This window comes from Lynx canadensis, chromosome C1 (genome assembly GCF_007474595.2).
Source record: "Lynx canadensis isolate LIC74 chromosome C1, mLynCan4.pri.v2, whole genome shotgun sequence".
Lineage (NCBI taxonomy): Eukaryota > Metazoa > Chordata > Mammalia > Carnivora > Felidae > Lynx > Lynx canadensis.
Genome location: NC_044310.1, coordinates 185,409,884 through 185,551,137, shown reverse-complemented (window position 1 = coordinate 185,551,137; position 141,254 = coordinate 185,409,884). Strand labels below are relative to the sequence as shown.

General features: G+C 38.5%; 1 protein-coding gene and 1 long non-coding RNA gene across 2 annotated transcripts; one reads left to right on the top strand and one right to left on the bottom strand.

The window, feature by feature from the left end:
* Positions 1 to 49,221: 49,221 nt before the first annotated feature.
* On the top strand, positions 49,222 to 81,239 carry FTCDNL1 (formiminotransferase cyclodeaminase N-terminal like). The gene is given in 6 exon segments (XM_030323757.1): positions 49,222 to 49,334; positions 52,262 to 52,335; positions 52,338 to 52,364; positions 75,043 to 75,217; positions 79,903 to 79,963; positions 81,075 to 81,239. Coding segments are annotated over 6 exon segments (615 nt in total).
* Positions 81,240 to 84,977: 3,738 nt separating this feature from the next.
* LOC115521711 lies at positions 84,978 to 106,121 on the bottom strand. The gene is made up of 3 exons (XR_003971149.1): positions 106,006 to 106,121; positions 90,030 to 90,035; positions 84,978 to 84,988 (listed from the first exon to the last, which is right to left on the bottom strand). It is a non-coding gene; the product is annotated as an uncharacterized LOC115521711 (long non-coding RNA).
* Positions 106,122 to 141,254: the final 35,133 nt, after the last annotated feature.

Here is a 141,254-nt window from a genome sequence, read left to right as displayed (position 1 = left end):
CAGGAGTGGCTCGAAGGTCGTTGTCCAGTAACTGGGTAGAATTTTGAGTATGCTATACTCCCGTTTCAGTAGGCTCACCTTGCAGGTGAGGTGTTGTTTGTTTGTTTGTTTGTTTTGTAGTTCTTTGAATGTTAAATGAAGGGAATCTCCCTTTTCTCACCAGCTCGTTTTCTTTGTAGATAAACTAAGATTTCTAGGTTGATGAGAATTTGTGGTTAGATACGAAATCTAATGCACCTTTGACTGGTACTGGGGAACAGGGCACATGAGTTGGAACAGGAAAAATGGGGCAAGGCATTAGCTGTTACACAATTGTTGTCCCTGGGGTTTGCAGCCAACAAGATTTGCTATTTTAGGGTTTTCAAAAACCAGTTCGGACAGTAGGAAAATGATAGGTGTCCAACAACCATCTGTGTCCAGTTGTGTAAGAGGAAGATTTGGCCAAATGTATGCTAAAGGCAGGGAGGGGAAGGGGAAGGGTCCAGTATTCTAAACTTCAGGTGCCTGTGAGGCAAGGCACTGTAAAGAGCCCTATAGAAGACAATATTAGTGATGATTGTAAAAATTACAGCCAACATTTACTGGGGCGTTACTGTAGGTCAGGAGTTGATACAATAAAGGGAATTCTCAACTTTCAGTGTTTGTGTCCTGCTCACGGGCTCTCAGGGAAGCCATACATTTACCAGAGTCAGCAAAATCTCAAAGCATGGGCTCTGTTTCTGCCTTGAGTACACATTGTACATCTGCTTTGTTTACAAACAACCTAAAAAAGGGCATTTCAATCATAAAGAGTTTAAAAAAAAAAAACAAAAACCTCCCTGGTTCCCATAAGATTAAGGTCATACAGCCCTGCATGTACCAAAAGTTTAAGATTAGGTAATTTTCTGAAGTGTCTTTTATCTAATGATTTGTAACTTTTTATGTAGACCCTACACAAAATATTCCTTCCCTGGAGGACTCTCTATGATGATTGTTTATCCTGGGAAGCCGTCCTAACTTGGGATGAAATAAAACTTTCTTTCTTTTAGAAATTCTAAAAGATTGCTCATTTTGACAAACTAAGAACTTCATATTATTAACTGTTCTGAGTCTGTATATGATTGTGTTTATACATACTGTTTTCTTTTCTCCACATTTCAAATATTAACAAATAGTCTTGAAGTAAGAACACAAATGAATAAATGATAAAATATAATTTCCTTATATATACTATAGTGACTTCATTGAAGTGTACTATGCTAACCTACTTCGGTTCAAATTATTGGGTTCTATCTGACATCATAATAGTGTAACCAATCAAGAATTAATTATTATTAAGTAGGTCTGTTTTTGTTTTTGTTTTTGTTTTTTTTACAGAGTACTGGTAAAAAGAAACTGAGGCCAATTATATAATTATGAATATAGAATCGTGTTTAGGAAACCAGCCTTCACTCTATTTTGTGAATCACATACATATTGCTACTTTCTCTTGTTAGGTAGAGGATTACTGAAGTGTAATCCAGTAACCCAAACACGTACATGTACTCCAAATGCAGTTTTTGATTTATGTAGTCTTGTTTTTAGGTTGACCTTTTAACTGAAATGGTCACTACTGAAGAGGATGGAGACGGTGCCTGGTGGGTGGCTCAGTTGGTTAAGCATCTGATTCTTGATTTCAGCTGAGGTCATGATCTCACAGTCATGAGATTTAGCCCTGAGTTGGGCTCTGCGCAGCATGGAACCTGCTTAAGATTTTCTCTCTCTCTCTCTCTCTCTTTCTCTCTGCCCTTTCCCTTAAAAAAACCAAGAGGGTGAGGAGTTCTTATGCTCTAGAAAGATTAATTGTAGTAAACATTAAATACTATAAGTTGTCCCAGTTGTTCTAAGATAATTGAGGTCTTTAAGATATACAAATAAAGATTTAAAGGGTCAAGTAAAGAAACAGACTGAAATAAGCACAAGGTGTTTTTTTTTCCCCCACAGTTAAGGATTTACATAACCCTACAGGAGCCACTTCCAGAGAAAATAACAGCTTTTAATTCATTAGTTGAGGTATGTATGTCATTTATGTTAAGTCATTGACATTATAATTCCTTTTCATTGGTCCTATTGATGTTACCGTAATATCTCTTTTCTTTCCCTATCTCCTCTTCCTTTTTCCAGGAAGACCCAATTTTGTAAATCTCTACTTAGCTAACCCCAGTAGGCACAGACTGCCCACCACTTTCCCCCTTTATTCTCTCTTGGAGATGGGCTTTTCTTCCCTGAAAGAGGTCTTGCATATACAAAGTTAATGTAACCAGTTGTTTGGATTTCCCCTTTGTTTTTATCAGATAGCGGTCTCCACAGGAATTTTAATATGTTTATAGGGCCCAAAAGGCCACAGCTTATCTCTGGACTCTAGACATTGCTCAGGGGATCCTGTGGGGCTTTCAGAACTTTTGTTATACTATTCAATATAATAAATAGAAAAAGTTGCAGAATTGGAAGGAATCTGAGAGAGCGTAATTAATATATATTAAAAAGGATAGCATTAAAATGTCATAAATTCCAATATCTACAGAGGCTAAGCCTGTATCATAAATAGTAAAATTGGCCATGTGTAATACAATAGGGAATGGTAAAGACCGCAGCAAACTAGAAGAAAATAATCATATTTGAAGGAGGCAGTCACTATTCACTGCCAGCCAGTAGTAAAATGAAGGCAACATTTTACCAAACTCCAATTTTTCTTTTTTTTTCAAACTCAAATTTTTCAAGAGAAATCAGATACATAGATTTTTATGTGTCATTTCCTAATTTATAAATCTTGCAAACTAATTAAATTTGTATTTAAAATGTTTTATCAAATTAAATGCACACATAGACCAAATTTGGCCTACGGGTCACAAGTGTGCAGTTTCTCTACTAAAAGGTAAAATGAATGGATACAGAAAAGCAGAGAATGGGGGAAAAAAGAAGACCTCAAATATGGGTTCCTATGGGAGACTGAATGTGAAAGAAATGGAAAAAGGTTTCTAAAATTTTTTTTTAATGGAACTTGAATCAGATCGCATTTGATATTCTTTGAGAGATTCCAATAATGTTTTAAATCTTTTCAGTTTTTCTCGATTTTGGACAGGTGTTTAGCGTGCTTTCATATGCCTCTGTACCAAAATTGGACACTGAAAGGAACGGGCTTCAGATGAGGTATGCAACTCTAGCATATAGTTTTGCCCCCAAATGCCTAACAAAACTAAATTAGAGAATAAAGGCATCTGGGGATTTGAAGCTTACTTTTTGGCTAGTCTCACTAGCTAAGTGACACTCTTTACACTGGTCTTGTAGCATATGGTTTAAATATATACTTCAGCAAAATCCATTGCTTCAGCAAAATATAATCACTATGTGTCAAGACCTTATGGATTATTTTTAACACTCAGTGAATGCTAAAATGCAATGATTTAACTAATTGTACTTGCATACATTATACTTAGTCCACTATTAAAAAGTTAGGAAATACCAACTAAAAACTTAATAAATCTTCAACAAAATACTAGCAAGCCAAATTTAGTAACACACAAAAAGAATTACGCACAAAGTAGGATTTATCCCAGAAATGCAAGGTTGGTTTCACATTTGAAAATTAATTAACATTATACACCATACCAATAGAAGAAAAAACAAAAGTGACATGATTATCGTAATGGACTCAGAAAAGGCATTTGATAAAAATCCAACACCCTTTCATGACTGAAAAAAAAAATTTCAACAAACTATGAAATAGAAGGGACTTTTTTTCAATCTAATAAAGGATATCTGTGAAAAGCTCACAGCTAGCATCATTCTTAATGGTGAAAGACTGATGGCTCCCTAAGAACCAGACACAAGATAAAGATGTCTACTCTTGCCACTTCCAATCAACACTGTACTGGAGGTTCTAGCCAGGGCAGTTAGGCAAGAAAAGGAAATAAAAACCATCAGATTGGAAAGGAAGAAGTAAAACCATGCAGATGACATGATCTCATGTACAGAAAATTCTAAGGAATCCACTGAAAACTATTAGGAATAATAAAAAAGTTCAACAAAGATGTAGGATGCAAGATCAATATACAACTATCAATCATATTTCTGTACACTAGCATTGAACAATACAAAAGTGAAATTAAGAAAATTTCATTTACAATATCATCAAAAAGAATAAATAGGCATAAGTTTAATGAAAGAGATGAAGAATTTATATACTGAAAGCTACAAAACGTTGTTGAAGGAAATTAAAGACTTAAATAAATGGAAAGACATCTCATGTTTGTGGATCAGAAAATATTAAGATGACAATTCTCTTGAAGTTGATTTACAGATTCAGTGTAATCCCTATCAAAATCTGAGCTGCCTTCTTTGTATAAATGTACATGCTGATCCTAAAATGCAGATGAAAATGCAAGGGACACAAAATAGCCAAAACAGTCCTGAAACAAGATGATCAAAGTTGGAAGGCTCCTAATTCTCCCATTTCAAAACTTACTACAAAGGTACGATAATCAAAACAATGTTGTACTGGCATAAGGATAGATATATGGACCAATGGAGTAGAATTGAGAATTCAGAAATAAACTTTAAATTGATGGTGAATTGATTTTCAACATGGGTGCCAAGAAAATTCAATGGCAAAAGAAGTCTTTTCAACAGGTGGTACTAGGGCAACTGAATAGCCATATGCAAAAGAATGAAGCTGTTACCCCTTTCTTATACCATACATAAAGACTAACTCAAAATGGATCATAGACCTAAATGTATGCACTGAGACTATAAAACTCTGAGGAAAAAAAAAAAATAGTAAATAATGACCTTGCATTAACTAAAGCCTTTTTAGACATGACATCAAAAGCACAAGAGTCAAAAGAAAAACATAGTTAAGTTGGACTTCATCTAAATAAAAAACTTACAGTGGCTCAAAGAACACCAGTAAAAAGTGAAAAAACAACCCACAGAATGTGAGAAAATATTTGAAAATCACATACTTGATAAGGAACTTGTATCTAAAATATATAAAGAATACTTACTGATTAACAATAAAAAGAACCCAATTTTTAAAATGAGCAAAGGATCTGATATTTCAGAGAAGATCTATAAATAGACAAAAAAGACATGAAAAATACTCAACTCACCACTAGGGAAATGCAGATCAAAAGCACAAGAGATCCCACTTTATACCCACCAGGATGGCTATAATAAAAAAATATAGATAATAACTAGTCTTGGTCGTGATGTGGACAAGTTGGGGAACTGTCAGGAATTGGTAGAAATGCCTGTTGGTAGAAATGGGGAAGCTGCTGAGGAAACAGTTTAACAGTTTTCAAAATGTTAAATGTAGATTTGCCCTGTGGCCCAGAAATTTCACTCCTAGATCTATACTCAAGAAAAATGAAAACATATCCAGGTAGCAACTTGTTTGTAAATGTTCATAGTAGCATTACTCAAAACAGCCAAAAAGTGGAAACAATAAAATGTCCATTAACTGATGAATGAATAAATAACATGTGATATAGCCATATAATGAAATATTATTCAGTAATAAAAGAGTGAAGTGCTGATACATGCTATAACATCAATTAACCTTGAAAATATCATGCTAAGTGGCAAATACTAGTTACAAAAGACCAAATATTGTATGAGTCCATTTATATGAGGTGTCTGGAAATAGCACAGAAGTAGATTAGTAGTTGCATAGAGCTGGGGAGGAGGGAGACTAGTTAAAAACTACTCACTAAGTGCCGCCCACACTCAAGGGAAGAATTAGGCTCTACTTGAAGGGAAGAATGTCAAAACTTATGGATATATCTTAAAACAACCACACCCAGATTCTACTCTAGTGTATTAGAATTCAGAGATCTTTGAACTTAAGCACAAGGGGAATAAAATAAGAAGGGAAGCAGACTTGGCTAAGCCATTATCTATAAAACAAACATAAGATGACTCTGAAAGGTAGAAAAAAGAAAGCAGACAGGCCAGGGACCTTGAGACTCAAAGAATAATAAGATGGTAAATACACTGGGTTTTCTTTTTGCCTTGTATACTATAGAATTAAAGAATCCAGCAACTCAGAAACTCCATTAGGCACAGACAGCAAAAGTTTCAAGGAAAGGCTGCTGTCTGTAGGGACAGCAGGAGGGAAGGGGAAGCCTTGCAAGATAGCAAACTTTTAGAAAATCAATGCTCTACTCCAGCAAAGTGTCACAGGAAACACTGCGCCACCCAAGAGGCAAAGGCTGAATGGAGAGCCTAGACTTCTACCCTCATGTTGAATGAGGTATCTTGACACCCTTGCTAGGGTGGTGCCAGAGAGGCTCAAGTAGAGAGCCTGGACTTTTATCTCCATCTCCAGTACAGGCTTCTCCTTCCACCACATTGTCAGTGGATACGATATGGAAATTCAGGACTTTTGCCATTGCCCAGCACTAATGAGGCCACCCCTACCACAGTGTCGTTATAGACTGTGTGGAGAACTGGAATATCTCTCTATACCCAGTAGTAATGAGAAGCTCTTCCCTCCCATCCACTGTCAAAGCAAGCCATGCAGGGAATCTGGATTTCTATCACTACTTGGCAGTAGCAAGCTAATAGCCCTTCTCCCCTGCTGGAATGGTATCAAAGTTTAAAACCAAAGGTTTAAATAAGATAGAATCATATAATATGAAAAATTCCAGGTTTTGTTTGAAAACCACTTGTCATACCAAGAATGAGTTAAATCTCAAACTGAATGAAAAAGATGATAGATACCAACAGTGAAGTGTCAGAGGTATTATAATTCTCTGGTGAAGAATTTAAAGCAGCAATGATAAAAATGTTTCACCAAACAGTTGCAAACACACTTGAAACAAAATTGAAAAAGAGAAAGTCTCAACAATGCAATAGAAGACATAAAAAAAGAACCTACATAGGCACCTGAGTGGCTCAGTTGGTTAAGTATCCAACTCTTGGTTTCGGCTCAGGTCGTGATCTCACAGTTTCATGAGTTCGAGCCCCACATCAGGCTCTGTGCTAACAGCACAGAGCCTGCTTGGGATTCTTTCTCTGCCCCTCCCCCACTCATGCTGTCTCCGTCTCTCTCAAAATAAACACATAAAAACTTAAAAAAAAAAAAAAAGAACCTACATAAGAACCATTGTGGATGGGCTCAAAAGCAGTGTAGGAAATAGAGGAAAGAATCAGTGAACCTGAGGTAGAGTAATAGAAATTACCTAACCTGAATAACAAAGAGAAAATAGACTGAAAAAAATTAAAAATAAACAGCCGTAGAGGGTAGTGAGACTATCACAAAAGGTCTAATATTCATGTCATTAGAGTTTGGGAAGAGAAGAGGAAGAGAGTAGGGTTGAAAAAGCACTTAAAGAAATAATGGCTAAAAATTTCCCAAATTTAGCGAGACATAACCTACAGATTCAAGAATCTGAATGAACTTCAAGCAGGATAAAGCAAAAGAAATCTATGCCACTGTACATTGTAGTTTAACTTGTGGAAACTGAAGACAAAGGAAAAATCTTGAAGGCATCCAGGAAAAGCTGACACCTGATAAAGGAAATTTTCAACTTTTAACGTTTGTGGGCTCTGCTACTGTGCTCCCACGGAAGCTATACTTTAACGCTAGCCAAGGACAAAGTGACTTGACAAAACTTCAAAGCATGGGCTCTATTTCTTCCCCAAGAACATATTGTACATCTGCTTTGTTAAAATAACCAAAAAGGAGCATTCTGAACAAAAGATAAGGAAAAGGAAGAAACTTCCCTGATTCCTATAGGAGTTAAGTCATATAGCCCTACGTCTATTAGCAACTTAAGATAAGGTCTGCAACTTTCTGAAATGTTCTTTGTCTAATAATTTGTAACTTTTTATGTAAAAAAATGTATATAACCCTACACCAAATATTCATCTGTGGAGCACTCTCTTTGTGAAGTTTGTGTAACCCCCTCAGCTGTCCTAACTTGGACTTGAATAAAACTTTCTTTCCTTTAGAGATTTAGAGGTTTGTTCATTTTACTTCAACACACCTTACCTATAGGAAAAAAAAAATTTGAAATGACAGGAAATTTCTTATCAGACACATGGAGGTCAGAAGGAAATAACGTGTTTCAAGTGCTGAAAGAAAAGAACTGTCAACTCAGAATCCTATACCTGGTGAAAATATCATTCAGGAATGAAGACACATGAATCTACAATTTGAAAATAAGTTCAGTTTTTAAAACTTTCATTAGACTCATTTTTCATCTTCTTATTGTAGGCAACAGTTTTGCCAGTTGTTTGCTATCATGTAACATAGGGCATCATTTTTCAAGCCTTCAATATAATTTCCTAGTTGACTTAGTATCCTAGACTCCTTACAGTGTCACCAGCCTCAGATATCAATCTAGGTCTTTCTTGGTGGAGGCAGTGGGGAATACCATTATTCCTGACATATGAAGAAAGCAGGTTTTCAGAAAACCTGCTTACTTATCAGAAAACAAAAAAAACAGAAATCAAATTCTCAGTTTTAGGGAGGCAGGTGGGGGGGATGGGCTAAATGGGTAATGGGCATTAAGGAGAGCATTTGTGGTGAGCACTGGGTGTTATATGTAAGTGATGAATCCCTGAATTCTACTCCTGAAACCAGTACTACATTATATGTTAACTAACTTGAATTTAAATAAAATCCTGGAAAAAAAATTCTCAGTTTTAGTCCCTAAAGGCCTGGGCTGTCTTTGTTTCTGGGAATCACCTCAGTAGCATTTTTTTTTTTAAAGCACAACCTTTTCATTTATATTCAATTACATGGATTTTATATATACTGCTTAGAAAAATTTTAAATTTATAACTTTATTTTTAGAACAGTTTCGGGTTTACAGAGAAATTGAATAGAAAGTACAAAGAGTTCCCATATTTCCCCTATCTCCCCACCTTAGTTTCCCTGTATTAACATCTTCTATTAGTGTGGTAACTTTGTTACCATTGATGAGCCAATAGAGTTACATAATTATTAACTAAAATTTATAGTTTGTTTACATTAAGGCTCACTTTTTGTGTTTTACATTTTATGGATTTTGTCAACTGTATAATGCCATGTACTGACCATTACAGTATCATACTGAACAAATTCCTTGCCCTAAACGTCTCCTGTGCTCCAGCATATTCATCCCCTCATCACTCCCCACCCCAAGCCCCTGGCAATCTCTGATCTTTTTACTGTCTCAAGTTTTGCCCTTTTCAGAACATCATATAGTTGAAATACTATAGTATGTGGGCTTTTCAGATTGACCTCTTTCACTTAGCAATATGCTCTTGAGTTTCCTTCATGTCTTTTCATGGTATAGTAGCTCATTTCTTTTCACTGCTGAATAATGTTCCATTGTATGGACTTGTATGGACGTACCACAGTTTGTTTATCCATTCACCTATTGAAGGACATCTTGGTTGCTTCCACATTTTGGCAATAATAAATAAAGCTACTATAAACACTTGTGTGCCGTTTTTAATGTGTGTGTGTGAACATAAGTTTTCAAGACATTTAGGTAAATACCAAGAAGTGTGATTGCTGGATCATATGGTAAGAGTATGTTCAGTTTGGTAAGAAACTGCCAAACTGTCTTCCAAAGTGGCTGCACCATTCTGCATCCTCACCAGCAGTGAGTGAGAGTTCTTGTTCCATGTCCTAACCAGCATTTGTTGTCAGTGTTTTGGCTTTCAGCCATTCTAATAGATGTGTAGTGGTATCTCATTTTATTTTACACTTTTCTGCTGACATGTAATGTTGAGTATGTTTTCATAAGTTTATTTGTCATCTCTATATGTTTTCTGGTGAGATGTCTGCTTAAATCTCTTGTCCTTTTTAAATTGGACTGTTTGTTGTCTTATTGCTAAGTTTTAAGAGTTCTCAATAGATTTCAGATATCAATCCTTTACCAGATATGTGCTTTGCAAAGATTTTCTCCCAGCCTGTGGATTGTCATTCCATTCTCTTCAGTTTGTTTCACAAAGCTATATATTTTTTTAATATTCATAAAGTCCCACTTACCAATTTTTTCTTTCATGGATTGTGTTTTGGGTGTTGTATCTAAAAAGTCATCACCAAGCCCAAGGTCACCTAGATTTTCTTGTATGTTATCTTTAGGAGTTTTTTAGTTTTGCATTTTACGTTATTTTTAATTTTATTTATTTATTTTGAGAGAGAGTTGGGGAGGGGCAGAGAGAGAGGGAGAGAGAGAATCCCAAGCAGCTCTGCACTGTCAGCGTGGAACCCAACATGGGACTTGATGCCACAAACTGTTAGATCATGACCTGAGCCAAAAATCAAGAGTCAGACACTTAACTGACTCAGCCATCTAGGTGTCCCAGGTCTACGATACATTTTGAGTTAATTTTTGTGTAGGGTGTAAAATTATGTCTAGATTTTTTTTTTTTTTTTTTTTTTTTTTTTTTTTTTTTTTGCACATGGATGTGCACTTGTTCTAGCACCATTTGTTAAAAAGACTCTTTGGTCCATTGTATTGCCTTTGCTCCTTTGTCAAAGATCATTTGATTATCTATGTGTGGTTCTATTTCTGAGCTCTCTATTCTGTTCCATTGATCTTGTCAGTAGCCTTTTAATAATTTCCCTTATTTGCTTATGCTGATTTGAGTTGAATTTTTATCAGTTGCAGCTGAAATATCACTGATTAATTCAAGCACTTAGTACATGCCAAGTACTGTGCTAATCTCTTTACATAAATTTAATCACAACAGTCTTTTGAAATAAATGAGGAAATTTGGGGTTTGTGAATTTAAATAACATGTTCAAGATCATATCGCCAATAAGTGACCCAGGTCTATCTGCCTGTCTATATTATACCGCCTGTTAAAGATGACCTTTTAACTCCTCACTCAGACTATTATGATTGCTCTAATAGTTTTCTTCTGCTAATTACTGCCTTTAATTACACTATAGTTGCCTTCTAAATTAAATACTCCTCAGCTAGCATTTGAAGCCGAAACTACTTCTCCAGCTTTTTTCCTATATTCTCTTACGGGTTCAGTGAGACTACTCTGTGATCTTGTATTATACCTTCTGCTTTACTATGTCAGTATGTGACCTAACATATTCCTTATACTTGCTGCATCTCCAAACATCACAATTCCTCTTGTCAGAATCCATCTCAAATGCCATCTTCTCCCTTGACCCTTCTTAATTTTGTACCCCCACCTCACCCCAAAATTGGAACTAGGAGCTCTCTCCTTAAAGTCATCACAGCTTTTTATTTAAACTTCACTTGTGGCATATTTTATGCCTTATGTTTTAGTTATATGAATTTGACTCACTCTTACTACCAGACAGCCACCACCTTTGCAGCTTGTATACTGTGTAGAGCCTGGGATGTATTTTTAAAATATTTGATTGAGTATATATCTATACCAAAAACTTCACTGAATGCTGGGATGGCCAAGATAAAAGACGTAGCCAGCACTTTAAAAACAAACAAACAAACAAACAAACAAACAAACAAAAGCCCTACTAGTCTAGTAGGAGAAGCCAGACCAGAATACAATTGTTTTTCTGTGAATTACATTCTAATATGAAAGTAAACCTCCAGTACTGTAGGATGGAGCACAGAGTATGGAGTACTTAATGTAGTGTGAGTCTGGGAAAGAGAAGACTTGTCAGAGGTCAACAAATAGGAGGTAGGCTGCTGAATGGACAGAATATTCAAAAGCAGAGATACCTAGGAGAGCATCACATTTGGAGTGCAAGTAGTTCGGATTAGCTATACTGAAATGTTTGAGTTAAAGAATGTCTAAGGATGAAACCATACAAGTAGGGAACAGCTACATCTTAAAGAAATTTCTGAGTCTTGCAAAGGAATTTGCATGGCATCTCCTGAGGGACATGAAAGTCATTGTAAGGTTTTAAGCAAGGAATTTCATGACCTTACTCATACCTAGATGGATCACTCCAACAGATATGTGCATAAAAGATTAGAATTAGCTGAAACTAATGTCAGGAAGGAAGAGCAGGTAGCAGAATGCTACAGTAGTCTAGATAAAATAGGATCTGAATAGGCCAAGGTGAAGAGAGAACTTATTTGCGAGATATTTAGGAGATAGAATTTATAAGACTTGGTGATGGGGTAAAGGAATTCTTTAATATCTCATATTCTGTACAGCTGGGGATTCATTTAAACAGTGTCTTTCTCATACCAACTTAAAGAAGTACTGCTTCCGGGGCACCTTGGTGGCTCAGTCGGTTAAGCATCTGTCTTCGGCTCAGGTCATGATCTGGTAGTTTGTGAGTTTGAGCCCCACGTCGGGGTCTGTGCTAATAGCTCCGAGCCTGCTTCAGATTCTGTGTCACTACCCCTCCCCCGCTTTCTCTCTCTCTCTCTCTCTTTCAAAAACAAATAAACATTAAAAAAACTAAAAGAAGAAGAAGAAGTAGTAGTAGTACTGCTTCCTCTTCCACTGTATAAATTACTGGGATCCATCTCCTTTCTTATCACCAAGAACCACTTTGCCAAGACAGTTTCTGCTACCAAAGGGACTCTCCAAGAAGGTTCTGCCTTATCAGAGCCTCTGGTGCTACCAGAAGGTAAAGGAGCCTCTGCTCACACTGCCACACTTGGGAGAAATATACTTCTAAAATTAAAATTAGAATTCATTTTGTCTTAGGAATAATATTAAAAGATAGGTACTCAGGTACATCACATGTTAAATGGCCCCTTTATGGTCTATTCCAGGAACATATAACTGTTCATGGCACTTCAATGACAATTGCTAAACAACCTTCTTTTTAAAAAACCTTGAAAATTAAGTTGAAGGCATCTGGGGTGCCGGGTAGCTCAGTCAGTTGAGCATCTGACTTTGGCTCAGGTCGTGATCCCAGGGTTCGTGAGCTCAAGCCCCACATCGGGCTTGCTGCTGTCAGCCTGTCAGCACTGGAGCCCTCTTTGGATCCTCTGTCCTCCTCTCTCTCTGCCCAATGCTCTCTCAGCTCAATGCTCTCTCTCTCTCAGAAAATAAATAAAACATTAAAAAAAAAATAAGTTGAAGGCTCCTTATAGATACCGGTGTACCTAGGAGTAGGGAACATTTCACCTCAGCAAGAAGGAATGTTTTATTGGTGACATTCTTTGGAATTGCTGTCACATGATGATATTAATGATAATAAAGTCGACCTATTTTTAGTCTGCTTGATTATTATCTTTAAATTTTCTTGCAGCCAATGCAGCCCTTGTTGCCTGCTCTTAAAGCTGCTGTTTCTAGTCTTCCTTCCACCTCACTACTTGGTCCAGTGCTGCTTATATATGAATTAGAAGTTGGGAAATGGAAATTCAAGGTACGTTGTAAGACAAAAATTCTGAAGGAAAAAAGCCTAAACATGAATCTGTGTTCTCCATTTTACCCACAAAATGATCTGGGGCTACTAACAACTTCTCTGAGCATCAATGTTCCCATCATTAAAACGGTCAAAACATCTATTTTGTTGAAGATTAAATAGTGTCATCTATTTAAAGCACTTGGCTCTTAGCATACACTCTCAAAATACTAATTCTTTCCTGTAGAAAACATTTTCATATTCTCTGGGTGCCCAGGTTGTTTTAAATATTTACTTGTTATGCTTAGGGAATTCCTAGTCTTAATGTAAGTGCTGCTTCCCCAAGGTAAGCTCTGAAAATGAAATTTCCAGACTCTCGCAGCTAGAGCGCAGACATATGACCTGGGCTTCAACATCCAGCACACCTGCATAAGACTTTGACTGGAAGTTAGTAGCTTGAGGAAGGAAAGATTCTGCTTGGAAACCAATTTGCTGGCAAAGGCATCAGACATTTGGGAGTGGGAGTGTTCGCAAGGTTAAATTCCTAGTGCAGAAGTGGCCCTAGTGGGCAGTAGAAATGGCAGCAGTTGCTTTTAGTGTTTGTTGGAGTAGTTAGTAGTGGCTGTGACCTCACTGGGCCAGTTCCATGGAGCAGTTGTGGGCATTGTTGTTGGGAGCTCAGCTCCACACTGTCCCTCCAGCCTCCCAGCCATTCTCTAAATCCTTCTCCTCTTAAACTTCTTTTCTGCTCTGTCAGCCAGAATTAGCTTATGTTTCTTACAACTGGGAGCCCTGACTAATCTATGTGTCTTCACTGGTATTTCCACCTGTAAGTAACAGGCCAAGAAGAATGTCAAGATAGAGCAGTGATGATGTAATGTATAGCCACCTTAAACAAAAGTACATGGTTCTAGAAAGCAAATCTTAGAAAAGTGTAATGAGCTATAATTGAGTGGAGATTGAAGAATAGCTTTTGAGGAAATTATAATATTAGAATACTTCTACCAAGTTTTTCTTTCTCTGTTATGTTGGAAATAGTTAAGAGACCTAGATTTTCATGCTCCCCCAAAGAAATTATTTCAGAACCAGTTTATTAAACAAACAAACAAACAAACAAACAAACAAACCCATTTAATCCCTGGATGTCGATTCTGCAGAGCAGTCCCAAGTGAGTTTATCAATTCGAGTCAAAGCCAGAATCAAAATAAATCAGGCATTATATGGCATATTAAATTTCTGGAGCTCAACTCAGTTCCCTTAATCTCTTAGCAGCAGTAACAGAGTGGCAGCTCTCACTCATTGCAGTGGGGAAATAACAAAGCAAGAGTAAAATTGCTGTTGCAAAATGAAGCACATCACCACATTTCCATCTAATGCATTATAGTTCATGAATCTCCCAGGAGCCAGAAAAACACAGTGAAGTCTTTAAAAGTGAATCCAGATGTCAGCCATCACCATAGCAGTGCTTTAATTATCAAAAAAACAAAGAAATAACTCCTTAGGTACATTCTAAGCAGGTGTTCCTTCACAAAAAAACAGAATAGCTGAAGAAACAGCTGTGGTATTATATCTGCTTCAGACTAAAGAAGAAAACTACAACCTAAATAACAGACTACCCAGAGGGAGCACAGAAAAATCACAATTATTAGGATTTTGCAAGTATTAATCTATACAACATAATGATTGATTAATGTTAATTACTCCATTTTACAGATGGGAAAACTGAGTGCCTCCTATAGCAGCCATTTCTTTTTTTTTTTTTTAATGTTTTTATTTATTTTTGAGAGAGAGAGAGAGAGAGAAACAGAGTGCAAGCAAGGGAGGGGCAGAGAGAAAGGGAGACACAGAATCCGAAGCAGTCTCCAAGCTCCGGGCTGTCAGCATAGAGCCCAACATGGGGCTCGAACCCAAACTGTGAGACCATGACCCGAGATGAAGTCAGAAGCCTAACCAACTGAGCCACCCAGGCACCCCTATGGCAACCATTTCTAATTCAAAGTCTGTCAGTCTGGGACAAGTTCACTACTTAATAAATTTATTTTGCAAGATTTTTTTAAGTATACTGATAGTAGGCGATTTTTTTTTTTTTTTTTTTTAGAAAACATATCTCAACAGAAAATATCTTCATTTTGGGAAAATTAGAACATAAAGAACACAAAGGAAACCTTTAAACCATCTCTAATAACTGCTATTTTAAACTGGAATTTTAAAACTAGGTCCATGCTTGGGCTTCAGAAAATCTGTGAACCTCTGAAACTAAGCAAAAAATGACAATGTGCATTTTTCTTGGGTAGGGATCTATGTACCTTTTATCAGGTTCTCAAAGTGTCATCATTCAAAGATTAAGAACTGTCTATCCTTCTGGGCTTTATCTATGTGACTCTGAGCAACAAAGATACCAAGTCATGGCCTGAAAAAGAAGGTAGCCTTTATCTAAAATATTAAATGGGCCAAAACGAATAGTTATTTCTAAAATTTGGCTTCGCTTTTGTGCATTAGTCTTGCTAAATTATGGAATATTAGGAAAACATTTACTTTCTTAAGGGTTTTATTTTTTGTTTTTGTGGGGTTTTGTGTGTGTGCGCGCAATCTTGACACTTAGCTGCTGCTGTTTAAGCAAAAAAATAGATACTTTCGCAACTCACATTAGTGGGAAGATGTGACAATAAAGTGTCTACAAGGAGTAGCATAGCCAAGGTGGTGATATCAGGGATGAATAATTAAAACCTGAATATACGTGATGGCAGAGGGGAAAAAAGCCAGTTCAAAAAGAGTGAGGAGATAAATGAGGGAATGAAAGAACTGATAGCATCTTTTGGATGCATAAAAGAGCTGGGAGCAGGGCTTTGTGACTGAACATGAGAGGAAAGTGGGGGACCACGTTCCTTTGATGTTAATGAAAGAAGAAAAAGGAAAAATATCAAGAGATACCCTGTGGTATAAAACATAGTAGATGGATGGGTTATTTGATGAATTATATCATCCATGCAACAAACTTTTAGTGACAACTTACTATATATGAAGCACTATGGATAGAAATAGATATAAGAAATAACTCTTGGCCCAAGGAATTTACAGCATAACTGGGGAGACAAATAGAAATGAGTCCTGCAAGGTATCAGAGTCACAAATCAGGAATAGTAATGTCTGTGAGATCATAGTGGGGGTGGTCAGGAAAGGCATTAAAAAATGGTACTTGGGGCACCTGGGTGGCTCAGTCGGTTAAGTATCCGACTTCAGCTCAGGTCATGATATCACAGTCTGTGAGTTCGAGCCCTGCGTCAGGCTGTGTGCTGACAGCTCAGAGCCTGGAGCCTGCTTCAGATTCTGTGTCTCCCTCTCTCTCTGACACTCCCCCATTCATGCTCTGTCTCTCTCTGTCTCAAAAATAAATAAACATTACAAAAAATTAAAAGAATGGTACTCAAAATGGGTCTCAAAATATGAATAACCATAGAGGAGAGAAAAGACAATGCAGGAGAAGAGAGCAAATACAAAAGGACGAGAAAGCATAGCATGGGTAGAAGAATGCCATATGCATTGACATGGTGGGGAAACACAGGACTCCATAGGGGCAGGGCTGATAATGATGCTGGTTTCTGCAAAAACCCAGGGAAAAGAAAAAGATCCTCAGCTAAGGCAGTGACAAGTGGGGAGAGGGAAAAGAGGATTAACTTGAGAAATATTTAGAAAGGAAGAGTATCAGGACTTAGTACCTCTTGGGAAAGCCACTATGAGCCCTTGCCAAAGCTGCATTACCAACAAAGACATTGATAACTTAAAGTTAGAATCAAAATCCCACCCTTCATAACAGACTGCAAGAAATAGTTCTCTGTTTACCTCTGTTTATCTCTATTGGGGCCAAGCTTCCCCCAAACGCCCACCCTTATACTTCTTCAGTTACTAGCTTCAGGGCCCTCATGATGCAGGACTCAGGGAGTACTATTTACGTTGTATTCTATGTGAATAGGACGCAGGGTACAAGATGAATGATGACCTGCTTGTCCCTTCCTTAACTCCCAAATCCTTTCACTGTGATCTTCAAAATGCCCTCCAGAATGTCTTACTCTGTGATCAACAAACTGTCATACAACCTCAACTTCTTGTTTGAATGCTTCCTTGCACAACTGAAGGCTGCCTCAATTCTGAAGTCCTTGCTGTTATTGCAGCCTGCCCATGTGGAAGCTGTCTTATCTCGCACACCCAAAGCATCTCGGGCCAAGAGGTGAAGTAGATGGCTTTGTATCCACGGCCTCTTTCGAACCATTTCACACCCTTCTTTTCTTTCTTCAAACCTCATTCCCACTTCTTCCCCTCATCACCAATATTTAATGTTCTCCCTCCCATCTTAACCACTGAAGACTTCAGCTGTTGATTGAGTTTTTCTCTTCATCTCCTTCTTTGCCATCCCTAGAACTGTGTCATTCATGTGGATAATTCATTATCCACCTGCTTTCTCAGTTTTTGGATCTTCTCACCTCCAACAACTATTCCTCCATTACATCATAGCCATACTACCACAGGCATTTTTTTGAATCGATCAGAACCAAAGTTTGGTACCACTGAAATCTGGACTGTTGATATCTGGCTTTGGGCCATTATCCTTTTATCCTTTTATACTCTTTTCCTGTAGAACTCCCCCAGCCACAATCTGTCGATTTAATTGAGATTCCCAGGACCCTGATCCCACCCATTTTCATTATCAATCAATCCCCTTTTCCCTTTACCTTTTGTGTCTGGCTTAAATTATATGGGCAATTATTATGATGACTCCTTTGAGAATACCTATCTTTGCTTCTTTATTCATTCTGCCTGGAGAGGTAGAGAAACTTGTCTGATTGGAAAATTTAGGAAGAGTATACTGGCTGTGCTCAGCTCAACTTTTCCTTTGTCCCTTTGGTGATAAGTCTGCCTAAAAAGAGGCTCTAAAGGCAGGCTTTTTCCCTGGGCAAAGATGGGAAGAGGCCTGGTCTGGACCAGTGCTGCACAGTTCTGGCTGAGCAGGTTCAGCATTAGGAAACTCATTTCTGTTTTCTCTTTTGCCCCTGGTGTTTCAGCCATACCGGTCTTTAATTTCCTAGAAAAACCAACTCTTTGAACCTTACTGATTGTGGCCTTTCTCTACCTGGTTTACTCTTTTTTCTGCCTTTTTTTTTTTTTTTTTTTTGGCGAGCTCTTAATTTTTTCAAGTTTCAACTTACACTTCTCTAAAGAAGTCTACCCTGACTTCACTATTTAAGGTAGGTGGTTGTCCTCCCATTATTCTTACCTCAGCCTCTTGTGGAGTTTGACGTGAATATATTGATCTGGATCTCAAAGGAGAAGGTATATGCCAATTAGGATTTAGACATATGGAGGCATATAAGATGGCCCAAGGAAACAGTGTTGGATAAGTGGAAACAGTGTTGGCCAAGATCAAAACTCTGAAGAGTCTGTAAGAATTATCTCCAGGAAGAGAAATTCAATGATGGAACTTGAAAATGAATGGTCAGAGAGATAGGAATTCCTTAAGACAGGTGAAGAGGGGAGATCTTTGAGGAAGGTTTAGTTTACAGTGTCAAAAGCAATGTTGAAAACTGTCAAAAGGAATCCAAAGTTGGGGCCTGGGCCTTTGTTACCTTTGCGAGAGAAATTTTAGCATTAAGTATGGGGGTCAAAGCCAGATTATACAGTGCCTTGGAGACTAAACTAGAGATGGGGAATAATTTAGAATAAATATTTTTGGAAAGTTGGCAATGAAAAAAAGGTAAAGCAGAATGACTAGAAGGGAACTTAGGACCAAACAATTAGTATGAAGGCTGCTAAAGATTTCACCAGTTTTGGGGCGCCTGGGTGGCTCAGTAGGTTAAGTGTCCAACTTCGGCTCAAGTCATGATCTTATGGTTTGTGGGTTCAAGTCCCGCATCAGGCTCTGTGCCGACAGCTCAGAGCCTGGAGCCTGCTTCAGATTCTGTCTCTTTCTCTCTCTGCCCCTCCCCCACTTGTGCTCTCTCTGTCTCTAAAATAAATAGACATTAAAAAATATATATTTCACCAGTTTTATAGGTGAGAATATCAGGGAAATTGATGGTACAGATAGTCTAGGTAGCTACAGAAGACAAGAGGCAGGAGGGTAATCAGCCTTTCAGAGGAGTAGCTAACTCCTCCTAACATAGGAACACTTCTTCCTCTGACCCTGGAGGGAAGGATACATATGGACATAGATCATGTTAGGAGACAGATGGACAGGAAATCCATGAAGGAAACAAGACCATCAGTTGAGAATGTGAGAGTCGGGGCCCTGAGGAGAATGGTAGAAGTTTATAGTAGCAGCTTGAGGTGGTAGGTGGGATGAAAGGGGGAATAGTAAAAGGATCAGCAAATAGTATTAAAGCTCCAGCGGAGACCAGTGTGAATCTTTATCCACTAACTCAGGTCTGCAGAAAGTACCATACTGTTTTTTAAAGCCAATTTAAATTTAACTCTGCCCTCAGATTAGTAAACCTGGAGAGTAATTCATTCTCAATCATTAGTGGGGCTCCTAATAATTATTCAAAATTGTACAATCCCAGAATTGTACAAAAGCTTCAGAGAGCCTTCCAGAAAACTGGATTTAAGTTATTGGTTCATTCTGTTTACTACTAAAATAACCACTACTCCAAAATGTCCACTGACAGAAGGATGGATATATAAATTCTTGTTTATTCAAATTATGGAATATTATACAACATTGAAACATAAGCAAACTATAACCAAAGGCAATAACTTAGGTGATTGTCAGAAATATAATGTCAGTAAAAAAGTAAATTACAGACAAACAAGGTATGATATAAGTTCAAAGACATATCAAACTAAATGTGATTTAGGAATATACACACTCATTTATATTAAAAGCTATTTTGGAAAGAAAAGGAATTATAAATAATAAGATAGGTAGTTACTTCTGGAAAAGATGATAAGGATAATCACAGACAGGCTGGAAGGATTTCAAAGGTAATGTTCCTTTTCTTAAACTGGGTGGTAGCTATATGGATGTTTATTTTTTTTTTTAAATCATATATATTATTTTATATGTATCATTTTATATATGTGTGTATTTGCACTCATATATACATATATTCTTTTGTAAGCATGAACTAGTCCATAATTTTGGAAATTCACAGTAAAATAAAATAAAGTGAATTTATTAGATTTCCAAATTGTGTCTCAAAGCGTAAGAAAAATTAGTTTTACATTTACAACTTGAATAAATTGGCTGCTATAAAAAGCACAACAGTTGTTAAGTACTGGGGTCCTCTTCACGCATAGAAACACTTTAGAACATTTCAAAACTCAACTGGCCCAGTCCATACCTTTCTTTCTGGCTGCCCTTTCTCCACTCCCCAATGGGGCCCCTACCACAATATTTTTGATGAATTTTAGCTTTTACAAAAGATGGAAGAAGTTTGAATACATGCAACTTTTTCCTTTAAATCACACCTGACAAAGGGAACCGTAGCTACAAAACTTCCCTGATAAAAGGGATCCAAAGCATAGCTGTCTGCTTGAAATGGAGGGAGAGAAAAATACAGGGAAATAGAGAGAGGACAAGCACAAACTAATAAATTGAATTGCTCTGCTATAGATGTTTCATTACGCTTTTATAATTTCTTTTTCCCCTTTCAATTTTTTTCAGGATTTTTGCCATTTATGTGATCCCTTCCTATCAGTGTTATAAATAGTATGTTCATTTGAAAATGCCATATGCTATTTTAATAGTATTAACAGCCAGAAGCCTTTCTCCTCTCACACGTATTTTTTCAAAATGTTTTTTAAATTGGTCTATTCCTGAAAGTTAGTCTTTCATCCTGGCATCTGAGTCAACGAAAGAGCCTTAAATCATCCCTAGTGACTTTATAATCAAATTTCCCTCAATGAAATCCTTGTGTGGGTATTTGCTGACTTAAAACAAAAATCTCCCCACTACAAATTGCCCTTTAGGCTCTAAGTTCTGTGCTCTTCCCTTCAAAAACTCTGCATAGTTTTTTTTCCTTTGGCAGAATTTTCTTTTATGGATTTTAAAGTAATAATTAGGCAAGAGACAAATTTCAGAACCCCCCTGCCTTCCTTTTGCGTGTGACCTTCAGTTTTCCTCCCTCGTGTATTCATTCTTTTTCTCCCTGTACCTTTCGCTACTTTTCCTTTGAACTCCTCCCCTTTTCTGAGTGTGTAACTATTAATTCTCCAATTTGCAAAATAAACATATGAGATTTGGTATTTGGTTGCTAATCTGCCCCATATTTTTGCTGCATCTCTGTTTTGCTTGTCCCTAGTCCCTTTTCAATTTTTGTCCTGCCTCATTCCAAACATAATTTTCTGCCTTGTGCCAAACACATTTTCTCTTGGTTTTATTCCTTTTAAAACTTTAACTCTCCCTTTCTTGGCCATTATTTGAAAACTTAACAAAAGTTATTACTTTATAAATTTTAACTTTACAAGTTATTAACTCATAAAAGTTATTCTATTATTTGAAACTTACAAAAATTTCTCCTGGGACCAAGCAATAGATTTGATCTCTAAATTCTCATTTAGTATTTTATGATAAAGGTGTAGTTATTACCCACAGTTTACAGATGGCCAAAGGAGGTATAGAAAGGAAATATCTTGCCATAAGCCATATGTTAAGTCTGTGAGAAAGGCAAACTAGATCAGAGATCAACTGCCCTGCATCTACCAACACCTGGTGCACTGTCACCCGAACCACTTTATTCTCAAGAGGGATCTAGGGACCATCTGCATCAAAAGTCATCTTCGTGCTCTTTTGCTCTAGACCTGAGGATTCAGATTCAGGAGATAAGGCCCAGAAATCTCCATTTTTAACAACCCCAAAGTCATTCTTAGGCAAGGAAGGAAGGAAGGAAGGAAGGAAGGAAGGAAGGAAGGAAGGAAGGAAAGAAGGAAGGCAGGAAGAAAGAAAGGAAGAAAGAAAGGTAGAAAGAAGTGGAAAGAAGAAAGGAAGGAACGAAGGAACGAAGGAATGAAGGAATGAAGGAAAGAAAAAAAAAAGAGAGGAAAAAAGCCACTGCTCTATTTTAGCTTTGCTTCCTAAGACAGTGAAGGAACTAATCCTTTTTGTGTATATATTGTGTGTCCAGTATTGTGGTCTATTTTTACATAGACATGTTATTAATTGATTTAATTCTATAAAAATCCATTGAGATAGTTCTTATATTCATTTTATAGTAGAGAAACTAGGTTTGAGCCAAGGTCATTCAACTGGTAACTAGAAAAGTCCATGTCTGACTCCATTACCTTGGATTTTAAGAACCATGGCATGGTACTTGTTTTAAATTTAGCATAAAGAGCTATCAGATATAATAATGTTATCATATATATGGGATTATATTAATCCCATAGTATACTGCTGACTACAAAACAGATCAGTTGATTAAACTCATTCAAGTGTGTCTGCTTTTTTTATTGATATGCTTGACATAAACATTATAGTAGCTTCAGGTACACAACATCATGATTTGATATTTGTATATATTGTGAAATGATCACCACAATAAAATTAGTTAACATCCATCGCCATTCATAGTTACAATTTTTTTTCTTATAATGAGAAATCTACTCTCTTAGCAACTTTCAAATACACAATACAGTATTATTAGCTATAGTCACCATGCTGGACATAATATCACCAGGACTTACTTACTTTATAACTGGAAGTTTGTACCTTTTGACCAGCTTTACCCATTTCACCTACCCCCAAATCCCCATCTCTGGGCAGTCACCAATCTGTTCTCTGTATCTATGATTTCAAATTTTTTTTTTTTTTAGATTCCACATATAACTGAGATATTTGTCTTTTTCTGCCTGACTTGTTTTACTTAGCATAATGCCCTCAAGATCCATCCATGTTGTTGCAAATGGTAGGATTTCCTTCTTTTTTTTTCAACATCTATTTATTTTTTGGGCAGAGAGAGACAGAGTATGAACGGGGGAGGGGCAGAGAGAGAGGGAGACACAGAATCGGAAGCAGGCTCCAGGCTCTGAGCCATCAGCCCAGAGCCCGACGCGGGGCTCGAACTCACGGACCGCGAGATCGTGACCTGGCTGAAGTCGGACGCTTAACCGACTGCGCCACCCAGGCGCCCCGGATTTCCTTCTTTTTTATGGCTGAATAATATTCTGTTATATATATATGCCACATTTTCTTCATCCATTCATCCATCGATGTACACTTAGGTTGCTTCCATATTTCAGCTACAGCGAACATGGGGGTACAGATATCTTTTCCAATTAATGTTTTTGTTTCCTTTGGATAAATACCCAGAAGTGGAATTGCTATTTTCTATAGTGGCTTCACTAATTTACATTCCCACCAATAGTGCAGAAGGGTTTTCTTTTGTCTACATCCTTATCCAAATTTGTTATTTCCTCTCTTTTTTATAATAGCCATTCTCACAGTGACATCTCATTGTGGTTTTGGTTTGCATTTCCCTAATGATTGGTGATGTTAAGCATCTTTTCATGTTATCTGTTGGCCATCTGTGTATCTTCTTTGGAAAAATGTCTATTCAGATCCTCTGCCCATGTTTTTAATTGGATTGTTTGTTTTTTTTTGCTATTGGGTTGTATGAGTTCTTTATGTATTTTGGATATTTATCCCTTGTCAGATACATAATTTGCAAATATTTTCTCTCATTTGGTAGGTTGTCTTTTCATTTTGTTGATGGTTTCTTTTTTTGTGCAGAAGCTTTTCAATTTGATGTAGTTTCACATGTTTATTTTCGCGTATGTTGTCTTTGCTTTTGGTGTCAAATCCAGAAAATCAGCATCAAGACTGATGTCCAGGAGCTTACTGCCTGTGTTTTCTTCTAGGAGTTTCATGGTTTAGGTCTTATGTTCAAGTCTTTAATCTGTTTTGAGTTGATTTTTGTGTATGGTATAAGATAGTAGTCCAGTTTCATTCTTTTGCATATGGTTGTCCTGTTTTCCCAATATCTTTTATTAAAGAAACCATTTATTTCTTTATTGTATATTCTTGGCTCCCCTGTTATAAATTAATTGAGTGTGTATGAATGGGTGTAGCTCTGGGCTTTCTATTCTGTTCCATCGATCTATGTGTCTTTTTTTTTTAATTTTTTTAAAAAGTGGATTTGTGGGGTGCCTGGGTGGCTCAGTCGGTTGAGCGTCCGCCTTCAGCTCAGGTCACGATCTCGCGGTCCGTGAGTTCGAGCCCTGCGTCGGGCTCTGGGCTGATGGCTCGAGCCTGGAGCCTGTTTCCGATTCTGTGTCTCCCTCTCTCTGCCCCTCCCCCGTTCATGCTCTGTCTCTCTCTGTCTCAAAAATAAATAAACGTTAAAAAAAAATTAAAAAGACCTTTTAAAAAAAAATAAAAAATAAAATAAAAAGTGGATTTGTTTTTTTTTTTTGAGAGGGGAGGGGCCACAAAAGAGGGGGAAAGAGATCATCCCAACCAGGCTCCACACTGTCAGCACAGAGCCCATTGTGGGGCGTGAATTCACAAACTGTGAGATCATGACCTGAGACAAAATCAAGAGTCCAACGCTTAACTGACTAAGCCATCCAGGTGCCCTTATGTCTCTGTTTTTGTTTTCTTTTCTAATGCCATATTGTTTTGATTACTATAGCTTTGTAATATAGTTTGAAATCAGGAAATGTTATGTCTTCACCTTTGTTCTTCTTTCTCAAGATTGCTTTGGTGTGAGAGCCACAACTTCACCTTTTCCTGAAAATTATCTTTTAATATAGGAAACATATAAACAAACACAATGACAAAAGAATTAAAAATTATGAATATGCTAACTATGTCAAAGAATCATGATCACATGCTAGTCATAAAAGCTACAACGAATTGTTCTGGATGGGGAATGCCTATTTTTAGTTCCTTCTACCAAGACTATGAATGCAACAGCTAGAGGTAGAGCTGCCACATCAAATCAGAAACTAGAAACTGAATATTGGAGATGATGAGAAGAGCCTGAGTCTGAATGTGTATCCATAATATCCTGAACTGCTTTCTAGATTTTAGATAAGAAAGAAACTTCTCTCTCATTTAAATTCTGTAATTTGGGGTTTAGTCTCTCACCATTGAACCTAATCCTAAACAGTAAATACTTCTGTTATAAAATTCTATCGTGATAAATATTAATGATTGTAAAAGTTAACAAAGCTATATTTGGTATAATTTAGTAAAATACTCATTACATTTACATATAAAAAATCATTACATTTAGTAAAATACTAAATGTAGTTTTTTAATAGTATTAGTGCATGTTAATGTAGTAATGTAGAATGTAGTATTTTACTAGTAATTAACATATATGTTACCATTTTTATAGGTTCTCAGTTACAATAGTTAAAATTCTGTTTTGTGGTTATCAAACACAGGAACTGTTTGTAGCACACTTTGAATGTAAAATGAACTCAAGGTGAAAATGACAGAAAACCATTGTTAAAATAATTATTTCTCATTCCATGATAACTTTTTAGAGATAACTTTGCTATGTCAAAACCAAAATGTGAATGCTATAGGATAAGTAATACATTGAGACAACAGAGGTATTCTCTTTTCCCAGAGTTTACAGTTAGGTTTCTGGCTCTACTGAACCAAAGCCAAATGTCCTATGTCTGTATTAAGTACTCTAGCAGCTTTAGGATTGAAATGCAAGAATTAGGTTGTAATATTGGATAAAACTGGAGCTAACAGGAGGAAATATGAACTCTTGGGGAAAGTTCAAGTATCAACTAAGCTAGTCAGAGAATTAAAATTTATCATTATAATTGATACTTTGAAAAATGTCTTCTGAAGAATTAAGTGAAAATCCTACATTCCCTATTCTAGAACTTGACCCATTATGCCCATGGTTAAAATTATTTTTCCACCTTGCCCTCCTCAGAGGGACAGCATCATATATGTAGGAGGTGTTTTTGTTACTTTAAATCTATATCCATTGTATATTTAGGGAGTGGGTAGGTGGATGAATTTGGAAACCCGTAAAGAGCAGGAAGAATCAAACAGTGTGATTCAAAAAGGGAAATTAATGTTTTATAACTAATGATTAGGGAGCGAGGAGCAAGCTGAGGGCAGAGTACAAGCTAACAGCCCCCCCACCCCCAGGTGGGATATGTGTGATACTCCTCAGACACTCCTGGATGCCCAAGTACAGGGAAAGGAAAGAGAGCAGATGGTTGGCTGATAGAGATCACAGTCATGCAGGACAGGAGTTTCTTTCAGTTTATGGATAGCTTAGTAAACTGCAAGAAAAAGGCCATTTTATCCATAGCCTAATCTCTAGAAATTTATAGACTCCATTTCCTGGAGTCCTAATATCACCCTCATCAAGATGTAAGGGGGTTTAAGTGCTTGCCCTGGTGATGTGGGAAACAAAGGCAAATGAAAAATTAAATTCCCTTACTGCCTACAGCCCATCGATGAGTCCTTGAGACAAGCAGAGTGACCTTCCTCTAGGAGCTCAGTTGCCTCCATGATACTTGCTAGGGGCAAAAGGGAATCTTGGCTTAACATTATCCTGCTCTCCCACCCCTCAGGATCCTGTGAGTCTCCTTAAATACATAAAAATTCCTTTGCAAACCTCCTTTATCTTTAACCCCCAAGTATATGTCAGCAATTATACTCCAAGCATATGGCCCCTGACATACATCTGAAAGATCTCATGATTGAGGTTTTACTAAACAGTAATAAATGATGTTTTCCTAATAACAGCTAGCCCCTCAAGGTCCTGGAAACCTTGCTTCCAAAATTCCTTAGAGACTTACACTGTCCCTAACCCCCTCCCAACCTGAGAGTATATTATCAGTCACTCTTCACAACCCCAGTGCAGCTCTTCCTGCCCGCAGGTCCCATCCCGGTGCTTTTTTTAAATTTTTTAATTTTCTTTTAAATTTTTTAATGTTTATTTATTTTTGAGACAGGGAGAGACAGCATGAACGGGGGAGGGTCAGAGAGAGAGGGAGACACAGAATCTGAAACAGGCTCCAGGCTCTGAGCTGTCAGCACAGAGCCTGACACGGAGCTCGAACTCACGGACCGTGAGATCATGACCTGAGCCGAAGTCGGATGCCTTACCGACTGAGCCACCCAGGCGCCCCCCATCACGGTGCTTTAATAAAGTCACCTTTTTGCATCAAAGACATCTTCAAGAATTCTTTCTTGGCCATCGGTGCTGAACCCCACCATAACCCCAAAACCCCGTCACTAAGGTAACAAATTTTAAGAAATTACTCTCTTTCTTGTTACTGCTTTCGAATGCAAGATTCAATGAACAGGCCCAAGCAGGAATTGAGAAGTGGACTTTGGTGGACTTAATGAGGACTAATTTTCTGCATTTGAAATAGTTACTACTAATATTTTCCTAAATGTTCAGGTTTTAAAAAACAGATAACTTTGATCTCACGATCTTAATAAGTTGGATTTCCCCCTTTTTTATTTAACATAAATAAATGTTAAAATCTAGAGGCATTCTCCAAAGCTGTTACAACTACTGCAAGGCCACACAAGGATTCCATATGAAGATCTCTCCTAGAGGACATATTTAATGAAAGCTCAATTCTAATTTTCCTCCTATATAATGCCAGGAGACCAAGCTGACCCTGTTGGGATGTGATCCTTTAACTCAGTGATTTCTCACCTGAGATTTGGACCACATAATCATGCTTTAAGTACTTGAGCAAGGCGTTCTGACACTGCATTTCTAATCAGGGAAACATAAAACAAGATTTGTCCTCAAGCTGTTTTACTTGGCATATAATGGTCTCCATTTCCTTTCATGAGGCATTATCTTGATAAATTGCTTTTTTTTAAAGATCACTTTTTGCCTGGAAAATGTGCAATAGATCAGACACTGAAGGTTCTTGTTGGGGTTGAAATTTTGGCCACATGTATAACCTTACTGCATGCTGTATTAATACCCCATGATATTCCTGACTTTGCTTGTTGTTTCTAATTTGTACACTGGCAATTTTAGCAAATTAGACTGGGTAGATTCTCCCAACAATAAAGCACAGTCTTTAGTTAAACTAAGGACTAAAAAGCATACAAGATTATCATACTCAGAAAAATCCGTAAGGTATTGAAACTCTGTGAAAGAAAGAAGGAAGGAAGGAAGGAAGGAAGGAAGGAAGGAAGGAAGGAAAGAAAGAGGAAAAGAAGGAAAGAAAGAAAGAAAGAGAAAGAAAGAAAGAAAAAGAAAGAAAACAGTCCTGCAAGTCAGATCACATTCCTTGAATTCAAATGTTAATTATTCCCAGTGAAAATTACTGACGTAATTGATTTATAGAGGTATGTTAGAATTTGAATCACTTACCTGCATTCATCCCTAGAAATCTAGCAGTAGTTCAAAGAAAACTTACATGGTAATTTGTCTGTACTTATTACACTTGGAGGAACACTTAAAAAACACTACACATAAACAAACTACAAAGCAGGCACATCAGGGTGGAGTACAAGTTCCTTAGAGTGACAATAACAATTAGTATAAAAAGAGCAGCGTTGGCTCCATTGAGGACTATTTCCTCAAAAGCAAAGGAGAAATTTAGAGGAAAACTATTGGAATCAGTCACCATATCAGCGAGTCAATTGTTAAATAATGCCCTGAACGAACTCTGAAATAATACATGGGTATAGCAGTGCTACTGGCAAATGGTAAAGAAAACATTTCTAAATTCATTTATATTTACCTGAACTTTCTTTCAGTCAAGTAAGTTTTTTTTTAATTTTTTAATGTTTTATTTATTCTTGAGAGAGAGAAAGACAGAGCATGATGTCAAGTAAGTTTTTTATCACCAAGAAGTCAAGAAATCAAGAAAACACCTGTCCCTGTGTTAATTTTTTTATAATATTAGACTTATACCTCTCATAGAGGATTAAAAGACTAGTTTATAATTATCAAGCATGACTCTCAATTTCATATTTAAAAATAAAGTTCATGTCATGCCCAAAGTCATGGAGAAATTTGGAAGTGGTGTTTAAAATAGAAATTTAGACTACTGACTTGAAATCTCATGTTCTGACCACTAGACCACACGCCTGCCCAAGGACACTTAAATTTTTTTACTGTGTTATTCTTCTTTGTAATTAGATGCAGTGATTAGAGTGTCTTTTGCATTACTCTGCATTTTTCTTTTAAGTTAGGGTTGTAACCCACATAGGGCAATGTCCCTTACAAAACTAAACAAGGGATTTTCAGTCTTGCAATACAATCTCTTGATATTTGTTTATAGGTTTCACACATCAAAAAAACAATGAAATCTGTAATTTTTCAAATTACAATCTTCTCATTCTCTAAGTTATGTGCCTATGAGAATTTGCAAATCTTTTGAAGAGAATGTAATCTTTATGCTTACAAAATGTAGGCTTTCATATTTGGGTACAATTACAAATCAAGGCCCTTTTTTCCTCCCATAATAATCAGTTCTCAAAGTTGTGGGTTTTCCTCATTTGAAAATAAATTAATGGGAATTTTAAAATATAATTCATCCAGTTATTAAATCTTTTCAATCCTTAAAATTAGAAGCCATTTCTATTCTCAATCTGCCAAGAAGCAAAGGCAGAATATTCCTTATAGCATATTACAATTTAATTTTTGTTGATTGAGGAAATAAAAATAAATAGCTAAAACCATTTTAATCTAAATTTTAAAAAGTAGAAAACTTCTATGTGATTCCTTATTATCTTGCTTTCTTTTTCATGACAGGTATGTATTGTGTGCTTAAATAATTGAGTTTTTCTCTATCAAGTACTTGTCAAGAGAAAAAGTCAGTTTTGGAAACACAAAAACTCAAAGTACTACAGATGGCTTTCTAAAGGAATTTGAATTAGATAGTATTCAGTGTTGCAAAAAACAAAGATAACTTTTATAGCCCTAAACATCAAGTTTTTAAATTAGAGATTGATATATAAGGGAACTGATTTTGCTTAGTCATTCGTTTTTAAATAACACATCATAGTTACTAAATTATACAGTTTTATGTAGAGACATACATATTTTCTGAATGCTGTCATGTAATTATTTAAAAATTTCATTCTTAAAGTCATGAGTTTTAGACACCAGTTACTTTTTAAAAATCATTAATACTTTATTTATTTTATTTATTTTTTTTAAATCATTAATATTTTAGAGATGAAGATGTGGTTGTTCACATTTTCTCCAGACCTTGCTGGAGCAATCTATAGGGCAGGCAGTGGGAGCTGGGGAGCATGGCAGCAATAGTCATACGGGAAATTTGTTAACCCTCATATAAAAAGTGTAGGCTGCTGTAAGGGTGTAAAGAGTGTTCCAGAGGGAAAATAAAGTGGAATCAAGAATGTCAGTAGCTCTCCAAAGAGGTACTCTTCCACACAGTGGTTGCCTCTTTATCAGAACTGTAGAAAATAAGTTTGGAGAATAAGTTCTTTATCTAATTTGCACAACACTGTATCTCCAGTGTCTAGAACAACAAATTTGTATTAAATGAATAAATGAGTGAATGGATGGATGAATGAGTAGTGATTCCTTTGGATACCTTTTAACAAGTTGCCATATTAACATTAATAACCATGGGTAAACTGAAGGTAATCCCCTGACAGTGAGTGGTGTAGGAAGTATACACAGTGAAGATGTTTGAGAGTAGAGAACTATGGCCGGGATCAAGGATTCCGGACAGCAAATGGCCACTTGGACAACGTGAACTTTTCCAAAGTAGTTGTAAGTCATGGAGAGACCAGTGATCTACTGACATCAAAACCTCCTCTTAAATTTATGGATGAAACATATCTGGTCTGTTCTTTAAAATCATACTTTGAGGGTAAAGGTAGGGGGAACAGGAAAAATGGATGAAGTACAGATGAAATAAAATTGGCTACATGTTGGTAATAGTCGAAGCTAGATACATGGGATCCATATACTCTTCCCTACTTTCATTCTTGAAATGTTAAAAGTCAATAAACACACAACTCTCCACTTAAGCCAGAGATAATAAGCATTTATATTGCCTAATATGTAGATAGTCTAATCTTAAAGCGGCCTACTTATACTATATAGATCAAGAAAATTTTTAAAAAGATTTGTCTTCATGACAAAAAAATTACTTGTAGCTCTAGATGCAATAAATTATGATGGAAATCATTGCCATATCACTGATATCAGGTTTTTAATAATCTTGGGGGAAAGCTAAGGAGCATATCTTTACCCAAAGCCCAAGTTGTCCTCAGCACATTTTCACACTCGGATGAGGGCTGAGGAAGTCAAGGAGATTAGTGGAAAGGTAACCAAATAACGAAGGTAGCCTTGATAACCCACCTGCTGCTGCCCACTTGCAGAAAAGACTTAGGTATGGCCCTCTTATCAGGCACTGGAATTTATTACTTTGTAGTGCTTTTATGTTATTCTCATTGCTTGATCATGAGCCAGATTTATTTATCAAATTACATTAATCTTAAATTCTGGCCTAACAACCCTATCTGAGTCCATTCAGGCTGCTGTTAAAAAATACCATAGACTGGGACCTTATAAACAACAGAAATTTATTTCACACAGTTTTGGAGGCTGGAAGTCTGAAATCAGAGTTGGTGGTTGAGTTCTATGAAGCCCCCTTCCAGATTACAGACCACAGACTTCTCTGTATCCTTTTATAAAGGCATTAATCCCATTCATGAGGGCTCCACCCTCATGACCTAATCACCCCCAAAGGCTCCACCTCCTAATACCATCACCTTAGGCATTATGTTTTCAACACATGAGTTTTGGGGATGACATAAATATTCAGACCATAGCAAACCCTTTAATGACTTTATGTTTCTCTTAAACTCTAATTTCTTAACAAGGAAGAGAGACTTTTCCCTGCCTCTTCAGAGGACTTTTTTGGGTCTTTTTCAGCTCAGTGATTTGTGACTTCATAAATAAACAGCCTAATATATATTAAGTAATTGAGGTAAAATGAGTTTGAATTTTTTAGGCACCATCATAAGTAATATGATGCATTCAAATGAAAGTTGATGAGAGGACATGAAGTGATTTTTCTAGCCAGATCCCCATGCTGCCCTACTCAAAGGGTATTTTCATGGAGATTGATTTGCAAATGTTTGGCATGAAAGCTTTAAAAAAACAGCTATGTATTATAGAATCCTGGAGGGCAGGAATTATCTCTCCACGGGTACCTTTTTTATTTTCTCACAGCACCTTATAAATAATTGTGTCTCATAGTAGACCCCAATACCTTTCTTTGTACTATTAACCATCAGTATCACCACACAGCCTGACATGAAAATAAGTGATTTCCATATTTAATAGTGTTAATCTGAAAATTTTTAAGCATAACTTGTTATTGAATTCAGAAAATCCACAATGGCATCATTGTACAATTGAAACCCACCCCCTGTATATTAAGTACTAAGACTGAAAAATCATACTGTAATGGAAGAAGGCCAAAATTAAGTGAGCTGTTCACTTCAAATTGTACCGTAACTCTAGTATTCATACAATATATTGCAATTTCCAGCTGACCTTTCAAATCTACTTAGAAGAAGAGAGGTTTATAATTCAAATATTGTAGGAAGAGGAAATCTAATTTTGACCTTGAGTGAAATTGATGCCAAAGGAACTTTATGGTTTTCTTTACTTTATAAGCTGTAATTGCAAATACAGTTTCCTTCATCTAAAAAACTATTCCACCCTGAAATTTTCAAACAAAAATAGTTTGCAGAAACATTGGCAAAAGACATCTTCAAAGGAAACTAACTAGTTTGAATTAGAAGGAGAGGGAGGAGAGAGATGGTGGATATTTTTAAAGGGATTATGTTTTCAATATTTTGGGCATTCGATGTCTAATTCCTGTTGCTTTTTTTAAAAGCATTTCTCATTTAAAATTTAAAAGTAGATTAGTAATTTAAATGTGCTTAATTTGTAAATAAGATAAAAATAACATGTGTATAAGATACTTGAAGAGAAAAAAACATGTGAAAATCTTCTCTTTAAATATTAAATAGAAATAAAATTATCATTAGTATATGCCATAAAATATTAAAATAGGTGACTCCATATTGTGGCATTAATAAAGACATAGAAATGGTAAGAAGTTGATTTACCAAAAATATTTTGACTATATTTACCAGAATGCTTGACAATATAATTTCATGTTCAATGCCAGTGTTGGTTGCCCCCAACACTGTTCATTATCGTGCATCTATAGGTCAATTTTATTTTTAAAAAATTAAAAAAAAATTATTTAAGAGAGAGAATGCGCAAGTGCATGCAGGGAGGGGAGGGGCAGAGGAATAGAAAAAGGATCTTAAGCAGGCTCCACGCCCAGCGAGGAGCCTGATGGAGTTCCAACTCATGACCATGAGATCATGACCTGAGCTGAAATCAAGAGTCAGATGCTTAACCGACTGAGCCACCCATGCACGCCTGGTGTATCCATAGGTTAAATTTAAAACCATGCCTAACTTTGAGATTTACCGCAACAATTGCCTAACGTTCAACATAAGGCACCTCTGGATTCTGGTTTTATGAAGTCAGTGTATTATTTCAGTAGGTGAGATGTTAGCATAGGGTATGAGGTTAGCATTAAGTAAAAGTGTTATCCCTTCTTACTTCCTATTGCAGCAAATTCCAGGTCATTACACTGATCTCAGTTCTCAAATAGATAAGTGTGTGCGTGTGCGTGTGTGCGCGCGCACGCACACGCACACAACTTTCATATTTGGGTGCTTTTGATTCCAGTTGATATTGCACATGGATTTTCACTACCCAAACCATGTTTGACCAAGGTAACACAAAGGAACCCACCAAATTCAACTCAAATGTTTTTAGTTTACCTTTGAATTAAATGTATCAAATATTGAAGTAATAATTGCAGCAACGGAATAGGAGATATATGAATCATTGAGAGTCTGTAAATGTTGGATTAAGGTAGTTCACTTATCAGTCAAATGACCATCAGATTAGAAAGAAAGTTCAGAATTTCTTCTTTGTCTCTAGGAAGAAATAATTAAACACAATAAAAACAAAGGAGCTGGAAAAGATCCAGAGAAGCATCACATCTTCACAGAAATGGCTTTTGTGTTAGGTCAGGATAAAATGATAGGCTTAGAAGGATAAATCCATTTCCAGAAGTAATAGACCCCCTACAAAAAAAAAATCCCACCTGATTAACAAAACTAGAATAAACTAAACCAAGAGAAAAACAATAAGAAAATAAAGATGGGGCACCTGGGTAGCTCAGTCAGTTGAGTGTCCAATTCTTGATTTTGGCTCAGGTCAGTATCTCAGGGTTTGTGGGCTCAAGCCCCACATTGGGATTTGCACTGACAGCGTGGAGCCTGCTTCAGATTCTCTGTCTCCCTCTCTCTTTTCCCCTCCTTCATTCATGCTCTCTCTCTCTCTCAAAAATAAATAATATTAAAAAAAAGAAAGATAAAGATGGATTTCCTAATCATTAAAATTATGGTGAAAGATAAAGATGTATTTCCTAATCATTAAAATTATGGTGGCTATTATACATATCCAAGAAGACAATACACCATGTGGTGAGATGCAATCTTGTTTTCATTGTGGAAAACTTACACCTCAGGGAGTAAATGCTGAGCAGGACCTCTTCAAGAATAGATTTTTTACAGGATATGTGATAGTGGTTTGTAAAATATGAAAAGTTCAGAGAATTGAAAACTAGATTTTTGAATAGTAGAATTAGGAGCTCTGCTCTGAAATTTGAAGGAAATATTTACAAGTAAAATGAAATATTTCTGCAGAGATGTATATAAAGAAAATAAATGGCATTAAGAAAACTTAGGGGCGCCTGGGTGGCGCAGTCGGTTAAGCGTCCGACTTCAGCCAGGTCACGATCTCCCGGTCCGTGAGTTCGAGCCCCGCGTCAGGCTCTGGGCTGATGGCTCAGAGCCTGGAGCCTGTTTCCGATTCTGTGTCTCCCTCTCTCTCTGCCCCTCCCCCGTTCATGCTCTGTCTCTCTCTGTCCCAAAAAAAATAAATAAACGTTGAAAAAAAAAATTAAAAAAAAAAAAGAAAACTTAAAAAACTTGGCAGATAGTAATTCTACTTCTAGTCACTAGAAGTAGTTAGAGATGGTCTTGTTAGATTCCTAAACTGCTCAGGGCAACACTATTCAAATCATCCTTTGGTACCCACTCTCAGAAGAAAGAGAATGTGAAGATTGGGCTATGCTTCTACCCAATAGACCACTTCATAGAATCTTAACCTATTAAACTGGAAAGGACGACAGAAGCCCTGGTCCAACTCCTTCATCTTACAGATTTGGAAACTGAGGAACAGAGACCCTGTGTCATTCATCCAATGTTACACACTTGATGATGACGGGCTGGGATAAAAACATGGCTTCCTGATCTCTGGTCTGAATTTCTTTCCACTATGCAATATTACTAATCAGGGACATCTCTATATCAATTCAAAATCACAAATGTAGTTCAATCATCTTCTTACAACGGTAATGTGGGACCTAAATGCCTTTGCAATTATTATCATGGTTGTTAGATTTCATGGCCATTATCCACCTGCTGTGGCTCTACTTAAAGGCACACAGGCAAGCAAAATAGTCTACTGTCCTGTAACATAAAATAGTTACTTTGAGGTCAAAACAATTATGTGAAAGTTCCTGCAGGAAAAGTTCTCTTAATAATACCTTTGCCTTCTCCCATTTTCTAAAGTAATGGTAACTTACCCAGTTGCCCCAGGCTGAAACTGGTTAGCATTTCTTGGTATTTCCATTTGAAGAGATGAACAAAGGAGGTATCAGGGAACAAAAGCTTTTAGTGTAAGGCTATGCTCACTTTATCTCATGGAGAAGAGAAGGCAATTATGTATTGGGATGGGAAAAACAAATAAGAATTATAACCAATTGAACATTTTGTCTGTAAAATTAGAATTTAATTACATCTGTTAATAGAAATGCCTTTTCCATATCAGCAATTCCATATAGGTTTCCCACACTGCCCTTAGCATTTGGTGCTCCTGGTAGTTTGTGCTGAATATTTTCTTTCAAGTCAGAAAGTAAAACTCACATATTTGAAAAAGAGAAGAAACCTCAAATCTATTATGTTTTACATTATCTCCTTTTCATTTTACTGTCCTTTTAGATTTAGAATAGATTTATGTAAACACATATTTAGGTTGAATGCCAAAAGGCTTAGTATTGCAACAATTGTTAGAGGTTGAAATCAGATATCAGCATAGAATGAACTTGGATCTAAGAAGAAATGTGAAATGTAATCACAACTATACTTTCACATTACAAAAATGTCAGTAATAACATTTAAAAAACATTTAAATAAACATTTAAAAAAGGTTTATTTATTTATTTTGAAAGAGAGAAAGAGAGAGCATGTATGAGCAAGGGGTGGGAGGCAGAGAGAGAGGGAACGAGAGAGAATGCAGGCTCCATGCTGTCAGCACAGAGCCTGATGTGGAGCTCAAACTCCTGAACCATGAGATCATGACCAGAGCTGAAATCAACAGTCAGACCCTTAAATGACTTGGCCACCCAGGCACCCCAGAATTTTTATTTAATGCTTATTTACTGGGGGGGAGGGGAGGGGCAGAGAGAGGGAGAGAGAATCCCAAGCAGGCTCAGGGCTGGCACAGAACCCATTTCAGGGCTCAATCCGCCAAATCATGAGATCATAACATGAGCCGAAATCAAGAGCAGGATGCATAACCAACTGAGTCACTCAGCACCCCATCACTAAATAGAATTTTTAAAGTTTGATATGGTACAGGAACAAATATTCAGATTTCTGTCAATCTATTTCCCTATTTCTCATTTTTTTTTTTTCAACGTTTATTTATTTTTGGGACAGAGAGAGACAGAGCATGAACGGGGGAGGGGCAGAGAGAGAGGGAGACACAGAATCGGAAACAGGCTCCAGGCTCTGAGCCATCAGCCCAGAGCCCGACGCGGGGCTCGAACTCACGAACCGCGAGATCGTGACCTGGCTGAAGTCGGACGCTTAACCGACTGCGCCACCCAGGCGCCCCCCTATTTCTCATTTTAACAATTTAAAATTTCTTGTTTTTGGGGTTCCTGGGTGGCTCAGTTGGTTGAGTGTCTGACTTCAGCTCAGGTCATGATCTCCAGTCTGTGAGTATCAGCCCCACTTTGGGCTCTGTGCTGACAGCTCGGAGCCTGCTTCAGATTCTGTGTCCACTCTCTCTCCACCCCTCCCCTGCTCATGCTCTGTCTCTCTCTCTCTCGAAGAGAGATATAATAAACATAAACATATAAAACATAAAAAACATAAAAATGATAAACATAAAAAAATAAAAATAAAATAACATTTCTTGTTTTCTATATAACTATCATCTTTCATAACCTTCCCTAATTTTGCAATACTTTGCTCTTCCAATATGTCCAGCATATAAGGAAATTTTAATTCCAAGTTATATCTATACATTCAAAGTGAATATCCAAATGTTAACAAATACATTAGAATGGCCTTCCTTGTTGGCATTATGCCCCTGCTTTGCTGTCTGAACATGATGCAGACATGATGATGATGATGTAGGATTGTGGCTATTTGACTTTTCAAAGGCCATAGGGAGGCTGTAGTTGAAGCCAAATTGAAATCTTGGCCAAATACCAAAGTCAAAAACAAACTTAACTAAGTCCCTGATTCAGAGTTTGGTAGAACATTTCAATAAGCGAAGAATGTCCTAATTTTTTTTTTTTTTTTACAGTTTTTCTATTTTTTTTGTCTCCCTTTCTGGAGAAATAACTAGACATTTTAAACTGAAGTCAATGAATTCCTCTAAAATCCACAAGATGGTGCTATGAAGTGGTGTTTAGAAAATTTTTGAAAACCATATGCCTTCTAGGAGCAACTTTTAGGCAGGGCCAAAGAAGTACCATTTAATAATATTGACTACAAGTAAATGCCATTTTAAAGAAAGTAATGTCAACCAGATTAGTTGATATAAGGAAGGCATACCTTTACTTCTAATGTTGCTTTTTAATACTTTGTCCCCCAAATTATACTTCTATAATTCTGTTATTGGTCTCAGGTTTTAAAATGTCTTATGAGGGGCGCCTGGGTGGCGCAGTCGGTTGGGCGTCCGACTTCAGCTCAGGTCACGATCTCGCGGTCTGTGAGTTCGAGCCCCACGTCGGGCTCTGGGCTGATGGCTCAGAGCCTGGAGCCTGCTTCCGATTCTGTGTCTCCTTCTCTCTCTGCCCCTCGCCCCTTCATGCTCTGTCTCTCTCTGTCTCAAAAATAAATAAACGTTAAAAAAAAATTAAAAAAAATAAAATGTCTTATGAGAAGACTAAGAATTGAATTTGGATCTCAGCAGGGCTGTCATAATGGAAAAAGTACTGGACTGAAATAGAGACAAGAGTTCTTTTTTTTTTTTTTTTTCATTTTTTTTTAATGTTTATGTTTGAGGGAGAGAGAGCAAACAAGCATGAGTGGGGGAGGGGCAGAGAGAGAGGGAAACAGAATCCAAAGCAGGCTCCAGGCTCTGAGCTATCAGCACAGAGCCCAACTCGGGGCTCAAACTCATAGACCATGAGATCATGACCTGAGCCGAAGTTGGATGCTTAACCAACTGAGCCGCCCCGGTGTCTCGAGACCAGAGTTCTAATCTCTGCCCGCCACCTGAATGGCTGCATCCAGTCAGCCTTCCATCTATTTCAGCTATACCCCACCAAGGGCAATTTTACCCCTGGGGAATACTTAGCAATGTCTTGGAGACATTTTTGATTATCACGACGTCGGTGTGGGACTGCTACTTGCATCTGTAGGTAGAGGTCAGGGATGCCACTGAGTATCCTACAATGCACAGGAAAGACTTATCCACAGTAAAGAATTATCTTGCCCAAGATTAATAGTGCCCAGGTTGAGGAACTTGTCCTATTCGTTCACTCTTTCATTGGTTTGTCTGTTCATTCATTAATTCGTTCATATATTCATTGACTTCTGCATGTATGGATTCATCCCTTCAACACATTTTTACAAAGTGTCTACTATGATTCAAGACCAGACTAAGGTCTAGGGATTAAAAAGACAAAAATTATACTATTACTCTTCAACCTTATGAGGGAGCAAGACACTTATGAAATAATATAGCAATATGTGATCAGTGTTTCAGTGTTAAATGTAGGATATTCTGAGAATAGTAGAGTATGATGAACACTGGAGAAGAGGCAGAATTCAGGAAGTCTTCACAAGGGTGGAAGTTGTTTACTGGGTGGGTGAAGGGTGGTCGTAGAATGAAATTTTGAGCAAAGCACAAGCTAAGCCAGAGATATACAGTAGTCCAAAGTGTGTTTGGTGAGCGATAGGCTGCTGTGGCAGGAGATTAGAGTGAGGAGGGAGGTTGGGAAAAGGAAAGGTGAAACTTTTAAAAAGGTAGAATGGGGTCCCACTGAGAAGGGCCTTGGATTTCATCCTCCAGGTACCAAAACTTAAAACAGAAGAGTGATATTAAACATGTGGTGGTCCCTTTACCTCTTTAGGGCCTGGGTTTCACACCCTTAAAGTGTTTGATGAGATACCTTTCAGATGGCCTTTAGCTTTAAAACTATGTTTTGTAATTATAAAGACAGTCCATTAGATATGTTAAATGCTGTATATTCTTAGATTGATATTACAACTATCAATTAAAATTGCAATATCTATAAAGAAAATATCTTTATACACAAAAGTTGTGTTCTCACATATATTTTCTTTCATTATAATGAACAAAATATAAGATATTCCCATTAATATATTTGGTGTTTGTTTTAAGGGTGGATATACTTGAGAAGATCAAGTTATTCTGTAGAATAGAGTCCCCAATTGGTTAATTCCTATGTCAATTATTACTTTTGGTTGTACCTGGGATAAATTTTAAAAAATATTTTTTCCTTAACCTTTTCTACTTTTATCAATAAGTTTTACTTATTTTAAAAAATTTTAAAGTTTACTTATTTATTTTGAGAGAGACAGAGACAGCACAGGTGGGGGAGGAGCAGAAAGGGAGAGAGAGAATCCCAAGCAGGCTCCAAGCTGCCAGCACAGAGACCAGGGTGGGGCTTGAACTCACAAAACCACGAGATCATGACCTAAGCAGAAACCAAGAGTTGGATGCTTAACCAACTGAGCCACCCAGGTGGCCCTTTTATCAATAAGTTTTAGATAATCTAATTAGATCTAAGTAATTTACCATGTGTTTTATAATTTGAATAATTACTTTAAAAATATGAGTGTTTTAGGGAAATAAAACTTTGAAGTCTTTTATGTCATACATTGGTAAGTGAAGAGAACCTAAAGATTAATAATTGCTTGAATTTCACTTGAGTAAAATTAGTAGTTATCAACTGAATATTTGATATAATTTGAGTATGATTTATAAAATGTATTTTCATGATATATCTCTCATTTAATATTTTTATATTTGTAATTGAAATTCAGCTTTAAAATATAGGTGGCTGAAACCCCACTGCAGTCAAGTTCAGAATGTTAAGTCCATAGATCAAATGACATATGATGAGATAAAAGAAAAAAAAAATGGGTGGGGAATACAGAAAAGAAAAATGGGCCCTATATCTAAATAGAACTCTCCTATGAGAAACACTGCCATCATTGTACCCCAAACAGAAATGAAAACCCTGATGTTAAAGGTGACAGAGGCCCTGGGAAAGGCGGGGCTGTGTTACAGTCTTCTGAACTGGGTAGGGATGCAGGAACTAAGCCCCTTCCATCCTTGCCTGTTGTCTCACTATATTGGTCTGATTGCGTCTCTTTGAATCCTTTTCTCTCCTTCCCCCAAATAGTGATCCTTGCAGTTTCTGTATCATATTTTCTTGAGTATTAATAAAAACCTTTGATGGGTCATTTCAGATTTGAATATCCATTCATACTTATTCCCCTCCACAGAAATTATTATTAAAACCCAATAATTCAGGGGCGCCTGGGTGGCTCAGTTGGTTAAGCATCCAACTTCCGCTCAGGTCATGATCTTGCAGTTCGTGAGTTCAAGCCCCGTGTTGGGCTCTGTACTGACAGATCAGACCCTGGAGCCTGCTTTGGATTCTGTGTCTCCTTCTCTCTCTGCCCCTTCTCTCTCCCTCTCTCAAAAATAAATAAACATTAAAAAAGAAAATAAATAAAACCCAATAATTTAAAGTGTGAATTTTCCACAGCACTCATGTTTTGAGACAGCATCATAGACTTGTTTCAAGAGAGAGTTAATCTCCAAAGATGAGATCTTTGCATGCTGCTATAAAAAGGATTTCAGGCCCCAGAAAAGTGGTTGAACTAACTGGTGGTTTCCCAAGGCAACTTAGGGTTCAAAGAGTGGCCATGGAAGAAGCAGTGATGGGGGCAAAGAGTGAAGGTGACTGGTAATGCCCACCCCAACCTTGTGCTTCATCACAAGCTCTGCTTCCATGTCTGTTATCTCTGTTCCAGGCCAGACATCATTTGAACAAAGGTTATGAGGAAGTGCAGATGATTTCTAAGGGCTTTTCTGACCTGAACTTCTATGAGTTTATATTTTCTAATCCCTTCGAAAAAACATAGAACTTCAAGCTAAAAGAGGTGCATAATAACTGAGAGGCACAAGGTTGGATAAAGAAAACATTAAAAACAACAGCACCCAAAAATTAATCTTGCTCACCTCTTCTTAAGAAATTAGCCATTTTCTACTTAAGGAAAAATACATTTAAAAGTTAATCCCTTCAAACCCTGAGATATACAATAAAAAACCAGCAGGAAAAACTTCATTTGAACCTTCAGTTTGAATGTCTTGCATAGGCGGAGCTTAGAGATCTGACCAAGAGCAGAAGTGGTTCTCTCTAGAAGGGCTTTTTTTTTGTTTTTGTTTTTGTTTTTGTTTTTGTTTTAAAACAAGGAATGACTCTGAACACACATGTGAATTAGGAAATGCAGACATCACATGCATTCACAGAAGCTTCTGTTCAGGTCTCTGATTCCTGTGCATAGAGGAGGTTGCTTTTTTGGTGTCAGTAAGAGTTGACATTCTCTTGCCTATACAACAATAATAGAGAATTGTCTACAATTGCACGGAGCATGACTGGCCACTACTGGGATTATCACAAGATATATTATCTTTCTTTTTTTTTTTCCTTAATTTTTAAAAATGTTTATTTATTTTTGAGAGAGGGAGAGACAGAGCATTAGTAAGGGAGGGGCAGACAGAGAGGGAGACACAGAATCCAAAGCAGGCTCCAGGCTCTGAGTGCTCAGCACTGAACCGGACGCAGGGCTCAAACTCACAAACCACAAGATCATGACCTGAGCCAAAGTCAGATGCTTAACCGACTGAGCCACCCAGGCATTACAGATGTATTATCTTTCTTAATGAAAATTGGCAGTCATCACCTAGTGGTTGGCATTTTAAAGTAAATATTTATTGACAAAACCTCATGACACAACAAATATTCATGTTACTTAGGGGAAAATGTTTCTAAATATTCCCAGCATTTTTTTTCTGGATATAGTAAGATACATTTTGTGAATTATAGTTTTAGAAATAATTCTAATGTAGCCCCCATAAGTTAAAACAAATTTTCAGCAAAAATTCCAAGGCTATTTTAGGAATTGCTTTTCATCTGCAATATGACTAATGGCTATAAAAAACAGCTTTGGAGAGAGGCTCTAGGAGACACTTCATTGCATTCAGTGCCTAGGTTCCATAATAAAGGAGTGCACAACTGAATGACCACATGGAATAAAAAGGTATACATGGTATAAAACATGGTGTACATGGTATAAAAAGGCAAAGAATGAATTAAGGGGTGGATAGGTCATAGACTTTTAATTTTTGGCTAGTTACATGAGATGTTCCTAGTATGAATGAATAGAATGCATAACAAGTGATTCCACTTTAAGCTAATAACTATGCTTACATTCCAGTCTACTGGTCTTTTATGGCAAATTTAGCCAACCAAGTGCATATTATGTAAAGGGAAAGACATTTCCCAAAAATGTAGGTGAAAAAAGGTTAATTCTGGGAATCCTGTGGGCTTTTTTTCCTCCTTCATTAAGACAAAAATGGCTGGAGATCATTTCCCATAATTAAGGCAGCAGTATATGGGCAATGGAGTTATTTCTGTTAGTTGTTATAACTTCTTTGTGGACATTAAGCTCATTATATTCATTTTAAATAAATAGCATAGCTTCCCCCACTACAAACTAAAAATGGCAGCAGTGAAACCCATTTGCTCTTTTAGAAAATGACTAATAGAACACATATTTCATAATATCACGATTCAAATTGTTTAATACAAGGAATTAAAACCACTTCTGCATTTAACTTGTCCTAGAATGATAACTAAAGTCACTTGTTAAAATTTTTCATTTACCAAAGGACATTTATATCAGAGAAGAAATAAAATATTTCCATGTTCCATGAAGAAGGCAGAATGATAAAGTACAAAAAATAGGGTGAAAGTAAAATCTTCAAAGAAAAAAATTGCATTAGGAATTAGATTTCTGTCTAAGCGAAATTATCACATTTTCCTGAACAGGATAAATGCTGGAATACGAAGATATGAAAGAGACTCATAGCATTATTTAAAATGTTGTTTAAAACATTATTTCAAAATTATTATTTCCCAATAGGAAACTTTCTAATTACCATATTTTGAAATGTATAAGGTAAGTAGGTAGGGAAATGTATTTAGTAGAGTTGATTCTTTTGCTTGTTCTAATAAAGGTCTGCCTTCTCTTGAGATAAGTTGGCCAACTATCCTATATATGGAGGACTAGAAAACTCTTGAACAGACTATAAATAATATATAACCACTGGCTGGGAAATTTCTACTCTTGACATTTCTGGTTTTGTTGCCCGTTTTGGGGACACAAAGAGAGGATGCAGGCAGGGCAAAGTGGTGCCGTTTCCTCTTAACCCTACAATCAGGAACAGGCTGTACCAAGGGGAACACAACCACAGGGCAGGGATCAGGGTGAGGTGAGGGAGACCAAGTTGGACAAGTACAGGGTAGGATTCTGTCTTTACTTAAAATGTTGCTATTTTGTTCACCATGGATTTCTTATTTTGCATTAGTTTTGACTTTTTAAGACACTGCATTACCAAGTGTTTTGGCACCCACTTAAATTTTGCACTAGAGGTGAATGCCTCACTCATTTACCCCAATCCCAGACTTGCTCGAGTAAGTGCCTGAGTCAGGTTCCAGCAGCTCTGTGGACCCAAACTAGAGCACAACCTCCCCCTTTTACCCACCTGAGCCCTCACGGGCCACGGACAGCTTCTACAAGAACTACCCTCTCCTTGTTTGTAAAAATGAAAATGAAGGGTACAGAAAATTATTTTGTCTTACAGAAGGGCCCAGTGGGAGTATTAGGAAACAGGTATCACAGATAGAACTGAAACTGGGACTTTTAGCTGTGCTCTTTTCCAGTGCTTATTTGTTTTTGGACAGAAACCATATGAGCAAAGGAACAAATGCTCTGAATGTGGACTTAGTAGGAAAAACAAGGAATCAGAATAACACATTCACCCAAAAAGTATTCACCCCCAAACTCCTCCAAGCATGCTAAGTTAAATAATGACAGGCTTGGGGCGCCTGGGTGGCGCAGTCGGTTAAGCGTCCGACTTCAGCCAGGTCACGATCTCGCGGTCCGGGAGTTCGAGCCCCGTGTCGGGCTCTGGGCTGATGGCTCAGAGCCTGGAGCCTGCTTCCGATTCTGTGTCTCCCTCTCTCTCTGCCCCTCCCCCGTTCATGCTCTGTCTCTCTCTGTCCCAAAAATAAATAAACGTTGAAAAAAAAATTAAAAAAAAAAATAATAATGACAGGCTTGATGCCCATACATAGTACCTGTGACATAAAGCTCTTTCAAACAATGAAAAAGGCAGGATTACATGTGGTTGAGCTAAACGAACACCAAGGGTACTTTTCTATCCTTGAAGAGAACAAAATAAGACTTTCGATCTTACTGCCAAACTTTTCATCAGACTTGCTGGCATCTTTCTCTTTGTCTTTTCTGTGGTTACAGTCCTCAAGCAGAGGCAGACCCTGCCCTCCTCCACAAAGAACTTGGGACCCTGCCTTCTCTCCTGTGTCTGACCTAGTGGAGAAAGAGATTAAGGTTTACTGAGTAACTGCTGGGTGTTGATGCTTTCAGAAATGTTATCTTACTTAATGCCCCAGCAGTCCTGTCAGGGGAAAGATATTCTCATCGAGAGGATTAGGAAATGTGGGGAAGAAGGTTTAGGTCTGGCAGCTGTTACGGCTAGGCCCATGAAGCCCCTAGGTGTCACACTGTTTTCTCTGAAGGGACAGATAAGCCTAGATGTAATGTTACTTTATCTTCCATTGTAGCAAGTAGTCTCACCACAGAATTGTTTGGAAAGGTGAGATACAGGGCCTTTAGTTCCGTTGTTCTCCTTGGAAGGAAAGGTTGGTTACACCACCGTTAATTGGAAGCTAATGCTATGGGCAATAAAAGCTCTCAAAAGAAGAAAAGAGAAAGTTAGGGACATCAATCTAGTTAAAGTATTTTGAAATTATCTGTTGACATTAGATGGGTATTGGTTTTTGGGCATTAACATGGGTATATGTCTACCTTATGCATGTCTGTTGCAGATTCAGTAGAAAAAAAATACCTAAATATATATTTAATTCCATAGGATCCCAAAGCACTTTGAGGATTTAAATTGATAAGCCAACCTCAAAGGGACTCATTCTTGCAACTAAAACACAGACACCTCTGGGGTGAAATGTGGCAACAGTTTGACAGGCATAGCAGTAGCTTAGGCCAGAAAGGATTTATCCAATTAAAATTATGGGATGAATTTTGGCTGGCAGAATGTAATTACCAGCCTTGGAATGGATCCAGGATCCTGAGGTTAACACCCCTCCTCTTGCCAACAGCCCTCCTACCTGCCAACACTCCGAGATGGAGAAGGCTGGATCTGACACAATCGCACATAATACTGTTGTGACATCTAAGTACAATGATGATGATGTGAGAAGCATCATGAACCTGATTTTTTTTAACACTCATTATGTTACTTATTTTTATGCCACATTAGGCTAGAAACCAAATGTCCACATAAATGTTAATTTCCTCAAATCTGTATTTAAAAAGTATAATTAGAAAATAAAAAATAGATTTAAAAATTAATTTATTCTGTCAAAGTAGTTATTTAGTGATTACTTCACTTCAGGAACGAAACCAGATCAAAGTGGTAACATTTAATCCTTGCTATATATATCAAAAAAAAAAAAACAAAAACAAAACAGGTCCTAATTTTTTGTAAATGTGTTCTCAAGGTTCACTGGCCTAGAAAAAAGAGAAATAATTATTAATGCCCGGTTCATGTAGCTCGTAAGTACGTGGGCAGGTATTAGTACTGCTTTTGTCCTGGGGTGGTTCCGGCGCTTGCCTACTCACAAGCGCTCCCGGGCAGCATTTCTCAGCAGAGACTTTACTGCAAGGGTGCGTTTGCATGTGCGCCAAAGAGCCCCCTGCTGGTGTACGATCAATGGGTAATGACCTCATCATTAGATTCTAATGCCCTTTAAAAAAAGTCATTCATTTACAAGAGACAATTGTGTAGAATCCCAAGGTAAAGCAGAGGGGATGAGAAGGCAATTCCACGCTGAACGTTAAGGCTTCCGGGCCGCCAGCACGCGGTGGGTGCGGGGCCCCGCGGAATGTAGGTCAGGCAGCGACCAGCAGAGCCTGCTCCCGGAGGCGTGCAGCGGGCTGGAGCGCGAGCTGGGCGCCCGGGGTGAGGGGCGGGGCCGGCGGCGTAAGCTGCGCGTCGCTCCCGCGGGGCGACTCCGACTCGGCACCGTGCTACTCCGCCACCCCTCCGCGCGCGCAGGTCGGTTCTCTCCCCGACGCGGAGGCGCGGGCGCTGCTCGAGAGCCGGATCCGGGGCAGCCCCGCCGCCGGCCGTCCTTCGCTCCCGGGCCCCGCGGCCCGTGGACGCCGATCGCGGGGCGGCGAGGGAGTGCCCCAAGGCCCGCGCCCAGTCCCTCGGGTTAGCCTTCGGCCCACGTGGCCCTGAGCCACTTCACACCGGAACCGGGGCGGGGCCACGCAGGGAGACCCAGCGGCGGGTTCCAACCCGAGCACGCGCTACCGCCCCCTCGGGGAGCCTTTTTGCGGCCCTAACAGCGCGAGCGGTGGTGCGTACGCAAGAGGCAGGTGATCTGGCGGAACTGTCGCGAACTGCTCCACTCCGCGCTGGCCTTGCTGGTTCCTCCCCCGGGGGGGTGGGGGGGGGGAGGCCGGTTTTTGGTTTATGGCCAGAAGTAATCGAACTGGGATTGGAGGGATGGGCGCACTAGGAGCGCCGTCTCCCAAACCACAGAGTGTTTGCGGGGTTGCTCTGGGTTACTTTGTAAGTGGAAGAGGCAGAGAAACACTTACCCTTTTCACTAACAAGCTTGACTGCTCTCCAAAATTCCGGTGGCCGCTAATTTCAGCTTTTGCTGTGAAGGTAGATTTTTCTAACACCATCTTTGTGTGATTTAACTGTCCACAGGGAATCAAAATGTGGAATGAGAGGATGAAACTAATCCTTTCTTTTGCACTGTTAGGGGTTGCCATAAACACCATTTGTTAAAAAGCATAATTATGTTGGGAAAGTGCCTGATGAGACAATTAAGCTACATAAACACACTGAAAACAAATGAAAGCCAGAAGACGCCCACACCCCTTGTGTAAAGCAATTTTTTGTTTACACAGAAGAGAGAGGTCTGAGCTGCTTTATTACAACAATGTTATTAATGTCTACAAAAGCCTAATGACCGTATTTTCATGAATTTTCAATCATGACATGATGGTCACAAGATGAAAACTTGCTTACAAACCTGAACTAACATGGAGCCTTGCGTTCCCTCTAGGTTAGGATGATTAGGCCCATGAACAATCCTAGTGAACAGAAGCCAGAGGATTGATGCATCGAGAGTGCTATTATTTGCAGCAGAGCACACGGTTTAGTCAAAACTCATAAGCTTAAAGTTTGTCTCAAGCTTGGGCACCATTCACTGCGGTATTCCCCACACTGAGAACATTACCCGATACAAAATAACCCTTATCAAATAATTTGTTGAATGAATTCGTGAGGGCCACATTAATTTTTAGTTACGATGTTTAAAAGAGACCTAAATATGGCCTGGTCTTGAAAAGGGGAATTCTTTTCTTATTATTTTGAGATATTTAAATTTCTTTAGTCAATAATATTTGAGAGTCGAAAAATGCCATTCTAGGTACTAAAAGGAATCAAAGCAAACTCCAAAACTTGTGTAATTAATGCATTTTCACCAAAAGGATCAGTCACATTTTTGGCATTGTTGGTTCACGTAGGATATATATCAGATTTCAGTTCCAGGAAGAGAATCCTGTGAAAAGATTTTCAACTGATACAGGAATTTTGGAGACTGAAGTATAAGAGGAATTTAGTCAAATAGTTGTCACTTAAAGCACCCAAAGAGTCCCTTTTATTTGTTCATATATTGCCTGTGGCATGGCCCATAGAGATAACCTTTCTTTTTGCCAGAAAAATAATTTTTATAAGAATCTTCATTTCTCTTTTTTACAGTTCCCTAGTTAAGTCTCATTTAACAAGAGGATCATGCTTATTTGATACATAGGACAGACCTCAAAAAGAGGATAAACTAAGGAAGATGATGTTTCAAAGGGAATAATATACTTTAACAAAAAAGTTTCATTTCCATGACAATTCAGGCTGAGTAACTTGCCCTGTGTGTTCTAGTGGTGTTAACTATGTTCCTACGTTCATATGTGTGTGGCCACCTACGCATGGTTTCCTGGTTGACTCGATCTGAGGATTTTATCCTTCAGGTGTTCTGCAGTAATGAAATGGTGAAATGTTCATATTATGACTGCTTGGTTTCCAAAAAACTAATTTTTATAAGGTTAATGAACATGAAAATATGAACACACCACAGAGACCAAAATGAACAATACTTTTTCTCCTAGAAAAATCACCATGTCTTCCTCCAGACTGGGGCTCTGTTTGGCTGCCTGTTTACTAAATATTTCAGAAGCCAGAAGGAAATACATTGTTGAGAACATAGCAAAAGCAGCTCTTCTTGAAAAAAAATGGTAGGAACAACAGACAATTGAAGCGAATATGTAGTGTTTTGATAAATACAGTAATTTTTGTATAATGCAGACAGTGCTACAGAACACTCTTCTTTCTTCTTAGACTTCCCTCCTTGTTCTTGGGCTGTTACAGCTTTTGCAGGACCCCAGGATACTGAGATAGATCGGTTACTCAGATGTGCACATGTGCTCTTTTCCAAAAGCCTGCATACGCTCAGCAGCGCACTAATTCACATTGGAGAGCGAGTGTCTGAGATGAGCATTGTTCAAGATTTCAGGCTCCTGAGGAGGATATATTTACATAAAGGTTTAATGTTTCCCTCATGGGCCATTTATGTGATCATTAATAGAATGAGCATAATTGTACCTTATGCTTTTTATTCGACAGGTTAAATAAAAAATAAACTTGCCAAATACCAGCTACTTTTCAAAGCTCTCCTGCCAGCAAAGCCCATACTTTCATTACAACGTTATTTCTACTCCATTTTCTCCATATAAAAACTCTTAGGCAATTGCCTTTAAGTGATGTGTGTAAGATCACTCAGCAATTCAGAAGACTGGAACTCAAGCCTCCTTACTCCCTGGGCCAGTGTTTCCTGTGAGAGATACCACTTTTTATTTTACTCTCGTTAATATGTTCATGTGGTGACACACAGTTCTAGATACCACTTGTTTTTACTTTCATGCACACACAGAACACACACAGTATTTTCAGACTTCTAATCATTAAGTAGATTAAATTTTTGGCAACAGGTGAGCATTAGAGTCACAATCCTGAAGCATTTGAGACAGTATGTTTTAATTTCTGATAGTCATTTTTGATTCGGTGGCTATTTTTCATGAGAAGGAAGTGTTTTCCCCTAGCCCATTTCTGATGATGAGCACATTTAAGTTACCACCTTACAACTTTGCAGGAGCTGCAAATGTCTAAGAAAATTCCTGATAAATTGCCGATAAGAAAGCCCCTCTGGAGTCAGTCTGCAGCTATGCTTTCCCATTGTCTTTGTGGGAAGAGCCAGCTTGGGTCCCTCATTGTCAGACATAGTACCTCTAATGGGATTGGGTTACCTGTCTCTGTGATTAAGTGAACGTGCAGAGACATCTGTGGAAGCCATATACTGATGGACGCCTGAGTCTCAACTTCCCGTTTTTATCAACTTATTAGTGGCAGCAGCTCAAGTGGAATTACAGCTATTATACTCCATTACAAACACCAAACAATTTACTTCTGCGGAGATCCATTGACAGTTCCTACTGCCAGCAGTAATTTTTTTTCTATATACATGCTTAAGAAATTGCAGGAGAGAGGATTTCATTCTTCTAGCATTTGATTCAATTGTATCCTATGAAACTGAGAATAAAAGCTTTTCAGAAGAAGATTTAGGATGAAAAAATAAAATTATCTCTTTTCTTCCAGGAGCTAGAGGATGTTGAAAAAATACATAAAGTAAGAGGTTGTATAATCGTGTTCTTGGCTTCCTCTTTTACAGTTTTAAAAATGAGGGAAGGTGGCACTAGTTAAGAAAATGACCTGTTGTTTTACAAATATTTTAAAGACGTTTATTTTTAAGTGAGTGGAATAAAACTATATCGTCCATATTTTTTCTGATTAAGCAATGTGAAAACATTTAAGTAGCCTAAAAGGTCTTAGGTAAAGGAACCTGAGTTATAAATTTTAGATGTATACCAGGGCAGGGCTCTATAGATGCTCATTTGGCTATGAGTGAGTGACATATGTTTATCTTTTCGTGTTATTAAAATTAATGGTGTAGGGCTGCTGTAAGCTCTGTAGTTCCTGTGTGTAACTTATTTTTCCTCTCCTCTGAAAAGATTAATTGTTAGGCTGCCAGGGGACAGGGCGACAAAGGTATAATAGCATAGCTAACGGTTTAATTACTGCCTGAAAACTTTTGTCCTTCACTTTGAATTTGCTTTTGTAGGCTTAAGGGGGACTTTTAAGGAGGCTGAACCAGGCTTGTAAACTTTAAAAATAACTTTGGGGTAATGTGCGGCTGCCATACAAGTGTATAGCAGCTTTCTCCTCCAGGTTACACATTCAAGTGAGTCATAAGCCACCAAAAGCTGGAAGTCGTTAACATCTGAAGGATGTTGGTGGCCTCTGAAAGGAGATGGTGGAGACAGAACAGTTTCTAATGGACAGGTGCATACATCCCAGAAGCCTGTGTTTCAGACACTAATTGGCCTATCCTCGTTTTACCAAATGTCAGATTTTTATCCAGACAGTTTGATTTGCGGGTTTTCGAAGGAAAAATTGGCAAAGCCTAGAGGACGAGATTGAGAAGGAGCAGAATTTAGAGTGATGTGATGTGGCGACTGAAAGAAGAGGCTACCATCTTAGTCTGAGTTAAGAGAACCTTGGCAAACTCAGTAGCGAGTCCAAGTCCAAGACACGGTCTGGTGTAGACACCAAAGGCTAGCATCTGAGCTGAGCCGTCTGGTTATATAGTAACCAGATAGAGTTATAACTATAATCTGGTTATATAGCAACACTATAAGAAGTAGCCGTTACCACCTGGGAATTTCATGAGTAGCCAATGTCACTTCAAAGGTCAAATACCAGAAGTTTTCTATTTTTTTAACACAATTTTTAATGTTTATTTATTTTAGAGAGAGAGAGAGAGAGAGAGAGAGCATGAGTGAGGGATGGGCAGAGAGAGAGAGAGGGAGACACAGAATCCCAAGCAGGCTCCAGGCTCTGAGCTGTCAGCACAGAGCCCAATGCAGAGCTTGAACCCACGAACCGTGAGGCCATGACCTGGGCTGAAGTTGGAAGTTTGACTGAGCCACACAGGCACCCCCCAGAATTTTTCTATTAAACTAAATTTAATTGCACCAGAAGATCTAAATTATTAAGGATTCATCACAGAAAAAAAATTCTAGCATGTATGTGTTGTTTTCTTTACAGGGCACAGGTATCCTGAAGTATCAGTGCTCAGTATATTTTCATTTTCTGATCAAGACTTCAACATATCAATCATTAAATAGCAGCTTCTGTTAATGAGTTAGGTAAGATTTTGGTGTCTTTATGTATATGTCTTTTGATGAAGGATAAGATTCAGGTAGACCTGAATGTTCTTTAATCACTGATTTCCTGTATAAATCCTAATACTCCCGAGAATCTATCGTAAAACTGCATTTCATTATTCTTCTGAACATGTATATCTCAAATGTTTCCAATTTTCTCTTTAGTAAAATGAGCAATGGGGTCCAAGGTTTAATATTCTTTCACTGAAGATGATCCTGTATCAAATGTGGTTAAGGAAACCTTTTCTGGTTTTAACCTGTGAAGTAATAGTGTAGAAATCAGCCTTAATTTCACCAATAACTTGGCATGGAATGAAAGAATGAAATATGCCAAACAGTTGTGTTTTGGGTTGGGAGCCTGAAATCTTTTTTTTTTTTTAAGTTTATTTATTTTGAGAGAGCACATGTGTAAGTGGGGGGCGGGGGAGGGGGGTTGGGCAGAGAGGGAGAGAGAGAATCCCAAGCAGGCTCAGAGCCATCAGTGCAGAGCCTGATGTGGGGCCTGAACCCACAAACGTGATCTTGAGACCAAGATCCAGAGTTGGACACTTAACTGACTGAGCCATCCAGGTGCCCCAGGGAGCCTGAAATCTTGAGTTGGTTCATGGGTTGAAATGAAATGAGCTCCATGTCTCATAGGGATGTTGTCAGATTTAATAGGAAAACTTGAATTGGAAGAATCATAATTGTTTAAAGAAAAGCCTGTATTATCTTAATACTGCTTAGTAAAGGGTTCCAAATACTTTCAAGTAAACCTGATTTCAACTGAGTGTCTTCTTTCAAAAGGTGTATTTGTTTGGAGAGCAAAAAGCTGACTGATAACTTCCAGAAAGCATAGGACTGATTATCTTGAATGTTAATCATAGGATGTAAAATTTGCTTCTTTGTTATTTATCTCTATGGCTAAAATGGTCATATTACACTAATGAAAACTCAGATTAACAATAGTATAGGTGTTTATAATATGTACTTCGATATAATGATTCAATGAAAAACTCTACTGAATAAGCAAAAATCAAATACTTATGCTTCAAAAAATGTATGTGTGTATATTTTAACGTAATCATAAAACATTCTGAAAACATGGAATTTTATCAGATTAATTTGGTAAAATTGAAAAAATTGAAAGTAACCAATTAAAAAACTGACAAAGTTATGTAAGACTGATGAACATTGCATAATTCTTCTACTTTGGGGAATAAAGAGCTGGCAGAAATACGAAACTTTATGACAATTGGGAGGCAAAGCAAAGGGAACTGTTGATCTTTTATTTTTCTTTGTTTTGGATAAAAACAATCTTCTATACAGATTGAAAACAACAACAACAACAACAAAAAACCCAGAACAACTAGTAAGACAGTAAAATCATAGCTGCTGGTTTAGATGCGATTGAAAGTTTAGTGATTGCTGTTTTCGGTTTCATGTTTTAAGGCAATTCCATTTTGGCTGCCAGCATGGAGGCTTTTAAGCCTGTGAATATGGAGGCTCAAGAGGGGGTCCACCTTGCCTGGGAGCAGTGGACCTCATTCCCATTTACACTCTATCTCGTGTACAAGTGGACAAGTGTGGAGCTGTGGCCTAAGTAAGAGAAAGTTTAGGGTAGTGTGTCATTCCTGGTTGGAAACCATTTTTTTTTTTAAACAAATCAGAACAGTTTGTGACAATATAATCATTCCTCAACTCCCTGGAAGAGTCGACCTTGAAGAATTATATCAATAATAGGCTTTCATGGGTTGCAGTGCATACCGTGGCTTTGTGACTTCTCTCTCCACTTTCCACCCCATGACACTATGGAACACTAAATGCCGTGGGATGGGGGCAAATCAACCATTTGTCCCTTACAGATTTGCCATAGATCATGAGGAAAAACAACAGTAGTTTCTAATGAGTTCCTTAGATTCTTCAAGGCAGAACAATGGTGTGTTTGGCCCATCTGTGTCCTATTTTCTTGAGCAGGGGTAATGATGAGGTTGAAAAACCACTTAAATGTTAACTCCTACCCCTTTTTCCTCTGATTTTTTTTTCTTTCTTTCCCTATGTACAACTCTCTTTAAGATTTGCTTTGGAACTGAACTGTCACATGCTTGATTTCAGCCCCAGGGGTAAGTTTAATTTGGAAAATTTGAGCTATGTCACTTGAGGTGTTTTTGAATTAGGCAAATTGGGAGAAAAGAAAGACCTTTTGCCTGGACTGTCTAGCTGCACCGTGGTTAATTACGAGATGCAGAGGCTCATAACCTTTGGGGGAAAGTCCGCCTTAGGATAATTGCATTCTTCTCTGTATGACCTCAGAAATCCCTGTATGATGTTGCCTCATGTATTTCATACTGAATTGTCTAACATTTGGGATGTAGATTTGGACTCTGAGCTACATCAAGTACTGGCACTAGTAAAAGAGACTTGTTTCCAGAGGAGCACCTCACCACTTGTGCTGCCTTTTAATGTGACCTCACAATCTAGGGATTATTTCCCAGGGAAGTCTTGGCTCAAAATTTGCTGTACTTTTTATCCAAGAAAGAGTTAAAATTCAGCATGGGGGAAATACGTTTCACACGAAAACGATGAGTTCAGAATTGTCCAGACCTGAATAATGATTTTAATTGTCTTCAAAACAATTATGTTCAATTACATTAAATCTCAAATTAGCTAGTACATGAAGTTCTCCATTACATCAGGACTGGTCCTCCCCAGATGTTCATCCCGCGTAGGAGACAGTTGACAGTCGGATGGTCTGGACACAGTATTTCTCCCTTCCCTTGCCCTTTTGCTTCATTGGCAGCTACTGTACCTCATGATTTAAACATGGACATTTCTAATTAAATGAGAGCTCAGCTGCATTCTTGAAGTAATTTATAACATTTGATTTGAAATGTAATAGCTTCAATCTTCATCTGATTAAAAACAGTCATATACTGTACATGGTTACTATTTTGATGGCTGCAACATGCAGTTTTTATTTTTACATTCCCCTTTCGACACAGCTGTTCATCTAATATCATCCATTTTTTTAAAGCTTTTTTTATTTGTTGTTGTTGTTGTAATAGCATGTTCAGGCATTCTTATGAGGTAGAAGTATTCAATTCTAGGATCTTGCTGTTCTCACAACAGTGAAGGGACATTTTTCACTAGGGTAACCCCTTCTCACGGAAACCAACTTTTTTTTTTTTTTTAATGTTTATTTATTTTTGAAGGAGAGGCAGAGCATGAGTGGGTGAGGGGCAGAGAGAGAGGGAGACACAGAATCCGAAGCAGGCTCCAGGCTCTGACCTGTCAGCACAGAGCCCGACGTGGGGCTTGAACTCACAAACTGCAAGATCATGACCTGAGCTGAAGTCAGATGCTTTAACCAGCTGAGCCACCCACGCGCCCCGGAAACCAACTTTAAGATAATAATTTAACTACCGTTCTTTGGGAGGAAGGGCAATGGAGAACATTCCAGTGACATGAAAAATAGTTAATATTTACATGTGTGATTCATGTATGCTTTATATGCAAATATTCTGAATGATGTATTTCAGAACTTTTTTATAGCACCTGTAAGCTTTCTTGTAACTTAAGGAATGAGTTTTTTTTTTTTTTTTAATGTTTATTTATTTTTGAGAGAGAGAGAGACAGAACTTGAGCCGGGGAGGGGCAGAGAGAGAGAGAGAGGGAGACACAGAATCAGAAGCAGGCTCCAGGCTCTGAACTGTCAGCACAGAGCCTGCTATGGAGCTTGAACTCACGAACCATGAGATCATGACCTGAGCCAAAGTCAGATGCTTAACTGGCTGAGCCACCCAGGTGCCCCAAAGGAATGAGTTCTTAAATTGAGGCCCAAAATTGGCATTCAGGGCCTTATAAATGTCGAAATCATTTGCAAGTTTTATGCATGTGCATTTGTGTATATGGACATAGGGACAGACACACATAATTTTGCATATAATTTTAGTTTAAGAACTTTTAGAATAGAGAGCACAGCAATGCAGAGGCTCAGAGGTGAGAACATCCTGGGTTTGAGGACCTGCAAAGGACTTCAGCATGGTGTGCTAGAACTTAGAGATGAGGTGGGATGGTAGAGGCATTCCTGGGCATGTTAAAAAATGAAGCTTCAGAGATAATTAGAGGTCAGAGCATGAAGTCCTATATGCAAGGTTAAGGAGTTCAGACCTTATCCTAAAAGCAGTGGGAACCACAGAAGAGTTTTAAGCAAGAAAGTGGTATGATTGGCTTTGAATTTTAGAAAGATTACTCTGCCTGCATGATAGGGGATGGCCAGGAGGCAGGCAGACCAGTTTGGAAAGGTGGTGATAACAGAATCAAGAGTGGAGAGAATAGAATGGGGGATGTTGAGGGGTGGGAACAGAGTGGTGGCATGAAAGTGTCATCACTTACAAATGATGGAAGAAAGAGGATTTTGGGGAAAGAGCATGAATACATTTTTTACATGCTGCCATTTGGCAGTTAGATATAAAATTGAGAGCTAGGAGACACAGAGATCTAGTCTGTATTTATTTTAAGCTTATACTTTTTCAAAAATGTTTTGGATTTTGGTTTTCATTTTCAATTAAAATCACATTTGATCTATTAGGCTATATTTCATTTTTATCTCCATTGTCTCTCTAAATTTTTTTCTTTCCTCCCTTCCCCCCCTCCTCATTGTGTCCTTCCCTGTTTCTCTTCTTTCCTCCTTCCTTTCCTCTTTTTCCTCTTTGTTATTGTTAAAATGATACACAGCTGAAAGTTGAATATTTTACAGGGTTTGTTCCCAAAACTCTAAGTACCTACATAATCCCCTTTCCATATCACTTTAATTTCCTTCTCCCCAGAGCCAACTACTTTCCACTCTTTTGTTTTATCATTTAGGATTCAACTCCAGATATCTAAATACCAACTCATACTGGTACTTTTTGGTTTTTCAGTTTTAGGCCTTGTCTATTGAATTCTCCCTACAGAGGGTGAGAATTTAGCTTCCTTTCACCCCCACCCCTACCCCTGACCCCCAACACACACACACTCTTCCCAATTCTCCCTCTTTTAGATATAGTTATATCAAAATTTGGATAAATATTTAGTGGTTACATTATTATAACTATGTAAATATTATTCATAATGAAGTACTTAGAATGTTATCATTTTACCCTTTCTATGCAACTTGTTGTTTTTTCTGGAACTGATCATTATCTTTTTGATTGTTTATTTAGTTTTTTATATATTGATCACTGGTTTAACCCCAAACTCTCTGTTAATAATGGGATCTCTCCATGCATTTAGATAGAGCATTCCATGTATTGAATGTTCTATCAGTTTTATTATCTTAAAGAACCATCATCTATACCTCTCTGACCTGTTCCAATCAGGACCGGTTGCCGTAAACCCTACATTTGTTGAGGATAACTGTCATTACGGCATCTCCCTTTATTATCATCCTGGGTGCTCCCTTCACCTCTCTCTGTGTTGGAAACACTGGTTCCTAAATCTCTTATTTTCTCTTTTTTGTCCCCCTTAGTTTATGTCCTCGTTTTAGTTGCACATATCTTTTACTGGCTTTCTTTAAAAAAGGTGGGAGCAGTATATTTTTGAGACTTTGCATGTCTGAAAATCCCATTCATTCTACCTTCACACTGGTAGTTTGACTAGGTGTAGAATTCTAGGTTAGAAATAATAATTCCTTTATTTTGAAGATATTGCATTATTGAATTCTTATTTTTATGTTGCTATTGAGACTTCTAAAGCCATTATGATTCCTGATCTTTGTATGTGATCTGTCATTTCTCTCTGGAAGCTTGTAAGATCTTCACTTTATTCCTAGTGTTCTGAAATTTCTGTGATGCACCTTTGTATGACTCTCTTTTCATTTATTATGCTAGATATGTGCTAGGCCCTTTGAATCCTTGAAACTTTTTATTTACTTATTTATTAAATTTTTTTTTTGAATGTTTCTTTTTAAGAGAGAGAGAAACAGAGTGTGAGCAGGGGAGGGGCAGAGAAAGAGAGGGAGACACAGAATCTGAAACAGGCTCCAGACTCTGAGCTTTTAACACAGAGCCTGACAAGGAGCTCAAACTCATGAGCTGTGAGATCAAGACCTGAGCTGAAATCAGACACTTAACTGACTGAGCCATGCAAGGACCCCTGAAACTTAAAAAAAAAAAAAAAAAAAAAAAAAAAAAAAATTTAATGTTCATTTATTTTTGAGAGAAAGAGAGAGAGAGCATGCATGAGTGGGGGAAGGGCAGAGAGAAAGGGAGACACAGAATCTGAAGCAGGCTCCAGGCTCTGAGCTGTCAGCACAGAGCCTGACACGGGGCTTGAACTCATGAGCTGTGAGATCATGACTTGAGCCAAAATCAGACACTTAACCCACTGAACCACCCAGCCACCCCGAATCCATGAAACTCTTATTCCTCAGTGCCAGACAGTTCTCCTGAATTATTCCATTGATGATTTCTTCCATTCTTCGAGTTTTTTTCTGGAAGACACATTATTTGGATATTGGAACTCTTGTGTTGGTTCTCTACATTTATTTTCTTTCTTTGGCCCATCACTTTATATTTTTATAATACTTTCTGGAAAATTTCCCCTACCTTATATGCAAAGCCTTCAGTAAGTTTTTTTTCATTTCTTCTGTATTAGTTTCCAGATGCTTTTATTTACTCTTTGAATGTTTATTTTATTTTATTATTTTAAGTAACATCTGGTCATATCTCATGAATACAGTATCAGTGGATACTTTTTGATATTTTCTTCTTCCTGCATTGTGTCTGCTTTCCACCCTCTGCCCCTAACCTGGATATTCTCAGTATGTAGGTGGGGTTTGTCAGCTGTAGACTCATCTGGCTGGATTGTTTCTTTGGGGAACCCCTCAATTAGTATTTTGGTTTTTTGGTCTTTTCCTCTTGAGCTGTTGAAGTTTCCCAGAGAAGTATCTTCCAATCGTCAGCCCACAGGGTAGACACAGCTGTGTATGTTTTAAGAAATGAGTTGTAGAAGAGGGCTGGTAGAGTCAGCATTTAGTTTGTGACTATTCTCTAAGCTCCCTTCTTTTCCTTAATCATCCTTGCCCTCAGCCGTGCCCAGTGTTCCCCAGCCAGATGCCTTAGGTTTTACCTCTTGTGTCTTCTGCCAGGGTGGAGGCAGGGCACTTGTCTGTCTGTGTGGAGGGGGTGTTGCTCTAACTGCTGCTTAAACAGACTTCCCACCAGTCTTCCTGGTTTGAGCTTTGCTGTTAGCTTCCTTTCCAATGTAAGGCTGCCATTTCTGATCATGACCAGGTGCCTGTGGTATAAGTCAGGTTGCTTTTCTGCTGTCCCTCTTGTTGCCTTGGGGCTCTTAAGTCCCTTGTCACTCTTGTAGTTGTTTTCCAAGTTCCAGTGCAATTGCCTCCGCTTCCATTTCTCTTCCATTTGTCCGAGTGTCATTGCTTTTAAAAAGTATTCCTTTCCCATCTTTTTCCTGGGGTTCTTTGGAGGAAGTGAAAGTAAACAAAAGATAAGGGCCTATACTCTCCTCTTTACTTGGAAGCCCCTACTTCTGTAATTCTTTTCAATGATTTTTAACTAGTTTGTATCATTCAAGAACACTTAATTCACCTAATTTGGAATCAGTGGTAAGTTTATGGGAACACGTATTTTTTGTCTTATGTCCAACTCGATAGTGAAGATATTTAGTCTCAATCTCTTTTATACATATTTCATAAGCATTTTCTCTGAAGGGTTGCTGTGGGTCATAGTGCTTCCTGTATGTTTTTCATTTCTTCCTTATTCAGTGTTTTTACATGTGGGAGCCAGGGTTTCTGAAACATGACCTTGTTTCCCATTCACACATAAACCTTCATGAGAAGGACTGAGTGAAAATGTGGGGAAGGGGTCAGGACAGAAGGTGCTCAGGAAAGTTCTCCCAGTGATTTGTCGGTGACAATGGGCTTACCTAACATGTAGGCTCATGATATTCAACTTTAAAAGTCTGGACCATCATGGGGCATCTGGGTGGCTCAGTCAGTTAAACGTCTGACTTCAGCTCAGGTCATGATCTCACAGCTCGTGAGCTCGAGTCCCGCATCAGGCTCTGTGCTGACAGCTCAGAGCCTGGAGCCTGCTTCAGATTCTGTGTCTCCCTCTCTCTCTACCCCTCCCTCACTCATGCTCTGTCTCTCTCACAAAAATAAATAAACATTAAAAAATAGCCTGGACCATAGCTATGAATTTTATAAATGATATGGAAGCTTGCTTTTTGTTTTATGTCATTAATCAGATGAAATAATGTTTGTACAATGCCAGATAAACCGACATTATTTAGAAGACTGGAAAGATAATGTGCTAGCTAAGTAAGTTAAATGAATAAAGAAATAGATCTTACATGATTGATTTTTATTTTTTTGATTTATCTATAAATATATATAAAACATTAATGAATTTGATTAGAATTATCAGCCTTGTTAGATGTTTTTTCGAGTATTTTTATGACTTGGGGGACATGTGCCATGGCAAATTCACACGATGTCAACACTTGTGTGATAGTCTTGAGACCCTTTGATTACCTTATTACAGATTGTCAAAACATGGGCTGATCTGGCAAATCAGGCACAACTTTCCACTTCAAGAATTTTCTACCCTGATTCTCTAGTTGCTATGGAGATTGTCTTATAAAACAGCCCTGGATTTGGTTGAGATTAGTCAATTTAGATGCTGGGTTCTGATATAATTCTCTCCACCATCAGCAATGCCCTCATTGCCATAGCATAAAAACAGTGGCTGATTTTACGAGCATATGTTAACATAGTTTTAGGACATAGAATTTAGTTTGAGAATTTTAGGAAACTGGCACCATATTCTAAGAAAACTTAAAAAACAAGGGGTTGTGCATTGGGAAAGTACTTAAAATATTAAGATTGATTTCCAGTGACTTTAGCACATTTTAACTGCAAAAGGGAGTTACCAGGTTGTTCATAAATGCATATTGCTACAGGTTTAATAAATGCAACAGGATTATATCTACTAATGCAAAAACAGAGGTACTGATGAGGAAGGATAAGGCCAAATAGGAGAACTGGGGTAAACTGAGCTGTTCTTCCATGACTGGCAATTATGGATGAACTCAACCATACTTGAAAACGCTGTACTCTTTTCTTTCACTTTGACTCTGCAGTAACCTGAAGTCCAAGCAAGTTAGCACCCCATGGGGCAAGCCATGACCAGTGGAGGGACCTGAGCTTTTGTCCCTCACTTGGACAATCCTGAGGCCCATTCCAGCAAGGCCAAGCCCCAGTTGCTCACAATGTTGACTTGCTTGATAACACACCATTGTATTCGCTCTCCCTCCTTCCCCATTTCATTATTGATGTGTATCAAATAGGATTTATTGAAATATTGACAAAAATGACTATATTTTAAGAATCTTCTAATTTGGATGAATGGGTGGAGTACATGAAATCTTTGCTACCTGACTGTATACTTCTCATAATTCTTTCCTAGTCTATAAGTCACTTATAAGATTTATAGTTAAAAATTGGAAGGCCTCCTTGTTCCCACCAGTTCACCTGGGTAAAGGGTCTCAGCATACTCATGATGAAACCATGGATCATTGTGGCAGACATTAACACTCACCCCTTACTAGTAAAGACATCCCTAGGGGGTCATCAAAGTTTAGGGGCTCTAGGTTTTCTGATTTTGGGTATTTATAGTACCCAGTGATTGATTTTATGTGATTGTTCATGGTGTCTTAGAGAATGTGGACCTAATAAGGGATTTATAGCAGGTGACTGACACCAATGCTAACTTTTTGACCCCAGGTCCCCTGTCCTTGGCAGTTCTTTTCCTGGGTTTCTTTTCCTTTTAGTCCCTGCTTCCTAGCATTTGCAGTGACTTCCAATATCAAGGTAACTAGAATTAGAAAATTCTAAAGAAACGACATAGTGATGCTAAGACATTGATGGGCCTGTGAAATGAAATACATCAACCCAAGTCTGTCCACACCCTCATGTGGACAGCCCTTCTACCTGCTATCCATTGATCAAGTGAGGGTGTGCTTCTTCAGGAGACCCAGAGCATGTGGTAATGGTAATGACAACAACACATTGTTATAACATTGTTATCAATTAGATCAATTATCATTTGTTCCACTATTAAAATTGCATATATTAAAAAACGCATTCTCCAGCTTTAATTAGTAAGATAATATCTTAAGATATTAATTGTTGTGCACTTCTTTTCCCCAGAGCCTAATGCGTGTGTGTTTCCTGCTGAGTTATTTGCTACCTTGAGGGGTGTAGAATTTTTATAGTGGGAATGAGGAAGTAGCAGTCAGTGTTCATGTTTGAATTTTTGACAACCAAAAGGAGAAGGCTGGGAAAACCAGTACAAAAAGTTTATACCATTGCAGTAGAAAAGAGAAGGGAGGAGGCCACCTCATTCCCTGCCTAGAAGAAGGTGAGGACTGGGGTCAGGGTTGGAGAGGAGGGTGTTTGTTATAAATAGTGCAGTTTTTCCTTTCCCAAATTTTGAACCAGTTTAATGGTAAAGAAAGGCAGATGAGAAAGGGAAATACTACCTTTAATACTGATGAAACTAACATTGACAGATGAGCTAACTCAAGCAGAGAATTAGACAGACTCATCCAGCCAGTCACAGGCAGCACTGGGCAGCACAGGCCTGCCCGTGGAAAGCTTTTGGCAAGGAAGAGTGGGCCAGAATGTGTGTTTCCTGCTGACAGCTCCCCAGAAGGAAGAAGGAGGAAGGGTATGCCTATGCAAACCCAGCTTCTCTCCCAAACTCCCCATCGGGGAATGAAATTTAGGAGGGAGCACGGCCAATGTTAATTTCCTAGGGCTAAAATAACAAAGTGCCACACACTAGGTGGTTTAAACAACAAAAATTTATCTCACAGTTCTGGGGGCTAGAAGTCTGAGATCTGGGCGTTAGTAGGGTTGGTTCCTTCTGAGGGTCGGGACAGAAGGACCTATTCTATTTTGGCTTTTAGATGGCCCTCTTCAAGTTTATGTGTCATTTTCTTTGTGTATTGTCTATGTCCAGATGTCTCTTTCATGAGGACACCAGTCATATTGGATTCGGGCTCCACTGTATTCCAGTATATGACTTCCTCTGAACTAATTTTATCTACAATGTCCCTATTCCCAAATAAAGTCACATTCTGGGGTTCTGGGGGCTATGACTTCAACAAATGAATTTGGAGTTTGAGGTAGGGCACAATTTAACTTCTTTTTTTTTTTTTAATTTTTTTTTTTAACGTTTATTTATTTTTGAGACAGAGAGAGACAGAGCATGAATGGGAGAGGGTCAGAGAGAGGGAGACACAGAATCCGAAACAGGCTCCAGGCTCTGAGCTGTCAGCACAGAGCCTGACGCGGGGCTCGAACTCACGACTGCGAGATCATGACCTGAGCCGAAGTCGGCCGCTTAACCAACTGAGCCACCCAGGCGCCCCCACAATTTAACTTCTAACAGCCAAGCAAGACCAGCAGAACTCTCTCCTTGTAGAAGAAATGTTAGTAGTGAGCAAGAAACATTTTTCCCCAAAAGAAGATATAGAGAGGTGGGTATGGTTTCTGTGGAAATGGGCATCCAATGAGAGATGGTGAAGAGCAGGGAGACTGGAAAGGGCACTGGAAGAACCTGACCTGTTTAAGGGGCAAATGGTGGAAAGTAAGGGCGAGGCTTGTAATTACTGAGAGCTTGTTGAGTGTGGTTGGTGGCCAGTGGTCAGGAAGATGTGTGGGAGCCAGACGTATACAAGGAAACCAAACTAACTCATGCAGACTATTTGTTTACGATTTGGGGAACATTGGTTGGGTGGAAAAGCCAAATTAACTCTTCGCTGCTGTGGGGAGTGGGCTTTCTGTTTATTGAAGGCTATTTACACAGTGATGATATATCAGCCAGCAGAAAGATTCCTTCTGGCAGAGCCATTCCCAAGGCTTTGCTATGTCCCATCTGAACTTTTCTTTGGGGGCATCCCCTGCTTCTCAATAGCTGCCTGAAAGAAAGGGAGAGGCCCTTACTTAAGAGGGAGAGTCATAGGAAGTGACATGCCCAATTCAATGCCACCTATGTATGCATGTTTATGTGCCTGTGCATTTTTCATCAGCATGAACTAAAGGGTTGCATCACATTGGGTGGCTAGAGAGGCAAGCTAACTGGTAAGTGGTCAAAATAAGGATTTTGAGGCTGAATAAACCTGAATGCAAATTTCAGATCTGCCACTTATTTGCCAGCTGACATCAGGAAAATTTTTTAGTCTCTTTTATAGTCTTTTTTTTTTTTTTTTGTATCTATACAATGGGGAATACTATCCTCCTGTGAGGACAATTATGAGAAATAATGCCTGTGTAAAGGTCCTGGTTCTCTGCCTCCCACCACTAAGTAGCCGTCACTGTTTGTGGCAACTCTCCGCGGCCTTGCAGAGAAGGGTGCTGAGCGGTTGGGGCCCAGGCTATTCCCCTCCGCCATAAAGGGAGCAGATCCCTCTTCTCCCTTTTGTGTTATCAAGATTCCAACTAAGGTGTCTTTTGAGTAAAAGGATTGCAAGACAAGATGTTTGAAAACCTCTTGAGCAGGAGATCTCTAAAGTGCTTTCAGCTCTAAAATTCTAAGATCTATAGTGGACAGCTTCTCCCTGTTGGTTCTTCTTTGCAAAATAATATGCAGTGCCTATTTCAGAGAAATACTATGAAGATATATGAAGAAGTATTTGTGAACATCCAGACGGTACTGGAGTGCCTGTTATCTTTCCATTTACCATAGTTAATGGTATTGTGACTATCAGAGGAGTGTAATGGAGTACTTTCTCCTAAGAAAGATGGGGCAATGGTATCTGTACCTGAAACAATTAGGGAACACCATAGGACAGATTAAAACATGGTATTACTGAATACAGCATAAATTACATATGCTGGGTCGCTCAGGAAAGTATAATTCTTTAAATGAACGATATCATGCCTACACAAGTGGTAATTATATCAGCATATGCCCTACACAGGAATAACAAGCTTTTGTATATATATCTCTATGAAAGTATGTCATATACAAGGATATGAAAATACATAAAAAATGTATCCCCAAACTATTAGTATACTATGTATTTTCCTGGATGCCTATTTCTTCATGAAAATATATGATACATAAAGAGTTTGGGGGCATGCGATTCCTATTTTTATAATAAAGATAGAGGATAGGTGAATTTTTTCATTCTGTAATTGAAAACAGACCTAGAAATATTAAGAACCTCATGTTTTTACATCAAGACAGTAGCATTATGAAGGATCCTCATAACTCTTTATTAGACCTTGCCTAGGACTTTTTATTAATTCTCTTTTTCAAAATTTCAAGCTTTCCACATGAGATTAAAATTCACCTCTGACCATCACCCCCACCTCTGGTCTCCTGAACACTCCCTGCCAAGTTATGGTATGAGTATATTATTCTCACTCTGAATTCAGAATTTCTGCATGCTTTTGTTTATGTATGTATATGTATATATATATATATGTATATGTATATGTATGTATATAGTCATAAACCCAATATAGTATTGCTTGTGTGTGTAAATATAAATGCTATCAAAATAGAACTTTTTCATTCAGCAAGATATCTTGGAAATCTATCCGTGCATGGTATTACATGTAGTTCTAGTTTATTCCTTTTAAATGCTGTATAGTATCAAAGTGTAAATACATCACATTTTTTCCTATTCCCCTATTTGTGGACACTCAGATTATTTCTCATCTTTCCCAACTACATATAATGCAGTAGTGAACTTTCTTGAATAGTCTTTCTTGTGCACAAATGCACGAATTTCTCTAGTGCAAAAAGAAAGGAATGGAATTATTAGGTACAAATATTTTAACATATTTTGCCAGATTAAGTTTTACATGAAAATTTATCAAGTGTTTACCCTCATTTCTCCATGAGCTCATTTCCATAGTAGGTAACAAATTTTTTTTCTTTGCACTTTATTTTTTACTGCCAGGCCAGTGAAAAACTGACAACTCAGAGACACAAGTGGAATTACTTTTTCTTAGCAAGTTCTGTTCATTTTGAATCGTAGATTCTTTTATCAGTGTATCATTATTTGTATGCTTATTTGCCCTTTAGGAATGAAGCATGACGGAGTGAACAGTAGCATACAGTGATGTCCCCTAGAGTTTTGTGCCCCCCCCCCCAAATTGTTTTCTGCTACTTCAAGAAAGAACAGGCAACAGAATGTGTCAGTAGAAATGCAATTTAGGAATTGCACTTGATCTCGTTTTTCAGCCTGATGTTTCTCTTCTTTCATCATAAAGATCAGCTGCATTTTATTTTTTTTCCAGTCCCTTAGAATAACATCCAGTTCTAGTCAGCATGTTTAATGTACTTCTCAATGATGTTCTAGCATAATAAATTTTCGTATCTCGTGCATATGTACATATGGTAAAAATTTCTTCAAGTTCTAGCCTTGTGGGGGAGGAATATTGTGGTTGCTTTGTTAATGCAGTGTTTGTGTTGGAGCGGTTAGGGCCCCGCGCTTTAACTCTCAGCGCAGGGCGTAATGAGATGGCTTTGATGGTGGCGGAAGAGTCTAGTGGGACGGTCCCAGCTTCACACTTCAAAGCCGAGCATATGGGGCGAATACTGGGTATCTTCGTGCTCTTTGGGGATGGATGGTTGAGAGACAATTCTTAACAGCTCTGTTTGATGAAGATATTGGAAAAGAAATGGTCTATCTTTAAAATAATCTTGAATTGCAAAGAGAGAAATTTCCACCCCCTTCCCTGGACTGAAGGAAGAATAATTTTTTCCTAGTCTGCACTTAATTAGAGGCAGTGCAGCATGACACTACGATGCTGTATTTTCAAATGACTTCTCTTTGAAAGGACTGTGAGATGAATCGGCCAGTTTTATTTTAGGTATTTGTATGAATTTAGGCAAAAACTTTTAGGGCTATCTGTTTTACCATCTGAGAGATTTTTATGGCTTCTGGTAGAGAATCTTTTTTTTCCCCTTCTCATTAAAAAATACATAAATAAAAAATCAACTAAACAAAAAACTTGGCTATATGAAGAGAGCTAGACTAAAACCATAGGACGCTTGTAAGATTTCAAGTCTAGCACCCAGTTTAATTTTTAGATTCTGTGCTTCTTTCCCTTTACTTGTTACTGCGTGCGAGGTGATAGGGTTGAAAAATACTCTTTCTGATTGCTGTGTACTTATGAAAAAAGTTGATTCTTGTTTAGGTATCATTAGAGTTCCAGTTTAAAAGTAATTATGATAAGCCACACATCATATCGTCGGTCAGAGGAAAAAAAAATTATCCATTCCTAGAAGAAAAGGAATGACAGGCTTGAGTTTTTTTCCTGGTTGTGTCTTTTGGCTGCTATTAAAAACATAACAAAACTGAGTTCGTCAGTTATGTTCCTCGTGCTGAAATGCAATTCTGTTTAACAGTTAAATTTTAACTCCATTTATACCAGTAGTCCTAAGTCCTGAACGAAACAAAAGCAGAAGGGAAAAGGATGATATTAAATACCACTGGAGACATGAAGTATGTGTTAGTGTAAGGAAGGCATAGACATTTAATTAAGCAGATCCTTAACTACTGTCTTTACATACAACTTTATTGTAGCTTCTCATTAAATACTGCATTTCAGCCACCCTTATGTCTGTCTGTTATAGGCTCAGAGAAAAGTGTTTTGTTAAGAATATGAAGCTTAAACTTCTCATTGAGTGGAGGCATCTCATTGCATCGATCCCTCCTTTTACAAAGAGGTTTAACCAAACTCATAGATGTCTCTAAAGTTAAGACTAAAAGTGATGAATACACATGTATAAAAATGTAAATAAGGTCACCCAATCAGGAGGGTTCAAATATATTGAGAAAATATTGTTACTATCAGCCTTTTCAAGAGAAAACTAGTGAAAATTGATAGAACCGTTAATGATGGTGGGAAAAAATTGTCAAAAATGGAAGAAAAATGAAAAACTATTACTCTTTAAATAGAGCACAATTTAGGAAGCTGCAGGGTTTTGCTTTGCTTGTTTCAAGACCAGCATGATGGCATCATACTCTTTCTGTGCAAGGTGATCCAGATGTTTGCCTTGTGTGATGGTACTGACTGGTTGAGGCAGCCCATAGGTACAGGTAGCTTTTGACAGCTGCTGATGGGACTGTTGTTCTGAGGGCAGCTTGTAAAACATGAAGATAATGGTGGAAAATGGATCCATGGTTTCTCACTAAGAATATGTTGTACTCCCACTGCTGTTAAACCCAATTCTCACTTCGTTAACATAGCAACCCCTTTACTCTCTTTTGTATGTTTGGAATGGACACCACTCACCCTGGTTTGCAGTTATTCCAATGCCTGCAAAGCGCTTAGGAACCAAATTCAATTCAACCTAAAAAGTGTTAACTACAAGGCACTGCCTCAGGGAATATGAAACCTGGATGGAGGAACAAAAGTCCACAATTAACTATATAATACAAGTAGGTTAGATTTGATGTTATATTGTATAAAAGAGGTAAAATACTGTGTGAACACACAAGAGGGAGAAATGAATTTCAGTGGAGGGAGAGCACATCTATGAAACAAAGATTATTAGTTCAGAAGTCCTGGTTTTTTGGGATTCATTGAAAGTGCTGAAAGTCCCTGCTCTGGAAACATTGGACTCCACTGTAGAGGAAGTGGCAGCTTTACAGGAAATGCACACGGAACTATTGTTTTAAATAATAATGTCACTTATCTGAAAACTGATGAGTCGTAGTTTCCCACGGGCTTGAGCTTGAAGTATTCAGAATCTTTATCTTCTGTAAAATGTGTTTGATTTGCATGGTGTGATCATTTGAAGTTAACATGGGATGATTTTAACATAGATTAATTGTGAATATAAAATAATAAAATTAAAACTAGCTCTTTTGAATATGTAATTTATATCACAAATAAAATAACTTGCTAGTAAGCTTCTGACTAAATTGATGCTTTTCTTTAAAATGCAGGCAATCTAAATTTACTTTTCAGTAAAATTACAAATCCCACCCGCCATGGGCCCCTAAGTTGCAATTATTAGAAGCACAAATGGTATTTCCTTGAATATGAAGAGTGTCATATACTATCCTTATTACTCTATCATTCTGGCTTTTGTTGTCTTTTCACTGTATTCAAATAATGAAATATTTCCATTTCTGGCTTCACTAAAGAACAAAAATTAAGTTAGAATCCTTCCACCATGATTTTGTGTAGAAGAGAGCATGGAAGGGGGGTGTTAGAATATTTAGGGATTTCTAGTAGGTAGGGACACACCCATCCAGGAAGGTATCCAGAATTTTTGGAATTCAGAACATTAGGGTGGGCTTGCAAAGAGGAAAGGAAGCAAGCATTTAGAGTCCTGTGTACCAGGGATTGTGCTAGGTGCTTCTCTTAGCTTATTTAATCTAAATTTCTTCCTTCATTCTATGGAGCTGTTTCTCTACTTTTTTTTTCTTCCTTTATTTTGCTCTCCATTCCTTACCCTTCCTCTTTCTTTTCCTTTGATTTTACTGAAGTATTTTAAAGCAAGTTCCAAAGATCATGTTATTTTATTCCTACATATTTAATATAGATCTTTAAGCAATATGGACATTCTCTTACATAACCACAGTGTCCTTACACCTGGCAAAATGATAATTCTTTGGTATCATCTAATATCCAGTGTATAATCCGGGCAAATGTCTTTCTGTGATGGGCTTATTTGAATCTGAATGTACACCTCATTCACACACAGCATTGATTTATTGTCTCTTTCTCAGTTTTGATCTAGACCAGTCGCCCTGCATCACCCTCCCCACTCCCTTTTTTCCTGCCATTACTGGTTGTAGAAACTGGGGCAGTTGTCCTGAATCTGTTTACTCTCTTGTGGTATCATTGAATTTTGTCTCCATCTCTCACATTTTTTTATAATCTTTAAGTTAGATTTAGAGGCTTGATTGGTTTGAAGTTCAATTTTTTTTTTTTTGGCAAAAATTCTTAAAAGGTGGGCCTAGAGCTTTCTGCTACACTTGTAACAAGATGTGATAATGTCTGGTTATCTCAGATCTGGTGGTGCAAAGATGAATTACCTTTGTTTCTACTGGAATTTTCTGGAGGGCTTCATTTATTGATGATCTTTGTCTGAAATAATTATTTTCTTAGGTGCTGTGAAATGACAACTTTCTAATTATATCAGTACTTGCACACGTATTAGTTGGATTTTTTTTCTGTTAAAAAAAAAAAAATCTGTCATCAGTTCAGGCTATCTACCTACCCTGAAACACAATTTATACAGGAAAGGCAGGATAAATGATTTTTCCTATTCCTTTTAATTGCCACATTTCTAGATAAGGAGTTGGTCCTTTCGAGGAAGCTTAACAATTTTTTTTTTAATTTTACAGAGAAATTGAGGCTCAGAGATATCAAGTAAATTGTTCAAGATCCCAAATAGCTATTAAGGAGCGGAAACTGTATTCAAACTGGTATCTTCTGGCTTCAAAAGGCATGTTATTTGCACTAAACCAAAATGCACCCCTGTCCTTGAACCCCTATTGCTGACTAACAGCTGGGGGCTGCTCCTGTAAATCTCTCCCACTGCTTTGGTCTTTAGGAACCAGGCTCCAAGAATACTTCTTTGCAGACATTCTGGGCTTTATAAATGCATGCACTGCTCCAGAACGATAGTTCCAGATGGAGGTGCTGGCCTGGATAGGCAGAGAGCTGGGCAAAGCCAGAAAGCACGTCACACTGTTTAGGAGGGGAGACTGTAGGCATCACAGTTTGTGCTCTGTACTCCTGCAGCAGCCAAAGTATGAGTCACTCTAAGTCACTGTGGAGCAGATATGGGTGATCAGAACAATTTGGAGAGTTGTCAGATATTACGATGTCTTAATACCCTAACTCTCCTAAATGTTCTTGCCATGCCCACCCCCTGCCATTCCAGATTTGAGGGAGAATTTAACCAACTGCCTATACATTATTTTATAATTCCTAAACCTCAGTTGGCTGTGTGTCCCGAGCACCTGGCCACACCCACCAGCTGTGGTCCTTTGGTATCTTGATGTAGTGTTAAAGAAGCAGAGATCACTTAGTAACATTTGGAGACTTTCTTTGTGGTGTGTATAACATCATGGGCTTCCAATGCTTGAGTCCCAACCTGACTCAAAGAAAGAACATGTTCCTAGATTTAATACAACCCAGAGGTACAAAGTATATTTTAAAAAAGTTTTTTTAAATGTTTATTCATTTTTGAGAGAGAGAGACAGAGTGCAAGCAGGTGAGGGGCAGAGAGAGCGAGACAGAGAATCCAAAGCAGGCTCCAGGCTCTGAGCTGTCAGCACAGAGCCTGATGTGGGGCTCACACCCGAGAACCGTGAGATCGTGACCTGAGCCAAAGTCAGATGCTTAACTGACTGAGTCACCCAGGCACCCCAGAGGTACAAAATGTTTTTAAGTATCTTCCACATTTTACCCTTCCCACCAACATGGCGGTCTACATTAGAAACGAAAAAACAGCCAACTCTAAAATTGCAGTTGGACCGATTTTCTATGCTTGTTGTGGCTAGAGGCCCCATCTTATCCTCTGGTGTTCCATAACGTACCTCTAAATAAAGAAGGCTCATACTCCTGCCATCCTAAGGCAATACCACAATTTTCTAAATACCTAAATTTTATATATCCAACCCACATGTATGCCATCTCTATCCTTGGTTACAGGGGACTGCAATTAGCCCCATGAAAAGATGCCATCTGCAGCAAACAGAAGTCCTCTGAAGCAGTTCTCCAGAATAAATAGGAAAACAATTCTGTAATCTGCCTTGGAAGATAAGGTTAGAGACAGGAAATCCAGAAATAAGGAATGGAGAAAGAGGATGAAAACAAGTTGTCATTCAGAGTAGCCTCCAATTAATTTTAAATATTAGACTTCCTTACAGAATATCTGGCTTAGTGCTTATCCAGTAGAGCTTTCTATGATGATGGAAATATGCTATATCTGCACTGTCCAATAGGGAGACTCCTAGCCATGTGTGATTACTAAACCCTTGAAATGTGTCTACTGCCACATTTAATTTTTAATTATATTTTATTTATTTATTTAAATTTTATTTTTTATTTTTACCCTTTGACTCCCCTTCACTCATTTCTCCCAATACCCCCACACCCCACCTCTGACAACCACCAATGTGTTCTTTGTATCTATGAGCTTGTTTTTTGTTTGTTTGTTTGTTTTGTTTAGATTCTACATATAAGAGAGATCATATGGTATTTGTTGTTTCTTTGTCAGATATATTTCACTTAGCATAATTCCCTTGAGGCCCATTCACTTTGTTACAAATGGCAAGATTTCCTTCTTTTTTATGGCTGAATAATTGTGTGTGTGTGTGTGTGTGTGTGTGTGTGTGACACAATTTCTTTATCATTCATCCATGGGTGGACACTCAGGTTGTTTCCATCTCTTGGCTTTCATAAATTATGCTGCAATGAACACAGTGGTGCAGATATCTTTTCAAGTGAGTGTTTTCATTTTCTTCAAATAAATACCCAGAAGTGGAATTGCTGGATCATATGGTAGTTCTATTTTTAATTTTTTGAGGAACCTCCATGCTGTTTTCCATAGTGGCTGCACTAAATTATATTCCCATACAGTATGATGTCATCCCAACGCACAAGTGTTCCCTTTTCTCCACATCCTCACTAACACTTGTTTGATAATAGCCATTCTGAAAAGTATGAGGTGATCTCTCACTGTGGTTTTGATTTACATTTCCCTGATGATTGAGGATGTTGAGGCATCTTTTCATGTGCCTGTTAGCCATCTGTAAGCCTTCTTTGGAAAAATGTCTATTCATGTCTTCTGCCTATTTTTAAATTAGATTGTTTTTTGCTATGCTTGTAAGAATTGTTTATTTATTTTGGATATTAGCCCCTTATCAGATACATGATTTGCAAATATTTTCTCCCATTCAGTAGACTACCATTTCATTTGGTTGATGGTTTCCTTTGCTGTGAAGAGCTTTTTAGTATGATGTCATCCCACTTACTTATTTCTGCTCTTCTTGGCTTTTGCTTTTGGTGTCAGGTTAAAAAAATCATTACCAAGACTTATGTCAAGGAATTTACCTATATTTTCTTCTAGGACTTCTATGGGCTCAGGTCTTACATTCAAGTCTTTAATCCATTTCAAGTTGATTTTTGTGTATGGTGCAAAATTATACTCTAGTTTCATTCTTTTCCATGTGACTGTCCAGTTTTCCCTGCACCATTTGTTAAAGAGACTGTCCTTTCTCCATTATATGTTCTTGGCTCCTTTGTCCTGAATTAATTGACCATATATGTGTGGGTTTATTTCTGGCCTCTGTATTCCGTTCCAGTGATCTATGGGTCTGTTTTTATGCCAATACCATACTTTTTTTTTAAGTTTATTTATTTATTTTGAGAGAGAGAGCACACGCACACATGCAGGAGGGGCAGAGAGAGAGAGAGAGAGAGAGAGAGAATCCCAAGCAGGCTCTGGGCTGTCAGCAGAGAGCCTGATGCAGGACTCAAACTCATGAACTGTGAGATCATGACCTGAGCCGAAATCGGGAGTTGGAAGTTTAACCAACTGAGCCACCCAACCACCCCAATACTATACTTTTTTAATTACCATGGCTTTGAACTCAGGGAGCATGATGAAAAGAACAGAGAAACTTGGTTCTTTTCTCGAGATTTCTTTAGCTATCAGGGTTGTTGTGGCTTCATACAAATTTTAGCATTGTGTATTCTATTTCTGTGAAAAATGTAGTTGGAATTTTGATAGGGATTGCATTGAATCTGTAGACTGCTTTGGGTAGTGTGGACATTTTAACAATATTGATTCTTCCAATCAATATTGGGCATGGACTATCTTTCTGTTTTTATGTGTTGTCTTCAATTTCTTTCATTAATATCTAATTTTCAATATACATTTCACATTTCACCTCCTTGGTTAAACTTATTCCTGGGTATTTTATTCTTTTTGATGCAATTATAAATGGGATTATTTCCTTTATTTCTCTTTTTGATAGTTCATTATTAGTGTATAGAAATGCAACAGCTTTTTGTGTATTGATTTTGTATGTTACAACTTTACTGATTTCGTTTATTCTAACAGGTTTTTGATGGCGTCTTTAAGATTTTCTATATATATGTCACTCACAAATCGTGACAATTTTATTTTTTCCTTTATAATTAGCTTAACTAGAATTTAAATTTAATAGTACATGTAGCTAGAGGTTACAGTGCAGATCTGATCCTTTTACTCTTAACTTTTGATTTTTCTTAACAATATAAGCAATTTGGCACTGTTATAAAATTGTCCAAAAATTGAAGGCACCAATTTCATTAATTCTTGTGATGAATTTACCATGTGAAACTAGATTTATTATAGGTTGGAGATTTTAGCCTTCTACAAAGACAAACTTTTATCATGAGGCTAACTTCAAGGGAAAATTAATTTGACCCAAGCTTTGATTTTTAAAAATTGTGTAAATTAAGTTTAGTGGTGATGGTTATACAGTGATAGAGGATACTTAATGTACTCTTACAGTTGGTTAAAGTGGTAGATTTTATGTTCCATGTATTTTATCACAATAAAAAAATCATATGCTCTACTTTTTTTATTGGGTTTGATTTCAATTTAATTTTGATAAAATTTCCCACTGCTCATAGGCCTTTCTGAGAATTTGGTTCTGCATGTTCCTGGCTGTGGCATGTTTCTCCTTGGCGAGGCCGATTTCCTCCAGAGAAGGAAGCAACTGGACTGGCTTTGGAGGAGAGATCTCAGCGCTCTTGGATCTGACCCGGGAGCTGCACCTGCCCGAAGATGTGATTTAACAGGTTCTCAGTATGTTTTTGTTCTGCTTTTGTTTTTAAATTTGTTAGAATATTGAGGTCCCCTTCCTTTGGTCTCTCCCACATAAGCAGAAGCGTTTATGATTGGGGGCTCCTTCATGAATCAGATGAGGGTCTTCTCTTGGCTTTTACTCTCACCCATGCCTTCATAAGCTGACTAGAGAGGCTGGAAACCTGGTCACATGTTCGATGAGAACTCCCAAGGGTGATATTCAAGATCTTTAATGAGCCCTGCAGCATGGCCGGTGATGAGAATGGTTGCTGCTCCTGACACCGGGGAAGGCACCTGGAGGTCTGCTGCTGTGCCTCCGAGCGTGGGGTTGTATCTTTGGGGTGTGATGGGGACACTTGGGGTATAGGGACTTGAACAGAGGCTGCTTTGACCTGATACGAAAGTCTCTCAGTACTTGAACATCCCGTGTGGCCAAGTTGAGGCTTGCAGCTTGAAATCAGTCCTAGAGCCACCCTGAGGAAAAGCTTTTTGAGGCAGTGGACTCCTGGAACAGAGAGAACAAACACTGGGAATGGTATTCTCTCTTTCCTTGGAGCTCATCAACTCCTGCTTCTCTCTGCTGCTCCACTCCTCTCCTGTGCTTAGGGCTTCCCTTAGGAACAGGCAGTGCCCTGTCCAAATCCAGCTCCCTGTTCCCTGCTCTTTTCCATGCTAGTGCCATTTGTTTGAGTCTTAATTCTTTCCTTCTCAAATGCCTTCTGCAGGGGTCACAGACTAAATCATGTCAGGCAGCATTTTGGTAGTCAGTTAATACCTATCTAGCAGTTATTAAAATGCCAGATGCCCAAGGAGCAAGAGGTAGGCGGGGACATTTCCTTGTGGCACAGCTCAGCCGTGGTTGCCCACAGGCCTTGTGCACAATTCCACTCTTAAACAAATGATGTGTACAGTCAAGTAGAAAGTACAATGAGAAAAGCATAAGCTGTGAGGCTGTGCTCAAATCCTGGCCTGGCTGTGTATTGGCCATTAATCTCATGAAGCCTTAGTTCCCATATCTATAAAATGGACATAATAATTATATCTCCCTCACAAGACTGTGAAGCTGAAATCACAGCTAGTAAGTGGCAGATACAGTACTGAAGCACCATTTTAACAATTCTTTGTAGAGAGATTTATTAAAACGTGATTTATAAATGTTTTCCAGTATTTAGTCATGGAAAAAAGGAAGAAACTGATTGCTCCCTGCCAATTTGAACCTCACATATTTTCCCACAATTTGTCTCACAAATGTAGAAGTGTAAGGCTTGTAACTAACTTTCAGAAATCTGTTTCCTGGTTTCTAATTTGAGCTCACCAAAGATGGAAGGGATCGTGCCACAGACCCAGCCAGTGCAGCTCCAGGTGACTGGGATTGGTCAGGTGGATAGGAGTTAGAAACAGGTTACTAGTCTTGGGGGACAGAAGAACTGGCTTTAGCATTAGGTTAAGCAAACCCTTGAAAAACTTAATTCTTGTTTTTGCAGTGCAGTGAGAATGAATGGGTCAGTATTTGGGACCCAACAGAAAAAGCATATTTAGGTTAAATGTTCATATTAAGTCTCCTAGGAGCAAACTTGGTTTGTAATTGTTTAACCCAAAGTGAATATTGCTTCCCAGTCTCATGAAAGAATTGCTTGTGGTTGGGATTATCTGTGTCTCAACTCCATCATCAGCTATTTTACATGTTTTTGATTTGAAATAGACAACCCTTTGGGATTTCTAGTGTCTTCTTTATTTTACTCTACACGGAGATCTATGACTTACATGAATAATTTCATCAACATCTGCAAATCCTAAGTTAAGACTTTAAGATGCCCAAATTGGCACGAAAATGTTTAAAGATGGTATTTTAAAGGTAATGTTTAGTTCTGGGAAAGATGTAGTTAGAGGCACTCATACTGTTAATGGTAGTATAAAAAAAACCTCCTGGAAGTGAGTCAGAGATATGTATCAACAGCTCTAAAAATGTATATAACTGCCTTACAGGGATTCCAGTTCTAGTGATAAATCCTACAGAAATAATAAAAGGTACATGTACTTATGCACAAGTATGTTTATCAAAGCATTATTTATAATAGCGACTACTGGAAACATTGTGAATATTCAGTGTTTGGGAATGATTAAATAAACTATAGCATCCCCAAATGAAAGATTACTATAGAAGCAATTAGGTGTGAAGTTTTGGAAGAATTTTTAGTGATATGGAAAATACAACACAATGTAGAAAGAGTTTGTAATTAGTGGGCTAATGTGACAAATATTTATTAAGTACCTAGTATGTGCCAGGCACTGTGGTCAGTGTGCAAAATAGAATTTATATGCCCTCAAAGAATTTATATTCCAGTGGGAAGGGGGTGAAAAGATAATAAATAATGAGCTTAATAAATAATGAATTCTATAGTGAGCTAGCAAATGATAGGTGATGTGGCCAAAAGAAAAAAAAAAAAAACTGAACAGGACAAGGGGCATCATCATGAGTTCTGGGGTAAGAGTGAATTGTGATTTTAAATGAGATAATCCAGGGTAGGCCTCATTGTGAAGGCAGTACTGGAGGAAAGACTTGAAGGGGTGAGACTGTTAGCCACATGGAGATGTGGAGAAGAGTCTTAGGCAAAGGGGGCAGCCAGTGTCAGGGCCAAATAATTAAAGTGGTAAAAACAGTGTGATTTCAGTATGGTACAATATATGTGCATGTATTTTATTTATCTCATATATTTATAAGAAAAACAATTTTTAAATTCTTAATGGTTCCAACTTTCACATTTTCTCTAAATCAACTTGAAGGGCAATTATTAAGGTTTTGCAGTGGTCAGTTTTATAAAACCTGTGTTGCAGTGTATTCATTCAGTTTGGGTTTGATGGAAGGTTTAAGATAAGAAGGAAAAACTAGCACAACTCTTTTTTCCCCCATGTCTTTATTGCTAATATCTCCTGACAAGATAGAGACCTTAGTTTGTACAAAACACATGAAAATTACAAGAGTTGCCAAGGTGAGGCAGGCAATGTTCATCCAGAGACCCCTCATTTAAGGAGGCTCAAAGCAGATGCTAAGAGCAGAAAAATAAAATGTTTCAAGGAGGAACTGTAAATAAGGAATTTGGATAAATAATTAGTTTCTAATATTTCACAAACCAGATTGTAATTCAAGTTTGAGATATGATTAACTGAAATCTTAGGTTACTATATTTGTATGAATTCTCCCTTAAAAATTTATGTAGGAAGGAGTAAATGCTTTAGTTTTTTAAAGCAGTATCTATTGAAGGAGAGCTTATAACACTTCTGTCATTAAGATAGATGTTATTCATCTAGTTTCTCAGTGAATTTAGTTTCCAACAATGACCAATTCCCTTCTTATTTGTTAATATAATGACTTAATATACTCTTCTAACATTTTTTTTAAATTGACATCAGTATTTCTCAGCATATTTTTTCATTCCTCCCATCAAAACAGAAAAGTCTCAACACATTGTTGGCTGTGTTTATTCCTTTTCTTAAAAAAATTAAGTAGAAATGGTTGGTGCTATGAGCTGACCACTTACAGCTTGATAAACTACTCGAGAGGAAGCAGAACCTATACGGGAACAGGTTTCTGTTTTGAAGTTCCCTCAGAATATTATAAACAGAAGAGAAAAAAAAAAGTGAGTTCAGAAATGATTAACAAACCACCCTTAGTCAATGCCAAACATGCAAAATCTTTTAAGCCAGGTTCTTTTTAAAAGTTTGTAGTTGGCTAACTCATAGGGAACATAAATAAGGGCAAAGCAGTAGTAGTTGATACTTTTAGGTCTATAGATAAATACTTTATACATATATATTCAAAAACCCTAAACATTTATGAGATAACTTAAACACTCCTGGCTGATATGTTGTATGAATGGCCTGCATATATGCATTATTGTTTAAAAATTCTAGGACAGTTCTCTGAGGTGTGGTTTCGTGGGAATCGTGGATGGAGGAATTGGTATGTCCTGGAATTGAAATGGGTTACTGAAGGCTGCCCCTGCTTCCCTTTCTCTCCGTAAATAAGAAGTGCAGCATCGAGCACTTTTCTTGATGTTGAGCAACCAAATTTACTCCACACCAAAAAATTTTGTCTAGCCTTTGAGAAACAATTTCTAAGTGGAGAGTGAGTCTTGATTTAAGGAACCTGTTTTCACAATTTTCTGTGTTTGCTTGCAAATCTAGTTGGGATGAGGGAAAATGAACGTCTCAATGTGTAATTAAGTATGTGACCTAAAACTGAAATGTGAAGGACTTAGGTGTTGTTGCCACATGAGCTAGTGACGGGTGCTCTTCTGCTATGGGAGACCTGGGAGCAGGCAAGTCACCAGAGGTTCCCTCACCTGGGCTGACTTCATTCCATGATGATGCTAATGTGTACCTACCTCTGTAATTTCTTTCTGAATTGTTGTTACTCTGAGAGATTCAAAGTTGAGAAATTGAGGCTCACAATTCCTCGCAGAGTGGGAAAGCATCATAGCCATTTCCCCAAAAGACAGCTGAGCAGAAGCAGCATCCTTAGGAGGCGGAACTTGAATTCAGACTCCTGGGGTGCCACTCCCCACCCTATGCCACACAGTTCTCACTTAGCTTTATTTTCTGTGGATCCAACCACATGCATAAGAGTCCTGCGTTCTTCCTGCCATGGGAGCATCAGACTTAGCAATTATGTTTGCGTTTTACAGCTTTAGTCATCAAATGTCCCGTTCCGGCCGCGGTTTCCCTTTAGTGCACGTTCTTAAAAACGTAAAGGACCAATAGGTAACGATGACTAATTGCTTTTGGTGTAATAGCTGTTTATGTTTTTGAACCTGCGTTCCAAGTCTGTCTGTTCCTGTGTTTGTTACTCTGAAACAAAGACCACATTTAGGCTAGGATTTATCTTCTTTTAACCTTCTTTGTGTTTTCATACCCAGCAACCTGTATGGTTCCTGGCACTCAGCAGGGTTTCAGTAAAAACATTTAATGAGGGAGTCACACCTCCGTCCACAAGAGTCTCTGTATTTATTCAAACTGCAATGCAACTATTGAAGTTCTCTCTTCAAATACAAAAATGCAAAATATCCAGAAACACCATCTCAACTCCTTCCTCACTCATGTTTTGATATTACCCACCGAAGAGTAGCTTAATATAATAAGTAGAACTTCTAAACACATCCCTAAGCAACTTCTGACCCCTTAAAATGAAAATCTTTCTGTAGAGGAAAATCTGTAGAATTGTTTCACCTTTAATTGATTGAAGATAATGGTGCTCGGAACTATTTTTGAAAATAATCTTGATCTAAAGGGGAAAAAAAAAATACATGTGTTTCTTTTGAGTGCTGCTTCTTCATTTTTCTAATGGGCTCTTCACTATTGTTTTGTCTGAATGCAGTTTTTTATTTGTGTTATTCCAGACGTGGTCCTACCGCAAGCATCTTTAAACCAGACATTAATAGCATAGTTCACAGTCATTACTGCCAGTGCTCAAACACAAATATTGCATTTGTGTTTGCAAAGCTACACATCAGATGTTAATTAAGTGCATTTGGGTTTTTTTCTGCTTAAACAATCTGGCATAAAGAGTTTACATCTATATCAGTTCACCATAAGGTCTCTACAATATCTGAATCACCAGCCATACAGTATATGATAAATACTGTGTTTCCACACAAGAAAATAACAGAATTGTCAGGAAAACATCAGGCCTGTTATATATCCCTGTGAAATAATAGCAACTGAATCTCAGTTTCTTTTTCTTTTTGATAAAAAAAAGTATTTAACTAGGAGTAAACACCAATATTTAGAATGATAAATTTTTCATTAAAGAACACATGGAAAGCGAAACCATACCAAAGATTTTTTTCCTTGTTTTTAGCTTGCTTCAGGGCGTTTTGACAGTTGCGTTGGAATAAAATTGGAATTTCAGCTTTGCAGTGAGGAGATTCATGCTGCCGCCAGAGCAGCCGAGTGCCAATCTGCGGGAGGCGGGAGCCTAGCGAAACCGCAAACTGAGAAACAAACTTTCACATCAGGTTTCTAATTTTAGAGCAAAAAATGGAATTACTTTAATTGTGACATTTAACTAGAAATACGATTTGCTGGGATTAATTATCTCCCTTATTTAAAAATTCTCACTAAGTTTAAATTAGCATAAAAAATCAAATTCAGCATTCGAATAAGGTCAATGGGACTGCTGGATTTAAATGCAGAATTAGATTCTTTAGAATTGGATCACCATATTGGTGTTGGACTTGGGGAGGATTAAATTGAGGAAATTGGAAAAGCATGCATTTGGGCAGAAAGCAGGTTTTTTTTTTTTTTTTTCCCTCTCTCTCTCTCCCTCTTTTTTTTTTCCAAGGGAGAAATGGGTCGTGGCCTCATAACCCCATAGGGAGGAAACTACTACCTGATTAGGTCAGAAAGTTCTCAGATTCATTGAATGTCTCTGTGTGTTCACTGCTTGAATAAGGTAAAGCACTAAAACAAAATAACTTATTGTGTAAGTAAAGTTTAACAGAATTTAAAATACATATAACAAGGGTATATGCAGAAAATGATCATTCTGTGTTCATTGGTTACCTCTTATTTTAGGTAAAAGAATATAAAAGTTACTTCTGATGTTTAATTTTATTTTTTCTCAGAAACAATTAACTTTAAAGTAGGCTTTTGAGGGAATTTTTATTTTAATTAAGTAAATCATTGTTGGTACAAGTGTATTCTTTATGGAACTCTTGCACTATAAGCTTAGTATCTAAACTTTTTAAAATCTTTAACAATTTATCTTAGGAAATGAATTCATTTACTAGCAAGAATGATCAGTTTTGCAAAGTCTACTAAAAAGGGGAGAGTTATGAGGCTCATGGTGGTAAAAGGCCCTTTAGAATTTGCTGGGTAGGAGAGTTAGGAAAAGTCCTATGACTATAGGGATGGAATGGCCCATGCCACCATAGTGTGGGGAAGAAGAGCCTGGGGTCTATATGAAGAAATTTCTGTTGAAGGTGACTTGTTCCCCATTTGGATAAACTACATGTGAATATCTGAATGTTTGTTGGCATATCGAAGTTCTGGAATAGCAAAGCACAATGGGTCCAATATGTATTTCGAATAGTTGAACTTACTGTATAACCTAGCACATGGTTATTCCTCAGCAAAATCTGAGTGTGATCCAACTATTTGTTGCAAAGATGGTAGAGATGAGGCCCCTTCTCCAGTCACAGTAAGGTATGTATATTGGCTTTGAGGAAATAGGACTATTTGTAACATTACCTGTTGGGGGGTAGAGGAGAGAGAAACCATGCTTGGATATTTTGTTAATGAATGACATTAGCATTGACAAAAAAATTTCCAATCGTACTCTGTGAAATGTTAAAACCGATATAATTCTCAAAGATATTTAGAGTAAGTGATTGGTATATGAAATTATGAGAGAGAGATGTATTGACTGTTAGGAAATTTAATTTTTATGAAATCAGCATTATGGAGAAATGTAATCTGATTCATTCCTGCAGAATTCCCAGTAGGAGGAGGCCCAGCTTCGGGAGTTGAAATGTTTCATTATGTACATGTGTGGGAAAAAGATGAAATGTGGTTTCCGTGTGCTGATTTTCCGTAAAACGTCTATTAGTATGAAAGTACACAGACTAGGCAGCAAAACCCCCAAACCACGGCTGTCTGGGAGAAAGTGAACTCAGCAGGATATCTCTGATGGATACTGACATCATGAGTAATAAGTTTGAAAGTAGCAAGAAAAAGCAATGACAGTAAAATAATGTTGAAGTAGTAGCTAAGGAATTGTCATATGCTGAAGATGAGGTCAGCCTTTTATCCCCCATCAATCTCTAGTCAACTTTGCTTTTAGAAATGTAAGGTTCCCCCCAAATGAAGAAATTGCAAACCTAAGCTTTTTATACCAATGCTAATTTAACCAAGTTGTCCTTCTTATAACATAAACTATAATTAGAGCAGGGCTATTTATGTAACATGAGCTACACCATCCCTGAAGCAGGGAAAAGCAGGACATTTGCCCCTGGGCTCTAGAGTAACAGGGCACTAGAGTGGCAATGTCAGTCCCAGTCACTTGGGAAGCTGGAAATGGAAGAAAGAGGTGCTATCAACAGGTTATACCAAAAAAGGTATACATAATGCTCCAAAGCCTGTCAAATCCACATTGTCATGAGACACAGAAGTATCTTTGCCCTTCCCAATTCCAAGGCTGTTTGTCACTTTTTAGTGACCTTATTCCCTTATCAAGACTGTTGTTGAGATTAATTTGAATAAGATGTTAGCCTAACTCTGCCAGGTGTGTATTTGTGGAGGAAGGGATGGGCACACAGTATGACTTACTCCTGTCTTCCTGACCCTGAGGCTTGGCATTGAATTGCAACCCCTGTTGAAATGGCCTTGGAAGTGACCTCCAAGACCTCTTACTGCTGTTGATATTTAGTTATCAAGTGTGCTTTCCTTTTTCTGTTGAAATGTTGGAAGGTCTGGGTTCTTCTTAACTATTCTAGAAAAAGTGTCCTTCAAATACTTTTAGAGTAGATAAAAGTATTTGCTTGTAGCTCAGATAGCTCTGTTATATACAAATAAACATAGAAATAAATAAATAAATAAATAAATAAATAAATAACTTTTAGAAAATTCTGGAGTTGATAATGAGGAATATTTGTACTATTTTTAAATAAAATAAAGGAAATTCCTTGGACTGAAATTGGCTAAAGGATAGAACCTTCAAAAATGAGGCTTTTGCTTTGCTTGATTAGCATGCTCCTCTAATAACTTAGGCATTGGAGCCAGCCCATATGTGATGAGCTGCAGTGTTACTATAGACTCTCAAGACTTCGCCTTGGGAAAAGAGACCACTAGTGCCACTGGGGGCTCAAATGCCAGGGATTGAATGGCGTCCAAACAATGACTTTTCCTCATGAAGGGAAAATTGAGATAGCTTGCAATGTAGAGCGTTTTGAAGACCAAGAAGCTACAGAAACCTCAGAAACCTTTCAATACACGGCTTACAGTGTCCTTGGGATCAATCTTCTTATGTATCTCCTAATTACATAGAAGCTCAAGTTAAAAAGTTGGCGAGTGATCCGGGAATTGGTATTGTGGGGAGTGTGTTAATTGGATTTACACCCCAAGTGTGTAAGAACTGTGCTGAATATGCCATAAAAGAAAGTATTGAGGAAGTTTAGAAGATACTGGGAGGTATTTTCATGTGATCCAATCTAAGGATTCCCTAAAATGTTAAGGAAAATAATAATCACTACAAAGTTTTCTTTTGGCCAATGTGGATAAAAGGAAGATACAAAGAGCTTGGTTGTAGCTGTGTATTGGAAAATTGGAAGCATTTTCTGTTCAACAAAAACAGGTGTTTATAGATTGTCAATAATCACCCGATGGTATTTCTAGTTGTCGTCTTGCTTCATGAGAACCTAACTCTGCATCAAGTTTATGCCCTTGTGTACTTTAGAAGCCATCCTGAATCAGCTGGATAAAATGGCTGTGGATGCTGAACTACCTTTAATTATTGTGAACAAACTAAAAATGGATTCAATTTAATTGAATTAATTCAGTTAATTTCCTGAACTCTTTATTCATGAGTTTTATATTCAACTCTCAGTTTTCAAGCAATCATTTTTTTCTTAAATGTACACTTTGAAAGATCAAGTACTGGGACACCTGGGTGACTCAGTCAGTTATGCATTGACTCTTGATTTTGGCTTGGTCATGATCTGACAGTCCTGAGATCAAGCCCTGTCAGATCAGGCAATGCACTGGGCATTGAGTCTACTTGATTCTCTCTCTCCCTCTGCCCCTCCCATTTGCACATGCATATCCCTCTGTCAAAACAAACAAAAAGAAAATAAAACAAAACAAAAACCAAAAGATTACACTAAATGACTAAAGCATTAGGGGGAGAATTAGAAAATACAATTCCTTTTTCAAAGCATGATTGTCCTTTTTTGCCTTCCCACTTTTATGATGACCTGTTGTTCAGTCTAGAGGTAACTCCAACAGCCAGATTTGTCTAGTTTTTTAATGTGTATATAGGGAGATGGAATGGTGGTATTGGGCATGACTTCAAGGAATTGTGTTTATCTTTTTTGGAATTTAAATGGAAAGTCTAAAAGTTTAGGGAATGTATTTCTTTTGAGTGAAGAGAAGGGTATTAGTGGAAGAATTTCACTTGAAAGAAATAAAAATATGTAGCCTCTTTGTGAACTAAAAGAAGCCACTTGTTGATTCTGGCAATTTTATGTAAATCTTTAGTATTTATATTACTTTAGTACAAGGTGATTTCTCTCCATAAGGCACAAAGAAACAAATTTTTCCATAGATTTTTTTTTTAGCAAGAAAGATTGTTGTATTGTTGTCTAGGAAGAACATGTAATATGAATTTATTTAATGAATAAAAAAATAAAAAAGAGGTTGAACTTAATGTCTTTATAAGATTTAGTCATCTATCCTTATGTTTTTTACTTGCATTTGACTCTTGAATATGATCACATTAATCTTACTCCAGAATTGTGATTCTGTGAGTGTTTTCTCTTCACTGTCAATATAAATACCACAAAGATAGAGAAATGCTGGAGTAGGTATGGTTTTAAGTCATAAAGAAGTTTAGTTGCTATAGTGAAGAGAGTAAATGCTGTCCATTTAGACCCAGTGGGCCAACTCCTCCATCTGGGAGATGAGAGCTGAGAAGCAGAAACAGTTCATTCTTCTCTTACTTTGGCAAAGGCCATGTGGCCTAGTAGGGGGAGAGCACTGGTCAATGGATTAGAGGACTTGGGTTCTGCTCTTTGTTCTCATCTTCCATGTAGCCACAGTTCCATTACCTATTGAGTAGGGAAAATAGTTCTCGCCTTGATGGAGGGCTGTATTCTGAGGGAATAAAACGGAAGTACTTGGTAGACCTGTAATGTACAAATGAAATGTATTATTCATACTCTTTCCAGATCTCTTGTAGAAGTTTGGTTTAGTTGTTGCATCAGTATTAAACAGATGAGAGAGGGTAAAAACACATGATGCCACTGAGTCATTTGGAGTTGTAGGAGTTGAGAGATTTGCCAGTTATGTGGATTAGCTTCTTCAGGTTCCTATCACTGCATTCCAGACCACTGGCTTCAAGCAAGGCCTATTGAAAACCAAACGTCTATTTAATGGGTACAGAGTTCCAGTTTTGGAAGTTGAAAAAATTCTGGAGGTGGATGATGGGGATGGTTGCACAGCAATGTGAATCTTAAGTGCCACTGAACTATATACTTAGAAATCGTTAAAATGGTAAATTTTATGCTGTGTATATTTTACCACAATTAATTACTAAAAAGTGTATATTAATTTCAGAAAAGTTAAAAAAACAAGCATGTGAATAATTTCACTAAACCTACACTTTCTAAATAAAATGTTGGCAATTTTCTAATATCTGTTACAGTATACAAACGTGAGACCTGTTTTTCCCTTTTAATCTATTATTATGGACCCTGCAACTACATATGAAGTTTAGTTAATGGTGTAAAATAGAGCTAATTAAATTTGGCCTTTGATTCAGCTATTTAAAAAAGGGTAACTTACTATTTTCCTTAAATAATTTTCAAAACCAACACCATCACACTTCTTACCTCCTGTTCATATTCTAGTTCCCCTTTTCCTTCTATTTTCTCTCTTCTCCCCCCTTGTGCCTTGCTCCATCATGGTTCTTTAAAATATTTGAAACAGCTGTACGTTCCCGAAGGTTGATCCTATGGTTGGATACAGTATGTATCACCAGCTTTTCCTATGCAGGAACTGGTGGAAGTAGCTGGGATGGATCTATAACAACTAAGGATTATCAAATTGGATTGAGAAAATCTGACAAAATGAGCTAGGAAGTACCCTGACTCATACTAATCTTTTCTCTTATTGGCCTCCTAAAAACAAACTGACGGTTCATGCAAATGTTTCCGCAGTATTTTTCTTTTCATCGGACCACAAAGTGGACATTGTATGGAGTGTGGCTTCATAGCTCCTCTGACCTCCGGCTCCTGCCAGATGGCTTTGCCCATGACTTGTGCCTGTTGCAAATGGAACAAAATCCATGTGGACGAATAGATTTTACAGTCTATCATCTCTTTAGTGTTTTTGCTCTTTCCCACTTTAAACTTCAACGTTCAGTTTCTTAAGAGAGACAAGGAAAGCAAAAAGCTAGGTTCCGAGGGTGATAAGGACTTTTGCTGTTGTTATTGCGCAGTGGGTTGTCATTTGTTTCCAACCTGAATTTGGGCTCGACTCAACAGTAAATAAAAACTACTTTCAGCATAAAGGGCAGAGGGTGGGCAAAATAAAATATAACTGCAAAATAAAACAAAATGGGGGAGGGTGATATTTTCATTCCTCAACATAATGAAAAGCCTTGCTCTATAATTGGTTTGTACTGTCTTGGAAGTGGCGTCCATGGCCCACAAAGGACCACTCTATGAGAGATCTGCAAGGAATTTATCATTCCCTCTGGCTGAGCCAAAGCAGGCTTGATATACAATTTTGTTTAGTATAAATATTCTCATGTTACTGTTTACTCTGTGGGGATATGAGGATCTCACTGACAGGGTACGTGCTCCACTGCCTTGCTTTTAAAAGGCATTTATTTGACTCTGTTTGTACTTGCCCAGAAACTTCAGAGAACAGCCCAGGAACTTGTTTGATAAGCATCCAGACCATGCTCCCGGAATATGTCGTGCTCGAGGGGTTAGAAAAGCTTATTGTTTTAAGCAGGCCTGCATATGGCTTCGTAGGAGCCCATTTTTCATAAGTAGGAACAATTAGGGCAGAATTAGAACACTTCTCTAGGGTATAAGGAGCAGTCCTGGTGAGCGTGGTTCTGTTGGACTCACTCTGACATTGGGTAACTCGGCCACTTCTTTTGTCCCTGTTTGCAGCATTTTGAGGCAAATTAGTTTGTTGTAAATTAAGGTGTGAGTCAGAGACCTCAGCACGGAATAAATTTCTCTCTCTAAAGGTGTAGTGCGCGCATCGTCCAGCTATTGTCTCTCAGCCACACGCCCCTCCTTCCGTGCACTGCTTTATACCACTGGGATTCTGCACACCGAATTTCTTCTTGGCCAGCTGGTTTCCTGTTAGGCTCTGCCAGTATGGGGTGCTGGATGGGGAGGCTGTGGAGCTGGAGGAGAGGGACTTTCTCTTCCCTATTTGCTTCCCACTGCGGCAGTGGCTCTCGAACTGACAGGGGCTCCCCGTTCCAGGACACTTTTTTTCTGACACTTTCAGAACTGGCCTCTTCCTGTTCCATAGAAGCCCCTGCAAGGGCTCTCCTCTAGCTTCTAGGCTCTGAGAACCCCAGGCTCCCCTGTTCCTTCAGCCTTACGGCCTGCTGCTTCCTGTCGTCGTATCGCGGGGTTACCATTTTCTGTCTTTTCCTCTTTTTGTTTTCCAACAATTTTGGTTGACCAATTTTTTATGTTATCTCTTTTGAAACACTTAATGCAGTTACTGTTTTCCTGACTGGATCCTATCAGAAATAAATCTATCAGCAGACTGAATTGAAGGAAGGGAGAATAAGGCAGGAAATATTCAGTGTAAATATAGTTTTATTGACAACAACCCATTGATGGTTACTTGCCCTTTTTTTGACATTAGCATTTTATTCTCATAATTTCAATGTTTTCTTTATTGTTGAATCCTATGTTCCCTTTGACAGTCTTGTTATTCCTTCAGCTAACAGGGAGACTGAATATTGACCTGCATTAAGGGTGCGAAATATCATGGTAGACTATTGGGTGTAGTTTTCCAATGAATGTCTTTCATGTGGTAGCTTATTCCTCAATTAAAAATGTAGACTAATATAATTTTTAAAATTAAATTCTTTTCAATTATGATATTTATGTGTCTTTCCTTTTGTAACCATCTTCCCTTGCCAGGTAAATGATGTTTTTTAGCTGATGGTAGGCTCTCAGCCAAATAACTTTCCCAAACCTTCTGGGTAGCATCCTACTAGCTTTTCTTAGTAGAAAGGAAGTCACTGCAGCCAGTCACTGTTTCCTAACTTCTTAGGTACTTACATCTTCATGAAGACCAACTTCTTTGGAAAAAGTAATCATTGTTATTGATGTAGTCTAGTAAGGACCTACTACTGTAAAACTATATTGTGTCCAGTAAGCATAATGAATTTGTGGTAATTGTCCCAAAATTATGTTTAATAGTTCATCTTCCTTTATGATGTCCACACCAATATTTCACAAGGATTAAAGGAAGACAAAATAGCAACATGCAGGAAAAGAAGTCTTTAGTGAGCCCTGAGCTCTGTTAGCGTCATTAATTGTGACTACCTTCTACTGAATTCCTAGGAGGTGTCAGGTACTATTATATGATTTCACAACAACTCTCTGGAGTAAATGACTGTAAAGTAATAAAATTCTCCAAGTTCCTTTTAGCTCCCTGGGTCAACCAGGATCCTTTTCCTACCATATCCCATATCCTGTAGATTTATACCACTGCTCTAACCCTAAACAGTTCCCATGGACTCCAGGCTTCTCCTCCTGGTCCTGGTCAGCTTTTGTCTTTAGTTTTTTTGTGATCCAGTTAGATTCGTACATCCAGGAGGTTGATCCTCCCCTTTTGTGGTACTTCTGTGGGATAGTCCACCACAGAATTCTGAAATTTCCTCCAGACCTTAGACCTCTTTCCAATATTTCTCTACTCTTTTCTCATTTAAAATTTCATCCAGCTCTGTCTTTTACACAATTAGAATATACTGAATTCTTTCTCATTTGTTCCTTCCTGCATCTGGAAGATCCATCAGCGTCCAGTCTCATAGCTTCCTCCGCTGGACTGTCACTGTATCCTGTGCAGGAGTGTGCTACTAGGCACAACCCTGCCTCCTCAAGCGAGGAAGCAGAGGAGGAAGCCCCACACCCTCAGACTTCTCCCAGCTGAATTTCCAAAATTGAGGCACAAAACTTACTCCAATTAATTAGGAGATTCCTGAAATTGCTCCCACTGTTCTCAAAGAGTCAAGTCAGTCACAGGACCTAAAATGGTCCGCTTCAGTGTTTAACTCAGGGAGGAAAATTGCCACCAGATGGTGCCAAAACTGCAGCTAGGACCAGGTGGATTTGAGTGTGCAGCCAGTACCCTAGCACTCCTGGCTGCCTGACTGTAGAGAGTCACTTGGGTTATTTTGGTTTGAATTCACTTCCCCACATTTTATGCAATGATGTTTTTTGGACTGGACACATTGAGTTGTGGCAGGGGTTTATTCATCTCTTATTTGTCTTGTTGACTACACTGTACAGTCTTTTGGGCTTCATTCACAGCATTTACTGAGCACCTACTATGTTTTAGTGGTGCAGATTTACCATGATGCGAATGAAATGTAAGCTACAGATGTCCTCACTTGAATGAAGCCCTTGTAAGTCCTTGGACAGGTCCTGGTAATAAGCTCATAAGGTCATATGATTTTGTAACACTGGTAAACATATGATGTGTTTGCCACAGTTTGTTCAAACTGGTGTCTCTTCCCAATTATACTTCTCCATTAAACTTCCTCTCATGACAGGTGGTATTAGAGTGACCAGGGTCAGCTTCGTGGGCTTGCAGCCTGTGCAACCGCACAGGGTCCTGTGCATGGTTTATATGCTCTGCTGTCACTGAAATTCTGAATAATTTTTAAGAAGAGGACCCCCATTTTCATTTGTACTGGGTACACAAATTATGTAGCTGATTCTGGGAGTCGCCATGGGCATTTTCGGACCCAGTTAAAGGGGAAGTTGAGCTGGGGATAATTTGGATTTAGCAGGATATACATATAGGTCCATAGTTACTTCCATACATAGTTAAGTCAGTGCCAACTTCTCCAGTGTAGGAATGGCTTCCAGGAATCCTCTCACCCACTGTGATGGCTCACCACAAAGCTGGGCAAGAGGACTGTCACAAATGAATGTGTCCTCTGGTGCTAGCACCAGAAATATGTAAGTTGTGGAGGGAAAACAAGGTCCAGGAGGTATGGAGCTAGAAGCTAGTCTCTGGAAAATCTTTCCCATTTTTAGTAGCATAAAACTGTAAGCAAAGGATGTGGTTCTTAATAATGCCCATCTAAAACAGAAACTGTCCTGCAGAAGTATACATGTTGATGTAGTATATACAGTTGTAAATACACTAGGTTATTTGCTTTTTTCATGATAACCATATAAAATAGAACTCAAAATTCCTAGTTTTTTTTGGGGGGGGGGGGCGGGGAACAGATCTCTGGTAAAACTAAAAAGAGTAAGTGTGTCCGTGTGGGACGTTGCATTCCAAATGTTAATAATTATAAACAGATTTCTATCAACCATTCTAGAAAAAAGAATGAATTTGCTTTATATTCTCTCTATATAAATGGCAATTCATTGTTATTTGAATAGGTGATCAAAGAGTATGCAGCCATAAAAGTGGAAACATGTAGAAAAGTATTATAGAGATAATTAGTAAACATGCCATGTTATTTTTTCAGGAATTTGCAATAATGATAATAATTCTCTGATTTTAAAAATGTATAATTTATTTTATTTTCTCGTTCTAAATTCACTTATGAGCTTAGTTTTTAATTTTCATTTGTTTATTTTTGAGGTATGATTGACATGACATTATGTTAGTTTCACTTATATAATATATTGATTTGATGTTTGTATGTATTGTAAAATGATCGATGCAACAAGCCCAGTAACATCTGTCACCATACAATTATTTTTCTTCAAGATGGCACCCAAATTTGTATAGGTTTCAGGCCTCACAGAACCTAGGTCTGCACCTGTGTGCCGAATGCATTTGACTCATACATTATCTTATTTAATCCTCACAACATCCATCTGATATTGGTATTATTTCTGTACCACAGGTTCAGAAACCAAGGTTCAGAGAGATTAAGTAACTTCCTTGAAGTCATATAGCTAGTAAGTTGTAGGACCAGGTTTAGGTCTGGCCTTTCTAAAGTTCATGCTTTTTACACATTGCTCTCTAGTTTCTGGAACAATGAGACATTTCCTTAGAAAAGTCTTCAGAGACCACCAGGTTAGATTATATGTTCCATCTTTTCTTTCATAGCCCATATCACAATTATTTAATTATTATTTTTTAATGTTTATTTTTGAGAGACAGAGAGAGAGAGTGAGCGAGTGAGTGGGCGAGGGGCAGAGAGAGAGGGAGATGCAGAATCCGAAGCAGGCTCCAGGCTCTGAGGTGTCAGCACAGAGCCTGATGCAGGGTTTGAACTCGTGAACCGTGAGATCATGACCTGAGCCGAAGTCAGACCCTTAACCAACTGAGCTACCCAGGCGCCCCTACAGTTATTTAATTATTAAAGAGAATGTCATCAGTGTGCTTCAGCCTCCGTGGAGGAAGCTGTTTTGTTTATTACATGGGGGCTCAGCACGTATAGTCAGTGAATTAGTTCCTTTACGTTGCCTGATTTTCAGAGGCACCTTAGAAGAGCTTTTTGCTCCAAACCTCTTTTCACCTTTCTTCCTCCCAGGCAGAGGTGGTGTCTGGAAACACAAAACATTAGGTTCAGGATGAATCCCTGAGGGTGTTAGGGTTGTGCAGTTGGTCATGGAGAGATGTTACTGTTGATTCATTCACACCTTCATATGGATGTCTGGTGCCTCGAATGGGTACCCATTTCCAAGGTGGTGGGGGTAGTGGCCATTCGTGCCATAAGTGCGTCCATTTCATGGTTTTGTATTTTTGTAAACTGAGTCATCTTAAAATGGGGGAACACCTGTATCCAATTTTCCCTGGAATGTGCAACTTAGTTCTCTTATACTCCCCATTTCAGATGAGGTTTTCTAGATGACACCATCTGGGAAATGTCACTTTGATTAAAGTAAATATGCAACACAGTTAACACTGGGAGCCTATTTGAATTTCCCTAAGTAGCCACATCTTACAGAAGCAGAAGGCAGGCAGATCTGTGGACTGGGAGAGCTTGAGAGTGTTGCATTCCACGCTTTGGTGTCAGTCGAATGGCAGTGTGTGGCCGACTGAGCTCTGAAGGGTTTTGTGTATTTTTCTTTTCTTACCATTGGGCAAACTTTTTTTTTTCTCTTTCAGTTTATTTTGACACTAAGAAGAAAATATATAAAAATAAAAAACTTAGCTTTATGATTGCCAAGTTTTTTTTCCCAACTAAGAAACCAGTTGTTGAAAAATAAGATGAATGGTATCCTTTGTTTTATTTTTGGTGTAGCACATTAGGGCACTGCCACTGGAATGAGGCCAGATTCCCCAGGCAGGAGGGAGCATTGGCTGAAAGGAGACGTAGAGATCTGGGGGGAAAAGGGTCAGGTGGGTGTGTCAGGATTTCCTCTCGTTCTCCAAAACATCTCTTTCCTTTCTCAAATGCCCACCCCTCCTATCTTTCAGTCATTCTTTGTGTTTCTAGCACTTGCTACTGATGGGGATGTCATCTATTTGTAAGAAAACACCATTGGATACAATGTGGTGCTTTCAGCTTTTACGTTGTGGTTTTCCCAACTTCCACAGCTACTGACTTACTTGACTGTGGGATCATGTATGGTCAAGGGCAAGAGTGAGTTGTTAATGTGTAAGCAAGCCCTACAACTGTTAGCATTATTCTTCCTTTATTGTTGTCTTGTCACCAAGTGGTTTGGGAGAGCCAAGGGGCAGAGTCTTAACTTCCTTGTTCTTCAAGTCAGCCTCAGAGCAGTCCCTTCTGATCTCTCTCTGCCACCCACATGCTGGAATTAAGAGGAAGAGGTGGGTGGGAAGGGTCACATTTTCAAGGAAGTAAGGGAAACATCTCAGAATGCTTTAAAGCATCCACATGCTTCCTAAGAAGTTAAATCTAAAATTGCTCTGTGGACATGAGTAAACTGTAACTCAGCAGAACCTGTAGCACTTCCCCAATTCGGAAGGAAGTCTCTGAAAACTTTACGTACCTTGGCTTGTGTACCTAACTCATTTATTATAAATTTTGTTTGCAAGGGTATTTTCCTTGCTAGACTGTGAGCTCTTTAAGCACAGAGACTGCTTTGTTCACCTTGGTAATTCCGATGTCTGGCATCAGAAAATTTTTGTTGAATAAATTAATGTGCAAATAACTGAATCCAGAGCCCTGGTGTTGGGTCAGAACCAGATGACTCTCTAGGCGTAGATAGTTTAATCACTTATCAACTGACCTGAGGTTTTGTTGCATGAAGTTGACTTACACTGAGGGGATGCATTTAAAGAAGGAACTGTTTGGAACTTCTAGGGAGCACAGAGTTTGGCTCCGCTTATGTGCGCTGTTGGGGAAACGAGGTGGAGACACCAAAATTCTTCATAAAGACAGGCAATAAAATGACTCCAGAATGCAAACACCTGACTCTCACTTCCCATGGAAACATTAGCAGAGGATGAAGTGTTAGCTTGAGTGCTCACACCTCTTCCTGTCGTCTTTACTATTAAATTCTGGCTGTCTTTTAAATGCCCCACGATCCACTTGTAAACTCTTTAAGCAAAAATGATGCCAGGTTCTGTTCTGTGGCTACCAGATTGGAGCTTTCTCTCCCTGCTTTATTCAGTTAATTGAGCTGTGCTGGAAGGTTCAGTAATTTATTCTATGGAGTCTTTCTGTACAAACAATCCCAGGCTGAGGGAAAGAGACTTAGCTGAATCTTTCAAACACTTGAGATGCAGAATTCATGTTTTGGAAAACACCAGTGAGTCACTGTCCTCAAATGTCATTAATAAAAGACAGTCTCCATCATCAGCTTTTCATTAACTGAGCTCAGAGTTGCCTCCTTTTATTGCTTTTTACATGTTTATAGTATCTCATTCTTTCCTTGATTCTGGATTTTCACACCATATGGCCACATCTTTAAGTCATTTTTCAGCTGCTCTATTAAATAGTAAAATGAGATTCAGAACAGATTTCTTTGATTTTAAAATAGCATTTTGGGTGTGTGACTTTTTAGTAAATAAAAAAAGAATTAAAGCATTCAAAAGCATGAAATTTCAGGTATTCCTACCCAGACAGTGGAAGATGTAGCTTTCTACTTACTTCAAGTAAATACATGTTTACCTCGTGGAATTTCACCTGTGGTATAAATTGATTCATTCATCTGCATATTGAAATTTGTTTCTACTTAAATAAGATTTAGCCTGACTATTGCTAATGAACATAGATTGAAAATGAAATTGAGATCAGTATATCTTTCATAACTATTCAATATTATATTCTCATTAAAAATAATCGCTGCATCTTATGAGCATCAATAATGCTCTATTGCTGTAATTGTGGTTGTGATCCTAATATTTAATAAAAGGAAATGTAGCATTTGTTTATGTTTTACTTCTTGTTTCTGGAATATTTAGTGTCAGTTCTTGAGAAGTGGCAAAGGAGGGAGTGTTACTGCTAACATTTAGAGGTCACCGTGTGGAGTTGGTCAATGAGGGCTTAAAGCATATAGTCCTGCAATTTAATACAGTCTACTTTATAAAGGATTAGGAATTTAAAGACTGTTAAATATTTACTGCCTGTTTTCTGAGCCAGAAAAGGTGTTTTGGTGTAAGCAGATTTTTTTTAAAATTTTTTTATTAAAAAAAATTTTTTTAACGTTTATTTATTTTTGAGAGAAAGAGACAGAGCATGAGGGGGAGAGGGACCGAGTGAGAGGGAGACACAGAATTGGAAGCAGGCTCCAGGCTCTGAGTTGTCAGCACAGAGCCCGATGTGGGGCTCAAACTCATGAACCGTGAGATCATGACCTGAGCCGAAGTTGGCTGCCCAACCGACTGAACCACCCAGGCACCCCAGAATTTTTTTTTTTTAAAGATAATACTTAACAAAAGGAAACCACTGCATGAACAAATTTTGTAATATGAGTAAATTTGCCACTGATCCAGACTTTAGCAGCAGGGACTGTGTCAATCACAATGAATCAGCTTATGAGTATGTGATCTGAAATCTTCAATTACCCATTAAAATCAACATCGACTTGAAGAAATGACTGACCTAGAGTGGATTGTTTAAAGTTAAAAGCAAGTGCACTCAACATCCAAAAGGTCAATAGTCTCTTAATTGTAATTCAATAAAGTCAATTTTAAGTAGTATATAATTTGTGAGTGTTATAAATACAGTTCACATATTTTAACTCCAATGACGGTACTATTTGCTAGAGAAATATGCTTCAGTTGAGGATAAGTCCATGAATGAGTGTATTTGGATTATTATTGAATTTTTTAGTTCATTATTTAATATGATACATAGGAAAGTAGCAATTTGAAGCAACATTCTAAATAATTCAGATAAAATTTTGCTTTTCCTGATTTATTTGAAATGGTCATTGTTTTTATTGTCACCATGACAAACTTACACAAGATTTTAAAATAGCAGTAACAAAAGAGTAAAAAGCCATTTTTAATCCTATTTAAAATTTTAAAATCACATAATTTAAAATCACTTCTGCATGTTCTGTTGTATTCTTTTCATAACATAAATCTCTGGAAGAGATTGAAGATACCTCCCAAAATGTTGTGTACCATTTCTTGAAATGGAGATTGACAATGGAGATTGTCTTTAAATCCAAAATTAAGAGGGCTGCATGTTTTCCACAAAGCAAAAATCGTCACCTCTCAGCATTCACTAAGCACCTAAAAGTAAGTGGTGGTAGAGAATTCTACAAACATGGTACTTTTCCCCTCAAAACTTGAAATTAAGGGAACTGGCACTTATCCAAACAAGTAAAAGAAGGCCGAATGACAATGTGATACAGAAAAGTGCACTGACAGATCAGAGGAACATGCATTCCTCAAACTGCATTGTCATTTTCAGCCTGCAGGTACACAGAGGGTCTCCCTCTTTGAAGGAGATCCAACAGGGGATTTGGAAGACATGCCAGTCTCCTGGTGTTTCCAGATCATTACCTGGCAGGAGGCAGCTTATTCTTCTCACAAAAGTATTTATTCAGTAACCGTTTATTGAGGATCTATTGTGTGTCAGGTGGTGTTCTAAGAAATAGGGCTACAGATGAAATAAGACCCCTGCCCTCAGGGAGCTTGCTGCCTAATGATAGTCTACAAATCAACAAGTAAATAGAAAAATTCTCAGAAGATGTAAGCACCACATAGAGATATAAAGCAGAGTAAGGAGATGGGATTATTTTTTAATCCTGTTTAAAGATCAGGTCTGAGGGGCTCCTGCTCCTACTGGTTCAGTCAGTAGAGCATGCAGCTCCTGATACCAGGTTCATGAGTTCAAGCCCCATGTTGGGCGTAGAGCTTACTTTAAAAGAAGAGAAAAAGAAAAAGAAAAAAATCAAGCCTGGAATGCATTTACTTTTTTTGTAAGGTGGTCAGAGAAGGCCTTATCGATAAGATGCCTTTTGAGCAGAGACAGGGCAGAAAGAACAGAATTCGCTTATATGGGAGGAAAGGCAAGCAGTAAGACAACCAGAATAAAGCAGGTAAAACCTTCACCTCTAGCCACCTTGTATTCAGTGATCATGTTTGACATAGCATACCAAGTAGGTAAGAGACAATTTACGAGAGTATTCTCTGGTGCATACCATCTTGGAAAAGCAGTGTTTTCATCTACCATTTATTAAGTACCTTGTGTGGCAGGCGTTGGGTTGGGCATTTTGCAACAGTCCAAAGTTTTTATGATGTCCTTTCTCTAATAAGGAAATTGATGCTTTAACTGAAGTTAAGTGACTTGCTCAGGCCCACAGAGCTTTGAATGGTGAAGCCAGCCTATGATCTGGGGTCAGTCCTACACTGAAGTCCCTCCCTGCATGCTATTCTCTCCAAGAAGGTAAAATGAATGGGAAAATGGCAACATGAATGGATTATTTAAATAGCTTCAAAATGTGGCAGATATTAATATTCTTTACTGGTGAGAAAAGCTGAATTTTCTACTGGAAAAAGAAAAGTAAATGGCTACCAACCTCTTGTTGGTATCATTAAGGGCGGCAAGATTTTCTACCACAGAGAACTGGAAACGTGACCATTATCCTGTAAGTTTGGACTCTCAGGGCCACTGATCCCCATAATACATGACTCCTTTCTCTTCTCAAATGAGAAATGTTTGCTTTGGCCACAATGCTTTTTTATTTTTAAACTTTTATATACTTTATTAGGATTACTTTCTTCTAGGCAGATAGAGCCAGCCCACTATTATGAGTAAAATCCACCCAGTTCCTTTAAAGTAGCTTTGGAAATGTATTAAAAATTTGCCAGCTCTCAACTTGTCTACCAATCTGTATTCAAATAGATCAAAAGGTTAATATCTATTACTACTTATCCTGAAGTATACATTTTTTAGGGCATCTGTATTTTCAGTGATGAAGTGTAAAGATTTCTATCTAAGATACATCAGCTGGAGTATTGATTCATTTGGACAGCGATGTATGGAAAAGTGATCTTCTACCAGCTTAATTAGAGATACAGATCTTACTCGCTATGCCGCTTCTTTCTGTAAGATTTTGGTCCTACACTTTGAACTAACCTTGCAGAGAAAAAAATGATAATGAAGTGAAATGAACATATAATGAGTATCTGTTAAAATAATAGCTCTGGAAAGAAACTGAAGTTTAATGCAACACAGGAATTTTCTCTACTTGTTTAGCAGATTCACTTTACAGCTGGTTTTAGGTCTTGGCCCAAGTAGTTGTAAGTTCTTGATGTCAATGCCATATGTTTAGGGGGAATAAATATCATTCCAACAGCTATTTAGACCCTCCCTTCATTCATGTGTGCTACACATACATTTCAGTACTGGACCCTGCTTTTTTAAAATGAGAATGTCTATATCAAAAACTGGCTTAGAGTTTTGTCTTTGTAGTGAAATCATGATTGGCTTTGAAGAATGGATAAGATCTTGTGGTAAAGATTCATAAGGGCAAAATGTCTATATAAATGCACTATGCCAAGCTTAAAAATACTTTTATCCCCTCTTTGTTCTCTAGTTTGTTTTTGGTAATTATTTTTAAAGTTGAGGATAAACATTCATATATATTTTATGTTTCTGCCAGTTGCTTCTCAAATAAATATCCCTCTTCCTTATCTATTCCCAGGCAACTTGCACCAACTCTCAGAGGGTTTCTGTGGAAGACTAGACAAGAATTATGTCTTGGGTTGTTTGTTCTTTATTCGTATTTCACCTAATTTATTATTATTTTTTCAACCTCATGTATCATTTCCATTTCCTATAGTTTCATCATGTTTCTAAGAGAACTTTGGGCATAGAGATACATGCAGGCAGTTGGATATGTGAATTCCCTATATACAAGTGTGGCAGTTAGGAGCAAGGGCTGTCTCTAGTAGGAAGAAAGAACTTGGGTTCTCTCTAAGGTAGTAAAGAAAGGCCCATTTCATCACTTTCTCAAGGTCTGCTGTCCCCATTGTATGATTCCAGAAGCATTTTGAAGTCATTGTCTGTGTATGTGCTCCCTAATCCATCCATTAAATACAAATCAGAAAATTATAAATTTAATAACATATTTGATGGTACAATGAGAATCTAAAGAGAGGGGAAAAAAGGGTATGTTCTTTAATTTAACCAGAATTGATGATTAAATTACTTATGTTTAGTACTAGGATATTTGAAAAATTTTTAAATAGTCCCACGATTTCTGTTTAGGATCTTGCTCTGGATGTGAAGTATGCACATATGGAGTAATTAGAGAGCAATTTGAAGCAGTGCATGGACACAAGAAGGAGATAAATCTCTATGCTGGGCATAAATGGACTGTAGAGACAAGAAAGCATCAGAGGGAAAGACAATCAGTTGTGCAGGAAATGCAGATTACTGAGGAGATTGAGCATATTAAAGAATGAAATATGAGCAAGAGCACAGAAATGGGAAATAAGTGATACATAAATGGGCCATTGGTAGGCATGTGTGCTGTTAACACAGAAGGTCCAGAGAGGACCTGGCCTTGTTTTTTGTTTTTTGTTTTTTTTTTTCTTTTTACCTCAAGATGCTCACAGCCAAGCAGGGAGAAGAATATGCAAACCACTCGTTATAGCACCAGTGGTTAGTGAGGATAGATGGAAAATAAAAAAATTCTCTGGTGGAAGGACTCTAGGAAGGTTTCTTAAGGGGGAGGTAAAATTTGAAGAAGGAGACAGGGACTTTCAGGCTAAGAGAATACCAGATATAGTTGGATGGAAGTGAGATCTATGGTGGGAAACAATCTTCCATGTACTTTAAAATCTAGTATCAACTATTTCTAAATTTATCAGAAGACCTACTACTTTATGAGGCTTTGTTGTACAATAGCTTTGGGACTTCATATTTCAAGTATTTGTGAAAATTGATAACAATTCATCAAGTATAATAGAAAAATTATAATTTCCGCCAAAATCCATTTTCCACCATTTTTAGGTTATTTTTTTTCCTTTTCAACAAAATTCACATGAATTTTTTTCTTACATATAAAATTGTAAGAAGAAAAAAGGCAAAATTCATAATGGAAATCATTTCACATCATTTATCTGCATAAACAGGGGTAGCATAGTTAATTCTTTTAGCACCGTAATGGAAATTAACACACCTAAGTGATGTGATTGTTAAAAGCTGATAGTATATACAAACATAGTATATACTATACCGTATAGTATATGTAATAGGTATATATACATACAAGTATGTGTATATGCATGTATTTGAAAGGCACACCTTACATTTTCCTGTAGTCTCTTTCATTACTTTGTACTGTAGCATCAGCATTTTTTCTTTATACTATTAGCCCTTTGGAAACCACAGTTATCAAAGTAAACAAAGTAGATGGTCTTGACTGTATAATATTATATGGATTTAACATAAATTTCACATTATGTACAATGACACTATTAAATGTGTTAATACAACACATAAAATGACCAATTCTCTTTAAATTTTAGTGTTTAGCATATTTGTTTTGATTGTACGTGTGGGAGCTGTGAGAACAGCTCTGCAAAAATACTTTGCAAGTTACCATAGTGACTAAATTGTAGTGCTTTATGATGTTGTCTTTCCCCTGGGTCTTAATTCAGATGCATGTGTTTTCAATCACAACCAAACAGGTGACATTTAAATTTTCCTATTAAAAAATGTTTATACACACATACAGTTTTATAACTTTACATAAATGTATAATTTGATCATATTACACATTCTTAAAGTCTTCTTTTTCTCTTTTTCTTTTTGCTGGATTCCTACATCCCTTCCCTATCCCAGTAATCTATGTTAACAAATGGTATGTAGTCTTTTATTTTTTTCCTCCATTTTCATACTGTTACATACAGACCTATGTATGCATGTACAAAAACAAAGCAGGATTCTGTGGAAGTCCTTCCAAATTAATTGATATACAGTAGTTCCTATTTATTCCTTTTAATGGGTACTTAATATTCCATGTTGTGAATAGGCCATAATTTATTTAACCACTTTGTTTCTATTTTTGTCTACTACGAATAATGCTTCAATTAAAATAATTATACGTATGTCTTCACTTACTGGTGGTGTTTTTGTTTCTGTGGAAGAGATTCCAAGAGGTTGGGATTGTAGGGTCAAAGAACATATTAATTATTTTAAACTTTCAAAGAGGTTACCATATTACTTTCCCAAGGCAGTATAACAAGGGGTGCCTTGGTGGCTCAGTAGGTTGAGCATCGGCTCTTGATTTGGCTCGGTTTGTGAGTGCCAGCTTCGTGTCAGGTTCTGCACAGCAGAGCCTGCTTGAGATTCTCTCTCTCTCTCTTTCTCTCTCTCCCTCTCTCTCTCTCTCTCCCCCTCCCCTACTGGCATGTGTTCTCTTTCTCTCTCTCTATCAAAATAAATAAATTAATTAAAGAACAAACAAAAAACAAAGGGACTGTAACACCTTACATTTATACCTAGCAGTATTTACAAGTATCTTTTCTCCCTGTCCTTATCAGCAAAAAGTGTTAGAATTCTCATTAGGTTTTGCTACTCTTATAGGTGTAAAGTTTCATTGTTACTTTAATTTGAATTTTCCAGACTATTTCTTTTAAATGTTTATTTATTTATTTGCAAGAGAGAGAGCACGTACATGACCAGGGGATGGAAGAAAGAGAATCCCAAGCAGGCTCCACACTGTCAGCATAGAGCCCCATGCAGGGCTCGATCTCACAAACTGCGAGATCATGACCTGAGGTGAAATCAAGAATTTCAAAAATCCCCTGAATTTTCCTGACTAATAATGAATTTGTTGGTTGAAAATTTGGATGCTTTTAAAGAATATGATCATTGAAAATTTATATCTATTTAAGAATTGGCTTATTCATATCCTTGCCCGTTTATTAGATTTTACCTTTAAAAAGCTCATTTGTGAAATCTCCTTGTATATTACATATATATCCCTTTGTGTATCATCTGTGATGCAAATACATTTTTCTATATGCATTGTTTCTCTCTTTGCCTTTCAGGTGTTTTATGCTATACACAAGTTTAAAATATTTTTCATAGCCCTTCAAAAAATATATTAAGATAAAATTATCTAATCCTTCTCCCAACTCTCCAAAACAAACCCTATGAAATTCTAACTGAATGACATTACAAGATGTATTTGACATTTTTATGGAGCTAAGTCTTTTCCAAGAATCTGGTATGTCCTTCCACTAGCCAGACCTTATTTGATATCTTTCAGTGGTATTATTGTCCCTTCATAAATGTCCTGTATCTTTCTTGGAAAATTTACTTTATGCATTTTATTGTTGCTACTGTACATATAATATTTTTTCATTTCTAGATACCTAACTGGGAAAAAGATGTTGACATTTAGATATTTATCTTATATTCAGCTATCTTGCCAATTTTGTTAATTCTGAATTTTTTTAACTTGCATTCTCATTACCATGCATTCATATTACCAACAGAAAATAAAGAGTTTTACATCTTCTTGTCCAGTTTTTAGGCCAGCTATTTATTTTCTTTAAAAACCCAGACAGTAGCAAATAATAATGGAGATACTGAGCATATCTGCTAAGTTCCTAATTATAATTAAGGTGACTGCAATGTTTTACTGTTTAGAATAATATATGCTCTTGACTTTTTAAATTTTTTTTTTTTTTTTTTTTTTTTTTTTTTTTTTTTTGAGAGAGAGACAGAGTACGAGCTGGGGAGGGGCAGAGAGAGAGAGACACACACAGAACCTGAAGCAGGCTCCAGGTTCTGAGCTGTCAGCACAGAACCCAACATGGGACTCAAACCTGTGAACTGTGCGATCGTGACCTGAAGTCAGACGCTTAACCAACGGAGTCACCCGGGCATCTCTATGCTCTTGATTCTTTATAAACGCTCTGCATTGTAAGTTGTTTTCTTCTATTGCTGTTATTCTTAGTGTTTATAATTGGAGAGGACTGCTGAATTTTATCAAATAACATTTTGACATTTATTAATATTTTTAATGATTTTTCTTCTTTAATGTGTAGATGTAAGGGATTCTGTTGATAGATTTCTTACCATTAAGCCACCTTGAATTCCTTGAATAAACCACCCTTGGTCATACTATACTAGTCTTTTGGCAAGTTGATTTTATTTTTGCTATTGTTCAGAATTTTGCCTAAACTCATAGTAAAATTGATCTAGTTTTTTTTTTTCCCTTGTATTACCATCATTACTGGATTTTGATATTAAGGTTCTACTTCCTTATGAAATAAATTTGATAGCTTTACATCTTTTTCCATAGTCTAGACTAATTTAAATAAGTTCATAACTGTAATTGTTTAAATATTGTATAAAACCATATTGCCTTGGTGACTTTTTCAAAATGATAACTTTTTTCGGTGGTAATTACCATATTCAAGTTTTTACTTATTAGGTTGATTTGGTGATTTATAATCAGTTAGGAAATCAACCATTTCCTTTAGATTTTCAAACTTGTTTTCTATGAAGTTATATACAGTATTCTCATGATTTTTAATCTCTTTTGTTTCTGTGGTTTTTATCTTTTTGCATCTTTTTGCATGTTTTGGTTATCTTTGTTTTTATCTTTAATCAAGTTTTTGAGTCCCTTTTTAAAAAAAAAATCACGTTTTAGATCTTTTCAAAGAATGAACTTTTACGATACATTTATCCTTTCTGTTGTGTGTTCTATTTTGCTTTCTAGTTTCTCTAGGTTTATTTTGTGATTATTTTCGCAATATTTTTAGAGGGAACACCTTTTTAATGTTTAGGTTTTTTTCCCTGTAAAAACAAATAATGTGAAGCCTTAAATTTTCCCCTGCAAACATCTTACTTTATTTCATAATCTTTATTATCTAAACAGTTTCTAATTTCTCTGTTTACTTCATCTTTGAAGTAAATTTATTTAAGGTTTTTTTGAGGTTTATTTGAGAGAGCATTTCGAGATTTCTAAGTTGTTTAGATGATTTGGGTCACTCTTTTATTATTTACTTTTGATTTTATTATACTGTGATCATAGAGTATGCCCTGTTAAAATTTCTACTTAAAAAAAAAAATCCCTGGGGTGCCTGGGTGGCACAGTTTGTTAAGCATCTGACTCTTGATTTTGGCTCAGATCATGATGTCATGGTAGTGAGATCAAGCCCTATGTCGGGGCTCTGCACTGGGCCTGGAGCCTGCTTGGGATTCTCTCTCTTTCTCTCTGTCTCTCTCTCTCTCCTCTCTCCCCTCCCCTGCTCACGCACACACACTCTCTCTCTCTCTCAAAAAAAATCCCTTTCTCTCCAATTTATCTCTTTCCCTTCTCTTCAGCTACAATACAGCTATTCCAGTCCCTGCTTCTTGTCAAGGGAAGTGCTGTCCTAGGGATGGCAGAGCTGCAAGCTGGACAGAAGCTGGTCCTTGAATAGTCATGTTGAAAAGCCGTATCCCTGCCAGGGCCTTTCCTGTTAACACTATTATGTGAGAGAAAAATGAACTTCTGTCTTTTACAGGACATTGTTTACGTTCTCCTTCTTATAGCATCTTAGCTCTTGTGGTTATGCACCTTATCTGCAAACTTGTGTTCATGTTACCTTTTCATAATATTTTGGCTCCTGTTCTTTAATGTAGAAATCAAATTCCTTTATAAGAAATAAAAAAAATGCAATGCTTACAATTCTAATGTTACAGTTAGTGGTAATGACACTATAACCACAGGCATACAAGACAAAATTATGTCCTTGGAAAACATATAAATGTGTTCATATATATATTCATATGATTTATGTTTTTATTTCATTATGAAAATATTTAAATTGGCTGTGGATATGTTTTATTCAGTCTAAGATGCCATTGAATCTAGGTCATGCCATTATTTTTTTTACCATTGAGAAAAAAATTGCCAGTTACATAATTCAATGACTCAATACTTCTTCCTAACACTTAGAACTTTTGTTTTATACTTACATAAAGATTGCTTTTGGATTTCTTTATTTTTATCTTTAAAATTTTAAGTTTTTATTTAAATTCCAGTTAGTTAACATACAGTATAATATTAGTTTCATGTGTACAATATAGTGATCCAACAATTCCATACATCACTCAGTGCTCATCACAGCAAGTGAGGTCCTTAATCCCATCACCTAATTTTTCCCATTACTCCACCTACCTCTCTTCTTGTAACCGTCAGTTTGTTTTCTATGGTTAAGAGTCTTTTTCTTGGTTTGCCTCTCTCTCTCTCTCTCTCTCTCTCTCTCTCTCTCTCTGTCTCTTTTTCTTCCTTTGCTCATTTGTTTTGTTTCTTAATTCCACATATGAGTGAAGTCATACGGCATTTGTCTTTGACTGACTCATTTCACTTAGCATAATACTCTTTAGCTCCATCTATATTGTTGAAAATGGCAAGATTTTCATATGTCAAGATTTCATTCTTTTTATGGTCAAATACTATTCCACATCTTTATCCATTCATTGGTCATTGGACACTGGGCTGTTCCCGTAATTTGGCTACTGTAGATAATGCTGCTATAAATATATGGGGTGCATGTATCCCTTTGAATTAGTATTTTTGTATTCTTTGGGTAAATACCTAGAAGTATAATTGTTAGATCATACGGTAGTTCTATTTTTAACTTTTTTGAGGAACATCCATACTGTTTTCCAGAGTGGCTGCACCAGTTTGCATTTCCACCAACAGTGTAAGAGGGTTCCCCTTTCTCCACATCCTCACCAACACCTGTTGTTTCTTGTGTTGTTGATTTTTGCCATGCTGACAGGTGTGAGGTGGTATCTGATTGTAGTTTTGATTTGCATTCCCCCGATGATCAGTGAGGTTGACCATCTTTTGATGTTTCTGATGGTCATCAGTATGTCTTCTTTGGAAAAATGTCTATTCGTGTCTTGTGCTCATTTTTAAATTGAATTATTTGTTTTTTGGGTGTTGAATTTTATAAGTTCTTTATATATTTTGGATACTAATCCTCTATCAGAAATGTCATTTGCAAATACCTTCTATTCCATATGTTGTCTTTTAGTTTTGCTGATTGTTTCCTTTGCAGTGCAGAAGATTTTTATTTTGATGCAGTCATAATAGTTTATTTTTTATTTTGTTTTCCTTGCCTCAGGAGACATATGTAGAAAGAAGTTGCTATGGCTGATGTCAAAAAAGTTACTGCCTAAAAAAAAAAAAAAAAAATACTGCCTGTGCTCTCTTCTAGGATTTTTATGGTTTTGGGTCTCACATTTAGGTCATCAGTCTATTTTTAATTTATTTTTGTGCATGGTGTAAGAAAGTGGTCCAGTTTCATTCTTTTGCATATTGCTGTACAGTTTTCCCAACACCATTTGTTGAAGAATTGTCCTTTTTCCCATTGGATATTCTTTTCTGCTTTGTCAAAGATTAATTGGCCATGTAAAGGTGGGTTCATTTCTGCATTTTCTATTTTGTTTCATTGATCTATGTGTCTATTTTTGTGCCAGTACCATACTGTTTTGATTACTATAGCTTTGTAATATAATTTGAAGTCTGGAAATGTGTGCATCCAGCTTTGTTTTTCTTTTTCAAGATTGCTTTGGCTCTTTGGGGTCTTTCATAGTTCTATACAAATTTTAGAATTGTTGTAGTTCTGTGAAAAATGCTATTGGTATTTTGATAGAGATTGCATTAAATGTGTAGATTACTTTGGGTAGTGTAGAAATTTTAGCAGTATTTGTTTTCCTAGCCATGAGCATGGAATGTCTTTTCATTTCTTTGTGTCATCTTCAATTTCTTTCACTAGTGTTTTATACTTTTCAGACTACAGGTCTTTCACCTCTTTGATTAGGTTTATTCCTAGGTATCTTATTGTTTTTGGTGCAATTATAAATGGGATTGTGGTCTTAATTTCTCCAACTTCTGCTTTGTTATTAGTGTATAGAAATACAACAAAATTATGTATGTTGATTTTGTATCATGTGACTTTACTGAATTCATTTATGAATTCTAACAGTTTTTTTGGCAGATTGTTTCGAGTTTTCTATATATAGTATCATATCATATGCAGATAGTGAAAGTTTTACTTCTTCCTTGCTGATTTGGATGCCTTTTATTTCTTTTTCTTGTCTGATTGCTGTGGCTAGGACTTCCAGTACTATGTTGAATAAAAGTGGTGACAATGGACATCCTTGTCTTGTTCGTTTCGATAGAGGAAAAGCTATGTTTTTTCCCCCATTTAGGAAGGTATTAGCTGTGGGTTTTTCAGATTTGGCCTTTTTTATGTTGCCTCTAAACCTGCTTTGTTGAGGGTTTTTATCATGAATGGATGTTACTTTGTCAAATGCTTTTTCTGCATCTACTGAAATGATTATATGGTCCTTCTTTCTTTTATTAATGTGATATATCACATTGATTAATTTGCAAATATTGAACCACCCTTGCAAATCAGGAATTAATCCTACTTGATTGTGGTGAATTATTTTTTTAATGTATTGTTGGATTTGGTTTGCTAGTTATTTTATTGAGAATTTTTGCACCTATGTTTATCAGGGATATTGGCCTGTAGTTCTCTTTTTTGGTGGTGTCTTTATCTGATTTTGGTATCAGGGTTATGGTGGCCTAATAGAATGGATTTGGAAGTTTTACTTCCTTTTCTATTTTTTGAAATAGTTTGAAAAGAATAGGTATTAACTTTTTAAATGTTTGGTAGAATTCCCCTGTGAAGCATCTGGTTCTAGACTTTTGTTTGTTGAGAGTTTTTTGATTGCTGATTCAGTTTCTTCCTGTTTCACTTTTGGTAATTTATATGTTTCTAGGCATTTATTTATTTCTTCTAGGTTGTCCAATTTGTTGGAATATGGCTTTTCATAATATTCCTATAATTGTTTGTATTTCTGTGGTATTGATTGTGATTTCTCCTCTCTCATTTGTGATTTTATCTGGTCCTTCCTGTTTTCTTTTTGATAAGTCTGACTAGAGGTTTATCAATTTTACTAATTTTTTTCAGAGAACCAGCTCCTGACTTCATCGACTGTTCTATTGTTTTTTTAGTTTCTATATCATTTACTTATGCTCTTATATTTCTTATTTCCTTCCTTCTGGCAGCTTTAGGCTTTGTTTGTTTTTCTTTTTCTAGCTCCTTTAGGTGTAAGGTTAGGTTGTTTATTTGAGATTTTTCTTGCTTCTTATAGGCCTGTATTGTTATATACTTCCCTCTTAGAACCACTTTTGCCGCATCCCAAAGGGTTTGGCCTGTTGTGTTTTCATTTTCATTTGTCTCCATATATTTTTTGATTTCCTGGTTGATCCATTCATTGTTTAACAGAATGTTATTTAACCTCCATTATTTGTGGTCCTCCCAGATTTTTTCTTGTGGTTGACTTCTGTTTTCATAGTGTTGTAGTCGAAAAGGTGCATTGTATGACTTTGATCTTCTTCAGTTTGTTGATGCCTATTTTATGGCCTGATATCTGTTCTGGATAATGTTCCATGTGCACTTGAAAAGAATGTGTATTCTGTTGTTTCAGGATGGAATGTTCTGAATATATCTGTTAAGTTCATCTAGTCCAGTATGTCATTCAAAGCCATTGTTTCCTTGTTGATTTTGTGTTTCAGTGATCTGTCAATTAATGTAAGTGGGGTGTTAAAGTCCCTTACTATTATTGTAGTATTATTGATTAGTTCCTTTATGTTTATTATTAACTGTCTTATGTTTTTAGGTGGTTTAATGTTGGGTGCGTAAATATTTATAATTGTTATATTTTCTTGTTGGATTGTTCCCTTTATTATTATATGGTGCCCTTCTTTGTCCCTTGTTACAGTCTTTGTTGTAAAGTCTCGTTTGTCTGGGGGCGTGTGGGTGGCTCAGTCGGTTAAGTGTCTGACTTTAGCTCAGGACATGATCTCATGGTTGGTGGGTTCAAGCCCTATGTCAGGCTCTGTGCTAACAGCTCAGAGCCTGTAGCCTGCTTCAGATTCTGTGTCTCCCTTTCTCTCTGCCCCTCCCCTACTCGTACTCTCTCTCTCTCTTTCTCTCTCTCTTGCAAAAATAAATAAGTAAATAAAATAAAAACATTAAAAAAAATTTAAAGTCTAGTTTGTCTGATATAAGTATTGCTACTCTGGCTTTTTTTTTAAATAGTGTTTTTTTTTAATGTTTATTCAGTTTTTGAGAGACAGAGAGAGAGAGAGAGAGAGAGAGAATGAGTGGGGGAGGAGCAGAGAGAGAGGGAGACACAGAATCCAAAGCAGGCCTCAGGCTTTGAGCTGTCAGCACAGACCCTGACATGGGGCTCAATGAGATCATGACCTGAGCTGAAGTCTGATGCTCAACCACATGAGCCACCCAGGTGCCCCCTGTCTTTCTTTTGACATCCGTTTGCATGGTAAATGTTTCTCCATCCCCTCATTTTCAATCTGCAGATGTCTTTAGGTCTAAAATGAGTCTCTGTTAGACAGCATATAGATGAGTCTTTTTTTTTTCCTCATCCATTCTGACACCCTGTGTCTTTTGATTGGGAACATTTAACCCATTGACATTCAAAGTAATTATTGATAGGTATGTATTTATTGCCATTTTATTACTTGTGGTTGTTTCTGGAGCTTTTCTCTGATCCTTTCTTGTCTTTCTCTCTTTAATGTTTTGCTGATTTTCTTTAGTGATATATTTGGATTTCTTTCTTTTTTTTTTAATTTTTTTTTTAACGTTTATTTTATTTTTGAGAGAGAGAGAGACAGAGCATGAACGGGGGAGGGTCAGAGAGAGGGAGACACAGAATCTGAAACAAGCTCCAGGCTCTGAGCTGTCAGCACAGAGCCCGACGTGGGGCTCGAACTCACGGACCGCAAGATCATGACCTGAGCCGAAGTTGGCCGCCCAACCGACTGAGCCACCCAGGCGCCCCGGATTTCTTTCTCTTTATTCTTTCCATGTTTATTAGCAGTTTTTGATCTATGGTTACCATTTGGTTTGTTTATAACCTCTTCTGCATATAGCAGGGATGATTTAGTGGTCATGAACTCTTTTGGTTTTTGTGTGAGAAACTCTCTCTCCTTCTATTCTGAATGATAGCCTTGCTGGATAGAGTATTCTTTATACTGCTGCAACACTTCCTTCCGGCCTGCAAAATTCCTGTTGAAAAATCCCCTGCTAGCCTTATGGATTTTCCCTAGTAAGTTACTGACTTCTTTTATCTTTCTGCTCTTAAGATTTTTTCTTTTTTTTTTTTTAAATTTTTTTTTTCAACGTTTATTTATTTTTGGGACAGAGACAGAGAGAGCATGAATGGGGGAGGGGCAGAGAGAGAGAGGGAGACACAGAATCGGAAACAGCCTCCAGGCTCTGAGCCATCAGCCCAGAGCCTGACGCGGGGCTCGAACTCACGGACCGCGAGATCGTGACCTGGCTGAAGTTGGACGCTTAACCGACTGCGCCACCCAGGCGCCCCAAGATTTTTTCTTTATCACTATATTTTGGAAATTTAATTACAGTATATCTTGGTGTGGGTCTTTTGTTGATTTTGGTGGGAGTTCTCTGTGCCTCCTGGATCTAGATGTCTGTTTCCTTCCACAGATTAGGGAGTTTCTAGCTATTACTTCTTCAAATAAATTTTCTGCTCCATCTTCTCTCTCTTTTCTTCTGGGACTCCTTACGATATGAATGTTACTATGTTTGATGGAGTCACTGAGTGTTTTTGGACTTCCTTAGATACAGATTTTTAATTATACATTATTCTTGTACATAGATAAAATGGAACGGATAAATGAAATAAATTAGATGAGGTTTTCCCCAAGCTTCTTCCTAGGAAGAGTTTGACTTTTCTGAGTCACCTTCAAATCATAGTCATTGATATTCACATTTTCCCCGCACAAAATATCCTCTGTGACATTAAGAGTCTTAGAGAAGCAGTATATTTTAAAAGAATGCTTCACTATTGTCTCTGAGATGTTCTTCCAAACCCCTTGACACCAGTTCTGCAAGTTTTAATATACACATGGGTGGTAGGCAGAGTGATGGCCACCAAAGCTATCTGTATCCTAATCCCTGGACCCTGTGAATAGGTTACATGGCCAAAGGGAATTAACATTGAAGATAGAATTAAGGTTCTCAGTCAGTCGACCTTAAAAATATGGAGATTATCCTTAATTATCCCTATGGACCCAACCTAATCACAAGGATCTGCACATGAAGAAGAGGGAAGCAGAACAGGATGCCAGAGTGATGCACTGTGAGAAGCTGACCTGCTTTGAAGGCAGAAGAAGAGGACTGTGAGCCAAGGAAAGAGCGCTGCCTCTAGAAACTGGCAAAGGCAAGGAAACAGATTTTTCCAGGGCCTTCATAAGGAATACAGTCCTGCTAACACCTTAATTTTAGCCTAATGAGACCTCTTTCAGACTCTGAAGCCCAAAACGGTAATAAATTTGTATTGCTTTAAGGCACTAAGTTTGTGGCAGTATGTTACAGCAGCAATAGAAAACTAGTACAGTGTACTAGTAATGATAATGTTTCAAGAGTGACAGCTGGCTGACAGGAATTTGATGACATACACTGATTTCAGGGACATTAAAGTGTGAAAAAGTATGTACCTTAAAATTAATGAAATATGGAAAATGTATATTAAATCAGCATCATAGGAAGGATCATCTTAGAAATTGTGACTGTGGACCCAGATGGTCTTGTGATACACAGAATCCAGCTAGACATCATTTTAATGTCTATATTAATGGTGCCACAAATAAAAGTATGGGAAGAAGTGAGATTCCAAGAGTTCAAAGGTCTTTAGGGCTAAGTGGGAATATATGTAAATACGTAAGAGCCAAAAAAATTATAAACTTTAATCAAGTGATGTGGCAACTGGGAAATGGACTAAGTGACATCCTCTTTTAAAGTTCTGGAGCTACGCCATCCCACCCCCAATTATATACTATAAATAAGGCTGGAGGCAGCCTATTGTTGTCCCAGATAAGAATTGAGACAATATTCAAATCTGTGGTCATTTCACTACCCTGCAGTCAGGGGTGTAACACAAAAATTGTTTCGGGCACCATTATTGTTCTGTTGGCGACTAAATCCCATCATGTGAATTATTGCCAGTAATAGGTAAAACTTTATAAAAATGTGATTTGAAATAATATACAGGTTATGACTGAAAAGCACTGCAACTTAAGAATATGTAAGGATTCAAAGACCCTTATAGAAAGAAAAGTAAGAAAAGTATCTTATGATATATAATAATTCAGATCACTCACATTTGAGATCTGTGAAACTACACAAGAATATGCTCAAACAGTGAGTGAAGCAGAACAGATAAGTTGGGGAACATGAAAGAGCAAACAGTGGTGAGCAACCTTGCCATGTCATTATATAGTTGGGAAATCCTAATTTTGAGCTTCAGATGAATAGCCTTGTGTAATTTTAATATTTTTGTTCAAATGAATACCAAATGTCTCCATCAATTCTAGTTAACCGGGTATGTGTTCTATGTGTTCTATGTGTTCTCACTGTTCTCTGGCTACGAATCCCTCTCTGATGGCATAGTGGATGCTGGACCACTCAGCTCTCCCTTTCTAGAAACTGTCAATTCCCAGCTGCTAGGACAGTTGGTTGCTGACAGCTCACAGATGAGTTTCTCCCTAGGAATTGCCCCCAGACAAGGATAATTGCCTTGCCCAAGTCATGTTTCCCCCTTGGAAAGAGCCTACACAAGCACTGGCAGACGTGTGCTACAAAGCCTGAGCATCCTTGCCACAACCAGGGCAACTCTGAGGGAGCTTCCCAGCTCTGACCCCCTTGACTGACCCCCCAGTGGATGGGCTGAGGCCTCTAATGCAACTGTATCACATTTAAACTCCCTCTGCCTAATCCTATTGCCTTTACCCCAGACAGGCAGTGTTTCTGGCAGTGTCCCTCAATAAACCTCTAGCGTGCAAGTCCCAGGGTCTCAAAGCTTATTTCCCAAGGAACACAATCTACAGCAGAGGTTTTAGAGCTGAATCATGTGCCGCTGATTGACAGTGAGGACCTCCATTGCTAGTATTAGATGGAGTCCCGACAGCCCCCTGGCGTATGGTTTTGATGCAGTTCATAAATTTTACCTGGTGGTGAGCAGGGAAAGGGTATGTATAGATTGGAAGGCACCGGTGGAATTTGAGAGTAGTAATTGTAAGGATTTTGGAAACAGATTGCTGTTCCTGGGAACCATTGATACGTTGGAACAAGACAAGTTTAGAGGGTAATTACTCTAAGTGGGCCTACTTGCTAGCATATAAGGATGCCGTCAGCTCCTGTAACAGAACGGCAGAAAAGACTAAGAATCAGAACCTGGACTTAACTGATAAAGGCACTAGAGCATCACATAGGCCATTTCTTAGCTCTGAGAGTTTGGATGCATTGAGATTAGGGCCCTGGCTGGGAAAGAATGGGACCCTCAGATTTGGAATGGAGACCTGTGGGGTGACACACTCAAAAACCTTGAATCCCCAGATTCATCTGAACTCGTTAGGCCTGCAGAAACGGTCCACTCCTTCCTATTGAAGGCTGGTATTCCCTTCTTGCTTGAACATGATGTGCCAGCATGTGGCTCACTTAGAATATGCCCTGCCTGCCTGCCTGCAGGCTGCCAGACCAATAACTTGGTGATTTCCAATGTAACCTGGCTGGAGAAGGGCTGGACCCGCTCAGGGAGGAGAGGAATTGTATCCTGAAGGTGCTGCAGGCATGTAGTAGAGCCCGAATGCTCCAACATCTCTTTGGTCCATGAGAGACCTATAGACTGGAATTGGGAGTGTGAATGTGGGTGATGGGTAGACCTTCCACATGAAGCAATGATGCCAGCCCTAGTTAACTGACAAGAACACTTACATAATCGTCCAGTAAATTTGGGAAGTTTAGATTCTTTGGCATACCAAATAACTCATCTAGAATATGTTTCACTTCAACTTTATAGTTCTAGTCTTGAAGTTTTACTTGAGTGAACATTAATGAAGCCTTTGGCTCAGATGACTTAGCCAGCTTACAAAAAAACCCCTCATTCTCCTTGTAACTATCATCTGACTGTAGTAGTGAATATTTCAGTTAGGCTTTCTCTTAAATGATCAGGAGACCAGTACTGTCTCAAGTCTTTGTTTTACTGTCAGTCTTTGTGCTCATGAACTTGGAGAGGTGCCGTTTAAGACTGAGCAGAGGTTTCAGTTGTAATATGATGGGAAAATACATGAGCAAGTGCCTCTTAGCAAAAAAGTCCTTGTGATGATTACTTGATACTGGTGTCTACTGATAGAGGCTACCCTGAGCCATTATAAATGCGCTTCATAGATCATTGCAGTCAGGAGACGTTGTTTGCCTGTCACAAGAATTTGCAATTACGCTAGAATGTCATCATTTCAGGAAACTATAAAGCAATGAACATGTTTATTTTCAGCCGCAAAGGAAAAAAATATCCTGAGAACCAGATTTTCTTGGCAGTTTGAAGCATTTATTAGAAAATCTGTAATTTCTTTTTGTAATCCCACACTCAGTGGGCATCCCCTTTAATGGAGGTATGTCAAGCCTAGAGAATTATATGGTACATTCTGAACTTGCTTTGCTGGGAAAATAAGACTCATGACTTAATTTATAGGCTTGTTGAGTTCACCACCCTCCTGGCTCCCTGGAAGGCCGAATTAAAGTCTTGTAATGGCTTAAAGGGGCCTCAAGTGCTCTCAGGTGCCCTTAGACACTGGGAATGGCAGGCACTGGAGTTTGATGCTGATATGTTACCTTAAATAACGTCAAGTACAAAATGGTTCTCGGCAAAGTTAGAGACTAAATGGAAATTTTCTGGGTAATCCCACAGGGTGGAGATTTTCTCCATTTTTTTACATTTCTACTGCATTCCCAATTTTTTCTTCCTCCCCACCTAGAAACATACTGGCTATTGGGTTGTTGCTTCTTCAAAAATGTTTTCAATATGTAAAGAACAAGAATCACTGATGTGTGAGGGAGACACAGCCTGGCTTCTCTCTGGACCTAGGAATGCACTGGGTGGCTACATTCCAGCTGCCATCTATGATACCCTGGGTTAGTTTGCACTGTGTATGGTGGTAGCAGCAAGTGGGCTTTCTCTTTAAGTAGCAGGTGTTTGCAGTTTTAATCCAGCAGGATTTAAACCTGCTTTGGTTCGTATTTCTTCCTCTTAGTTTGCTACCTCTTTCGTTATACTTTCCTATCCATTGAATTGAGTAAAATCTACATTCCCTTTTGTAACAGTCTGACTCCATTTTCTGATGTGTGATTGCTGACCTATTTTAAGGTTCACCCCCCTCTTCCCCTTGTACCCCACATCTCGACATTCATGTTAAGGAAGCCTGGGTGCTACCCCCCTTAGTGCTGGAGGGAGGTTCAAACCATGCAAACCCCTGATTGTGGGAACCCTCACCTTGGCCCCACCCCCTCACTACCATTGAAATCCCAAGCCAGCCCCTTTTCCAAACTCTCTCAAGTGATTTTGGATCTGCTTTGGAGCCCTGTTCCCCTCAGAAATCTCCATCATATAAGCATGATATTTAATTTCTTGTGTCCACTTGGCTAGGCCACAGTATCCAGATATTTTGTCAAATATTTTTCTAGATGTTTTTGTGAAGGTATTTTAAACATGAAGTTAACATTTAAATTGGTAAACTTGTAAGTGATGAATCACTGAATTCTACTCCTGAAACCAATATTACATTGTAATTAACTAAAATTTAAATTAAATAAATATTCATAAAAAAACAAATCAGTAGGGGCGCCTGGGTGGCGCAGTCGGTTAAGCGTCCGACTTCAGCCAGGTCACGATCTCGCGGTCCGTGAGTTCGAGCCCCGCGTCGGGCTCTGTGCTGACTGCTCAGAGCCTGGAGCCTGTTTCTGATTCTGTGTCTCCCTCTCTCTCTGCCCCTCCCCCGTTCATGCTCTGTCTCTCTCTGTCCCAAAAATAAATAAACGTTGAAAAAAAAAAAAAAAACAAATCAGTAAACTTTGAGTAAATCAGAGTGTGCTCTGTAAGGTGGGTGGTCCTCACCCCATCAGTTGAAGACTTTCATAGGAAATGGTTGGCCTTCCTTAAAGAAAGGAGAATTCTGCCAAGAGGCCACCTTCACACTTGAACTTCAACATCGGCTGAAGTGTCTCTTGGTCTCCAGCTGGCCATGCCAGGTTGTAGGTTGCAAGGTTGTAGTAATAGTCGGGGGGATGTAATCCATGTAGAACTGTGGAGATGGTTACTAGAACACAGCCAGATAATCTCAGCAAAGGACTCTTTCAATCTATGCAGTGAAAAGAAGTCAAGGAGGCTAAGGGCAAGCATCTCACAAAAAAGTCGCAATCCCTTACCAGTGTCTGGACGTGAGCTAGTTCTCAGACCTGAAAGGGGAAGCCATTCTCTAGGAGGAAGGATCATGTGTATACATGGCAAGTGTGTATGGTAATGGCTCATCTGTACTTTTTCCCAAGGGACCTAAGGCCATTTTCTCATTGACTAAGACCTTACTATGTGCCATGTCTTGACAATGTGACCCCTGCTCTTTAGGACTCTGCAGAGAAAACAAGAGTTAAGTGATGTGAAAAAGGAAGTCCAGGGTATTAGAAAATGATTACATTATTCTAATTCTGTTTTAATTGTAGGTGGTATTCTTTTAAGATCTAAATGACATCAAACATTGGTTGTCAATGAGAAAATTGTAACATTGCTCCTCATCTTTGGCTAATGGAGAACTATTCCATAGCCCAGAGTTTACAAAGAATCTTTTCATTTAATGAGCCAAATGACCATGTGTAATACATTTAAATTATGACTTATACTTCCCTCATTTACTGTTTGTTTTTGTTCTTTTATACCATAAGAAATTAATGAGGCTGAGAGTCTTAAACCATGTTTTATGTATTTAAAATAATTATGATTAAAAGCCTTTTACACATGTGTATTTATCATGAATTCTTGTTCAAAGAACTATTTTTCATGGTTCAAGAAGCAAAATTAATTTAAATCGGCAGCTAATGCACATTTCTCAATTCCATGAGTCAACTGGATGCTGCTGACATTTTTATGTGGAGCCTTCTTTAATGTAATAAAAAGTGTTGCACCAAATGATGCATCTAACATAGGAAGGGGTGGCTCACTCATTGTCTGAAACCCACCCTGCGATGTTCCAGGTCATGTCACGGGCCATAGCATTGCACCACGGTTCATGTTCTCTGCTGTCCTCACGTCGACTTGTGTGACTAGACTGAATGGTGTAATAAAGTGCTAATCTCGACATTCGTGTCTGGTTAACCTTCAGGTGACTAATGCACATGCCTCTCACTCACTCTCCATCAGAGTAGGGAATAAATTCACAACTGCATATCCAGGGTTCCTAGCACGTGGCAGTCAGAGACTTGAGAGGAGGTCGGCTCCTTCAGTGTGCACATGTACTGGGAGTTTGAATTTGGTCTGAATATTCAGAACTCTAGTGTTTCAACCTCTAAAGAAGCTGGATTCCACAGCAGAGTAAGGGCTTATGGCCCCGTGCAGTTCTCCATGTGTATGCCAGGTGCTCCTCATGGGTCAGAGAGTGTAAGTTTGAATGTTTTAAATGTGGGTCGTTGATCCCTTTTCTATTCAGCATGTAGCTGTGAGTGAAGCTACAGACAGTGGCCAGAATACTCTCTGTGTTAGCTTGGATTTGTCTGAGAATATTGAAATAAAGAGCTAAAGGGCTCTATTCTTCCCTTCTCAGATATGCACAGAAGAATATACTCCAGTCTTTGACTGGGTGGTAAATTTTCAAAGTGGTAGGTGTAGGGATAATGCATGAATAGGTAATAGCTCTGGGGGACTCAGGAAAATTGTATTTCACTAGGGAAACAAATATATGCTGTCTTTGAAAAGGAAGGAACATACTGAGGATCCAGGTATGGAGAGGTGAAGTTTTTGCTAATAAGACACAGAGACACTAGAACTAGTATCAGGGTGGCAAAGAATGATGTAAAAAAATTCTGGCTTTGGGCCCCAGCTTTGCTGCCTCCTGACTGTGAGATGTTGGGCTATTAAGTCACCTCTCTAAGCCTCAGTTTTCTCATCACCACAATGGAGAGATCAGGTCAAATTAGTTCCCTAGTTCCTCTTACTCTAACTCTGATCCTTTGGCATGCTGGTAAGATTTCAGGTACGCAAGCACTCATGCCACCTTCAAGGGAGGGAGTGACCTCCACAGTCCAAGAAGGACTTGTATTGAGTGCCTGATACTCAGCACCATTACGTAGTGCTCAGTTGTAAGGATACACACGAAGTATGTTATCAGCTGGATGGTGATGCTGAAACTGAAACAGAGGACTGGAAAAGAGGCTGAAACAGAGGATAAGCTGTGAGCTGTAGATGCCAAGTCTGAAGAACCTCAGATGGGAGGTGTCAATGTAGAATCCACAAGTGTGAGGTGAGATTTGAACTGAAATGTGAGCTGAGCTATAGAGGATAGGTAGGACTTGGGTAGGTAGAGAAAGGATTAGTAGATCATTCCTGGTTTGAGGGAAAATCAGGCTCTTGGCAGATTTTCTAATCTATGATTCAGTCAGACTGGGTAACTGAGAAGACTTTAATAAAGAGGACATTTACACAAGGATAGCCGAGGCTTAAATAAAGGAACGGACACGATGCAGTGCCCTGGGCTAGCAGAAGTGCGTCATTACCACTTTAGGCCTGAACAAGCAGGAGGTTAGATGCTTACCATGAAAGGACTTTTCAGAGTGACTGAAAAGGAAGGGGAGCCTTCAGTAGAGGCACTGATGGCAGTCAACCCACCGTGACCCAGCAGGCAGGAGGGAGGGACACAAATACCCAAACCTCATTCTCCTTGTACCTTCAGTTTCCTTCTGGAGCCTCTGTCTGGCTGAATTCAACTGGAAGATCCATGAAGGTCAGCCTCTTGGGGCACAGTTGAGAAAGGGTGAAAAGTGGATTTATAGAAGCAAACAGAAGGCATCCAGCAGAGCCAGAGACCTGCACTCCCAGGTATACAAGTGCAAACCAAAGGAATGGTGGAGAGCTCTCTGTAGGGAGTATGGAAAGTCAGGAAGGGGAATTGCACACATACAGCTGCTGAGCAGTGTCCCTTCATTGCAGGACCACCGCCGATTGTTCACGGCATTTGGGCATGTGAAAGAGCCTGGAGAACACTTCTGAGTGTTTCCTGGCTGTGGGGAGAGTGCTCGCCATGCCCCGTCATTCAGAACTTCCCTTTTTGGAGGGGCAAACTCCTACACCACTCATCCCTTTTCATTCTTACCAAGTGTGTGCCAGGCAGATGAGGAATGCTGGAGCCTCAACAAATAATAATAAAAGTCGAATTCTCACTTTTCACATTAGAACTAGTCCTAGAAAGCCTTCAGTGTCCTGTGATACACCTTGTGGTCCATGGAGGGCCTGCCTTCTGGGGGCTTTCTTAGCATCAGACACCTACCATTACTCTTTAAGTGGTCTCCCTCTCCTTCCTTAAATGTTCTTGTCTCTGATTTCCAAATGAGAAAAACTGGTCTCAAAAGGGGAAGATGAAAGAAATGTCAAAGACAAAGTTTACCTTCTTCATGATTTTACTTGGGTCAGTAAAACTAAGTGGGGTTGTAGATTCTTCCTTCAGAAAGGCTTTGAGATGACTGTAAAAGGCTTTTGTTTGTGGGGCGCTTGAGTGGCTCAGTTGGTTAAACGTCTGACTTCAGTTCAGGTCACGATCTAGCGGTTTGTGAGTTTGAGCCCTGTGTCGGGCTCTGTGTTGACAGCTCGGAGCCTGGAGCCTGCTTCGGAGGCTGTGAGAACTGCAAGATCATGACCTGAGCTGAAATCAGACACTTACCCAACTGAGCCACCCAGGTGCCCCTGTTTGGAGGTTTTAAAAGTTAGACTGGGGGCACCTGGATGGTTCAGTCAGTTAAGCATCTGACTCTGATCTTGGCTCAGGTCATGATCTCACTGTTGGTAAGTTCAAGCCCCGCATCGGGCTCTGCGCTGATGGCACAAAGCCTGCTTGGGATTCTGTCTCTGCTTCTCTGCCCCTCCCCTGCTTGTGCTCTCTCTCTCTCTCCTCTCGCACGATGTAAGTAAATAAACTTAAAAAAATAAAAGATTATACAAATATTAATGAATGCAGTTCTTTTATCTGTCCCACAGGGTTAATATCAGAGGGTGAAATTTAATTCCAACCAAGCTACCTCATGATGGAGTAAAGTGGTATTGAGAGAGGTTCAAGTAGGTTCCAAGGCTCCCACTAATGCTTGGTGGCTAAGACAGGAGAGATCAAATTGATAAGATTCAGATGCCAAGTGAAAGATAAGGCTTTAAAGGCTTCTGAACCCTGAGTTTCCAGGGTTCTCTGAAAACTGTGATTGATGTACTTATTTATGAATACTCATGGAAAACATGGTACCTGGTGTGGAAAAGAATAGAATTTTCAGGAACTTTTTGTTTCTTAAAGATTACTTGTCACTTTACTTTGAACTTTTAATAGAAAAGCATTTTGACTTCATAGACTTCTCACCTCTGATCCTGGTATTGTCATCTTGATCACATATCACTAATTTACATTGGAGTTTTTGATCATGAAATCATATTTATATCAAAATTGGTTTGATCTGGAAACTCAGTGGCAACCCACGATGTTGTTTTGTTTTCTCTTCCCTCCCCCTAACTCCAATAACTAACTATAAATATTAAATATTTTTGAGGAGTTTTCTTAAGTTGCCCCCCCCACTACATTTCAGTAAATCATTATTGTCTAGACACCAAAAGAAAGTCAGAAACCATTGCTGGAAGCGAAAATTCTTTAGGGATTATTATTCAATAACAGAGCAATTAAATAGGACATGTTATTGAACAATAGAAAGTACTTTCTTTATAGTCTGTACACTTAGACGCATTATTAACCATCAAGTCAGCGCTTCAGTTCATGGCCACATATGCTGAAAATGCATGGTTTTGTGCATGGATACATTATCTTTCTTTGGAAAATACTTAACACTTTAAGTAGAAAATGAAATACTGAATTCTGTATTAAAGCTATAATTTAGTATGTTGTGATTATCTACATAGCCATGATACCTAAATTATATAGCAGGAACAAAATTATTAAAGTATAACAACCATCTTTCTCATTTCATCAAAAGATACATCCCAATGCCCTTATGGAATTCTAATCTGCCATAGTTCAAGGCCACATGTCAGGCCAAAGGATGGCGGGATTTCTGTTCATAGGTTCCTGTGGCTAAGGCCATGGCAATGGCTAAATTCAGTTCACAGTTTATTTATGTTATCAGTTTTAAGGTAATCTTTATAAAATGTTTACTTGTGGGGGATGCACATTATTTCAAAATCTGTGTGTAAAGTGAAGCTCTTAGTATCATTAAAATCACCCAATTTTGTACCATGTGCAATTTTAAATTTAAATTTGCACTTACAATGCTACCTTCTTGCATTCACAGCATTTCCAGCCGGACACTTTGAAGGTTTCATGTGGGCCCTGTCCAGGCTGTCTGTACATTGCTTAATGATGGGAATAAGGGGTGTGAGGGAAACTATAAAAGAGAGGCTACATTGACTTACATGTTGCTGTGTATGCGTGTGCATCTATGAGTAGAAAGAGAATCAGAGAGGGACAGAGGATGAGAGAGGGACCCGATGGCAAGGCAGAAAAACCACAGCAGGCTGAAGTCTTTGGGGAGACATAAAAGATGCCATGTGGTTGTAGTTTCAGGTGGGATTTTCTTTTTGCTCTTCTTCAGGAGATTGATATAGAGATTCATGTCATTTTTAAATAGATTCCATTTTTTTAAAAAGAAGTTTTAGGTTTATAGCAAAATTGGGTGGAAAGCCCACTGTTCCCACAAAGTCCCTGCCCGACACTCTCCCTGGCCTCCCCCACTATCAGCATCCAGCAGCAGAGTTTTACATTGGTTACCATTGATTAACTGACATTGACACATCATTATCACCCAGAAGCCATAACTGACATTAGGGTTCACTCTTGGTGTTGTACATTATGTGAGTTTGGACAAGTATGTGAAATTATGTGTCTGCTTTTACAGTAGTATATAGAATAACTACATTGCCCTAAAAATCCTCTGTGTTCTGCCTATCACTACTTATGTTATTATTCAATGCTTTTTTTTGCTGTGGTATATTTTGGGACTGAATCTTGCTGATCTGGGTGTTGAGATGGGAAAAGGAAGACTTAGATGGATTCAGGTTCTAGATGTGGGCTGCTTAACCATGAGTGACACTGAAGTGTATTGTCAGGCCTTGGACCATTCACAAAGCTATACTTGGATGACACAAGAGAGCTTCACCAGGACTGTGTATCCAGAGCAGAGAAGTCTCAAGGCTGTGCCTGTCCAGGTCTGAATACTAGTGAGGGGGATGGGGAAAGTGGGTGCCAGGGAAGAGCTGGTGGGCAGGGCCCAGGGTTTTTGGAGGTCCCACGTGTACTCAGAGCTATCACAACTGAAGGCACATCTGGATTGCAGGATCCACATGCCTGGGTCCACTGGAGACATTTTCTTTAAAGTAGTCATAGTAAGTTCTCCAGTAAAATAAATAGCAGGCTGACTTCTCTGGGCCCTGGAAAGGGGTAGCTTTCGATAGCTTTGAATTCCAAATAACAGTGGCATCCCTCTCCTGTATCCCACACTAATCCAGAAAGCAGGCTTATCAGACAGAGAGAATCTAGCCAAATAATCTATCTTATGAATACTAGATGTTAGAATATACCGGATACTAAGGCACTGAGGAAGCCAAATCATGAACGTTAGCACAATATGAGATTTGGTGATAATCTAAGTGGCCACATGGCACAACGGTTGAGAGATGGCCCTTGAAAACCGGGCTGCCAGAGGTCAGAACCCAGTTCTGCTGCTTTGTCATCTGTGTGATTTTGAGCAGGTAACTTGATTTCTCTGTGCCTCAATTTTTTCATCTGTAGAATGGGGGAATAATAGTGCTTGTTTCAAAGGGTTTTTGTGAGGATTAAGCAAAGTAACGTTTAGTAATTTAGTGATGTTTTAGTAGTGTCTTTCATATTGGACATTGCCTGGCATGTAGTGTGTATTCTGGAAGTATTTGTTAAATAAATACTCCAACTCTGTCACCTAACAGATGAGGGAAGTTGTCTTAGGCATTATTTACTTCAAATTTTCATAGGTATTTATCCAGTTCTGACCATAAAACCCTGTATTCATGAAGTCACAGGTACAAAAATTTTAAGTTTTTTCTAATTACTTCTCAGCAGTGCATGAGTCTCTTTCTTACTAAATGGTCTGTATGTTGAAGCCTTTAGAATGCCCCATCCCTGGATAGGACCACCAGAAATGGTTGGGAGGCCAGGCAGATGCAGTCAGGGAACAGAAGTGGATAGTGGAATGCTGGGGAAGGGCGAGGAGGGAGCTGAAAGAAAGGTGAGGAAGGCATCATTATTTCTTCTGCAAAGACCACCAGTGAATCTCCAGTTGTTGGGGGCTGTATAAAAATATCTAAAGCAGGGAGCTCTCTGTCCTCTTCCACCTTGTAATATTGTACCAGACTTATTTTGTAGCATAGGGATGCAAATCACCCACGTGGCAAGAGGCTTTGCAAAACTCAGTACAAACAAGTCATACTGGGGGAGAGGAGAGTGTGAACATTCCAAACCCCAGATGGAGCATCAGGCAATGAGCCTGGTTTTCCTGAAGGATTGGTGGAATCTACCTCATTAGTGAGGGTAAAGTCCTGGAAGTCACTGGAGCCTTGTCATCTCTGCAGGATGTCTCTATAATTGTGGTGACTTAGAATTGGATGGCCCCTTTGCAGTGCTTTTTGGTTAGAGGACACTGATATGTTATTACTTAGAACTAGATGTGTTGAGAAATGCCTCTCTCATTCCTTCATTTCTCAAGCATCCCCTTTCTGAGTTGAACATGCATCTAGTAACTATTATGTTATCTCTCTAAATTATATACACAACAAAATATTAAGGTTGACCTTGCATATATTCATTTATGCTAAAACTAAATCTTGCATTTTATAGGAATGATATTGTACTTCAGGTTATTGTTATATTATCCTATTTGATTGTTATATGGAACATATATAAGATGAAATTTGTTATTTTATACAAATATACAATTATATGATACATATAATGTAATAATATAATATAATATAATATAATATAATATAATATATATCTGACACAAGACATATTATTTTCTTACCATCATTGTACAGATGAGACACCCAAAAGTCAAAGAATGTTTAATATAACACAATAAAATATAACATTATAGAAATTCATTCATTCATTCAGTTATCCATTTATTCATCAAATATCCATTTGTGCTACTTCCCTGGGGCAGAAACTATTCCATGTTCTGGGGAGATAGAGAACAAAACTGAAAAGACCCCTCTTCTCCTGGACCTTACATTTTACTAGGGGAAAGATAGGCATTATCTTTGAAAAGACGTTCAGAAGAACGTTCAGGCATTATCTTTGAAAGACGTTAAGAAGAAAATAAAATGAGTGTTTTTTATGGGATCCAGTCTTGATTGGATGGTGAAGGAGGGCCTCTTTGGGAAGATGACAAGGAATCTGGGGCTTGAGAAAAGTCAGAACTGGCCATGGGAAGACCTTGGGACTGAGCAGTCCACAAGAAAGGAACAGAAAGTGCAAAATCCTACAGATGGGACTCAGCTGTGTGTCTTGGGAGGGAAGAAGCCAGTGTGGCCAAGTATAGTAGATGAGGATGTCGGAGTTTGAGATTTTACCCTACTTACAAGCTCATAGTTTAGCCTGTTCCTATTTCGTGGACACTGACAAAGACCTGAGACTTCTGGGTCAGACTCAGCATAGCAAGCAGCATGAACATCATAGTATCAGTTCCCTTTGTTCCCCAAGTCCCATGGGGGCAACATAGATGGGCCAGGTGGATGCTGAGTACTCAGTAGGTTTGTGTACAGACCAGTAACACTGAGCTCAGGATCCCACTGCTTTATTTATAACAAATGGCAAGCAAGATTGCTCTTTGTCCTGCAGAGAGACGTTATCTCATCCAACTGATCTGGGTCAAGAGTGGGCAGGCCCTTGCATTCTTCATACACCCAGCAAGAACTCACCAGATGCTCAGGTTCCTGGCAGGTGACCCGTCCCAACACAGGGGAAGAGCATGCAGAGAGGCAGACCTGAATTGTGCAAGACCTGATGTGTCCCTGTCCAGGATTTATTCGGGGATGGCATGAGACTTCATTTGCCAGTTGTTGGCTTTATACCAGTATTCCTAGATACCTACCTACAGGCTTCTTATTACTCTGTGCAGTGAGCAGAGAGGGTTCTGGCAGGAAACTGATGGTGTATTTAAGGAATTAACTGAAAAGGGTTTTGTGAAGGGGCTAGTCATAGAGATATGGGCTGGACACCAATAAGGGATGGTGAGAGACTCAGGGACCAGTGTCACCAAGTCCAGAGAGAACTTGGAGCCTTGAAAGAGGAGACTGCCAGGTAGCCACTGCCAGCAAGACAGTGAGGAGGTGGAAGAGGAATGGGGGCCGAGGTGCAAAGGGATAAGACCCTCATCTCACTTTATCCTCCAAATACTAATCTCTCCTGCCTTACTCCCACTGTACAAACCCAGCAGAAGCCTGTAGGCAAGGGAGCCTACTTTGGAGGTGGAGGTCAGCTTCCAGGGACCACAGCAGAGCAGAGAAAGATGGAGAATAGGTCTGGGATGGCACATGTGGAGTAACTAGCACCTTGTACCATTTTATTTTTTTAAAGGTTAATAGAAAATTACTTCATATCTAGAATTCTTAAATTCTAATAAAAAGTATACTGTGTTTATATTTACAAAAGAATGTTTTCCCCATGAATCTTCTTTAAAAATTAACTTTGAAGATATACAATGAGAGGCATTTAACTCTGTTTTTCAAAAATAGCTTCCTTATGAAATTGGTTTGACTCATCCACTTGTATACAGGTGCTAAAGGCATTCATGTGTGTTCTGTTTACACTCAGGAAGGATCTCTGGCTTAAGAGTCAGGAAAACTGGATTCAAGTCCCCAGTTTATCATTAACTGGTTATAAAATGACAGGGTTGTTAATGGTCTCTAAAGCTCTTTCTGGTTCACTGCTATGTTTGAATACTGCACTTGATCAAGGAAGCAGGACTTTTTCTTAAGGGTCAAAATTGATTGAGTTTTATAATTAGCTTTGCCTTTTTCTTTGCTTTTTAATACAGTTTTTTTCTGTTTAATTCCTATTTTATCTATCTATCTATCTATCTATCTATCTATCTATCTATCTCCCTATGGGAATTCTGGTTTATTTAGATTTCTCTGTATCTTGGTCAAAACCAATCCAGGTTCATACATGATATGAGCAACTTCTCTTTCTTAATTAAAAAAAAATGATACGTAAAATTGAAAAATGCAGAGTGAATGACACAAATCTCTAGTTTTTCTGTTAGAATGGAAACGTGATGCTATCACTATAGGTCTTCAATCTGTCATCACCTATGTGCCCAATGTAATTACATGCTCACCACATGCATGATTATCATCCGAGCCAATCCATTCTGCCAGGGCAGTCATATTATTTATTTTTACACACTGATGCTACTGGAACCAAAGTCCTGAAGATTCACTTAAATCCAAGCCCTTGGAAAATTTGGGGGAGCAATTTGTATTATCAGGTCTCTAAACATTTACTTTAAAAATAAATAGCTTCTCAGTCACAATGATATTTAAACACAGGAAATCTCATGTAAGTCATTTGTCCTAAGATGACATGTGGAAATAATTATTAACTAGTTCCTCAAGGGACATAGAAATGCAGACATCTCTTTATTTCGTTAGTCAAATTTATTAAGCAATCTGATTTTCATACTCAAACAACTCTGGCAAGAATCATAGCATGATGGGGACACCTGGGTGGCTCTGTCAGTTAAGCCCCTGACTCTTAATTTCAGCTCAGATCATGATCTCATGGTTTGTGAGTTCAAGCCCCACATCAGGCTCTGCGCTAACAGTGCAGAGCCTGCTTAGGATTCTCTTTCTCTTCCTCTCTTAGCCCCTTGACTGCTTGTGCTCTCTCTCTCTCAAAATAAATAAATAAACTTAAAAAAAAAAAAAAGAAAAAAAGAACCATAGCATGATAAAGCTGAGTAAAAGGATGCTGGTGTTAATTTGCCCAATTCCTAGTTTGGCAGGTTAAGAAGCTGAAGTCCAAGGAGGCTGGCACTTGCTTCAGATGACACAGCAGGATGCTGCCCAGAGTGGGTCTAGAGCCTGGGTCTCCAGATAAAAATAATAGTGTCACAAATAGTACATATATGAGTTCTTCTTGCACAAAAAAACAGAAGATAAAACAACTGTAGTCTTCCTTGACTACCCTCCCAATTCCAATATCCTTCCCAGGATAACAACTATTATCAGTTGATGTGGATTCTCCAGACATTTTGTTGACTGTTTATACCTATGCATAGGTGTACATGTGTATGTGGAAATGTGTGTGTAGAAACATGTGATAACATTCTGTACTTTTTAAAAAACATAATTAACATTATACTTTACATGTGGCTCTGCAGTATGACCATCTTGGATATTTTTCTGGATCAGCGTATATCTACCCTATTCTTTTAAACTGCTGGATAATTTTCTGAAATATAAATAAGCCAAGGCATGTGATGGACAGTTGGATTGTTTCCATTTTCCTTCGTTACAACGGGTGTTATGACACAGCACTCCTCAAAGTTGAGCAGTGGAACAGAATCTCCAGAGGGGCTTGTTAAAATAGATTCTGGGGCCCCACCTCCACATACTCAGTAGTCCCGGGATGGGACATCCACTTCATTTCTAACATTTCTAACAAGCTCTCAGGGAATGCCGGCAATGTGTGAGTGCCCTTGGACAGGGGTGGGAGGAGAAGGTGGATATGAAGAAGGATTTCCTGGGTCATACATAGGTTTGTGTATTTTTAATTTATAGATACTGAGAAGTTACCCTCCAAAGTGGCTCTACTGCTCTGTATATTTGGTTATTGCCCCCCCAGCAGTATATGAAGTATGAGAGTGTTTCCTCACATCCTTTCCACCCCTGATACTTACAGTCTTTAGTTTGTCCCCAGTGCATTTGATGAGCATGGTATCTTGCTTTCCCCTAATCACTAATGAGGGTGATCATCATTTTGTAACATACAGGTCATCTGCATCTCCTCTTCTGTGAATTGCATATTATATCCTAAGCATGTTTTAAAAATAGGTTATTGGTTTGTTTTTCTCATTGATTTATAGCAATTTAAAGATATATATTTCACACATTAATCCCTTGCTTGTTTCATGTCTGAAAATGTTTTGCCCAGTGCTCTTTCTTCTATCCAATACAGTTATTACTTTATTCGTAATATTTTAATGTTACCTGAATGGTACTGGTCCCTCTGAGAATCATAAAAATGCCAGAATACAACCTTATTTTCCTGTTGGACCCTCAGTTCAAATCCTGTGGCCATACTGCTAACTGTGGGCTCACCAGATCAACAGATTGTGGAGAACCTGAGAAAGGGAATAGGTTGGACATTCCCCAGCCTCTTTTAGCCAAGGGGCACTGCATCGCTGGAGGAGCACCCAACCTAAATTCAGGGAATAAAACTCACATACGTTGTTGAAATAAAGCAACTTCCGTCTTGTCAGAAAGGAATTTCCGTAAGCTCCTGAGTAAAAGTTTCTAAACCACTTTGACATAGGGATTATTCTCTTTTGACATATTATAAACATTAAAGAAAATTTAATGCCCATCTGGACAGTTAGCGTCTGCCAATTGCTACCACCACCAGCTGCAAAACTACACTGACTACAAGCCATCCAGCTGCCACGCGTCCCCGGTGCCAGGAGAGCGCAAGGCTGCCAGCGCTGCTTCAAGTGGCTGGGCTGGTTCGTAGCCAGGATTTGAGGGAGGATGTGCTGTGAAACACAGTAGTCACGACTCAGATTTTCAATGAGTGTTATTTGTGTTTGCTTTTTTTTTTTTTTTTTTTTTTTCTGGTCATCTACTGTGGAAGGCTGCTGGGGACACCATTTCTTTCCTGGAAATGGCAGCAAAACATGTTGATCCTTCTTTCTCTGCCTTTTATGTACTTGCTGGCATCCTCTGCATTCACATTTTGCTTGCGCACAGTCATTAGCTGGAACCGCCTGGAGCTGCAGCAAATGGTGTCATCTCTCCAAGTCTGGGTTTCCCCGGCTCCTGGTCTCTCCCCCCCAGCCCTAACAGCACCCTTTTCCTTGTTTTTCCCTCCTTATTTATTGATTTATTTTTGGCATTTTTTTCTTTTACAAAACAGCAAAAAGAAAGTGCTTCCTCTGCTAGTGTTTGCCTAGATGTGTTCTCATATTTGTGCACTTGGGTTCCAAATACTCCTGTATAGATGTTTCCCCGCCACAAGAGGTGGTTCTTCCTTCCATTTAGGAGCAAATCATTTTCCATTTCAGGAGAGAAATTCTTCATTGACATCTGTAGTAGATTGCACTAGTGTTTGTCACTTTCCGTCCCCCCCCCCCTTGCTTTTCCCTGTGGGTGGGATTGATTATTCATCCCCTTTTTGTTGAAGTCGGGAGAAACCATGTGACTTGCTTCCACCAATAAAATGTGGGCAGGAGTGATGTGTGTAACTTCCACACAGTAGTTTTAAGAGCCACCTTGTTTGAAAAGTCTTTTTTCCTTCTGCCAGAGGGGCAACAATGCTCAGACAGAGACTGACTGCTCCATCAGCCTAGGTCGTGGAACAAAGACTTAGAGTAGCTCAGTAGCTGTGCCTTGATGGACACATAGTGCTAGAGAAAACAATTGTTGAAAGCCACTGAGATATTTGGGATTTCTACTACAGCACAACTTAGCCTGCTGTGACTGACACTATATCCTTTCATTTGTAGATCTCTACGATAAAATGCTCTTAACACGCTGAGATTACTTGGTAGAACATGGAATAAGAAATCTAGGAGAGTTATCCCTAAAACCAGGCAGTGCTGCTTGCCTGCTAATGTGTATCTGGCCAGGTTAACAGGGGATCTTAATATGTGAGAAATTTCAGGGATCTTAGAGTTCTAATGAAGCCCTCAATTTGCACATAAGCAAACAGGCTCCAAGATGTTAAGTGATACACTTGAATCCAGCCAACTGGTTGGGGGAAGAATGCAGTCTAGACTGGAGGAAGCCAGTCTTCACTCCCGTGCTCTGTCAACCATGGCTTCTCCTGGGGCTCTCTGCTCAGTTAGCAGTGAGAAAACTCTAAGAGAAGATTCTTTTTCTTTTTCTTTTTCTTTTTTAAATTTATATCCAAGTTAGTTAGCACATGGTGCAACAGTGATTTCAGGAGTAGATTCCTTCGTGCCCCTTACCCATTTAGCCCATCCCCCCTCCCACAACCCCTCCAGTAACCCTCTGTTTGGCCTCCATATTTAAGAGTCTCTTATGCTTTGTCCCACTCCCTGTTTTTATATTATTTTTGTTTCCCTTCCCTGATGTTCATCTGTTTTGTATCTTAAAGTCCTTATATGAGTGAAGTCATATGATATTTGTCTTTCTCTGACTAATTTCACTTAGCATAATACCCTCCAGTTCCATCCACGTAGTTGCGAATGCTAAGATTTCATTCTTTTTGATTGCCAAGTAATACTCCATTGTGCATATATATATATATATATATATATATATATATATATATGTATGTATATATATATATATATATATATATATATATATATATATACCACATCTTCTTTATCCATTCATCCATTGATGGACACTTGGGCTCTTTCCATACTTTGGCTGTTGTTGATAGTGCTGCTATAAACATTGGGGTGCATGTGCCCTGTCAAAACAGCACTCCTGTATCCCTTGGGTAAATGCCTAGTAGTAGCAATTGCTGGGTCATAGGGTAGTTCTATTTTTAATTTTTTGAGGAACCTCAAAAAATACTGTTTTCAATATTGTTTTCCAGTGTGTCTGCACCAGTTTGCATTCTCACCAGCAGTGCTAAAGAGATCTAAGAGAAGATTCTTAAGTAAAGATTTTCTATGATTTTATTTAAAATATGTCTGAAAGCCTTCCACACGTGAAATTTCCATCTGCCCACTGGAAACCTCAGATTGTTTCCCTTTCCCTATACTGCTGCTTCACGTGGAAGACATTTAATATTACCAAAATGAAATGCATATTTAGAGAAGCTGTACTTAAAGGACAAGCCTAAGAGGTTTTTCTTTTAGGCACTGTTCCAAAATACCCACATTCACCATCCTCTTCATTTACCATAGAGTTAAGAGTTGTCTCTGTGCAACTGTTTTTCTAAATCGGTTATGTCTAATTTTACTTTCGTACATATGAAGGGTTCCACTCACTTCCTGGAAAACAGGCCTTCTTATTTTGTAAATTGTTACTCCTTAATCATAACAGAAGGTCACAGGTATATAATGGTTAATCTTACTAAAGCACTATTCAAAATGCCTTATATCTTTGTATACACTTAGCCCTTACAGCAAATGTGTGATACGATGTATTATTATCACTCTTCATCTACAGATGAGGAAATGAAGGCACACAAAAGTTAAGTGACTTACCCAGGGTCACATAGGTAGTGAATGGTGAAACTGGGATTTGTACTGAGGCAGTCTAGCCACACTGTCCCTAGAATGGCTATAATGATGATAATGATCAAGGGACAGTAGCAGCAACAACAGTCATGTAATAATAAAGTAATTAAGTAATAATAAAGTAATTGCTATGTTCAGGTACAGTGTATCATTTTATGTTGATTTGTGATCCCTAAAATATGTACTACAATATCTTAGGAAGTGGAAGTTTAAAGTTATCAAGTGACTTGTCCAAGGTCACATAAATGGTGAACCTGATGTTCAAGGCCAGATCCATCTGGTTTCAAAGTCTATCCTTCCTTCATTTTTCCATGCTGCTTTTGTTTTTCATGCCCTCTCTACAAAAAAACAAAAACAAAAACACAAACAAACCAAAAAACCAGTGTGACAGAGTAAAGGCATTGCTTTCAGTAAATTTTTACTGCTTTATGGATCAAATGCACTAAGTAGAATAATAGTGAGGTCTAAAACCTAGAAACATAGCCTCTGAGCAGATGGCAACCTTCTCATCAAGGAAGTGATGAAGGGGAAACAGGCATTGGATGGTGCTTGGACCAGGCACCTGGTCCCTTCGTCTCTATGACGCTATAATTCTCACAATATTTCTTTAGGAAAGTTGCTATTGTTCCCCCCTCTTTTTTAAAACATGAAATAGAGGTACAGAATATTAAAGTGCTCAGGCTGCTTAACTCTGATGTCACTTGTGGGGCTGCTAGTAAAACCAAGGCCCTTTTACTCAGATATCACGTTCTATATGATGGATTTCACAGTTTCAACTATCTGAGAATGTCTTTTGCAGAGATTTCCAAAGCCTGGGTAGAGTTTTCTAACACTGAAAGCATTTAAACTGTTTTAAAAAGAAGAGATACTGGGATTTTTTTTTTTTAAGTTGTGTGTGTGTTTTAATTTGTAATTAATTGAAACTAAGAAAGTAGTTACAGGACATGGACTAACCTTGTAAATCACTGCTAACCTTAACTTCTGGGCACAGTGATGGGTCTCCTGAGTCCTCCGATCTGTGAACGGGGTTGTGGGAAGATTCTCCTCTTGTTCTTTAACCCCTATGCCTCTAGAATGGAGGGGATGGGAAAATTGTAAGGCACTGGAGGCTACATTAGTTAGGATATGGCTTAAAAAAGATAGAAGTTATTTTTTTCTTATATACAAGCCCAGGCATTAGCCATTTGGGTCTGGTGGGATGTGGGATCCATGGTGTCAAATATCTAGGCTGTTTGTGTCTTCAGCTCCACCACCCCTACTATGCTCCATGGTCCTGTCATCCAAGATGGCTCACCACTGTACCCATAGTGCAGTCCATGGAGATGGAGATAAGGGGCCAGGAGAGAGTACACCACTTCTCTTTTGGGGTGTGGTCTGGAAGTTGCATTTATTCCCGCTACTCTCCTATTAGCCATAATTTGGCTGTGTGTCACACTCAATTCCAGAAGAAGCTTGGAATTAAAATCTATATTCTGGGTGCCCAAATGCCGAGATAAAAATGTTATTACTATGGAAGAAAGAGAGAACTGCTATTTGGGAGCAATATCAGCTCTGCTCCCTCTTCTGCTTTATGTCTCTGCCACCACAAGAAGGTCAGGCCCTAGTTTCTCACAGTGAAATCCAAGCCATTATTGCTCTCATCTGTTGGGTGCTTAAGCATCCCTTTGTAAAGTTACGACCCTTTATAAAGAACTCTATGTGGTCTAGTCATGGAGGAATGGTAGATACTAGGAACCACATGCCAACATGATAGCATTCTCTTGTCACTGCCCTGTCCAGCTGTATTTCCAGTTGGTAGATCCAAGGAAGCACTGTCCAACAACCAACAGTAATGAATACGTAACTCAAATCCTTAACTTACTTTTCTTAATAGATATGGAAAGATCCCATCATAATCCACAGTAATAATTTCAAATCTCCCTTGGCCTTCTCCCTGATTCTCTATCCTGGGAAACTGCTCTTAAAAAAAAAAAAAAAAAAAAAAAAAAAAAAAAAAAAAAAGAGGGGCATCTGGCTGGCTCAGTCAGTTGAGTATCCAACTTCAGCTCAGGTCATGATCTCACACTTTGTGGGTTTGAGCCCTGCGTCAGGCTCTGTGCTGACAGCTCAGAACCTGGAGCCTGTTTAGGATTCTGTGATTTCTCTCTCTGCTCTCCTCTGCTCGTGCTCTGTCTCTCTGTGTCTTTCAAAGATAAATAAACGTTTAAAAAAATTTTTTTAAAGAAAAAAAAAAAAAAAAGCCCAAAATAAGCATCTTACTTACTAGCAACCCCTTTCCCTCTCTCACAAATTTTTTTCAATATTCAGCCCAAATGTTTTTTTTTTGTCTCTCCCATCTCTCCATGTTTAAAGCATATACCTCAGTTAGGTCTATTTCCTATAAGCAAGAGTCTCTCCGATTGAAAGCTAACAAGCTAGGGGGGAGAAGGCAAATAACAGGCTTTCCTGTGGATTATGATGGGATCTTTCCATATCTATTAAGAAAAGTAAGTTAAGGATTTGAGTTACGTATTCATTACTGTTGGTTGTTGGACAGTGCTTCCTTGGATCTACCAACTGGAAATACAGCTGGACAGGGCAGTGACAAGAGAATGCCATCATGTTGGTCTTGCCATGTGTACTCTCCCATCTATTTTCCACACAGAGGTAGCCAAGATAATTTTTACAAATATAAATTAGGATAATGTCACTCCTGGGCTTGAAATACTTCACAAACTTCTCACTGCACTGGGAGAAAACACAGCTTCCTCTGCAGGGCAGACGGGCTTCCCTGTGGTGCGGCTGGGCCCACCACACCTCATGCCAGGGTCCCTGCACTCCAGCCTGTCTCCCCTTCTGCTCTTCATCCAGAGCTTTCCTGCCTAGAAGCTCCACCTCGGCTGCTGCCTTACCTGAAGTGCTCTCCCCAACTCAGGCAACTCCTATGTGTTTTGTCAATTTCTCTGAAATGCTGTTTTTCCAGAGATGCCTTTCCTGACTTGGCAGTCTACAATGAAACAGGTTTATTTCCTCTAATGGGATTTAGCAGATACCTTGACAAACATTTATATGTGACTTTATTTGTTTAATCCCTGAGTTCTTCACTAGCCTATAAGCTTCAGGAAAGCGAGGCACTGTTGCACCGACCACCATGTACCTAGACCTTTGAGGGTGAAATTCTCCCTATAAGCCTCTTATGGTAGATATGTCCCTTCTACCTACCCAGAGCCTACACCAAATCTGTACTATTTAGGAAATGCTCATTTCACCTCTTCCTGTTTCGTTTCCATCCACTTTCTGCTCTACCCCGTAGCCACAGATGTGTTATATGACAGCCCAGCTATAGATAAAGAGATGTTGCTGTATAAAATAAGAAAGCCAAAACTGAGTCTTTCTCAAGGCCTGTTAGACCCAAATCACTACCATATACCCTAACTTTTTGGAGTGGAATGGTGTTTATATATATATATATATACTCTCGTTAGCATATATAGTCATCAGTGTTCTCCAGAGAAACAGAACGAATAGACTCTGTCTCTGTCTATCTACTCTGTATCTACTATGACTTTCTATCTATAGATAGAGAGATTATAAGGAATTGGCCAAGTGATTCTGGAGGCTGCCAAGTCCCTAGTCTGTAGGGTGAGCCAGCAAGCAGCCTGGAGGCCTAGGGAAGAGCCCCTCTAGCAGTTCAAGTCCAAAGGCCATTTGCTGCAGAATTCCCTTTTGCTCAGGGGAGGTCAGTCTTTTGTTCTATTTAGGCCTTCAGCTAACTGAAGATAGCCACAGACATTCCGGAGGGTAATCCGCTTTACTCAAAACCCACTGATTTAAATGTTAATCTCATCCAAAAACACCCTCACAGAAACATCCAGAATGTTTGACCGTATATCTGGGCACTGTGGCCTAGCCAAGGTGATGTGTTAAATGTAACCATCACAGTGTACAAACTTGTCCTTCTGGAGGAAAAAAAGTTCCAGTGTCCTTTTGAGAGCGTGAACAGTCCCCAAAGACCAGAAGTAGCATGGCTGGGGATGCAGGAGGCATGTAGAGGGAGGAGTAGGGCATCCTCAGCCCCAGGGAGAGTCTGCTGTGCACAGAGCTTTAGGGTGTCACTGACCCAAGGCAGAGATGAGACAGGTAGGGAGGAATCATGGTGGGGAGGAGGATGGGGGGGGGCAACAAATGAGAAAGGCAAGAGCCTTGAGTCTGGAGATAATGGCAGGCTCCCACCCAGCCTTCAGGCCTTGAGGTGCTCCCCTGCTCTCTGCCTGTCTGTGGACAGAATGCCCCCCCTCCTCATATTTACTGATCTGCCCGTGGCTCCCTGCCACTAGGCTTATTTGGAAGCAATAGATAAATGTCAGCACTTAGAAGCTATGAAACGTCCTAACTGCCCCCCCTAGACTAATAAACATAAAAGAAAAAAATCCTGATTCAGGCAGCCTGATGGGCTCATTGGTGAGAGGGAGATAAAGTTTCCCTTCAGGACATTTATAATTTACATAATAAAAAGCTTTTCACCTTCCAGTCAAGGAACAAAATTAATTACCGTGGCCCTGTTACCTCTCAGAACATTTTTTGCTTAAACTGGCAGGAACAGTTTGTGAACTCCTAAACGAAGGGTGGGGGCCAGGAGTGGGTGTTAGCAGAGGCGGGGTACACAGAAGGGGGAAAGGCGCCCCGCGGTTCACTGTACCATAACCTGGAATGGGCGGCTGGACTGTGGGGGTTACTCTGCATTTAGCAAAGACATCTGTGGCCTGACCTGTCCTTTCAACGCATTCAGCGCCAAATAATGCGCTAATGATAATGGACTCGGCAATCTGAGGGCCCATAATCACCTCCCCTCGGACAGATGTTGAATGGACAGTCACCAGAAGGGTTGCCGCGATCATATCCTTCAGTCATGTCTTGTCCTCTTCTCTTTTGGGCACCATTTCAAAAAACAAATAGAAAAGCTGGTGTTGCAGTGCTCCTGTTTCTGAAGATATATGGACAGCCCAAAGTCCTTTGATTAGGAAACCCTATTGATGTCCATGCTGAGTCTCTTGTTCCAAATTCCCTGAGCCCTTCAGAAAGCTGATGGTATTCACCTAATGTCATTGCTTCTCATCTCTCCTGTGAGGGCAGCTGGTGGCCTGCATTATTTCAGATCTTTGCAGATGGAGACGTAGAGGTGAAGGGAGGTTAAATAGTCCACTTTCCACTGAGGAACTGGGCATAGAATTCAATCTCAGGTCCACAAGGTAATAGGGTTTCCTGGTAGATCAGAAGGCTCAACCCAGGGTGTGGTAGGGCTGGAGGTGTCCTCTCTCTCTCTCTCACTCACTCAGAAGCAGGTGGGGCCATGAAGGTAAGGATGGGAAATCAAAGCCTCCCTCCTACCGTTTATGAAAGAGGAACTATTATTGATTTCATTTTCATTGTTATTTTGTAGTAATTATAACATAATACAGGGTTACCAAAGGAAGTAGCAAAAGATAGCATGACTGCAAATAAGTTTTTTTTTTTTTTTTTTATCTCCTTTCAGTCCATTTTCCTGTCTTGGATAAACAATATTGACAGGCAAGTAAAGTAGTGGATTTTATTCAGAAGTTCAGATTTTGAGGGGAAATCAGGATGTGTGGACAGTCAGCCACAGAAACACTGTTCATTTCAGAGTCCTGGGGCCCCTCCCTTTCTCTCCCATCCATGTCGGATTCTATGTTGCCCCTCAGTACATTTCTTTGGTTATTTCTGGAACCCAGTGTACTTGATGCTGCAGGGCACCCGTATTTTTTGCTCTCCAGATAATGATTAAGTAAAGGTCATCTTAGAGATCTTACAGGAGCTCCTGGGTGGCTCAGTCACTTAAGCGTCTGACTTTGGCTCGGGTCATGATCTCACTGTGGGTTTCAGCCCCACATTGGGTCATGATCTCACGGTTTGGGGGTTCAAACTCCGCATCAGGCTCTGTGATGAATGGCTCAGAGCCTGGAACCTGCCTCGGATTCTATTTCTCCTCTCTCTGCCCCTCCCCCCTTCATGCTCTGTCTCTCTCTGTCTCTCTCTCTGTCTCTCTCTCTGTCTCTCTCTCTCTCTCTCTCTCTCTCTCTCTCTCAAAAATAAATAAGCATTAAAAAAGAGAGAGAGAGGTCATTTTTACAGGGGAATGGGGAAAAATCAGTTTGGTCAAGTTGGAAACTTTTTCTTGCCGGATTTTTGGTGTGTTATATATTATGAATAAAGTGAACGATGGAAGGGACAGGATCTAGAGCAGAGCAACTGGGATTTCTGGTGTCTTTTTGATCTGAATATAAGTTTGAAGCTAAAGATAGTTTAATTATGGCTCTACTTTGGAAAAATCATTTGTTGTTTCTAGTAGAAACCACCCATTAGCCATCTGTGTCCTGAGAGACAATGTAGCCTAGTGGGTGAGAACATGGGCTGTGTGTGTCCCGGTGTGCCCACTGGGTACGTGGCTTTCTCATCTGTAAAGTGGGCACCAGAAATTCATGTGCCTTTTAGAGTTTTTGTAAGACAAAATAAACTGGTTCACATAAGACACTTAAGACACTGCCCAGTGCATAGTAAGCAGTCAATAAATAAATGTTAGCATTTAAAAAATTCATAATGGTTGGTACATACTCTTTTTCAGATGGAGAGTTTATTTCATGTGTGACTCAGTCAACAAATGGCTAAATCTTGTCTACATGTTAAGATAACCAAAATAACTACTTCAGTTGTACCATACTCTGGTTATTGCTGGTGGCTTAGTGGCCAAATTGGATTGATTGTATAATAATATGATATTACTACAAACTGTTTGCAAAACATATATGATCAATCAGCTCATATAGTCCTGATTACCATGATTTCACCCATTTATTTGTTTGCACATGAGTGCATGTGGTCATTCAAAAAACATCAAGCACTTACTAGGGGGGACAAAGACTCATAAGATCTGGTCTCAGAAAGTCCTGACTGGGAAAAAGATAGGTAACACACTTGTGAGAAGGGCCAGTGTGCCCCAGGTGATGAAAGAGCCCCTTCCAGTAGGAATTCATGAGTTGAAGTTTGATAGAGAAGGGGGGGAATGGCCAGGAAAGAAAGAGCGTTTCAAATGGAGGGAGAAGCAGGCACTACTAATATGGAAACAGAGAGAGTCTGGATGGGCAAGGAGCTTGGGATGGCTGCAATGGGGTATGTGCAGGGCAGAGGGGTGGGGAATGGCCACCAGGCCTCAGCTCCTGCAAGGCCTCCTGTAGGGCACAGGAGGAGTTTGGACTTCATCCTCTAGGTCAGAGGGGTTAGGGGTGAGGGAGAAGAGGAGGTTGGCAGGAAGGGGATGAATGAACTAGAACTTTCCCAGGTCCCCTTCAAACTCTCATGGCATATCCCAGGCAAGAGGGAGGAGGGGCAGTTATTGCAGAAATGGTACAGAGTATAAAAGTTTCCTGGGCAGGGGTGCCTGGGTGGCTCAGATGGTTAAGCATCCAACTCTTGATTTCAGCTCAGGTCATGATCTCCAGTTTGATGGTTTGAGCCCTGCATCAGGCTCTGCACTGACAGTGAGGAGCCTGCCTGGGATTCTTTCTCTCCCTCTCTTTCTGCCCCTCCCCTGCTCATGCTCTGTCTCTCTCTCTCAAAATAAATAAATAAAAATGAAAAAAAATATTTTTAAAAAAGTTTCCTGGGGAGATCTGGGTAAATTCTTTTCCATCCATCCCTTGACCCTTGAGAACCACCTTCCCCTGCAGTGGAAGACATGGGAGGATTTTAGCAGGGCAGGGGCACACTCAGGGGTGTGTGTTCAGAACCATCATTAGGGTTGCAGTGTGGATGCTGGACTGACATATAGATCAGGGACAGATTAGCATGTGATTGTACAAATTCAGGCAGAGGGGCTGAGGGGTGAGCTAAAAAAGGAAGCATTTAGAAATGGATCGCTCTTTATGGCCTCTCGGACATGGTATGTGGAAAGAGGAGGTTCCTTCTAACAAACGTAGAACTATAGGAGAGAAAGCAGGTTACTTTTTATTTGGAGATGCCAGTAAGACTTCCCCATGGAGACATTTTGATATCTGTTAAAAGAAATAAATGTATAGTTATGGAAAGAGTCCTGTTTTCAAATTAGAAGATTTATTTTGTAGTGCTAACTAACCTATCGGCGTATCAGAGATGACTTCATTAAAAAAAATCTTTCCTGTAACTCTTTCATTAACATCTCTAAGACTGATGATGTACAGGACAGGATGAATAGATTTTCCTTCCCTGTATAGGGCATATTTTATGTATTTTAATACCTTCTAAATTGAATTTTTCCCTCCAAATACCAGACTACTCTTCATTCTTTCCTCTTTCAAATTCATATTGTTCACATCCTGGAAGTTGACTTTGTTCAGTTTTACAAGTGAAAGATTCATGGGTAAAGAGAGCTCAAGAAAATAAGGACCTTGTGAAAGTAGATGACAAGATTAAATGTGGGTAGAGGCAAGAGAAAAGGTAATAATTAGCAATCCGAATTAAATTAAACATAAAATAGAGACTCCCAGGCCAAGAAGGGTCTTAGGAAAGGGGAAAGGAAGAGAGACTGAGTGTACTAGTGTTGATGTTCTTTGCTTGTATAAATTTTAAATCATATTTGGCTTTAGATTTCTGGCAATGCAGACTCTGCAGAATGAGCTGGAAAATGGAGACTTCTTGCTTGCTACTTTTAGCTCTCGTCATTCTGCTGGTTCAGACTACTTCTTGCTGGGTTCAGTGTATGGCAATGAAATGCAAATCATAAACCATGAGAGCTGGCCTCCGGGGAAAAGGGGGCCCTGGATGCGATCCAAGGTCTGTAACACAGAGAAAAGACATATTTCTTTGTCACACACAGTAGATTCTCCCTGAGGGTTTCAGCGATGGGAATAAAATGATTGGGAGGGGGTGGGTGAGTGGTAGTGGAAATCTTTACAACGTTCTTCTCTCATATGAAAAACCAAACAAAAACAAACCCTGTGTGAGTGGGAACACAGACAAGCCCGAGGCCTCACAGCCTGTCTTCACGGCACACTCCATATACCATAGTTATTACTCTGGGCAGCAGAGCTGTGAACGTCTCTGTGACCAT